We start from the raw sequence: 144,179 nt of genomic DNA, 5'->3' as shown, positions 1-144,179 counted from the left end.
CGCCTGGGTAGCTCAGTTGGTTAAGCAGCTGCCTTCGGCTCAGGTCATGATCCCAGCGTCCTGGGATCAAGTCCCACATTGGGCTCCTTGCTCAGCAGGGAGCCTGCTTCTCCCTCTGCCTCTGCCTGCCATTCTGTCTGCCTGTGCTCGCTCTCTCCGCCCCCCTCTCTCTGATAAATAAATAAAAAATTAAAAAAAAAAACCTGAGATATATTTTTAGGAAAGAATTAATGGACAAGCAGGCACCCACCATTAGCTGCTGGCAACAATAAGAGATCAAAGAGGTCAGAGAGCATGGCTTGGAATTCTTTCTACAAATAAAGAGAAATCAAATGACGTCAAGTTAAATTTTCATTAACTTTTTTTTTTTTTTTTTTTTTTTTTTGCTGAAGAGAAGCCCAAAGATTTTCTATTTTCAGACATAAAACGTCATGGAAATTCTTCTGTCCACCAGTGGAAATAAAGCATTTGTGATATGCTTCGGGAAAAGACATGTGGCAATATGCCAAAAACTATGGAAATCTTCCAAAGACACGCAACTCACCTTTCTGAGGCAGTCACTATGCTCAGCAGTCGACAACAGATTTGATATTTAAACAAACACAGATAAGCTATGGAGTCCGATGCCAAAGGTGCCCAAGTTTCTCACTGCTGGTGAGAGGTTCCTTGAACCATACCCTGAAGCCCTCTTGAGTTATGATTTCACATTTCTCTCCTCTAGGAATGAATGATTCAGGGAAAAGCCGACTTGTGGTAGACACGGCTGTGTATACCTTAACCTTCCCCCAAAACAGTAGGCCACCAACCCATCAAAGCCTGCCTGGCTATGAGTTCTCAGAACAGCCTTTTGGAAAAACAAAACAAAATCAAAAACAAAAACGAAGGATAGCCACTCAAAAGAGGCTTCAAAAATGGTCAGCCTGAGTGTGTGAAACTCAATTATTGAACTGTTCTCCATTTCAATCCATCAGATGGCAAATATGTTTTGCCAAGGCGGTTTTGAATTGTGTGAATGAATTGACTGCCTTGTTCTTTTGCATGGATGGCCCTGGCCAGGTGAGGATCATGGTCAAGGGACTGGGGACACAGGTCCTCCTTCTCTGTTGCAGATTTTGACCCTTCACAATACATTGACAGGAAAAGAATTTCGAACGAACATTAAAAACCCATGACATAAGGAAGGCAAGGTAGCAGATCGAACAAATAAATTTTCTCCTTCTCACTACTCCACGAAAATATTCTTATAACACAAACTTGCAATGAGAGCAGCCACCAAATCTTGCAATAAAAAACCAGGTGGATGAGTGACAACAGGCAGACAAACTTGAGATAGTCAAACACCGAGGCACAGGTGGGGGAAATGGAGGTCCACCCAACCACAAGTCAGTATAAAATGACTCTTTCAGAATCTTGCAGAAAAAAAAAAAAATGTTCATGGATGTACACCCCATGCACCTTTGCAATTGCAAATAAAGAGGGGCAGAGACAGAAAAGATCATGTCTAAACAACCTGGGTGGCTCAGTGGGTTGGCCTCTGCCTTCAGCTTAGGGCATGATCTCAGGGTCCTGGGATTGAGTCTCACATAGGGCTCTTTGCTCAACGGGGAGCCTGCCCTACCCCCGGCCCCTGCCCACCTCTCTGCCTACTTGTGATCTCTCCCTGTCAAATAAATAAATAAAATCTTTAAAAAAAAAAAAAAGAAAAAAGAATCAAGGAACAGACTGTCTTAAGACTTCTCAAAAGGGATTCTGAAAGAAAGAAGACAAAACCATGCAGGAAAATTATTTCCAACCTAAAAGCCATCCAAAATGAGCAGAGAACAAAGAATTTCAGGCATGTAAGATCTCAAAAATTGCAACCTCCAAGATGCTAATACGTAATATGTTCCACACCATCAGAGTAAATCAAGAAAGAGGGGCACACAGGAGGCAGGACAAAGAAGATCCCACAAGAGAAAAGCAACAAGAAGGCCCAGATGATGGTGAAGGACACACGGTCTCCCTCAGAGCTCTGTGACTCAAGAGACAGACAAGGGGAGGGTTGCGTTAGTAAACTCGCTGGGGTCACTTAGACATGCTTTGTAACCCTGGGACTAAAGACCCGGGAGAGCCTGGCTCAGGGTCTTACCTGGCTTTTACCTGTCCAAGGAGTGTTCTGCACTCTATTCCCAGCTGCCTGGAGTTACTGAACACCTGTCTTTCACCCCACAGAAGAGCCCAGAGCAGTGCATTCCCCAAAGTCCGTGTCCCCACTGGACACCCATGTGTGACAGACCCCTGCCCTGCCAGATCCCCAGACCTGGGGCTCCAGTTCCCAGGACCCTCAAGACCCTGCTTTCTGACATCCCCTATACTTGGTAAATCCAGGCTGACCCACAGACTCTTTCCCTCTCCTCTTTTACCCTTTCAGACGAGTAACACTTGTCTTGTCCTCACATACCTTGGCTTGTCCTGGCTACACAGGTGCCCAAACCCAAACAGTGGATTGTTTTCAGATAGTACCGAGGTGGCTAAAATACAAAGAAATATACAGGAATGATTAACACAAATGCTGGAGATGGGGAAGTAGAGGAATCAGTCTGGGAAAAAAGAGAAGGAGGCATCCTGGGCACCTGTAAAGTTCTTGAGCTTCATCCTCATGGCGGACTCGTGGGTGTTGACTTTATGACTATTCTTCCAGCCATCTTTATTGATTTTAATATTATTCTTTGAACCATACTACAAGTTTCTGCACTTCTCTGCATACATTTCATCATTATTTTTTAAACCTCATGGCATTATTACAAAACGTGAAATAGGATAAAAGACTCACTGAAAAACATCCTGAGAAATAGGGAAGGGTGTAGCAATGTACTTTTAAAGCATGATTTCTCAACACAGAAAATTTTTTTTAATTTTTTTTTAATTTTTATTTATTTATTTGACAGAGAGAGAGAGATCACAAGTAGGCAGAGAGGCAGGCAGAGAGAGAGAGAGAGAGAGGGAAGCAGGCTTCCTGCTGAGCAGAGAGCCCTATGCGGGGCTCGATCCCAGGACCCTGAGATCATGACCTGAGCTGAAGGCAGCGGCTTAACCCACTGAGCCACCCAGGCACCCCAACACAGAAATTTTTTTTTTAAAGATTTTATTTACTTATTTGACACAGAGAGAGAGAGATCACAAGTAGGCAGAGAGGCAAGCAGAGAGAGAGGGGGAAGCAGGCTCCCCGCTGAGCAGAGAGCCCGATTCGGGGCTCAATCCCAGGACCCTGGGATCACGACCCAAGCCGAAGGCAGAGGCTTCAACCCACTGAGCCACCCAGGTGCCTCCAGAAAAATTTTTTTTAAATGCCAAAGTATATATTGTTTGGTTTGGAACCAAATGCACACCAGCAATTAAATTTATGTCTCAGCATCAAAATGGTCTTTCTATGGGCGGGGAACCCAAGAAACAAAAAACAAAAAAACAAACCCTGCTGGGGCACCAGGCTGGCTCAGTGGGTGGAGCATGCAACTCGACCTCAGGGTTATAAGTTCAAGCCCCAAAATGGGTGTAGAGATAACTTAAAAAAAAAAAAAATCTTTAAAAAAACAAACAACAACAACAACAACAAAAACACTGCTTTTATAGCCTGGTATATAGAATTCTTTCACTGTACTTTAAAAAAAATAAACTGCTTTTTCATCACTATTTTTGAATTTTGATTTAAATGACAAAACAAGAGACACTGCTATTCTGGTTACTTTTCCAAAACCATATGGTAGTGCAGCTGGGTGGCTCAGTCAATGAAGCAGCCAACACTTGGTTTCAGCTTAGGTCATGATCTCAGGTTCATGGGATCAAGCCCCACACTGGGCTCTGTGCTCAGCAGGGAGTCTGCTGGTGGCCTTCTCCCTCTGCCTCTCCCCGCACTCACTCATATGCTCCCCGCACTCACTCATATGCTCTCTCATTCTCTCAGATAAATAAATAAATAAATCTTAAAAAAAATATGGCAAGCTCATCTAGTAAATGCTCTAAACAGCCTCAGTTTGCAGACTGGATGCTCATCCTCAGATGAATTATCCTGTTTGCGTATCAACAGGAATAATAATTACAATGAATTCAAACACTTCAAATATGTTTAAATTCATGAGTTTATAATGATACCAAGTTTAAAAAACACTCATTGTCACCTCTTGAGAATGGCAGGGAGCGAACTCATTATTTTGAAACAACCAAGTAAAGGTAAAGAATCAAACTCTTCTGCTTTCCCTGTAAAACTGTACCACAGGGTAAAGGAATGATGAATAAGGGGAAATTTCTCCCTTCAGGAATATCTTAGGTAATAAATGAGGAAGAATGACAGAGTGAAAATATCAGTAATTCACAACCAAAGCGATAAAGGATCAAAGCAGTAATTGACCCCAGGACTGCTAACAAGATAGGAAGATCTGACAGTCCCAAAGGGTTTCCTGACAGAGGCACTGCCACTACCTATGACTTCATCTTGCAAAAAATAAAAATAAATAAATAAAATAATAATACATAATAAATAAATAAATAAAATTGAATGTAATAAAATATATAATATATAAAGAATATAATATAATAATAAATAATATAATAATAAAAATAAAAATAAATAAAACCCTCATCTTATCCATTCTTTAGATCAAACTATCAGTTTATAGGAAGTAAAGCCAGAACAGCGTAGAAAGAGTACTTTGAGATGGAATCAGAAAAATCCAGACTGTGGAAAGTTCTACAGGACAAAAATGTGGTTTCTTCATTAAATAACTGCAAAGAAGTGGGGATTGAGGGTGTGGGGGGCAACGGCAATGAGGCTATAATTCAAACCTAATTCAAACAAAAACACTTTTAAAAAATTTATGAACCCATCTGGAACATCTGAACACTGACTAGATATTTAATAATATTGTTCAGCTGTAGGTGAGATCATGATGTGCTACTTATGTGTACAGGAAAGAAAGTTTACCTTTGAGAAATGTCTGCTCAAATACATTTAATTTGATTAATTAATTTATTAATTAATTTGATTGCAAATAAGTTGCTATCGAGGACATGCCTCAGAATACGTCAGGGCAGTGGAAGTGGGTGGACATGTTTATAAGATGGTGCAGGATGGTTACCAGTCTACAGGTGTGGACATTGGTGATGGGTCCCTAGGATTTGCTATGTTATTCTCTTTATTTGCTTTTTTTTGATATTTTTATAAAAGAAATTCTTAAAATTTTGACTCAAATTAAATGAGAAATTATATATGTGATATAGGATAGGCAAAGAGATTCTGACATTAATACAAAAATGGTTCTTACCTGGGGCGCCTGGATGGCTCAGTCAGTTAAGCATCTGCCTTTGCGTGAGGGTCCTTGGGACCAAGACCACCCAGTGTCAAGTTCCTTGGTCAGCCAGGAGCCTGCTTCTCCTTCTCCCTCTGCTCCCTGTCCCCAGCTCTCTCTCTCTCTCCCTCTCTCTCTCTCTCACACACACACACACACACACACACTATCTCTCTCTCAAATAAATAAATAAAATCCTTTTTAAAAAATAGCTCTTATCTAAATGAGAAAAAGGAACAACCTTAATATAAAAACACAAAGAATACGCACATGCTACACAAAATGAAAAGTACACATGGCCAATGAATATATGGGGGAAAATTTTTTGAACTTTTTAATATATAAAGAAATGCAAGGAGTGAGCATAATTCTGGGAGGAAGGTAAAGGAGAACCACCCGACTTCTCAGAGATCGGGTAGAGAAGGAAGAGCCAGCACCCAAATGAGCCTTTTGCGATGCACTTCACACTAAACTTTGTATTTTGAGATAATTGCATAAACGTGTATAAAATTTATAAACAAAGCCAAGAGGATAGCTTTAAACAAAAGTATCCATTTGTGCACATTCTTACTTCATTAACCACAGAACTGTGTGATAAAATTGGGCCAATAATTTTAACTTAAAAAAAAAAAAAAGAAAGAAATTCCTTCAAAATTATCTGAAGGCTACAGTGATATCCTGCACTTGCATGCTGCTTTCTAGTTCTGTATCAGAAGGTAAAAATATTCTCAAAAAATAGCCTTAAGGGGTGCCTGGGTGGCTCAGTTGGTTAAGTTTCTGCCTTCAGCTCAGGTCACAATCCCAGGATCCTGGGATTGAGCCCCACATCGGGCTCCCTGCTCCATGGAGAGCCTCTTTCTCCTTCTGCGTCTGCCTGCTGCTTTGCCTACTTGTGCTCTCTATCGATTTGTCAAGTAAATAAATAAATAAATCTTTAAACAACAACAACATATAGGGTGTTGGCCATTTGAAGGACAATTCTTCAACATGTGGAAGGTTACCAAACAGTCTCTAAAAGTGTTTGAAGCTCTCTCTCTCTCTGGGAGATAGACAATAAAAAAAAAAAGAAAGTGAAATAAATAAGATAACTTCAGATTGTGTTATGTGCCTCAGAAACAATGAAAGTGTCATGTCAGACAAGTGACTAGGAGAGAGGTCTTTTTAGATAAGGTATACAGGGAGACCCTTTTCTAGGAGGTGACATTTGAGCTGATGTCTGAATGACAATGAGCCAATCTTGCAAAAGTTTGAAAGGTAGAATATTCTAGATAGAGGGAACTCCAAATGCAAAGGTCCTGAGCTGGTAGCACCCAGGGTGGAGGTAAGGAACCATAGAAGATATTGCGGACCATGTGGCTATAGCACCGTACAAATGAAGAGGGTCCAGGATGAGCTCAGGAATGAGGGCAAGGATCACTTATGGGGGCCCGATGAGTAAGTCAGAGGGAGGCATTTAGATATCATGAGTTGGTGGGAGCCCTTCAAGTATTTCAAGCACAGGCTGGCACGATCTGCTTTGTGTACCACAAAGCTCCCCTGATGTCCTGCATGGAGTGGAGGCCATAGAACAGGAAGATGAGCAAGCCTGAAATAAGAAAGTCCACCTCAGAGGCAGCTGCAGAGTGCCCAGGGAGAGATGAGGCCAGCTGAGCCAGCACAGCAAGAGGAAGAGAAAGATGCCTAATCACCTGCTTCAGAGGTAGATGAGACAGAACCTTCTGGTGGACTGCTTGCAGCAAGTGAGGTAATCAGAGAAATAAAATGATGACATCTGAGTTTTTAAGTGAATAAAATGATGGATGGAGAGGGCTATTTGCTGGGCTAGAAATGGCAGAGGAGAAACAGGAGGAAGGGAGGAGAGTTCTGTGTGATAACCAAAGTATGGACATGAACTCAGTGTCTGTCAGCACATAAATGAACCAAGAAGAGAGGATGCATGCACATGGAATATTACACAGCTTTAAAAAAGGATGACAGTCTGCCATTTGCAAACGTATGGATGAACCTGGAGGGCATTATGTAAGTGAAATAAGCCAGACAGAGAAAGACAAAACTGCATGGTATCATTTGCCTGTGGAATCTAAAAAAAAAAAAAAAATGAAAACAAGAGAAGTCTAACAAAGGAACAGAATATAATATATGGCTTCTAGAACCTGGAGGTGGGAGAACAGTTTGTAAAAGGTTACAAACTTGCAGTCATAAGATGAATAAAGTCTGAGGATCTAATGTAGAACATGGTGACAATCATTGAAAACACTGCAGGAGAATTGAAATTTGCTGAGAGATTAGAAATTGAATGGTATAACCAAAAGAAAAAAGGTGGGGGGGAGCGGTGGGAGGGTAAATGTGTGAGGTGAGGAGATGTGTCCATTACCTAGATGGGAAGAATGTTTTCACAGTACACATATATACCAGATCATCACACTGTATACTCTAAATATCTTATAATTTTGATTTATCAATTATACCTCAATAAAGCCTAAAAAAAGTTCTGTCTTGGCCATTTTGTCTCAGATGACTATAACTGCAGACCCCATGGAGATGTCAAGTGGACAGCTGATTAAGAGCCCGCAGCTCCCAGGAGAAGGCAGATCTGGAGATTTAAATGTAGGAGTCACCAGCATAGAGATGATAATTAAACAATCAGAATGAATAAGATTCCATAGAGAGAAAAGGTAGATAAAAAGGGAGATAGTATTGAGAACCAAGAGGTAGGCACTCTAGTCTTTGGAGAACCAAATAAAGTAAAAAATAGACTTTAAAGTAATAGAGTGACTTTAATGTTCACTTGATTCTTTTCTCTCTGAAAAAATGATTTGTTAATAATTTTAAAATAAATGAATCTTAGCAAATATACCCCTTTAGTGCCTTCTGCCAGCCTGGAAGCCCTCAGTCTTCTCTGTGATTCCAGGACATGAGTCTCAGCTTTTCCTCCCAGCCTTGCCATGCACCTCCACCATCCCTTATGAGCCCCCACATCATTTAGTTGCGTGCTATTTTCCGCTTCCAAAATTTGAAGCCAAATGTAACACTGAACATACAAGAAACCGTTGACAGGATGATGGGGCCATTAGGAATGCTGCTCATGTGTATTATCTGTTCTAATTTAATTTCTCTGGTGTAAACAAAGACCATTTGAACAGTATGAATTGAAATCTGGGCAGAGTGTGAGTAGGCAGCTGCCAGCAGTTAATGATGTGTGCATTTCTCTAGCAATTGGGCTTCTACCGGAAGGAAGAGACGAGAGAGGGGCCATCGCTCTTCTGTGGATAACTTTAATCCAATTCAATGTTCCCTTCCCTTTCCCTTAGCTTGTCTTTCATTTCTATTTTGTCCTCTGCCAAAAGGGGAGAAAATTAGTTGGGTGCAAGGGACACTGCCAATCATAGACTGATCTGGGAATTGCCCTGTAATAGTTAATTTCATCGATCCACTTGGCTAGGCTAGGGCCTAGTCTGGACAAACACCAGTCTGGATGTTGTTGTGAAGGTTTTTGTTTTTGTTTTTGTTTTTTTGCTTGTTTGTTTGTTTGTTTGTTTGTTTTAATGTGATGAACATTAAAGTAAGTAGACTTTGAGTAAAGCAGATTACCCTTCATAATGTGGGTGGGCCTCATCCAATCAGTTGAAAGCCTTAAACAACTCTGCCTCACAACTGCCACACAGAAACCTGCCTGAGTTTCCAGCCTGCAGTCTTCAAAGTTAAGAATTTAACACCGAGTCTTCCAGATAGATGGATGGACAAATAGAGAGAGAGAGAGAGAGATGATAGTAGATAGATAGATGACTGATAGATTGATAGATTATTAATATCCTATTGATTCTGTTTCTCTGGGGAACTATGACTACGAGTAAACTTTAGAATCATGTGAACAAGTGCCATAAATCTCAAGCCTCAGGGAAGGGACAAGGATGAGCTACACCTGCCTATCACTTCTTTATTTTTTTTTTAATTTATTTTCAGCGTAACAGTATTCATTGTTTTTGCAAAACAACCAGTGCTCCATGCAATATGTGCCCTCTCCAATACCCACCACCTGATTCCCCCAACCTCCCACACCCTGCCCCTTCAAACCCCTCAGATTGTTTTTCAGAGTCCATAGTCTCCCATGGTTCACCTTCCCCCCACAATTTTCCTCAACTCCCTTCTCCTCTCCAACTCCCCCTGTCCTCCATGCTATTAGTTATGCTCCACAAATAAGTGAAACCATATGATAATTGACTCTCTCTGCTTGACTTATTTCACTCAGCATAATCTTTTCCAGTCCTGTCCATGATGCTACAAAAGTTGGGTATTCATCCTTTCTGACGGAGGCATAATACTCCATAGTGTATATGGACCACATCTTCCTTTTCCATTCCTCCATTGAAGGGCATCTTGGTTCTTTCCACAGTTTGGCGACCTTGGCCATTGCTGCTATAAACATTGGGGTACAGATGGCCCTTCTTTTCACTATATCTGTATCTTTGGGGTAAATACCCAGTAGTGCAATTGCAGGATCATAGGGAAGCTCTATTTTTAATTTATTGAGGAATCTCCACACTGTTCTCCAAAGAGGCTGCACCAACTTACATTCCCACCAACAGTGTAAGAGGGTTCCCCTTTCTCCACATCCCCTCCCACACATGTTGTTTCCTGTCTTGCTAATTTTGGCCATTCTAACTGGTGTAAGGTGGTATCTCAATGTGGTTTTAATTTGAATCTCCCTGATGGCTAGTGATGATGAACATTTTTTCATGTGTCTGATAGCCATTTGTATGTCTTCATTGGAGAAGTATGAACAGACACCTCTGCCTATCACTTCTACGCCTGATGTGGTTGTCAAATTAGCATGAGAATCCTTTTACAAGCATCCAAGAGCTTTGTCCCTAGCGTTAGCTGTAATAGTAATGTACATAGATTTTAGGAAACCTAATTTCATACTAAGGAAACATCTAAGAGGATGAGAGCATGACCCCTCAATTCTGCTACAGTATTTCCTTGCCTGAGTTTTTTCTGTCAATTTCTGATAGAAGAAACCTAATGGCTCCCAGTGCTCACAATATTCAAGTTTTTACATAAAATTAACATACCCCCCAACTCAGCTGAGGATTTAGAACTCTATCAGAATCAATAATATATTATATTTTCATGACTTATTTTGGTTAAACAAAATAGTAAATACACAGGCACAGCCATAATGAGATAGCCAATGCCATCTTAAACCTTTGGTTCAATTTTCAAGGAGAATCACATTCCATTCAAAGCACACCCTCAGGCTTCAGTGAACTTTTTACTTTTTACTCCAAATCTGGAGCTAGATGGCTGCAGTTTTAAGGGAATCTCAGGTGCCTAGGAAGGACTTTGGGGAAGTAGAAAATGTCTGATGACTTAGGTGCGAAGGCATGTGATTTCATGGAAAGTTCACTGAATTTGGAGTCAAGAACTCAAGGCTGCCTCCTCTACCCTGTAGTTATCTGGCTTCAAGAAAGGCCATTACCCCATGGAATATCTATTTACCCATCTCTAAAATGGGACAATAGTCTTTAAGGGACTCTCCTCAGTTTTGTTGTAATAATCAAGTGGGATAAGTGTATTCAAGTATTTTACACTGCACTTTCCTCCTATGATAACCCAGCACAGAATGGTTAGTGGCTTAGTTTTAGCAAAAATTCCAGAAAGGGATGCCTTACTCCTTATTTTTAAATATTCTATTTATTTGAGAGATAAGGGGCTCAAGCAGGGAGGAGGGATAGAGAAAGAGGGAGAAGCAGGCTCCCAGCCAAGCAGGGAGCCCCACCTGGGACTCGATCCCAGGAACCTGGAATCAAAGCCTGGGCCAAAGGTAGACACTTAACCAACTGAGCCATCCAGTTTCCCCTCCTTGATACTTATTAATCAGACAATGTGCAAACTTCCAGGAGAGGCAAGCTCCCTTCTGGTTGTGCCCTACTTGGTAACTGAGACTGGTTCTTTCATCTTTGTACCCAGGAGATCACAAAGAGTATTGCATAGTCCCAGTTAAACAAGGGACTGTAGTGGAAACACTGGACATTTTCCCAGATGGTCGAGGGTGGTGTGTCTAGATGGTAGTGGGGCGCAGGCCTGACACTGTCTGAGAGGTAGAAGGTTTGCTTTCAGAGCCAAGTTTTATGGTTACCTCTCTTTTCTCCCACTGGCTGATGGAAGTATATGAATTTTCTGTGGATATCTGTGCATCCCAAGTATTGCTTGAGAACCGCTGCTTCTCCTCAATCAGGCACAGATATTTTGTTAAAGTCTGCTTTAACACAATATTGTTATAGTTTCTCAACTGATAGCTCTTTCCCCAGAATCTACTTATTTTTTTTTTAATATTTATTACTGAGAAAGAGAAAGAGTTCGTGAGCAAGGGGAGGGGCAGAGGCAGAGAGCATCCAAGCAGACTCCCTCTGAGTGTGGAGCCCACTGCAGGGCTCGATCTCATGACCCATGAGATCAGGACCTGAACCAAAATCAAGAGTTGGATGCTTCCCTGACTGAGCCACCCAGGCACCCTGGAATCTACTTATTTTTATCCCAATGACATAGGCACTAACTCGCTTTCCTGGAAGGACCAGAAACCATAAAAAGGTTAAAACCATGGGCATGTGAGGAAGGTTCTCTTAAAAAAAAAAAAAAAAACCCACACACAGAAGCCACCTGTTAGAACCAGGACCAGGACTGAACCCAGGGCCTGGTACAGGGGTGTCAGTGAGCAAACGACTGGATAAGAGCGCTCAGAAAACATGGCTGAAAACCCAAGAATAAGTAACAGGTAACCACTGCCAAAGATGTCAATCTACCAGGTTCCCTGAGGAGAATTTAACATGCTTCCTTTCCTTTCATTTAATCCTCATTTCCTTCCTTCCTTTCATTTAATCCTCATTTAAATAGTGTAAGGTGGGTAGTCCTGTTGTCCCAATTTATAGATAAGGAACTGATGCTGAAGGTGGCTGTGTCTCGGCCAAGGTAGCACAAATGGCAGAAAAGGATTCCAAAGCCAGACTGCTTGAGCCCCCACAGTCTTGAACCCCCACAGTTGCCTTCCTGGGATCTTAACAACCTCCCTAGGATAAAGGCCATGTATTTTGACCACCAGAAGAGTTTCCTCAAATCACCCACTCAGTGACCCAAATGAATCACATCCAACCTAAAATTGGTGTGGGTTTTTTTTGGGGGGGGGGGGTGGGGGGGATTTATTTATTTTACTTTTTTTTTTTAAGATTTTATTTATTTATTTGACAGACAGAGATCACAAGTAGGCTGAGAGGCAGGCAGAGAGAGAGAAGAAAGCAGGCTCCCTGCTGAGCAGAGACCCCCGATGTGGGGCTCGATCCCAGGACCCTGGGATCATGACCTGAGCTGAAGGCAGAGGCTTTAACCCCCTGAGCCACCCAGGCGCCCCTATTTATTTTACTTTTAAGTAGTCTCTACACGCAGTGTGGGGCTCAAACTCACAACCCCAAGATAAGAGTCAATTTTAGCCTCCCAGGCTAAAATAGTTGATCAAGGATCAGTAAGCAGGAAGGGTGATGTATGGGAGTAGCGGGTAGAGAGAAACCAGTCACTTGTATAAAATGGCATTTATTTGTCCCAAATTTTGTTACCCAAGTCAGTCTCACTCTTCAGAGCTATAGCCAAATCCTTGTTGGGTAGCACCAGAGGACTACGTCCACCAGTCACCCCTGATGTGCAAGGTCTTCACAGGCTACTTTTTACCAATATGTACTGAGACATAGATAGAGTAGCATCCTTGCATCCAATGGAAAGAGAATGTCAAGACAATTTAAGGAAAGCATAGACTCTTCCATCAAATAGATGAGAAATAATCAAAGCTCTCATCTCACAGATAAGTATAATTGCCTCCTGGGTAGCAAATGCCTTCAAATCGGATGGCTAGACATACCACTCTCAGAAGTGAGAGTTAATGAAGTATTTCACTGAGGGTTTTCAGGTGGGCCTTGGGCTGTCTGGTCTATTACAGGAGGTATCAGGGATCCAAGGCCAATGAAAACCTAAGGATTTACCCCCACTGAAGGCATGGAGCACGCTTCCAGGTAAAACCCATACGACGGGAATGAAGGCCAAGAAGCGGAGCACTTGCCACCCCGTGTCCTCTAGTTTGGACAGTCTGTGCTGGACCCCAGGCGAAAAATGATCTCACCACCATCATCTGGCTCTGTGACATGTCTTCGCCCCGTCCTGTTCAAAAAGGCACCCGGAGTTCTCCTGCTCCTTCCACCCCTGCTTGGCTAGAGTCTCCCTACAAGCTCACGGTTGGGGGGGACGGTGGTCAGAGCCCATCAAGTTATGACAGGAGTCTGCACCAGAAGCAGGCAGCGGGGGCCCACGCACAAAGCCTCCTGAACCGCAGTGACAGGCTCATTTAGAAACAAATTAGGGGTTAAGTAAAAAGTGCATGACGAAGGCAAAACCGAGTTTCCCTTTCCCCCTTCCTGTCGGTTAGAATTAGAAAGTGCCTGTGAGCTGCGTGTGTCAAGAATATGAACGTGAGATGTCATTTCGCCTGCCTCTAATTGAAGCCAGGATAAATGGAGTGGAAAGGCAGCGTCTAATCCAATCAAAACATGAAAAAGGTATTTTGACATGTAAATTACAAACTTCCTGTGTATTTTGTCTCCCCAATTACACCCTCCCCTGTCATGTTTTTTTAAATTATATCTTAATCTCCCAGTCTCCTAATAATTATGTCATCATTCTTGGGCCCTGAACACTGTGTAATGGTATTTTATGGGATATGCCATTCATTATTAACTAAACTCACTCTCTGTCCCCAGTGATACCATATCTCATGGTGTTCAAATATGCCTGGTGTCAGCTCATGCCTTGTAAATGCCACAGCGGTTCCACTCTCCGCTTCACGATTCCGTGGAAGGGAGTTTGTGAAGCACTTTTGGACAGTTAATCCGACTCATCAGTATTTTATGTGGGGATACCCGACACCTTTTTTTTTTTTTTAAATGGAATGGGCGATGGGTTTAAAATATAAATCTCTTATCATCGGGGCTCATTAAAATAGTGCCACGCACAGAGATTTTACTGCTGCTCTTAACAAAATAGCCAATATTGAGATCACAACGAGAAGTCAGACAGCAGAGAAAAATGACAGCTGGATACGCGGAGAGCGGTTCTGCGGCTGCAGGAAAGCACTGGGAGATCCTGCTGCAGATGGTCTCTGAGCAGGAGGAAACCTGAAAGATCACCTGGCCTTGGCCCCTGAATTTACAGGTGAGACAAAGGCCAGCGACCACGTAACCCTTCTTTGTCTTTCTGTTCACTGGAGGCAGAAACAGAAAGAGAGCCTCAGCGTGCCAACTGGCCTATCCTGGGGTTCCATCGGCCCCTACCCCAGAGCCCCAGGGACGACATTTGAGAGCCAGTGCAGTGTCTTTGGGGCCACTGGGGAGACACAATGAGGCATCTCTGGGGAAGTCACCGAAGGCTTGGGCCAGGACCGCATACACCCGAGCAGTAGGTAAAACCAAAAGTCACCACTGAGCAGTCTTCACTTCCAAGGAGCCCTGATTTCCTCAAATGCTTTCTTTGAAAGGCCACCTTTTATTATTTTTTAAAGCCTTTTTATTTATCTGACACAGAGAGAGAGAGAGAGATCACAAGTAGGCAGAGAGCCAGGCAGAGAGAGAGGGAGAAGCAAGCTCCTCGCTGAGCAGGGAGCCCAAAGCGACATGGGGCTCCATCCCAGGATCCTGGGATCATGACTTGAATTGAAAGCAGAGACTTAACTGACTGAGCCACCCAGACACCCCGAAAGGCCACGTTTTATTAAAGGGCTTATTTACCCGGAGCACCCGGGTGATGTGGAGAATTAAGCAGCCGACTCTCCATTCAGCTCGGGTCGCGCTCTCGGGGTAGTGAGATCCAACCCTGAGTCAGGCTCTGCACTCAGTGTGGAGTCTGCTTGGGATGCTCTCTCTCCCCGTTCCTCTGCCCCTCCCCTGAGCTCTAGCAATCTCTTTCTCTCCCTCTCCCTCTCTCTAATAAACAATTTTGTTTAAAAAAATGGGAGGGGGGCAAGTATTTACCGTTAGAGCAAGTGGAGCAAGGAGAGGAACCGGGTTCAGACGGAGCACATTCTACTCCTGGATGTGCTGTGCTACATCTCAGCTCTTGCCTCTTCCCTGGCTCAGCCTCGGGGTGCTCACCTGCAGAGCAGAGGCAACAATACCGTCACTTCCACCGGGGCCAACGCGAGCGGACTTCATTCCTTCTGTGTGGCAAGCCCATGTGCACTGGGGCACCAGGGTGGCTCAGTCGGTTGAGCGTCCGACTCTTGGTTTCTGTTCAGGTCGCAATCTCAGGGTTGTGAGATCAAGCCCACCGGGTTCCGTGCTGGGCATGGAGCCTGCCTAAGATTCTTTCCCTCCCTCTCCCTCTGCCCCTCCACCCCCACCTGTGCACACAGGAGTTCTCTCTCTCTCTCTCTTTCTAAAAATAAGTAAGTAAATAAAAAGGTAAAAACTAAATAACCAACACAGAAGAACATACTGTCACTATGTTGTACACCAGAAATTAATGTAACATTGTGTGTCAACTATACTAATAAATAAATAAGAAAGAAAAGAAAGGGAGGGGAGGAGGGAGGGAAGCGGGGAGGGAGATTGCTAACCCCTCCCCTCAAAAAATTAAATAGCCGAAACTAGAATATTACATAGTCAAGGATAGTCAAAAACGTTGGTTGGGCTCCTGTTCTGCCATTTGTTAGCTGCCTCACCTCATTTCTCCTTTTTAAAAAATAAGTCTAGTAATTTACCTCCCAGAGTTAAAATGAGGTAACGTGGGGAATGCCTGGGAGGCTCCGTCTGTTAAGCCTCTGCCTTCGGCTCAGGTCATGATCCCAGGGTCCTGGAATCGAGCCCCACATCAGGCTCTCTGCTCAACAGGGAGTCTGCTTCCACCTCTCTCTTGCCTGCCTCTCTGCCTGCTTATGATGTCTCTGTCAAATAAATATTTTTTTGGGGGGGACTGCTTTACCAGGTGCAAGATGGTCAAAATACGTCACCCACCACTTACTCATGGGCTGGTCATTGAGACCACATCAGTTACCACACTCCATAGTTTGGCTGAACCTAACCATCAGCCTTCGACCACTGGGATGGCCAGAAAAAACAGACATGCCTGGAAATGTTCCATTTAGAGCATCCTCCGACAAATCCCTCTGAACAAGAAGGAAGTAGGTTGTCCTTTTTCATTTAAATCTGTGAGTACAGGAGGGCCTGAGGGGCAGCCTTGCCCACTCCCCTATGCAGGTGTGAGGGAAAGTTTTGGACACCAGCAGGCAGGTAGTAACTTCCCTCTTTACCCTTCTTCAGGTAACAGTGAGTCCAGGCCCTGTGGAAAGTCAGCAATCATGAAGACACTCTGTCTATCCTTAAGTCCAGAAGCAGAAATAAGCACTGTAGCAAAATTATCCCTAATTTAAAAGAGGATATGAGAAATGTTCTACAAGAGTTGCCAACAAGGTTCCAGGAAGATATTTAAGTGCAATCCTAACCTTGATTGTATTGGAAAGTTACAAAGAAGTAAATGGAAGTCTATCCTGGTAGGACAGTAACACAAAGAAAGAAAGAATAGTGGCCAAGATGAAATCTCCCACGGTTTAAGAATGGCAGATACAGAAGTTTGAACCACAAATAGTGATGTTACCAACTTGGAGGATGTTATAAAAATGGGCCATACAACCTCTTTGTATTGTCCTAAAATTGTTCTCATGCTCTTTACTTCTTTGAATCAGGCTAGAACTGTTAGCCCAAAATGTGCAGGCACCAAATTCAAGTTCTTCACATCAAACTGCTTTAAATATCATCCAAATAAATATATCTTTAGCTATTTAGAGCCTATCTATTCTGCATACCCCACAAAATTGCATCTTCTGGATACAGATAAGACCAGACCCACCACAGTGGCCTTTCAAAGCTTACTGACCTACAGACGCCTCAACTAGCTGCTAAGCAACATCACCTAGACACACAAGGCCCCTCTCGTATCCCCCTCTCCCCTGGGAGGTCCTTTTCCCTATTACCCTCTGGCTGGTAAATTCACACCAGACTCTGGAAGGTCTCTTGCTGGGAGAGATCTCCCCTCTCACACAACCCTGTCCAAGCATGACCTAATCAAGTGTGTTGTATGTCACTGCCTGTCCTGGTCCCTCTTCTCCTTGATCAGCTCTGAAATCCTCACACTTCCCACAGTCTGTTTGGACATCTCTGACAGGATATCATAGGCTGGAGGAGCCTCGGTAGCTCAGTCAGTTAGGCGTCTGACCCTTGATTTCAGTTCGGGTCATATCTCAAGGTCGTGAGATCAAGCTTGTGTTGGGCTCTGCACTCAGCGGGGCATCCACTTAAGGTTCTTCTCCCCCTCTGCCCCTCCCTCCACTCTCTCTCTGTCTCAAAATAAATATATAAATCTTAAAAAAAGAAAAAAAAAAAAAAGAATACCATAGACTGAATGGCTTTTAAATGGCAGACATCTATTTTTCACAGTTCTCGAGGCTGGAAGTCCAAGATCAAAGTGCCAGAAGATTCAGTGTCTGGCGAGGGACCACTTCCTGGTTCATCGATGGCTGTCCTCTCATGTCCTCATGTGACCAGATGGAGCTCTCCAGGGTCTCTCTTTTTTTTTTTAAGATTTTATTTGTTTATTTGACAGAGATCACAAGTAGGCAGAGAGGCAGGGAGAGAGAGAAAGAGGGAAGCAGGTCCCTGCTAAACAGAGAGCCCAATGTGGGGCTCCATCCCAGGACCCTAGGATCTTGGCCTGAGCCGAAGTCAGAGGCTTAACCCACTGAGCCACCCAGGCGCCCCTCTCTAGGGTCTCTTGTGTAAGTTCTCTAATTCCCACCAAAGGAACCACTTTCAAATACATACAGCACATTGGGAATTAGGTTTCAACATAGGAATTTTGGAAGGGTGGTAAGGGGGGACACAAATATTTAGTCTACAGCTGAGGGAAACCACCATCTAATGGAACCAAGACTGGCTTTGGAATCACAATCAGAATGTGGACCCCAGCTGCAACCAGAGCCACGCTCTGTGGTCTCGGGCCAGTTACTCATCCCTTTGGGTTTCCCACTGCCTCCTTGTGAAGTGAAGACACCCGCCTCGCAGCATCACTGTGGCCCAGACACTGTTAATGCATGAGGAGGAACCCAAAGAAGAGCTTGGCAGGGCATCAGCAAGCCATGAGGCTTCTCTCTGTGTGCACTAGCAAAATTCCAATGTTGGATCGATAAGGAAATAATGTCTATGGTAACAATAAGTGTCTAGTCCCTGAGTAAGAAGAGGCTTAGGAAAGAAGTACCTTCACAGCTTGGGAAACAAGCTGTTGGAGTCTGCCTGTTCCAGTCCCATAAAGAAGACCAGGGGCCTACATAAACCTGGGGCCCCACTGGTAACCAATTAGCTCTTCTGGTTTCTGGCACTCATCTCAAGGCCCCAGCCTGGATGAGTAGAGCAGTGACATGCTCCTATCAAGGGCAGAGCTGATCCTGACATTTGCTAGCTACTGACCATGTTGGTCAGCTCATTCCCTCCTCCGTCTTGTTCCTGGTAACTTGGGTGACCATTGCCTAGACATCCTTGTACGTCAGCATGTTCCATGGCACAGATCAAGCTCTTTTCAGGAGACAGTTTTGACCTTGTCTTTTGCTTCAAGATCTGCGATGTTCAAGAGATCTTTCTATTATAAGAAATATTCTACATCTGTGCTATCCAATATGGTAGACTTTAGCTAGCCACAGTAAGGACTTGAAATGTGACTGGTGTGACTGAGGGACTGAATTTCTAATTGTATTTGATTTTATTTTGTTTAAACAGTCCTGTATAGCTAGTGACTACCAGTGGGACAATGCAGTTACAGAGTTTGCATGTTTGGATGCTCCTACACAATTCTCTAACTACAGCTAATTTTTCTTGCTTTCTCAAACCCCAGCTAACTTCCCCATGAGTCCTAGAGCTGTCCAGACTGGGAACTTAACTAGCTTAATTTAGTTATCATTTTTTCTATTAGACATGCATCTCCAAAGTCTTTAGTGCATCACGAGCTATCAGATGGAAGCCTTGAATTGGCTTACACTGTGCATATCGAACACCCTGTGTGCAGAGCCCAGGTGGTTTAAGGAGCAGGGACCCAGCCCTGAGAAAAGTTGCCTTGGATAATAGACAGTAGGTCTTGATGATGGTGACAGTAGTAGAGGTGGGAAAGAGAAGCCAGATTCTGGATATATTTTGAAAGCAAAATCAATTGAATTATCTTGAATATGGTGAACACAAGAGATGATGATGTAGAAGAATCAAAGGGGACCCTAGGAATTTGATCCTGCAGGAGACAGCCAGCCCTACCAGAGATTGGATAGTGGACAGAAACACAGAAAATGGTGGCACCTGGGTGGCTCAGTGGGTTAAAGCCTCTGCCTTCAGCTCAGGTCATGATCCCAGGGTCCTTGGATCGAGCCCCACATCCGGCTCTCTGCTCAGAGGGGAGCCTGCTTCCTTTCCTCTCTCTCTGCCTGCCTCTCTGCCTACTTGACTTCCATTAACTGAAGGATAAGTGACATAGAACACACTCGTACCTACACTTTGACTGACTGTCAAAACGATACCCTTAATACTCTATACAAATGGAGTTTGTGGTTTAACCAAATCTACAAGTTTCTCCACAGTTTTTACCCGGGGACCTGATTGGTTGCTGAATGAACAGAGGGTATGCCCTCTGCCCTGCCAAGTCTTAGAACCGCTCCTTCTCTACTGGTATTGCTTTCACAGCTTGCTTTTGTAAGAGAAATCTTTAAATAGAACTTAGTATAAGAGGGGCAAGCTACAGCACTCTGTGGGAAGAAGTACCAGGGGCTGTAATCAACACTGTCTCTGCCTCTCCTTCCCCATTCTCCATTCTTCCACCCCTAACCCAGGCAACCCAGGAGGCTCTGGGGGGGGGACCCCTAACCTTATAAGATTTGCTCTGAAGACTCCTCCATCCGATTGGGCTACGTATGCCATGGGCTTTCTCATCCATAATCAGTGGCTTCCCAGGTGCCTCTACCTAGGCTGTCTGATGTTAGCCAATCAGAAATGAAGTTGTTGAAACTGACCTAATCTCTCTCCACCTGAAAACTCCAGACCCTACCCTACCCACTCCCGAATCGAGCTAGCTGCCAATCAAGCCTCTATGGTGTTCAGAGTATTTCAGGAGCATTCTCTCATTTGAGTATTATCTAATTATCTAATTAGTTTCTCCTAAAGGGATATGAGGGAAAGAGAGCTGGTATCCCCAATCCCATTCAGTGGGAGGAAAGACCTCTCCAGGAGAAGACACTACCTGGAGCATGTGCCCATTCCTCTGACTCTCTCATTCATAATTCAAGGCTGCCGTGGGACTCAGGAAGTGTGTCTAGATTGCCTCACCCCGTGCCTAGCTGTGTAGTAAACCTTCCCATACAACACCACTCCCAACCTTACACCCCTTCCCACTATTCAACTCTACCCAACATGGAAATCAAGCTACCAGCACCTTAACTTGGCCAATAATCTATCCTGAAATTCTTAGTCCCCTGCCCTACCTCAAATTATCTTTCCTGACTTGTGCCTAACATTGGTTTCCCCAAATCCCTCCACTTCCTACATGCCAGGGCTCACATCCTCTCCCTGCAGCTTTAAGCTCATGTTGACCTTGGTTTCTCTTAGTGGTAATGGTTTAATGATCTGTATCCACACTCAAATAATGAATGAAGTGCCGTCCAGGTAGTCTTAGTGAGCCTCCAGTGGATGTTCCTTGCCCTTAGGGCCTCACCTGGCTAGAACTTCTATACGATGTTAGCCTCCCCCAAGGGGACAGACACACCTTCCCAAAGCCCACTTTAGTCTTATGCCCTCAGTATTTATCAAGGGCATAGGAGTAAGGTTAGAAATATGTCTTTCAAACAGTTGTTGTCAACACCACTCATTAGTAACTATGTAATATACAATAAAAAGTTAGTCTCTCGGCTGATGTCTTCTTTTAACAGGTTAATAAAGCATTGCTTATTATGTGTTGATTTTTTTTTTTTACCATTACCATCTCAATGTTTTAAAAGAATTTAAGGAAGCTTCAGATGATGCATAAAATATAGCTGATAAAAATGTGAATAAAAACAATGAAGGGAAAAATAAGAAACAGTGGTCAAAAGTGAGTATCAATTTCAAAATATGGGCAATGAAATTTTATACATTTGAAATGGTTGAGTACCAAAACACCAAAGAATCAGTGTCAAGGAGGAAAAAAGAAACACCCCCCCACACCCCGTATCATATGGGAAGAACAATAGCATCTACATCAGGTCCTCTCCAAAAGACTCAACCATACATTGGGTAATGCACATAGTTCTCAACAACATCATTACAGGAAATGGACCAGTGAGGTTCAAGGCATTTCTCTGGGTGCCCTGAGAGAAGGCACAGGTGTGCTATGCCAAAATGCATTTCAGAGTCAATTCTGTCCATGGCCCAAGGAAGCAGTCCTACAACTGTTTCTTCTCCATATATTTGGCAACTCTGTTGTTAGGTACACATTTAGAAATGTTCTTTTGGGGAATCAATTGTTTTATAAGTATGAAATGACCTTTTATCTCTGATAATATATATTTTTTTCTTGGAAATCTACTTCATCTAGTATTACTATAGCCACTCCACCTTCTGTTTCACTAGTACTAGCATGATATATACCTTTTCCCATCCTTTCACTCTGCTAAGAGTATAAGAACTTTACAACAAAACAATCCCATGTCCCCATTTGTACTAGTGTTATTACACATTATACTTCCACATATGTTATAAACCCCACAATATATTTTTATTTTTCATTTAAACACTTATCTTTTAAAAACATTTCTATAATAAGAAAGAGACAATCTGTTATATTTTCCCACATAGTTACCAATTCCAAGCATCTTTGTTCCTTTGTGTAGATCCAGACTTTCTTCTCATATCACTTTCCTTCTGCCTGTAAGATGTTCTATAACATTTCTTGTTATGCTACTGATGATCACTTTAGTATTTTGTGTCTAAAAAAGTTCTAATTTCATCTTTGTTTTTGAAAGTGATTTTGCTGGCTTAACAGATTTTTTTTCTTTCACTACTTTGACACCGGCTGTTCTTCCAACTTCTGACTTGCCTTGTTCCTGATGAAAAATCCGCTGTCATCCTTAACTCTGCTGCCCTGTACAAAGTGTGTCTGTTTACTCTGACCTCTCTTTAGACTTTTTATCACTAGTTTTGAGCAATTTGATTATGATGGACTTGGTATAATTTTCTCCATGTGGCTTTTGCTTGGGGGTTTCCTGAGATTCTTGGATCTGAATGTTTAGAACTGTCATCACATTTGGGAAATTTGCAACTCTTGCTTCCTCCAGGATCTCTGTTGTTCCCTCCCCATCCATTTACATGTATACTGTTTGAATTTGTCCCCAAACAAACCGATGTTCACTTCCCCCCAGTCTTTTAGATGATTCTGTTTCATTTTGTTTTTTGGGTTTTTTTACTTTTATTTATTTATTTGAGAGAGAGAATGAGAGGGGAGAGGGTCAGAGGGAGAAGCAGGCTCCCCACTGAGGAGGGAGCTCAAATCAGGACTTGATCCTGGGACTCCAGGAGCATGACCTGAGTGGAAGGCAGCTGCTTAACTACCTGAGCCACCCAGGTGCCCCATCTGTTTCATTTTGAATGATTGCTATTGGTATGTCTTCAAGTTCATGATTTTTTTCTTCTTTAATTCTAATCTTAATGCCATCCAGTGTATTTTTCTTTATTTCATACATTAGGTCTTTTCTTTTATCTTTTATATGTTCAGACTTTCTTCTAGCTTCTTGGACACATGGAATATAATTATAACCATTAAATACCCTTGTGTAGGAAGTCTATCATCTGTGCTATTTCTGTATGAATTTTGATTGATTTTTTTTCCTTCTCATTACAGTTCAGATATTTTTGCTTCCTTGTATGCCTGGTAATTTTTGAGTGGATACAGAACAGTACAAATTTTATTATGTTTAGTGCTGGGTTTTTTTTTTTTTTTTTTTTTAGCATACTCTTGAACTCTGCTTTAGTATGCAGTTAAGTTACTTAAAAATAGCCTAATTCTTTTATCTCTTGCTTTTCAGCTTTGTTAGCTCAAAAAAGCTAACCATGGAGAAAAAAAGTTGGGGGCTATTTTTCCCATACTCTAAGACAAAATACTTCTGAATGTTATATATTATGCCAAGTGAATTATGAGGTTTTCCACCCTGGCTGGTGATAAGAGGAATGGTTCTGGGCACTTTGTGAATCCTGGGGGTTATTAGTTCTAATCTGTCTTTCCAAAGCCTCAGGTAATTTTCTCACACACATGTGCTAATCAGTCACAACTATAGAGTCAAGGGGGACTGACTACTGATATCCAGAGTATTCTCTCTCTCTCTCAGTACAGGTATCCAAAGTATATTCTCCTCCCCCACACACTTCTCTCTCTCCCTTTCTCTCTCTCTCTCTAGCCTTCTCCTGTCTGGTCCTCTACTTCTAGCTGCTCTGGCCTCTCTGAGTCCCCATCCTCATCTTCTCAACTTAGAAAGCCCTTTGAGCATTACCAGGATTTCCCCTCCCTCAGTGTATCTTGGAAACTCTCTCAGGCAGTAATCTGGGGGCAGTTACAGGATTCACCTGGTTTATTTCCCTTCTTTCAGGAACCTTGTCCTTCAAAGTCTGAATCCAATGTCTTGAAACTCATTATTTCATATGTTTTGTCTGGGTTTTTTTGAGGGTTATTTTGTTTTTTGGGTTTTTTTTTGTAGTTATTTCAGGTAAATCTGTCCATGTTTTGTTTTTTGTTTGTTTGTTTGTTTGTTTGTTTTTACTTTTTAAATTTATAATTAAATTTATTTATTCTCAGCATAACAGTATTCATTATTTTTTCACCACACCCAGTGCTCCATGCGATCCGTGCTTTCTATAATACCCACCACCTGGTACCCCAACCTCCCACCCCCCCGCCCCTTCAAACGCCTCAGATTGTTTTTCAGAGTCCATAGTCTCCCATGGTTCACCTTCCCCCCACAATTTTCCTCAACTCCCTTCTCCTCTCCAACTCCCCCTGTCCTCCATGCTATTAGTTATGCTCCACAAATAAGTGAAACCATATGATAATTGACTCTCTCTGCTTGACTTATTTCACTCAGCATAATCTCTTCCAGTTCCGTCCATGTTGCTACAAAAGTTGAGTATTCATCCTTTCTGATGGAGGCATAATACTCCATAGTGTATATGGACCACATCTTCCCTCTCCATTCCTCCGTTGAAGGGCATCTTGGTTCTTTCCACAGTTTGGCGACCTTGGCCATTGCTGCTATAAACATTGGGGTACAGATGGCCCTTCTTTTCACTACATTTGTATCTTTAGGGTAAATACCCAGGAGTGCAATTGCAGGGTCATGCGGAAGTTCTATTTTTAATTTCTTGAGGAATCTCTACACTGTTCTCCAAGGAGGCTGCACCAACCTGCACTCCCACCAACAATGTAAGAGGGTTCCCCTTTCTCCACATCCCCTCCAACACATGTTGTTTCCTGTCTTCCAGACTCTTTCTATGAAGCCAGCATTACCCTGATCCCCAAACCAGGCAAAGACCCTACCAAAAAGGAGAATTTCAGACCAATATCACCGATTAATATGTTTGTTTGTTTTTTATTTATTTATTTATTTGACAGACAGAGATCACAAGTAGGCAGAGAGGCAGGCAGAGAGAGAGAAAGGGAAACAAGATCCCCGCTGAGCAGAAAGCCCAATGTGGGGCTCGATCCCAGGACCCTGGAATCATAACCTGAGCTGAAGGCAGAGGCTTTAACCCACTTAGCCACCCAGGTGCCCCAATCTGGTCCGTGTTACTTCACCTTGGCCAGGAGTAGAAATCCTGGAGTAACATACTTGACTCATAAAGATGAAATCAAACATCTGATTTCCATTCCATCAGCCAGCAAGAAGTGCCTCACAAAGCTTTGTGCTCAACTGCAGTGGTCTTCTTATAACCTCTGGTTATTCTGGTTAACTATATCCTCCTCTCTTGCTTGGCCGGGTCTTGCCCTACTCTTCCTTCTTCCTTCTCTCCTTTCCTATATTTTTCCTTTTGTCTCTGGGTTTTTCCTTCGTTTCATCTTTTCTCTTCTCTCTCTTCTCCTTTTAGACATTCAGCAAACATTCCCTGCCACTAAGCAACAGGTTCTAAGCTAGTCTCCAGGGGTCAAGATGAGTAAGACAAGATCTGGTCTTTGATGAGCATTTAATTTTACTCCTTTAAAAAATTTTTAATTCTTTAATTTTTTAAAAAAATTTAATTTCATTCTTTAAAATTGGTTCTGATACCAATTAGAGGTTTAAAAACAATATTATTCAGCTTAGTACAATAGATAAAGTGTACAGTTTCCAGATGATGTGACACCTCATCATTATTTGACTTTAAGCAAACCCCTTGACTCTTAGTTTCCATGGTCTGAAATTTCTAATTTCTCACAAGACTGCAGTAAACACTGAATGAACTCATGTTTGGGAAGTGTTCCTCATAGTGCCTTGCAGACAGTAGGTATTCTATAATTACTTGGGTTCCACCCGCAACTTCTGTCTTTTCCTTGGTAAACCCATTTTCTTTCCATTCTATGGAAGCAATAAAAAGTCAGATAGGCCAAAATTCAAGATCGGTTCCATGACCAGGAGTCTAGGTCATATGTACATTGAGTGCTCAGCTAGAATAATGCAACTTCCACAGAGTTCAAAAGTAAAGTCAGTCATTGAAGGTGAGAAGGTAAATCCAGTTCATGTGACTCCACTGTGGCCAGAAGTGGAGTTTTCCCCTCATAGTTAACTCTTTCCCTGACCCTCACATGGTGTGACACCATCACTAGGACTCAGGACTGTGAGTTTCAGGAATGCAACCGAAAAACAGCAGCCTGAGGACATTAGTCATGGGCCTTTGACAAATTAGTACCTGCAGATCACAGAGGCATTTATTTATTTATCAGTTTCATTTAAAGCGACTATTGCAAGAGAGTACCGACATAAGAGGAAATGAGGGAGGAAAGATTCTAACCAAAGCATGAAAAATGCCTCAAGTTGAGATGCATTTTTTTTTTTTTTATTCTGGAGAAACTGACCTTACGCTAACCTGCTATAAAGAGAGAAGCCAGTCAGAAAGATTCATAGGCCAGGGAAAGTCACCAGAGCAAAAGAGCCTAGGTCGGTAAAGGTAGGGCTTCAAAACACTGTCATGGCCTCCCAAGGCAATGAGGATGCCAGCTGAAGTTAAAATCATAAACTGTCTGCCCTAGTTCCCACCCCGCCCCCACCAATCCCCTGCTTCCCATCCTTCTCCCATGGTCTGTTAGTCTCACTTTCCAAGTGGGCCACTTCCCTAGCACCTTTAAGCCTTTGCTCTCCCTATCTCCCCTGCCTGGAGCACCCCTCCCCCTGCTTCACTAGGTCAGCCCTGGTTCCTCTTTAAGATGCAAGCATAAAGCTCCTCTCCAGGAAACTTTTCCTGACTGACTCACTTTCATCCTCCAGGCTCCATTAAGCCTCCCTAGAGCCACAGCCACTATAAACTAGAAAAGGGAAGAAAGAGTAGCACAGGCCATGAAGGCAAATTTATCCAGTAGTTTTCGTTAGGCTTCTATGGAAAGAAGGAATGAAGTCGTTTGAGATGCTAATCCCTAAAAGGATTCTGAACCACAGAGAGATTTTCCCATAGGATCAGAGTCTAGCCTCTACTTAGGAGTTTCACAATGGGGGAGTGGCTGGAATGAAATCCGCGTCTGAAATGCCCGGTGTTAGGAGACACACACAGGCAAAATATTACAGTTATACATAATAAAGTGGCCCCTGCTGAGTGCAACCCATACACCAATGCACAGCAAAAACGCCTTTTACAACCCCCTTTAATGGGCACCTCCTCTTCTCTGTCCCCCGCTTTTATGACAGGTCAAATAAAACCACCGAAAACTGCACGGCAACATGACAAACATCATCATGATTAAGAAGCCATTTTTCTTTTTGTTCCGGGGGTTCAGAGATCTCACTGCAGGAAAACAGAGCCCGCGCGATTTGGTGTAAATTCGTACACGTGCATACGCTTACAGCATACAAATGCAGGAGAAAAGAGCCACGGGCACGAGCTCATTGTGCAGACAGATCATTTGCGCATCCAATTAGGTGAGAGGAGAAATCAGAACATCCAGTTACTTCACCTCGTGTAGCCTAAGGTGTCCGTCCGTTCCCTCCCAAACCCATTTTCAGGATGAAGACCGCCTCCACCGTATGCGAGCCAGTAATTCACATGGGCACTTACTGTACGGTTCCTCGTTCACGTTCACGGCGGAAGTGAGACCCTTTCTCCGGGATGCATCCTTTTGCCCATCAAGTACATTATATGTAGTACATTTAGATATTGTCCCAGAAAAAAATAATTGGCTGAGAAGGAGCTCTGTTTGCATTGTTTCAGTAATTTTCAGGTGAGATTTTAAAGCACATTTCGCCAAGTCTTTGCTTATCATTCACATTAGTTTACAAATTTGAGGTTATAAATTGTGTCAGTGTGACTGAAGTCATGGAGCAATAAACAAGCAGAGGACGGTCTTTTTGAAGTCTTAATAAATCCAGCAAACAGTCCATACTCTAGGTCGTGAAGCTGGATGGAAGCCCAACACATAGGCATAGATCCCACTTTCCATGCCGCTTGGTTTATATCTTAAACAGCCCTCCCTTCCTAAAAGGCAGTGAGAAATGGCCACTTCTATTTTATGGCTAAGACAAAAGTCAACAGAAACCCTGTTGCTTCTCTATCATCTCACTGAATGGACTTGGTGGAAATCACAGCTGGTTTAGGACCAAACCTCTCACTATTGGTAAAACGAAAACTATATCCCCAGTATCCAGGCCAGGACCTAATATAGAGTAGATCAAAATAAATATTATTTGAATAAAGGTGTAAGTGTATTTATAAATGTACTCTACAAAATAAACTAGCACAAGGTGTCAGAAAAATTTACCACTAAGGACCTCTTCCCACAGTCTTTATGTTTTACTGTTAGGAAAACAACAACCCTCCCCAAAACATAAGGATATTTCAACAGTTGAGAAATCTATCAATATAATACACCACAGGAGAAAAATCATATGATCATCTCAATAGTTGCAGAAATGTATCTTACCCCATTAGAAATGGACAAGAAGTTCCTTAAATTGATAAAAAGAATATATTAAAAACCTATGGCAAACACTATAATTAATGGGAAAACTACAGACATGTCCTTAGACTGGAAATAAGACAAGAAATCTCATTATTACTGCGATTGCTTAACATAGTACCAGAGGTCCTGGCCTATGCTTTAAGAGATGATATATACGTAAAGTGTAAAGATTAAAAAAAAACAAACGGCTATTTGCAGGCAATATGTTCCTTACCAATTAAATACAATAGAATCAACAGATAAGCTACTAGAATCACCATGACTGTTCAGAAAGCTTTCTAAAAACAAAAGCACTTTAAAAAAATTAACAGCATTTTTTTTACAATGGCGATAAACAACTAGAAAACACACTTAAAGAAAAGGTCACAATAGCTGCAAAAACTCGCAGTGTCTCTGGGAATTTACTTAAGGAATATATCAAATTTCTATGAAGAATATTTTTCAACTGTACCAAAGAACAGGAAAGAACATCTGAATAAATGGGAGACGACTTCCCTGCTTCTAGGCAACTCCAAGTCAGGGACACAGACATCAGGCCCTGTGGATAGAAACATAACATGGCTCAGCCATTCCGGGGAGCACTCAAATTAGCTAGGACGATGTCCTAGGACACAGCAATGTGGCTTTTTGGCATATATTCCAGAGACCTCACTCAAGTCCACAGGGAGACATGGGTAAGAACGTTCATCAGAGCATTGGTTGGGACCTGGAGAGTTACGGACAATCTAGGAGTCCTCTCGTGGCCTCATGGAGAAGCCATGAGATGGATAGAATCCATGGGATGCAGTAACTGTAGAAGGAGACTAAAGTACCGGCCGCAACAAGAAGAGATCTTTAATGCATAATACGGGGTGGGCAGGGAAAAAAGAAACAGAATGAGGTTAGTAGCATAATACCATCTATGTAAATTAGAAAATATCCTCACAAACAACAATACATGCTCTCCAAGAACACCTGCTAATAAAAAAATATACATGTCTACATATATATGTATATGTATGTGTGTGTGTGTGTGTGTGTGTGTGTAAACTGCCTTAGCTGAGTTGTCTGTGAGGGAAGGGGGGTGGTTGGGCACAAAAATGAGGAATGGGGATAAAGAGAGATAATAATAAATTAATTAAAAGAGAATCTTTATACTTACTGGTTTGACAATATGCCAGGAGAGGAAGGACATGATCAAGTCTTGTATTTGAATTTAGATTTTCTTATTGTTCCCATTATACGTTATTTATGCTAGAATGTTTTTAACAAACATCTCCCCAAATACTTTAAATTGTACCTGATTTCCTTCCAAAGAAAATAGATGGGTTGTACAGAAATTTTCTAACTTCCTTTTCTTAAATACCTTAAAGAGAAAGTACCATCATCAGACACTTTACAAGAACATTTATAGCTATTTTTTAAAATTTAGTTCTACTTAACCCACTCCCAAAAAGCTGCGAATGTTACAAATGGAATGGTAGCTATGTAGAAAAAAGCAAGCAAACCAGACCAGAGAAGTCAGAGAATGGAGAAAGAGAGAACATAGCATAGGCTAGTGAGAAATAGAACTGAAAATGATAATTTCATCATTTCTTAACCAAATTAAGGATGTGCAAAATGAAATGCACCGCTTGGCAGGAGATACGGTTCTCTGAATCGGCCGGGTACGCTGATGGCCTCACATGTCCTAGGGTCACACGGACTTGAAAGTCCGTCCTAACTGATTCACAGCCTCTGTGTGTCTCTTCTTTCTTCCCCTCTGGAACGCTGCCGTGTTAGGGACTTGGAGTGCAGGCTTTTCTGGCCTGGCTGCCAAGCGGTTCCATCTGTGTTGCTCTACTCCCATCTACTGATAAGATGCTGCTACTTCTCCAGGAGCGCTCCTCCGCGTCCTCTCCAGTGTGGACCGCTAGAGCAAAAGGATCTGGGGCTAGAGGAAGTCATCTTGCCTGGGAGATTTTTCCCGTCTATGTGCATGTGTGCCTGTTCTGAGAGTAATTAACAGTACTCTAGTTTACTGACTGGTGAGTGACTGTTTAATTTCACTTTGACAATCAAAGAAAAGACAAGCATCCCTTGAACCTGTTTCTTTTTCTTTTTCTTTTTCTTTTTTTTTTTTTTTTGGAAGGGAGCTGTCAGTTTCCTTAGGAAAAATAAATTATACATTTTGTGGTAGTTTTCATTGTGGCTGTACATGTGTTGATATATATCAGGGTTTTTTGTTTGGGTTTGGCTCAATTGTAAGGTTTTCTGTTTGTTTGTTTGGGTTTTTGAATCATAAAGGATCCTTTTCCCACTGGCTTAAGGAATAAGGTATGCATGACCTTAAGTGAAGTGCTTCAAAGGGGTTAGGATCCATCCTGGATGGTTTCCCTAGCTAAGAGCAGAGGGCCATGGACTTAAGGGGTTCCTGAGTGCTGGGAGGATTTTTTTGGGGCATTCCATTAGGATGAAAAAATGGAAAGAAATTGTAATTCCACCAAATCACCCCATGAGCCATGTTCAATTAAATATTAGTGATTTGTGAAAGAAATTATAGCAATTTTTTTCAGGGATACACTTCCATCATGGGCAACTCCCCCTGCCCCACAAGCCAAAAGAGTAGACGATGCACCTTTAAATTTGGTCTACGAGATTAGTCCATCTGAAAGAAATTAAACGTCAATTTTATCTTGATTCATCACAGCTCTTTAATCAAAGTCAATGCATCACCTCCCCTGATTACCCCTCCATCAAACGCTGACCTGGAAATCTCACACCAAGCTTCCCCGCACAGGCTGGCTAATTAAGAACTTGGTTGTTCCACCTACAGCCTTGGAGAGAAGCGGATGGCAGGGCTGCCCCAAAGAGGTGGCCTCTTTATGGAGAAGGGTCCTGGAAAGAGGTCAGTGGTAATTACCAAGCAGCAGAACAGTCCATGTACGCATTGGACATTATTGGTCCATAAAATGTCTGGAGATTTATAGCAGAAAACAGAAGTCGTGTGTGTTGAATGTCAAACTGAACTGAATTAGCCCAGCGTGGTGAACTGGAGAATAGTGAGCCCTGTTGGGACCAAGGGGAGGAGACCATGCAAAGGGCTTGGCCTTGGAGGAGGGGTGCATATATCCAATCTCCCACCCAACAGCTGTGTGACTTAGCCAAATTACAGTAGGGTTGTGTCCTGTGTTAGCTGAACAAGTTCAACCACAAGAATCTGCTGTGAAAGGGAAAGAGAGAAATTACAGATGGGAGCGGACTCTACTCACTGTTTCCCTCAGTGACTGTCCCAGAGGAAGAGGCAGACAGACCACAGCACTCCCCATCCCTAGTTCAGATATCAAGTTCCTCTCCAATCCAGAAGCTTCTTCACTGTTTTCATATATCCCACCCTGCTGATGGCAGGCCAACTGCTTTCACTGAGAGTTCGTTGAAGAAATAATGGTTTAATCAAGGGAAGAGGGAAATCGGTTGTGTTGGACTTATGGACGGTTGTGTGTGCTGGTCTCCAATGCAGCAATTCCTTGCAGGAACGTCAGGGTGGCTCGCCTGTATGGAGCTGACTTGGGGACCCAGCCCCATCCATATGAGCTGTTTCTCCACTGCCTTCAACCTCACTATGCCTCAGTTTTGTCTCCATAATTCAGAAATAGTAGAAGTATCTTTCTGTTGACATGGTTAATGAGACTACCCGAACAGTGCTTCTCATGAGGAATCAGGAGACCCGGATGTGGATGAGGCCTCTGTGACGTGGTCACTGACTCCTACCTTTTAGGCCATGTTTTTGTTGTTGATGCAATGACCCGGTTGCATATGACAGGCTCAAAGGTCTCTTCCAGCCCCATCCTTGCTTAACACCTATGGTTCGTCACCTATTATGTCATTTTTTTCAGATAAGGCATGTATGATTCTTCATGGAGATGTAGATATGAACAATTGTATTGGACTTCACAAAAATACTGTAGTCTTCCATCAGAGAAGAAGCTTACCATGCCGAGATTTGTTGAACTTTGTGTCAGGCATGGGGCCTTCTTTCAATGCTCATACCACCCCTTGAATGAGGTACTGGTATTATCCTTGTTTATATGTGGAATTACATACATGATCTACATGAATTATATACATGATACTTGATAATATACACGAGGAAAGAAGGACAGAGAGAGCCTTTAAGAAATGCTCAGGGAGTGTTGGACCTAGAGTTAAACCTACTCTTTGAACCAGTGCCCAATAAGAATTTTCTCCTGATCAAAATATTCAATAAACCCTTCTCCCCTTTTTCTTAGTCATAGGCCCAGGGCAGTCAAATGCTTCATTCAGTTCCAACTTCACTACTGAGAAGGGATTGAAAGGGTTACTGGTTCCAGATGGTGGACTGAGTACACGTATTACATTCACTTCCTTGAAAACTCCCACTGAAAATACGGTATTGATGTATGAGAGGAAATACATTCAGGACTATATTTTAAAAAGAAAAGTAAGCATGGAATGGTATGACCACCGGCAAAATATGAACTTTAAAAAGATTCAAGAAGTCAAAAGCTAGGTTGGTTAAAGCAGATATTAGTTAATAAAAATGACAGTGGAAGGTGTCGTCTGTCACAGGAAGCACAGAAGATGACAGGAGGAGAGGAGAGCCAGTTTTCTTGAGATGAAGAAACTCAAGGAGCAGGCGGAAAAGGAGGCATGGCAGGAAGGGCTTGGTGGATGGACGGCTTCCCGCAAACACTGGGACTTTTGCTCAATTCTGAGGCTATGGGAAGCCACGTTCATTAGCTCTAGGCTAAAACTAGGGGACTGTACTCTAATGGCCAATGAATGCATAGCCAGGAGAGAAAAAGGGCTCGTAAGGCGGGAGATCCATCTCCACTGTAAAGCCCCCATATTGTAGCATGGAGGGTGCAAGGTGGAGGGTAGTGTCAGCCCGCCTGCTCCCAGCCCACACACCCGAAGGAGAAGCTGGTCTTTGCTCACAGTGGCCTGTGTACAGAAACAGAAGTGATCAATATCCCGGGCACGGCTGGCCAGCTGACGACACTTCACGTATTTTTTCATTTACTGATATGAACAGACAACCAAGAATCAGTGGCTATTTGAAGAAAACAAGTAGCATGAGAGAGAAAATCCAAGATGAACAAATATAACGTTTAGCCGAGGGGAAAGACAATGTCAAGAAATAGAAGACAGCTGTCAGTACCCCCAAGGGGGGAAAAAAAGGTCCTAATTTGTTGATCCAGAAAACAAAATCAGAAACTTTGGGGGATTAAATGAGTTCTTGCAAATTAAAAATATCATGGGTGAATTTAACAAAACAGAACAAAAAAGGACTGGAATATAAACTCAAAGAAATCTCTATAAAATTACTCAAAAAGAGAAATATAAAAGAAAATAAGCATCACAGAAGATAAATCCATGAAACTTAATAGACACCTTTTTTTAATGGAGAAGAGAAAAATAATCAAAATAACTAAAAATTAACAACAACAACAAAACCCCCCCACAAACCTGATTGAAAAAGTCCACTGAATGCTAAGAAGGACAAATGGAAGACTAAAGAAACCTCAGAACTCCAGGACAAAGAACTCCAGGACAAAGAAATGGAAAAAATAGTTCATTTACAAAGAAATAAGAATCAGACTGGCAACAGGCTTATCATCAGAAATATTAGCTGCTAGGAAATAAGGGAAAGATACCCTAAGAGTTCTAAGGGGAAATTATTTTATTTTTTAAGGATTTATTTATTTGAGAGAGAGAGAGAGAAAAAGAGAGAGAGAGAGAGAGAGAGAGTGCAGGGTGAGGGACAGAGGGGGAAGGAGAGAGAAAACACAGGGCTCAATCCCAGGACCCTGAGACCATGACCTGAGCTAACACCAAGAGTCAGACATTCAAACAAGTGAATCACCCAGGTGCCCCAAAAGAAAATTACTTTAAACCTTAACTTTGACATCCATCCAAACTGTCAGGAATGAGTGACATGGAGGCTTTCTTGAGACATTAAAAAAATATATATACAATCATTAAAAATTACTAAAAATATGTTCCAGGAAAATGGGGGGGGGATAGAATGAAATAAAAAATAAAATCTAATAGAGGAACTCACTTAGGATAAAACAAAATGAACCCCTGGCACCCAGGCTGTGTAACGAGCTGGAAACGGATCCAAAGAGAAAGGAAGTCATATCCTGCTTGGAAAAATGTAAGAAAATCAAAGTGATTTCCCTTTCAACAATACAATTCAACAGCTGAACTTTAATTGAAATGTGATGAAGGGAAATATGTTTATCAGTAAGAAAAAAAAGAAAAGGAATTGGACTCCAGTAAACTAAAAACAACACACTGATGGTTGCCAGAGGAGAGGGGGGTGGAGGGATGGGCCAAATGGATAGAAGGGAGTGGGAGATACAGACCTCCAGTTATAGAACGAGTACATCATGGGAATAAAAGGCTCACCGTAGGGAATTCACTCAATGGTATAATCGTGTTGTATGGTGAGCGTATCGATCCAAGATATTGGATCACTATGTCGTACACCTGAAACTCCTGTAACATCGTGTGTCAACTCTACTCAAATAAACACAAGTTCTTTTAAGTTAAACCCATTTAGGTACAGTATGATAGGTGATAGATAGAACCACTGCCTAGAATAGATTCAAATGTAATTCTGTTGGCATTTGCTAACATTTGCTAGCTCTCTGCAATTGCGCCAAGGCCCAGGCACAGACAATGAACGGTACAGTATTTTGTTCCCAAATGAAAGGTGAGTGGAACTCAGAAGCATGGCAAAACTCAGGCACGTGGTGTTCAAGTTTAGCATGTGTTCCTGACACTATCAAGACTCCGCTCAATCTTATGGTTAAGGTCCCTCCAACTTTAAAATGCTATGTGCTTATGCTTACATTTTAAGCAGGCTATTTTTATGGCACTAAAATGCTCCTGTCGTATTTCCCATAAATTTTGGTAGATGGCAGCTAAGTTTCCAGTGTATTATTAAAGTTATAAAGTTATAAAGTTGCGGCAAGTCCTTTGTATTCAAATTCATTTTGTAATTATTATATTGATAAAGTGTTATTTTGAAAGGGCTTAAGGGATGCAGAAAGAGGGAACTTCTGACTCCTGGAACCAACAACCCTCAGGTTCATGGCCAATAAGGTTTTCCGCTATAATGATAAGAGATAAGGGGTATGCCTGTGTTCACCACCAGGTGAAGAGTAGGCACAAGATGGAAACATTGTCTCCAAGTCTCAACCATAGCTTTGTATGTTTCTCTTATTTGGGTAGGTTGGGATTTGGCCTCTGAGCTTCTGTTCTGTTCCTGGAGGGATTCTTGGTCTATGACCAGGTCCTTCTCTCTGCCCTGTTCCCCGGTGTTCCTGATTTGGTCTCCTTCTCCCTCAGTATCTCTTCATTTTCCTGCTTCCTCTACACCCTCATCTCTTCCCCGGAATTGTCAATAGTATATAAGCAAGAGTTATATTTATATTCCTCATTCCTTGAAGAGTTTTATATGCATAATTATAACTTCTCATTTTATTATCAAAAATAAATGAATAAGTAAGTAAAGGAAGCCTCTAAGCTGAGTTGCCTAATTTTTGTGATTTTTTAAAATTTAGAATAACGAGATTTAGAAAATTTGCTGAGTATATAGAGTCCCAAATACCATACCCAGTTTGTCAAACTGCTAATATCGTCCATTAATACAGCACGTTGGTCACAATTAATGAACTAATACTGATACATTATTAACTAAAGTCCATGCTTTATTCCAATTTCCTTAGTTTTTACTGTTCATTTTCTGTCCCAGGATCACACGGAGAATATCTCATTACATTTAGTCATCATGTCTCCTTAGGTTTCTTTCGGCTGTGACAGATTCCCAGACTTTGATGACTTTGGTGGTTTTGAGAAATACCGGCCCTGGGATGTAGAACATCCCTGAATTGTGATTTTCCTGTTTTGCTCATGATTAAACCAAAGTTATGAGTTTGGGGAAGGAAGACCACAGAGGCAAACTGCCATTCTCCTTACGCCATATCAAGGGTATATACTATATCAACAGGACCTATCACTGTTGACCTTGAGGTAGTGTTGGTCAGGTTTCTACACTGTAAAGTTATTTTTACCCCTTTCTGTACATACTTTTTAGATGGAAGCCACTATGCAGTTTGAGTTGCCTTTCGATCAGTTGATCTAATTTTTCCTATGGGTCAGGAGATATCAATACAAACTTTCCCATATAGGATTAAATAACACAGTGATAAAATTGTGCGTTATGCAAATGTGGGAAAACTGGAAGAAAAGGCTAATTCGAGGAAAAAGTAACTTAGTTACATCTAATTCTCAACCACCACTGATAACTATTGATTGACCCGTGTACTTGAGTCAAATACCCTTGTATTTATTCTAGCCTGCAACCATCTTCAGACGGCAATCCAAGTTTGAAGCGCATGGTGCCTTCCTTGAAAAGCTGTTGCTTTGGTCCCTAGAAGATTTGGTCCAAGCAGTCTCTTCTTTTTTTTTTTTTTTTTAATTTATTTAAAGATTTTCTTTTTATTTATTTGACAGACAGAGATCACAAGTAGGCAAAGAGGCAGGCAGAGAGAGAGGAGGAAGTAGGCTCCCCTCTGAGCAGAGAACATGATGCGGGGCTTGATCCCACGACCCTGAGACCAAGACCTGAGTCGAAGGCAGAGGCTTTAGCCCACTGAGCCACCCAGGCACCCCATTTTTTAAAATTTAAATTCAATTAGCTAACATGTAATACATTATTAGTTTCAGTTGTAGAGTTTAATAATTCACCAGTTGCATATTACACCCAGTCAAACAGTTTCTGTTCTGTGACAATTCCCATCCTCCTATCAGCACAGGTCAGTCCTGGGCATGAAGAGGCAGCAGAACGATCTCTGAATGAGGAATCCTAGCATCATCATTTAACACTATGCGGGAGCACCTTGGCTTACTGGATGCACTCTATCGGGGACGTGTCTACATCTCTGGATTATTGTAAGCATCAACTCAAATAACATAGTCTGCTTCGCAAACATGAATATTCAGCATAAAGATGAAGTACTAAAGCAGAACGAACCAGGAAAGAATTATAAGGCTTCTACTGTTACTAAGTCATCCGAGATACTTAGGCCTCACCAGTTCAGCACTGGGGAACTTCCTATGCGCCCAGTGACCTGAAAGCCTTGTGACTGCCCTAGGAGATGGAAAGGATGATGGTGATGAAGATGATGATGGTTCCCACTTCACAGAGGAGCACAGTGAGGCCAAAGGTCACAATGCTAAGTCTGGAATCCTGGTCTGTTTCCTGGAGACCTCTTACTGAATACTCCTAAGCATTTTGCTCATGCTGGTAGTATGGCAGTAGAGTAGAACACAAACAGCCACTGTAAGTGGGACTTCCACGGTGTTAACGATGCCTGTACTGTGGCCGTCACGTATCCAGACCTATTGGACCTAACTTGGTTTTTAGAAGCATATCTATTCAAATTTAATAAAGCTACTGCTGGCTTTCTGCATAATATCAAAAAGCTGGTGCAACCAATTTTTTTTTCCTTGTGCATTTCAAACAGCTGTTTGAATTCAGAATGTAGGCGGCTTTCATTACCAAGTGTTTAGCTGTGAATCTGGAGGTCCAGGACACCCTCTTGGCTGTGTGCAGGCAAGAGACGCAGAATTAAACACGACCGAAAGAATAACTCCATGCATCTTCCATGCTGGGAAGATCATGAACCTGGAAACACCAGCCTACCCTTCTAAAAGGATGGCCTGATGGAGACACAGAAAACTAAGCCATCAGAATCCCCAGATTGTACCCAACCGTGGCTCCTATCATTGCAGCGTCACTATTGGTCGGACCTATGAGCCTGAAAAGAAAGCAGATGAGTCAAGGACGTGCTGGAGGAGACCAGCAGGTGCATCTTCTCTCAACCCTAATGCCAGTGACCACATTAGAAGCCTGAAATCAACCACGTAGAGAGGATTCATACCACAGCAATCAGCAAATGCTACAAATCAGGGTTTTTTCCATTACCCCACCACTACCACCACCAGACAGCTTATGAAATGTTTACCGCCACACCACGGTTTGAACCCTGAGTCTTGGCAGTTTGTAATGTGGCATCGTCAAACTTGCCTTTGCTGTGCCTCGTAGGTAGACCTTGAGACAACGGTTTCCTGTACATCCTATCCAGCAAGTTAGCCACTCGGCTCACGTGTGCTGAGCCCATACTGTACGCCTTGCCACACACCAGACAGGTTTGATTGAACTGCGGCTATATTAATCAAAATGCCATAGAAAGGTCTAGAGTCCCAGGAAAGACTCAGAATGTCTCCAGAGCACACGTGCCCCAGTCTCCTTGCAGTGGAGGCTGCATGCTGAGATGTGCATGGGCTTCAGCTCATCCCACCAATTTATTTTGGGCAAATGAACAATACTACATGACTAAATGCTTTTAAGACATTTTTTTTTAAGCCACTGCTAAGGGGACACCCTGGACTGGAGGGGATTCAGGGGTAAATTGGAGACCCACCTTCAAGGGGTTCATATTCTGCAATGGGAAATGCAGCAGAAACTGGATCCCCTGTTATGCAAAAAAAAAAGTGACAGCTCCCACAGGGAACACGGATAAAATGTCCTGTGGTTTGGGGCGTAAGACATCCCCTTTGCTTGGTGGGTGAGAGAAGTCAGGAAGGCTCTCACCAGAACCAATGGCAAACTCCCCCACGAAGGGGTCCTTTCCTAGGGCTGGTACAGCAACAAAAAGAAAAAGAAAAGAAGGAAAGTAGAAAATGGACCACAGAGGGGGAAATGCCCTCTGCTGGTGAGACGATCAGCCCCGATTGTGATCATTTCCACATCAAACATAATCAATTTTTAATGGCATCGGTTTCACACAAGGGTTCTCAGCATGAATTTTTCCCTTCCCCCTGAAACCAACTGGGCCTGGAATTAAGAATATTTAGCACCTGGTGCCCTTGGTCAAAATCCCAGATCTAAGATGTTTCTAAAACCTGAATGAAACAAGGCATTCGGAGCTAACGGAGACCACAAAGGTGAGCTAAAAGGTCCAGAGGTAATCTCTCAGGAGGCTGTTGTCTCTTGTGTACCACTGTCTTTCCAGGGGAGAATTTTCGGAAGCCCCCTTCCAGAACCGACGATGGAACGGATGGAAGTTTGACCAGTGCAAAGTTAGCCGCAGTGGAAGTTACCGTTCAGTTCACTTCTACACAGGTCCCAGAGTCTTCATCCAGCTTCAGAACAAATACTAAGGGCTGAGAGAATCTGAATGGACATCTAAATCACTGTTGCTCAATTTGAATTGTTGTGACCTCTCTGGACCTCAGTCTTCTCATGTGAAAAGTAGAGGGTCGGATTAAACAATCCGTAAGGCATTGCCCAGTGCTGACCATACAGTGTATTTCTTCTGTTTCCTTCAAAGAGGCCATTTTTCAGAGCTGCTCTCCACTCTCATCATCCAATTAACTAGTAAAGTTGTAAACGTTCGCATTCAACAAAGTACCTTGGAAGGGAAGCGCTATTTAAATCGACTTATATAGTTTCTTAAAAACCAGAAAGATATTTGCCCCCTTCCTCTGTGGCATTCTCTTGACCCCATTGTAGTTTCTGCTTACCCACTGTTCTTGAATGCCTTTAGCCATTCTTCAAATAGCCATTGCTTTGCTAGATCATCATAACTCACAGGGAATAGCCAGATGTCCTCTGAGCCATTTGTCCGAAATGATGGTAATATTTTATGAAGGGCATTGACAAGCAACATGTTTCTGAATTTCATTTAGCATATTGAGCTTAAACAGTGAGAAGTGGAGGTCCACTTGACCTCCAAGATTACCCAAGGAGAAGGCAGAAGAGTGATCACATATTGGGGATTCATTAGGTGCTGGCGAGTATAACAGACGCTTCATATATGGTATCTATTCATTTATTTTAAAAATGCAAGGGTGGACACAATGATACTCCCCTGGTCCTTAAAGTTGTGGGTGATGTCCTGTGATAAATCCTAAGATCTGGGTAAATACAGGGCCACTTGGTCAGTAAACTAGCTGGAGAGAAACAGACTCGAAGAATGATTCAGAGTAAAAGATGGGAACAGAGATGCATTCCAGGTAAAGGACTGGAAGTAGAGGAAAAAATAAAAATAAAAATCCATCCATGTTTAAATAAGTAAATGTCTGATGTGATAGAACAATTTATAAATATTCATGGAGGCCACTGGCCTGCCAAGATTTTCCATAGCCACTGCTGCTCGATTACTGGTATATTTTCAAATTGGGCTTACGGTCACTTGACTTTTCCACTTTCACCATCTACAATTACAGCACATTTATATGCATGTTCACATTTGACCCCCCAGCAGAGGGGATCCACCCAGAGGAAAGGAACAAGACTTTGTCTATTGTAGACTATATGCCAACCACATAGGAATTCTATAGACCTTATTTCATTTTGTTTAATCGCTCAATTCAATTCTGAATAAAGGTAGTATTATTCCCACTTTATAGAAGGGGAAACAGAGACTCAGCAAGGTGAGCTGCATAGTTAAGGTCACAGAGGAGGAAACCAAGCTCCAGATACTGTAGCCCTAGTTGCCTTAGGAAGACGAGGGCTTCCCCAAAGGCATGATGGCCTCCTTGAGAAGAAATGAGATCCCGCTCACCAGAAATGCCTCAACAGAGGCTGCTCATGGGGAGGGCATCAATGAATTACAGAAAAGATCTCCCTTCAGAAGAAGTCCGGAGCAGATGGCCTCTCAGATCCTTTCCAGCTTTCCAATTTATTGGATGGATGACCCCACTGGTCATTAGGACTATTCACACACATTCCAGTCCTTTTCTCTTCCTGGGCATCTGGAAGGTAATGTCAAATGCCTTGTTTTGGCCAATGGAACAGACGTGTGTGTGTGTTAAAGCAAAGCTTGAGAGTGGTGCACAAAACACCTGGTTCTACCTCTCTCACTTGGACGGTTCTGAAGTCAAGTGTTGGGACAAGGTGTTTCAGCTTGGGTCTCAATAATTCCAAAGAGCAGAGTCCCCTGCTGGCCCGCAGTGGATGCGTCGTTTGGACAGAATTAAATTCTGGTGGTTTTAAGTAACTGAGACAGAGGTTCTTTATTGCCTCTGTGTAACCCACGATATCCTGGCTGATAGGGTACCGTTTTAGATCTGAACTCAAGAGTCAACCTCTAGAACTCACCTCCTGCGTTACTGAGTGGAGGGGGTGGGTCAGGGCAGCAGGGATAAGCAGCAAGTGACACAGACCAAAGGCAACCCTTTCCAAGTTGCGAGTATGAGAAGTGAGAAGAAAGAAATGTGGCGGAGGAGGGGTCTCTCCATTCAAGGAGCAGCATTATTCCTGGCAATCACTTGGGCACAAAATGCAGTAATTTACCACGGCTGCATTCTCTTGTCTCCCAGGAGGAAAGCAGAGGGTTTCCTTTCTAGAAAAACACTGACCTTTTCTATCACGCAGACAGACTAGCAGCAATTTAACAATGATTCCTCTAGTTCATCCCCCAGGACATCAGCTGTGCAAGGGAGAGTATCGATTTTTATCTTTTTAAGAAAAGAAACTTGCTAAAATAAGCACAGTGGCAATGTCTTGTGTTTTGTTGGGTTTTTTTTTCTTAACGAGAAGCAGGTTGAATTTTTTTTAAAAGAAACAATGAGTTCCAGCATCAGGATTATATGAAAGGATGGAAGTGTTTGGGCTTTCAGACAGGAAACCCACCAAGACTAACACACTGCTGCTTTACCTTTGTCACCCGGGATAACCGGTGCTTTCGATGGAGATGCACTACGGTCCCTTAATGAACTTCCCATCTGCATCTGCATCTTGGGCATTGTCAGCAAGGCAGGGCTTGACGGGGAAAACAGGTCATCTGGAGGCTCAGGTGGACCGGATCTGGAGGCTTGTGTGGATGAACTTGTCCTCCCAGTACCCTGGCTTTGCGTGGGTCCGGCCGCCGGCACAGCCAGCGAGGAGGGCAGCGGAACCATAACGTGAACCGGAATATTCCCGACTGCTGAAGCGGTTACTCAGCTCGACCATCTACTCTCCAGAAGGGGGCCGCAAGCCCTGTGCCGAGGCTCTGTGATAGGACCCCAGGCACATCCTCTACATCCGGGCTGATTTTTGAGAACACGGGTGAGGCGTGTTCGGCCACCCCTGTTTTGGGGACGATCGTCCATCACAGATAACTTCAACCTGAAGCCCCACGGGAAGCCTATGGGGTTTATTTTTAACATATCCACTGCCCTCCCCAGGCGACAAATGTTGCAAGCAAGGTACATGAAAACAGAGGCTCGCTTATGCTGGAATTTCTTAATTCTACTGCCACCTGAACACCAAAAACCGTCCCATGACAGAGATGGAAATGTTTGGGACGGAGAGAAGGGGACAGCTACCCCCAAACGGTGCCAGTGTTTTATGGCCACAAAATAGGGTTTGGTCGTTCTATAATCCTTCCTTGGGCAACTATCTTTTTTTTTTTCTTCCCATGCTGTCTTGACTCAGTTTCCAGGCCCTGGCTAGATGGCAGCTGGAGAAGTGCCCCTTGAGAAGCTGATTCAATCCACACCCCCACCACGAATGGGGCCCTCCCTGCCCAGGGCCACCATGCCCATGCCCTCTTTGCCCTAGGCCCAGGCCCCAGAGAGCCAGCAGCAGCCACTATCCCCCGGGGCCCAGAGAATTATTCAAATGAGCTCATCTACATGGAGCACATGAAACCAAGATAGCCCCACCGCACTCACGTACATAAGCAACTCCAACAGCTCCATCTTGCTACTGGCCTATCCCCTGGGTGCCCAAGCCCCTGGGAGGTCCTGCCTGGCAGGCTTCTCTCATTCTCAACTCTGTGTAGGAAAGAGTTGTCCCTTCCGTCTATGTGAGTGTCAGTGCACTTATCCTGCCATCCAAAGAACCTGTAAATCTTACAAAACATCCTGAAACACTGAGTGGATCCACTTCTCCATACAAGAAGATCAAACACACGGGCCAGGTCCAGCCTCCCAGACATTCTGACACACCTGACCAATCAGAAGCTTTGAAACTGCTCACTGGGAATGAGCCAAGACTGTGAATAAAAACTACCTCTGCCCTCCACTGTTCAAATACTTCACGTTTTCGGCCTTGACTACTACCAGTCTCCAGAAGTGTAGACATTGTGTCTATGTCTACCGCCCTTATTGGGTCCGCTTCTACTCACCTCATTAACTCGGCATATAACAGAGTTTCTATCACAAAGCTGGTACTCGATAAATGCATGTTGAAATGAATGAAAACAGGATAAAAAAGGCATAGAGAAAGCTAGCTATTCAGTCAGAAATTCCATGTGCATTTAATGGCTGCCTACTATATTCCAGTCACCTGGCTTCCATAAGTGATAACACTGTGCACTTCCCTATCTATAGGGAAACTAGCATATTGCCAGGTTTTTTTTAAACATTTTATTTATTTATGTGACAGAAAGAGATCACATGCAGGCAGAGAGGCAGGAAGAGAGAGGGGGAAAACAGGCCCCCTGCTGAGCAGAAAGCCCAATGTGGGGCTCGGTCCCAGGACCCTGAAATCATGACCTGAGCCGAAGGCAAAGGCTTTAATCCACTGAGCCACCCAGGCATCCTAGCATATTGCCAGCATTAACTGGTTTTTGCTTAGGGGGCATGCCATTGAAGACTTTAAGTCAGCACTTATTTGAGTCCAAGACTTAAGTCCTGAGTGGAACATTCCCTGACCATCCCAAGAGACTCATAACTTCCTTTCTCACGTCTCTGCATATCCATCATACTGTATTATACCCATTTGTAGACCTTGAGCTTCCTAAGAGAAAGGAGCATTTCTAATTCATCTTCTCATCCCTGATGTTTAGCAAAGTGTCACCCAGGACATGGCAGGTACCCAGCCAGTTGCAGCTGAATGCACAGGTGATAAATAAATGAACGAATGTCCTCCCCGATGTGTCGTCCCATGTAGAAGCTGGGAAAGATGATGGCAGAGGAGAGCAGCCTAGAACAGTGGTTCTTGAGTGGGTATCAGAAATCCCTGGAGGGCTTAAGACATGGGGTGCCAGCCTCCAAACTCGGTCTCTGATTCTGGAGGTCCAGGGAGAAACCAGACAAAGTACATTTCTAACAGGTGTTCAGGTGATGTCGACACTGCTGATTTAAGGACCACACTATCAGAACCCCCAGTCTGAAGGAAGAATTGGATGTGGCTCCCTAAATGTCAAGGAGCGTCTTGCAAACATATGCTCACATAGAGAAAGAACAGGGAGATTGCCGATGACAAGCTTACTTAAAGCATTCTACAAATGGTGGGGTGAGACAGTGAACAGAGGTTCTATCAAGGCTGACTTCATTAACAGCCTTCAAAGAGAGGGAAACAGATCCTATGAAAGACTGACTGATTTGTCAGAGGTGAAATCACAAGTTAGCTGGAGAGGTTTAAGAGAAATGCTTGTACATGACAGATGCAAAAATGACACATATGAAAATGTCGACTTCTTTATCCATAATGGGCCCAAACTGGACAAATGACCATTAACAGTAAAATGAACAAATAAATTGGAGTATACAGTTGTACAAAGGAATGCTACCCAACCACTTTTAAGAAGAACTACGCTATATGCAATAGCAATAAATCTTACCAATGTTGAATAAGAGAAGTCAGACACACAAAAAGAGTACATTCTGTTGAAGTCGACTTACACCGACCACAGAAAGAGGCAAATACTCGGAGGTGAGAAGAATTCCTTTTGGGAATAAAAAAGGAAAGTCATTGCAGGGGGAGACCCCAGGGCGTTTCTGGGTGCTGCTGATAGTCTACTGCTTGATCCAGATGGGGGTTATCAAGTATGCCCACTTGGATATTTTTTTCACTTTTCTGCATGGATATCGTGCTTCAAAATGCAAAGTGGCTTTTGTTGCTTGTTTTGTTTTTTAAGGGGTTGAAAGGAAGGAAGAAAATATTTACAAGGGGCGCTAAATCTGTGAGTTGAGCCCCTATCCTGGGAGTTGACACAGAATCCCCCATAAGAGAGAGGAGAAGGTGCTGGTGCGCTTTCCAAGGGGGCAGAAAGGAGCAGGGTCACTCCAGAATGCTTATTCTAGGCCGACAGAACAGGCGCAACCAGGGAAACGATCAGATAACCTCCACAGAACAATACTTACACTAACCTTTGACATGAGAATTACAGAGACGGAACATCCTGAGAGATCTTTGAAGTTCAGAAGAAGAGTTTATAGGAACGTTTTTTTTAGAGTCTTTCACATAAACCAGCCCCAGTATTTATCTCGGCTGGGAGGTTGGCGAGGTGGGTCGGGGCGGCTGTCTTTCTTGGCGAGACTTCCTCCCCTATAAAATGATTTGCTCGCTGGATCCTTTTTCTCACCATCCAGGAAGACTTGGGCCCTGCTCAGAAGATACCAGATTCTTTCTCTTCCCCCATGGTTCTGATACGTGTGGAAACTGTGAAGGGAGGTGAGCAATCCGGAAGCACTGGTACCAGATCCTTCCCTGGGAAGCGAGGCTGTGCTTGTCCCTGCAGTAAACCAAGCAGCCGGCCACTGTAAACATCTGGCCGGTTTAGAAACATGGCCTCCTAACTGATCTATTACAGTAAATGGTCTAGACAGTGGGACTAGAACTCTTCGCTTTTTTACACTTCATAAACCTGTGTCTAAGTGCAGGTGAAGGCAGTCGTAAATATAAAAACCACCAGAGCAGAATGGCCTTTGATTCTTTGTTTATCACGGGCTAATTAAAACACAAGCTGAACATAACTCAGTTCTTTAATGGAGGTCACCAGATGTGTTATTACTTGACCCTGCTCGGTATGAAGTCCGTGTATAATAACTATAATTTTTTATTTAGTACAGCAGCCCTGCTATAGTGAAGGGTGTGTCTTTCTTTTGATTACAAGGCCCACATTTTAAGGAGGGGGAAGAGGATGGTTAACTACTGAGAACATGTTCTCTGGGCATTGAAACTATGATTAATATAAGCCCTTCCCAGGAGTGAATTCTTGGGTGCCCTGCATACTATAGTTACACACCGTGCCAAAGACACATTTTCACTGGGAAGTATAATTACTGACTTCTAAAAGTCACCTTTCATCCCAGCGAACTCTGGCTCTCTCTAAAGCGTTAGAGAGCCATTACAAATTACAGTTAGAGTAATGGCTTTGGCCATTCGGCCATCACTTATGAAGCCCTTCAGCCGCCTGCAGCAGGAAAGGGCAAGCTTACAGAGCCAGCCCTCCTTAGCTGGGAAACCATGTGGATCTTTTTCCAGTGTGGTGGCTTGGGGAGTGGTCTAGGAACTCTGAGCAGCTGCGATTGGCCGCATATACCTGTACGGGGCTCCCAACAAGTGCCACGAACATCTGAGATTCACACTTCCTCCATGGTATCAGTGGGGCCAAGAGGAGAATTCTCCCAGCTGCTGGCCTTGGCACAGCCATCCCCCAACTTGGACCCCTTGACTCAGTCCCACTGGATCTCTACTTGGATGTCCCCCAGGGAACCTTAGATATAGCATTTCCAAAAGGGAATGGAATTCCATGTCCTCTGGAAAACGACCCTTCGGTCCCAAAAAATCACACCACCCGCCACTTTAGGCATTTGCCAAATCCCCAAATCTGACCTTCATCTTTCAGTTCTCCCTCCCTCTCCATAGTCAACCCGTGCCTAAGATCTGCTCGTTGTGCCTGTACAACCTTCCTTCCGACCCACATATCTGCCATTACTGTCCATCCAGTTCGGGTCATCACGTGACGTCATTCCCTAAAACAAGGTTTCTCAACAGGGGCAATGTCCCCCTTCCCCATCTCACACACACACACACACACACACACACACACACACACACACACGGACCAGGGGACATTTAATGATGTCTGAAGACATTTCTTGTTGTCCCAGCTGGAGGCTGGTTCTGCTCACAGCTAGCAGGCAGAGGCTAGGGATGCCGCCAAACATCCTGCAAGGCAAAGGCTAACCCCCACAGCAAGAAATCAAAAGTCCAGAATGTCAGTAGCACTGGCACTGAGAAACCTTGCCCTAAAATTTCTCCAAAGGCACCACAGTGAGCTCCATAAAACACACATCTTAACATGTAACTCTCCTGCTCAAAACCCTTCAAATATCATTGCTTCTGGGACAAAGTCCCCAAGGTCCTTCACTCTCTGACCCCAGCCTGCCTTCTCAGACTCCTCTGTAATCGCTCTCACCTACCTTCCCTGAAGGTTCCAGGCTTCAAATGTCTGCACCAAACCCTTAAGTTCCACAAAGTTCTGGGCCTCTGGCTGAAGGTCTCTGTCCATGTCCACCATGGAGTTCACCAGTATGAAGCGAACTCTTACTCGACCTTCTGATCTCAGTTTAACACAATCTCCTGGCCTGGGCATGGCCTGCGCCTCCCATGGCACATGCCTTTTTACCATCCTTTGCCTTGACTCTGTGCCTTGATCGCCTCCCTTGCTCATCCATTGAGCCGGATGTATGCTCCCTGCGGGCAGGACCTGTCTGTCCACTCTATCCCTGTCTCTTGCTTTAAGGCACTGACTCACTCAATACACACTCACCGAAATAATGAACATGGCATTACAGTAAAGTTGGCCCCTGAAGGTATTTATAATTGGATAACTTAAGATAACTTGTATCTTAAGCAAATTATAATTTCCTGTATTTTAACTTGTTCATTAAATCAGTGTCTCAGACACTTAAACAAGGCTTTAGAGTCATTTACTACATCTCATCCGACGCCCACATCCTCTCTACACTACTCCCCTGTGCGTGTGTGGGCACACATGTACACATACATGCGCACACATGTGGACACACCAAACACACAAACATGCAAACACATTCGCACACACGACCATACACACCAACATACATGCATGCACAAACACATGTACATATGCTAACGCAAATACGCATATAAACATACCCAGGCATACACGTACACACAGCCAAAGACAACCTGCTTTGACTCAGACCCAGCTAGTAAAGCAGTTTCACTTCCTTTGACACAGATCCACATTTGGATTTGCCCCCTCTGAGCCTTCATGTGCCCCACCTGCTTGTCAATTCCTGTTCCACTGGGTCCTACCAGACAAGCCAACTCTCTCCCTACCCTTCTGCCAGCCCTTCTACCTGAAAGACAGACTCCTCTGTCTCCTCTGGACCCCTTCCTCCTGCAGTCTCTTATCTAGAGTTTCTCTTCTGTGTCTGAACAAACTACCCTTGGTCAAGTTCTGCCTCAAGGTGTCTCCAGAAGAGTGGTTAGCATCCCACAGCTATCTCGCCTCCAAAATCATGGCCAGGTCTTTGGGCACTAATGCGGCAATACCCACCTAAGTTTAAAATTTGCATGCCCTTTGATCCAATAATGTACCTTTCCAGTAATTTATCCTCACATATGCTCAGAGGCACATGCACAAGGGACATGTCTGGAGACATTTTTGGTTGTCACAACTGGAAGCAGAGGATGGAGCCCTATGGACATGCTTTCAAGGGCAGAAGGTCCATCTTTGGAGGGCTCATAAACCATGGCCCAGCCACACAAGAGAATGCCAGGCCTCTGCTAGGAAGAACAGGCAATCCTCAGCTTGCCAAAGTAGAACAGGCTGCCAAAATCAAAGTGCTGAACCATACACATTGCTACGCTCCCTAGGGTAAGAAGAGAGAAAGAAGGGAGGAGAAAAGGGGAAGGCAGGAGAGAGTGTGCCCTAAGGAAAAGAACAGGCACAACTCTTACTGCTTTTGCTAGTTCTCCTTTTGCTCTCGGTTGTAACAAAATAACACCAAGGAAGACTAGCAACTAATTTGAGTGTTACCTTGTTACCTTGACTGTTGGAGAAGAACTGCCATATCAGAGAGAGTGGATTGGTTCACCTTTGAAAATTGCAACCCTCCAGGGCTCAGTAAGGATCATTATTCTTTTTGTTATTTAATTGTGATCTAATTAGCTGAATGCATGATAAACTCACTCCAGGAATGGAGTTGGGGCAGGTAAAATAAAGCAGATGTGGATTTATTCAAGTACTGCAGAGTGCTTCTCTAGAAAAACATGACTTCTTTGAATTATAGGGACCCCTCCATGAGTTGACTTCCCAAAGAGAACCAGCATCTCTGATAGATTAACAGCCAACCACCAATGCACAGCAAACCCAAACATACTCCGTTGATTGCTCACAAGTCTTTTTTAGGTGGTTCAAAAAAATCCACGCTGCTAATCTTCACTGGTTTCTTTTTGTATGGTTTTTAAGAATTAAGAGAATATTCTGTGTAGTATTATTTATGTCTATGTAACATTGGCTAGAGAAGTAAGTTTCCTGACTTGGCCCATTATTTGGAGAATCTGGTGAGACAAAAATTATGATGTGGTTAAAAAGACCTTGGCCAAGGTAAATGTTGAGATGGTATTCTGCTAGATGGCATTTTCTTTTGCATAATTGTTTTAGTAGGGGGGCACCGTAGTGGGGCAGTTGGTTAAGCATCCAGCTCTCGGTTTCAGGTCAGGTCTGATCTCTGGGTTATGAGATCAAGTCCCACATGGGGCTCTGTGCTCAGCAGAGTCTGCTTGAGTTTCTCTCTCCCTCTTCCCCTACCCCTGCATGCACTCTCTCTCTCTCTCTCTCTCTCTCAAATAAATAAATGAATCTTTTTTAAAGAAGAATTGTTTTAGTACAGCTCTGTTCTTTCTCATTTTGTGTATTACTACCACACACCAAAAAATTACCACCTTTTGTAGACAGGATGGTTTGATTTAGTTTCTACAATCCTTGCTCTCTCTTTCCTCTCCAGACTTCCATTTACGTGTGTACATGTAACTAAAACTCCCACTTAAGTAACTCGGGGTATAAATGAATGAATTCTTTCAATAGCCAAATTAAATAAGACCCAGACCAAACCTCACCTAGGTTGAGAGAATACAGTCTTTCTCCCCTCCCCAGAACCCTCCCTCCTGAGAAATCTCAGTAAGTGAGAAGCATTCTCTGGGTTTACAAGGTCAGCCCTAGCTACATTCCTGCCCAAGGAAGAGCTCTGACCATCAATGAGCCTCGTTCTCTTTGGCCAGTGCTGGTCTGGTCCATTCCAAAGTCTCTGTGATGGGCTTCCATGTGCTGCCAGCACACTCTGTGGATGGAAACACCTTATGGACTGGAGAGAGCGCTTGGAAGACAGCCGTCCCAACACCATCCCACACCGGCAGGAGGTGGAATCTGATGGAAGAGGCTAGCTCTCTTCCCCAGGAGTAGGCTTGGTTCTAACTTTCCCTACCCTTGCACTGTTTTGGAATTAGACAACTCTGCTGGCATGTGCATGCGTATACACACACACACACACACACACACACACACACACACACACACAGCAGTTTCCCTGTGGCATGTCCTGAGTGCCAGATGAGTGAGCCCTAAGGAGATTTTTAGTTTTAGCCCCCTTCTACCTCTATCTTTGTGTTATAGCTCTGAGCCACATCCCTCCCAGTCTAGGCCTGCATACCCCAAGATCTCAGAGGAAAACACACTCTCTTACATGTAAAACAAAGGGACTCAATATTGAACTCCCTAGGAAGCCTACAATCTTAAATTCCATGGTCCCTAATTCTATGATCTTTGTAGTATCACCCGTACATGCTAGGGCTGGTCCCATGGTGTCTTTTTTTGGAACAAGAGGAAACAAAGATCTGTATTTAACAGACAATGGTCTAAATGACAGAATTTAGTTTTTCAAAATTACTTTTAGGAAGTTAAAATGGGATCTGATTTGTCAGGCAACATGAGTTTCTGAAACCTAAACTTCAGGTAAACCTTTCTTCTTTTCTGAATGAAATCTTTCTCTTCCTTTCTGGATGAAAGTTACTCATTCCTTCAGCAAAGCTCTTAGACCTGGATGCTTCTTCAGAACCCCTCTCCCTGTGCTGGGGCTGTGGGAATGGAGAGAAAATAAGGTGTGGCTCTTGATTTTCTCAAGCTCACATTCTGACAATGAAAACAACCTCTCCCAGAAATAACACCCTTATTACAGATATGAGGGCCAACCCTCCACATGTCTTCTGACTCCATCAGGAAATCAGACCAATTTTTAAATTCCTATCTAATGACATCTTACCCCCATACCCAGAACACAGAGATGCTCACATCGATGAAAGAATGAATGATGTACAGCACAGAAGCACCAGCCAGCCTTGCCAGTTCACACTGGTCATGAAAACACCTTCATCAGTGGAATTGGCCACTTATTCACCAATGTGAATGCAATGACCACAAAATACGGACCCCAAATCTCCTATTTTCATTCCCACATTAACATGAGGGACCCAGGATTGTAAGATCACATGTTTTATCTACAGAATTTCTCCTAATGATAAAAATTAGCTTTGGTTTTAAGCTTCAGCTTCAAGTTTAGCTGGAACCCAGCCCACCCCTGGGTGCTTCAGCTGGTGTGGATTTAAAGACTGAATTTTTCTAAAATATAATTAACACTTCTTTAATATTTCTTTGGAGTCTGTTTGGGTCATCTGATGAGCCCAGCTCCTGGAAAGAAATTATTGAACCCACAGGCTTTGAAAACCAGCCAACCACATCATCTGATGCCTTCATTTGTCTCTTTGAGGAAAAAAAAAAAAAATCTTGCCAGCAGTCTGAGAGTTAAACAGTATTCCTGTCATGTTTGCCCTGAACTTGCCCAGTTAAATTGCAACAGCATGGGTCTCCATAATTATCTAATTGTTAGTGTTGTGCCTTTACGTAATTTATGATGTAGCATTAAAGGCTGACCCTGGGTTTGAAATGAAGTGCAGTGCTGCTGACATCCAAGCTCAAATTAGTAGGTAAGCACCCAATTAATGATTATGCTTCTGAGCTTTCATTTCCATCTGACCACACTGCTACGCTAATCAGTTTTCTGAGCCTTTCACCTTCCCCATAACTAACAAGCATTTCTTCTGCTTTTTATGTCTATGGGTGCCCTGCATCCTCATAAAAAGCTCTCCACGACTGCTGTCTTCAAGTCTCCTGCCAAAAATGGCTGCCCACAAGTGGGCTGACCAGCTCTGATGCCTTTTGTTAGCCAAGCCAAACACCAGCTTGGTGGGTTCCCATTTCTCTCCTCTGAAAAAAAGTGATCTCTGCAGAAGGCCTAGGTTCCTTAGATGGCTTCCATTGATGACTAGAATCTGTCAAGTAAAGGAAGGAGCCATGGGGATCATGGAGTTAGCAAATACTTCAAGCAATGGAGCCTCCCCCAAACCCCACCACCTGTCTGACTACTGTAGGAAGACAATAGTGGAAATAGGAAGAAAATCAGGCAAAGCGCCTTTTCAAATCTCATGCCTCCCTCACTCTTCTCCCTGCACCGCCTAGATCACTCTCCACATTCCCTCCATCCACGTGCACGCCCCCTACACGGAAGCACTGAGCATAAGATATTGGAATATTTTTAGAGGCTCAAGATAGCATTACTTTGACCTCAATACCTGCAGGGTTGGGGGAGCCTTAGTGAGTCTATTGTGAATGCTCAAATGAGCATCCTCATGGGGAAGTAACTTGCTAATTACTACATATGGGTACAAATGCTGTAAGAGAACCCATCTATATCTCCTCTATCTTCCCAACCATCGTTCTTTCTAGAACCTATATCACTTGGCATTTTGATTCCTAGTTAGCTGAGCTGCTCCTTGCCCCACCTCCTAAAGTCAGAGAAGAAGAGCATATTCACTTACAACTCCTGCCAAACACACAAAATCAGAACTCAGTTTGGAATCTCCATTGTTACTTTTCCTACCATATACCCTAATTCTGTACTGAGACTGGTCTTCTACTCCAGATTCATCAACTTGTGTACAATGACGTAGACATCCTCCTGTCCACCTTATGTCTGTTCTAAGCATAAAGTCATCAAGAATCTTATCCAACATCACCAGTTTCAAACGTGAAGCTTGTTCTTCTTTATTTGACTCTTCCAATCAAATGAATCAACTTATTCATTACTGCGGTATAAAAATCTTATTATGAAGAGGAGGGAAAGGGAGGAACAGGCAGCGCACAGAGGATTTGGGGGACAGTGACACTCCTCTGTAGGATAATATAATGGTGGTTTCATGTCATTATGTATTTGTTCAAAACCATAAAATGTACACCACCAAGAGTGAACCTGAATGTAAACTATGGATTTTGGGTGATTACAATGTGTCCAGGGAGGTTCATCAGTTGTAACAAATGTTACCACTCTGGTGAAGGATGCTGGCAAGGCAAGAAGCTACCTGAGGATGGGGTTCAAGGATATATGGTAAATCTTTATAACCTCCCATCAATTTCCCTGTGAACCTTAAACTATTCACAAAAAGAAAGAAGTCTTAATTTAAAAATCTCATGATGAAAAAAAGAAAAAAATAGAGCTCTTCTGATGAGAATGGGTTGAATCCCCCCCACCACCACCAACACAAGGCTGCCATCAGAGGACACATTTGAAAACCACCATCTTAAAAGAAACTGTGGAAGCACATAAAAAATCAAGGGATCCAATAAAAATAAATCTTTGATTTGACTAGCACTTCCTTTTCTTTTTTTGTCATCTAAAGTGGATTAATATTCATTGAGTACAGAGGTGGGGGTTTTTTGTTTGTTGTTTTGTTTTGTTTTTGAGAGAGAGTGCATGCAAAGGACAGAGGGAGAGGGAGAGAATCTTAAGCAGGCCTTGTGTCCAGTATGGAGCCCAAGGTCTCATGATCTTGAGACCATGACCTGACCATGACCTGAGCCAAAATTGGGAGTCAGACACATAATGACTGAGCTAGGCACCCCAAGTAGAAAGTCTATTTACTTTTTTAAATATTTCATTTATTTATTTGCCAGAGAGACAGAGGAAGAGCACAAGCAGGGGGAACAGCAGGCAGAGGGAGAGGGAGAAGCAGGCATCCCGCTGAGCAAGGAGCCCACCATGGGGCTCAATCCCAAAACTCAGGGTTCATGATCTGAGCTGAAGGCAGATGCTTAATAAACTGAGCCACCCAGGTGCCCCCATAGTTTATTTTTATTAATCTTTTGAGATAAGAAAAGAAGGAAGAAGGCATCTTTGTTCCTGTTTCATAGGTGCTCCAGGACACAGAGCTGGCTAAATTGGAAAGCTAGAATAAGGACTTGATCCCTGTCTCAGCCAGTTCTCTTTCCACTGTAGCACAGTGTCTCCCCCGAAATGTTCATATGGTGTAGACGTGTGTCATGATCACACACAGACACTCAAGACGTACTTTTGATACCCACAGTGAGGATGATGATGGTGAGGGCAAAGGAAATTGAGTTGAATGTGGACTGAAAAGAATACCCTATTAACACAACATTTGGGAAGCATATTATTGTGGGATCTGTCTTGATGTGGCAGACTTGTCATCCAATTCAACACCTCACTATATAAATTAATAAGAAGCAGGTCTCATCAAGGCTCACTAGATGAGAGCAATGACAGTAGCCTATCTTCAGCTTTGATCAGGATTGCTTACAGCATGCAGTTATTTAAAAGCATAAAGTAAAGAAATAAACCAAGTTCCTTCCAAACTTAATGCTAAGTGGATGTAGATAACACACAATGGTGGAAATACTACAGAGCAGTAGTCCCTGTCCCCAGACATTGTCCCAAAAGGATGGGAACAGCCTGTCAAGAAAACCACAACAGTGCTTATGAGAAGGATACTTCCCTGCATGGAACCTGGAGAGAACAAAGGGCTGGGGGTTTGGTGCAAGAAGCAGTGGAGGGGCAGTGTTGGGTGAATTTCCCTTTGCAGAATAAATTCTAACATCTCTCTGGTCTACTGAGCAGCGTATGTGAAACTTTGAGATGCTTTAGGGCAAAGTACTTGTCTGGTAAAGATCTGTGGAAGAAACAAGCAAAGTGAAATGTGCTGTTAGCCATTAGGATCAAATCAAGAGCTTGTGACACAGAAAGATTTAAAGTTCCGACTGCTCACAGAATCTAGCCAAGCAACTGAACCTTCCAAGATTTCCATGTTCTCACCTCTGAAGGGGGGGTTCTAATCCCCATTTCACTGTGTAATTTGGGGATTCAATGAGATACAGAAAATCCATATAAGGCACAGGGGACATAATGAACACTCCCAAGATGCTAGTACCTTTCCATTTATCCATAAGATCCTGGATACAATGATACATGGCTCTCAGTTCCACAATTCAAAATAATTTACTAAAAGATGACCTCAAGCCTTGCTCTCATTGAGTTTCTAACCTGGGAATTACAGCTAAATTTCCATAAAAGTACAAGAAGTAACCCATTTTTCTGGATTAGGTAAGTTAGTGACCCCACTAACTCTTGAAGGCAGAGCAGAAAAACAAGAGTGAATCTTCCACCTTTCAAGTGTCATGGGAGTAGAGGCATAGTGATTGCATTTACTGTGGCGGATGTATATCAAAGACAGCAATAGGAAGACACAATAGGCAGACTGTATTCTGCCACAATTTTACTTTACCAGAACATAGTAATGTAGGGTAATTTTATGAGAATCTTTCTCTGCCTTCACCTCTGTACAGAAGATAAAGATAACTCATCATAGTTTAATTTCGAGTGTCCTAGTGCCTATAGATAAAGGAAAGCTATCACTTACAAGGACAGCAATTACAATGACAAAGTAATAATACTTTGCAGTAATACCCCAGAAATCAATTTGCATATCTGCAGACCACCTGTAGAGTCAGGGTATCAGTGAGGATTTGATCCAAGAAGCAAGATGATTAGGAGGCATTTTGAATAATAGAAATGTTGCCAAATTAGACCTGGAGGGTGCAGAAGAGTCTATGCAAGCTGTTGCCTCTCCATATGGTGGTGTGCCTGGAGCCGCCATTATTGAGTCAGCTAGGCAGGTGGTCTTGTGGAAAAGTTGTATATAAAATGGGGGAACAAAGAAGGACTGGACCCCACACACATAAACTCCAACCCACAAAAATAATCTGGATGCCCCCCCCCCCAGTTTTCTCTCATCATCTCTAACCTGAAAGTCATGGTGGCATAAAGAAAGAGCTGGCATCCTCTGATGCATATGGAATGCAGGAGGGAACTTATGGAAGACAGAGGAGCTGTAAATCCAGGTACTGTCAATCCAGGTGCTGTCCCATGCCAGCAAGTTGAGATAGCACATCAGTGACAATGTATATTGGCTGCCACAGTGCTTTGGAGCCCAATCTACCTCAACTTTTGGAGCATTAAATTGGCTTCTGCTTTACTTCTAACTTCCAAATCTCACATAAATTTCTTCAGTGACCAACCCCAGCATGGAACTAGCCAGAGGAGAGAATTCTGGGAAATGTAGTTCCAGCTTAGCTAATTTCACACAGTACATCACCAGCACAGAGAGCAAACAACAATCCAATGATGAAAACACACTTCAGTGGTATGCTGGCTGTGACACCTGGCAGGGTCTTTCATTTCTCTCCATCCAAGTTCCTCATGGTTTCTAGCAGTTGCTTATCCAAAAGCCCAGCATCCCTTGCTCCTGCCTCCTGTTGATCCAAGTTTGATTAGCCTGCCAGCATATAAAATCTAAATGTGTCTTTTATTTCTATGGTCACAAACTATAGTTTCAATGAATAATCCCTCGGGATCATGGCATCTCTTTGCTTTTCTCCAGCTCACAATTTACCAAGGAAAGGATGTCTCAGTGAAGGGGGTAATTTAATCTGAACTGCTCCTTAATTCCTAGACATCTCTCAACTGCCTAGCTGTCAAAAGAAAGTACATTTTTTTCAACTGCATGGTCTTTTGGGCTCTCATTAATCTACCATGTTTTAATATCCATTAGCGAGCATTAAACTAAAAGGAAGGATTTGGGGCAGAGATCCCATTCCTTTTGTCTTTTCTAAATTTCTGTCATCAGAAGAAGTTTACTATTTTTCTCCATGAAGCTCCAAAGAGGATCAAGTAAACTCAAGAGTGTTTGTCAATCTGTTCACATTGAGAAATGACTATTTGGGCCACCCTACTTGGTTGGAAGTTTCTTCTTGGGTTCTTTTGCAAAGTGCACAGCACGAGTTCAACCTCATCTCATACTCAGACATGAATCCCATCCTTCACACTGACCACCAACATGCCTCTTGTTTGGGATACCTTCTCCTTTTCCATGTGTTCTTTCTGCTTCCTATACTTTCATTCAACCCCCAAATAGGCTGTGCAGTCCAGCTTATGGAAGCAAAGTGTCTGAATCTAAAGTCATCTTGGAGTCATCAAAAGTCGGTATAATCATTACAATTTTTTTAAAGTGATTCCAAGAGGGTGAAGACACAAAAGGGTTTCCCTGTGGGTCTAGTAATTGTTACAGCAAGATTATTTCATATTTCACCTATATCTTTCCCAGGATAGTCTGAAGCCTTGCCATCTCTGCAAAGATTGTATTCTTTTCTTTTCTTTTCTTTTTTGTTTGTTTGTTTGACAGAGAGAGAGATAGCGAGAGAGGGAACACAAGCAGGGGGGAGTAGGAGAGGAAGAAGCAGGCCTCCCACCAAGCAGGGAGCCCAACGCGGGGCTCGATCCCAGGGTCCTGGGATCATGTCCGGCGCCAAAGGCAGACACCCAACGACTAAGCCACCCACATGCCCCGAAAGATTGTATTCTTGAGCCATTCCTTTATGTTAAGGTTTACCTTCAGAACAGAAAACACATTCAGAAAATGTGGCCTCTGACAGGATTTGGATGAGGAAGTCTTCTATCCAATATGCATAAATTCACCTAGCCAAAGAAACGTAATACCATTGATTCAGGCTTGGAGACTTCATCTAAGAATTCAAGAGTTTTTCTGGTTTTTTGGGTTTTTTTACTATAACAAGAGTTTCCCGTACTCACATTCCCATCACAGAAGATTCCATTTGGTCTTAAAGAGGCACAGGCACAGAGTCTTCTGAAAGTCCCACCTAATCACTTGCCTGATGTGAATTGCAAATATATAAATTACCTCAATTCACTTTCTAGGTCACCCAGGATACACCACCAGTTGACACATTGCATGGAGAAGTTCTAGTTCCTCATTCTGAACCTCAGAAACCAGCAGGACAGTGTTGGTGACTCAATCAAAATGGGAAATCAGGGCAAACTAAATTGCACAGTCTCACAAGCCCCAGGAATGCTATCCACCTCTGGCCAATGGTACCAACTGAAATAGCAGAATTTAGAACCTAAATGTACAAGTTTTCTAATTTTTCAAGAAAAGCCAGAAATCCACAGTTTTATATAAAAATCATCCAAATCTAAAGATAAGCTTAAAATATGTTAAACCCTGTGTTAAATCGGTGCTACAGGTGGAAAACCAGTCCAGAAACTCCAGGTTTTGTAATCTCATTCCCAATGCCTTCATAGCAAGGTGATCCTCTCAAAATGACTTGTCACTGGAAATATAAGTTCCATTACTACTGGTGTTTTTAATCCACATTCATATCTATTTTTTTTAGAGAGAGAGCTTGAGTGTAAGGTGGGGGCAGAGGGAGAGGAAGAGAGAATCTCAAGCAGGACCCACACTCAGCACAGAGCCCACTGAGGGGCTTGATCCCATGACCCTGAGATCATGACTTGAGCTGAAATCAAGAGTCGTATGCTCAACTGACAGAGCCACCCAGGTGACTCTTAACCCACATTTATTTCTATCTGAAGTCACTAAAGAGAGGCAAAAGCAGATGGAAACTAGAGCCACACTGGGTAAAATGCATGTCTATACAAAATTACAACTCAAGAAATGCCAAAGGAAGTTCTTTTTTTATTTATTTTTATTTTTTATTTTTTATAAACATATATTTTTATCCCCAGGGGTACAGGTCTGTGAATCACCAGGTTTACACACTTCACAGCACTCACCAAAGCACATACCCTCCCCAATGTCCATAATCCCACCCCCGTCTCCCAAACCCCCTCCCCCCAGCAACCCTCAGTTTGTTTTGTGAGATTAAGAGTCACTTATGGTTTGTCTCCCTCCCAATCCCATCTTGCTTCATTGATTCTTCTCCTACAGGAAGTTCTTAATCTCAGATTGATTCATCCATGTAGCTCTCACCAGCTTGGTACAGAGACCTCTTCATAATAGGAACAATATAAAAATTAGCTCAATGCAAGAAATAATAAATCATTCCCTTTTTTTTTTCTTGGAGTATGAGTTACCCTTTGACAACACCTATTTACATTCAAAAAGAAGACACTGTTGCACTGATGGAAACTTAGAAATTACAGGGAAAAATGAAAAGCATTGGAATGGTGAGTGAAAGCAAAAACAAAAGACTATCTTTTTTCCTCTGAGTATCTTTAAATGGCAGGAGACTAATTTTTTTAATTATATATATGTAAATGTATACATATACATACATACATACATATATACACATTTCAGAGTATTTCAGAGTTTATAATACAGGTAATCCTTGAATAATGCCTAGAATAGGAGCGCCAACCTCCCATGCAGTCAAAAATCCAAGTACAGGGGCACTTGGGTGGCTCAGTGGGTTAAAGCCTCTGCCTTCGGCTCAGGTCATGATCCCAGGGTCCTAGGATCAAGCCCCGCATCGTGCTCTCTGCTCAGCAGGGAGCCTGCTTCCTCCCCCTCTCTCTGCCTGCCTCTCTGCCTACTTGTGATCTCTGTCTGTCAAATAAATAAATAAATAAAATCTTTTAAAAAAATCCAAGTATAATTTTGACTTCCCTAAAATTTAACTATTCATAGCCTACTGTTGATTAGAAGCCTCACTGATAGCATAAACAGTTGACACATATTTTGTTTTTTGTTATATGTATTATAGACTATATTCTTACAATAAAGTAAGCTGGAGAAAAGAAAATGTCATTAAGAAATCATAAGGAAGGGGTGGCTCAGTGGGTTAAAGCCTCTGCCTCTGGCTCAGGTCATGATCCCAGGTCCTGGGATCAAGCCCCGCATTGGGCTCTCTGCATAGCAGGGAGCCTGTTTCCTTCTCTCTCTATCTGCCTGCCTCTCTGCCTACTTGTGATCTCTGTCTGTCAAATAAATAAATAAAATATTTTTAAAAAAAGAAATCATATGGGCGCCTGGGTGGCTCAGTGGGTTAAGCCGCTGCCTTCGGCTCAGGTCATGATCTCAGGGTCCTGGGATCGAGTCCCGCATCGGGCTCTCTGCTCAGCAGGGAGCCTGCTTCCTCCTCTCCTCTCTCTGCCTGCCTCTCTGCCTACTTGTGATCTCTCTCTGTCAAATAAATAAATAAATAATCTTTAAAAAAATAATAAAATAAAAAAAGAAAAAAGGAAATCATAAGGAAGAGAAAATACATTTACTGTAATGTATTTACTGAAAAACAATCCACATATAAGTGGACCTGGGCAATTCAAAACTAAATTGTTCAAGGATCAACATATGTCTACAAACATATGATAACAATAGCCCAAAGGATGAGGGAGAAGAATAACTAAAATCATTGTCTCAAGGGTCTTACATTTTACATGAAATGGAACAGTAATAACACTAGATAGATTGTGATAAGCTAGTAACTGAGATATATATTATACTTTCTAGAGCAACAATTACAAAAAAAAATATTCCTAAGAGGTATAGGTAAGATCCAATAAAGGCACTGAAATGAAATAATAAAAACAAATTTAATAACCTAAAGAAGGCAAGAAAGGAAGAAGAGATGAACAAAAGGCAGATGTGCAAATAGAAAACAAACAGCAAAATGTCAGACTAAACCCAACTATACCAAAACATTCATTAAATGTAAATAGACAAGTAATACCTATTAAAAGGCAGAGATTGTCAGTCTGGGTTTCAAAACAAAGAAATAGGGCACCTGGGTGGCTCAGTGGGTTAAGCCTCTGCCTTCAGCTCAGGTCCTGGGATTGAGTCCCGCATCAGGCTCTTTGCTCAGCGGAGAGCCTGCACCCCCTGTCCATATGCCTACTTCTGATTTCCATCTCTCTGTGCCACATAAATAAATAAAATCTTTCAAAATAAATAAATAAATAATATAAAAATAAAAACAAAGAAACAACAACAAACAGGACCCACCTAAATGTCACCTATAAGAAAGAAACTGTAAATGTAATGTTACAGATTGGTTAATTAAAGGATGGGAAAGGACAGGCCATGCAAACTCAGCAAAACAAAGTGAATGTGGCTATATCCATACCAGATAAAATAAACTTCCTAGGGACATTCCTTCATAATAAATGAGCCCATTCACCAAGAAGATATAACAATTCTTAATAAGTATGCACCTAATAACAGAGCCTCAAAATACATGAGGCAAAATTGACAGGAAAAAGTAAAAGATAGAAATATTCCTAATTAGAGATTGTAACTGTAGGGGTGTAGATCATCTGTATTTGATGGGCACAACATCCTGCTGATTTCACAAAAGACATTCTACACATTTTAACAAATGAGCCATGGGTTCTGAGCCATCAGGATAGGTATTGAACATAGAGCTGGAGGAAGGACTTAGAATCCTCTGCCCAGCCAGGCCTTACTGCGTTAGTCACTAGATCAAAGGAGAAAGATCAGGTAGGCCAGGTGTAGGAGGCTGAGGATAGTGCGGATTCACCAACAGGCATGACAGTATCACAATATTTTAACAATCAGAATGGCTCCACAGGTAAGTAGCCGATTGGCAGACTCCTTTCATGAGAAGAATTCCACCACCAGTTCTTCGAGAAGGTATTTTACTACAGTGAAATTTCCTTAAAAACAATATCTGGGATGGATTCATCCATGTAGCTCTCACCAAGCTCAGTACAGAAACCTCTTCATAATAGAAACATCATAAAAGTTAGGTCAACGCATGAAATAATAAATCATTCCCTTCTTTTCTCTTGGAGCATGAGCTACCCTTTGGCAACACCCCCATCTACATTCAAAAAGATGACACTGTTGCACTCGAATTCTCTCATCACAATGGTTAAAGCCAGAGCTTGGCCAAACATATTGGGATGTTGGCACCTTCTGTTGAACAAGTTGTATATAAAATGCTGCTGAAAAGCAGCATATGTTTCTGATAACTGTAAAACACATTATATTTGCGAACCAGGAAGGAATGTAAATGCTGAATATTAATGCACTTGAAATCTTACTTAAATTAAAAGTTGATCTTTGATGTGACTTGATTCTTTCCAAAACACGACAATCTCTTCCGGGGACTCTTCTGTGTAGGCTGCGTGGGTGAGAAGTCGGCTTTGCTCCTACTGCCTCCATAGTCCTGTCTCAGGTCTGGATTTAAGGATTAAGATGCCACACTCTGTTTTGAAATTGAAGTGGGTTAAAAGAGAAGTGAGGCCAAGATGTAAGGCGAGGCAATGCAGTGTGTCACTGACCAACCCCTGACTCACTGAGAGCCCCAGAAACATAGCCTGCAGCCCAGCACACACATCCACCCAGCCAGTGGGACTTGTCTTCAGGGGAAGCAAGGAGGTGTCACACCTTCAAAGTAGCCCACAAAAGCAGGAAGGGGGGTGGGTCTGAATCGGCTTGGCTCCTTCCCATCCCCAAATTTCCCTGGGTCAAGGTTCATCCCCCTGTGGAACTGACACCTCTGGGCTGTATCATCTGACCTTTCTAGAGGCCTCTCTGGGATCCAGAACTCATGACCTTCATGTGGGGTTCATCCAAAACTGAGAGCAGGTGGTGGACCCATATGGGTGAGAGCCTCAGAGAGCTAAATAAGGAAGTGGTCAAGGTGATCTGGGAGCAGGCGCAGGGTTTGGCTCTGCTATACCCCCACACCAGCTAGTCCCACAGACCAGGGAGACACAGCCCCCAGCAATGACAGGGCCATGCAGCTCTGCAACCCTGCCAAAATGGTCAGCTTCTCGCTGCAGTCTGCAGGTTGGAAAGGCAAGTGTTGGGACAACCGACTGTTGGGACAGTCGGTTAAGTATCTGCCCCTTCACCTCAGGTCATGATCACAGTCTTGGGATGGAGCCCCACAATCAGGCTCCCTGCTCAGTGGGAAGCCTGCTTCTCCCTCTCCTTCTGCTGCTCCCCCTGCCTGTGCACGCTCTCTCTCTCTCTCTCTCTGCCATTCTCTTTCAAATAAATAAAGTCTTAAAAAAAAAAAAGAAAGGAAGGAAGGAAGGAAGAAAGAAAGAAAGAGAGAAAGAAGAAAGAAAGAAAGAAAGAAAGAAAGAAAGAAAAGGAAAGGAAAGGAAAGAAAAGTAAGGCAAGGGTCATCGGCCCGGACAAAGTGTGAACAGTAGTCACTTAGGAAAAATGTGTGCTGGAAAAGAGCTAAAACCTTACAAGTGAATAAACCTCAGTTCAAATCCCATTTCCACACTTACTGCTTATGCAACTTTGTGCAAGTCAGTTAACTCTCAGATCAAAGGCTTCCCAGCTTAAAAGAGGATAAAAACAATTGTCTCAAGATATGTCATAGCATATGCCCAGCACAAGGCTTTCTCCGCCCATGAGACACGAGTCCCTGCGAACACCAGGGGTCGCATATCAATATCCACCGGCCCTCACCTCGCTTAATAAGTAATATTTGTTAGCAGGTCATCGCCTGATAAGCTAAGAGCAAAAAAGCAAAGTCGCAGTGGCCCAAACAGCATAAAGCATCATCTATAAATAGCCCAGAGACATACACAGGTGCACATACAGATATTCATAAATGCTCTGGGTCCACCTTGCCGGTCCCTGTGATTTTCCCCTGCAGACCTAAAGAGCTCAGAAACTCAGCTCAGGGACAAGTTGTCTTCTTCTTCTTTTCTTTTCTTTTTTTTTTCTTTTTCAGTTTTGCAAGGACAAATCTGACAGAAATATAGAACCTGGGCAGGTATTTCCACGGCCCCTGCAGCAGGGAAAGCCTTCAGCCCCGCCATGAGGGATGGACTGGACGACCACATCCACTATACAGATGAGCCCTCAAATTAGTGCGGGAGCCACGAGTCCTGGGGCTCGGAGGAGAGAGGCGCCCAGCGCTCTGCCTATGCCGCCTGCCCCGCTGCCGGGGGCATCCATCACGGTAAGTACCCGAGCAACAACACCTCTGATACCTCTTCATTGGGCCGACGGCAAATGAGGCACTAGATTAGGCCTGACACGGGCAGAGCGCAAGCCGAGGTTTGCCGGGTGTAATTAATTGGAACCTCGCCAGCTTGACAAATTGGGATGATGAATCTATCTTGTATGAATAGGGAAAAAATGCATAATCAGTCAAAGATTTAGTTAAGACAGCTTTACTCTGACTCCCTGCCACAGCTAAATCCATTAAGGCAAGGAGACATCACTTTAAAGAAGGCAATGTCCTTCATCTGTTCAATTTATAACTTTTTGTTCTTGAATTTATGAGGGAAGGCAACTCGGATTTGCTTGACTTTAAGGGAAGACGAGGTTTCTCTTGTGAGTTTAAAAAATAATTTGTCTCCTGTGTCTTGTGGCGCGGGGGAAATACGGGTAAATAGAGTTTGGGGGGCAGATTTTGTTATCAATTCTAAAAGGCATTTTACTAGTAGTTGAACCAAATAGGCCGCTCTGCCTCTGTGCAGTTGGCTTCTGCTAAATACAAAAAGAGAAACTTTCTCATCGGGTTCCTCCCACACGCCCCTGTTTTCTGGATCCTTGTTTATAGACTGTGAGAGATTCAGCCGTTAGGTGGGTGAGGACTGCTTTCTGTTCTAATTGGCAGGAGAGGTCATTTTCTTAATTTTTCTACATTCAAGTTGGATTTCCTTGTGAAAAGTACCAATTAGGTGACTATTTGGTTAATTTGTCAAATGTTAAAAAAAATCAAACAAGATAAATCAGCCCTCCCATTAAAAAGCAAAAAAGAAAAAGAAAAAAAAAAAAACTTTAGAATTATTGACCAGATTAACTAGATGGTTATCCCCTAGGCAAGAAGACATTGCTTCCAAGAAGAAAGAGAGAGGGCAGGTTCACACATCTTCGATTCTTTGGTGCATGACTTTGCAGGTATTAATTAGTTCATGACCCTGAAATCTACAGGACTTTTAAAAATTTTATCTGTGTGTCACAACGACTGCTTACTCTTTCTACTAAATAATGAAGCAGTTCGGCCTGTTTCCTCTTATCCTTTGGAAAATGGAAACTGTCTGTGGCTTTCACAGCCAAGGTCTTGCAAGCGTTAATGACAGGGGAGAGAGAAAGACAGAGAAAGAGTCTATATTTCAATCTGGACAAGGTTCCTTTTCACCCAACATAGAGAAAAATGCTAAGATAGCAGTATGATTAAAATGCTGAGACCTCACATGCAACCCCAAGATACTTGAACCCCAACATTGCATGTGCCCATGGAGACAGACCCTCTGTGTGCCTCCTGATACCAGTCAGTGCCTCCCGATATCACTTGTCCACAGCCAGGTAGATGCTTCTGGAGGCAAGCAGCCTGCAGCCCATTTGTGCATGGAAATCAACCCATCACTGTTCGGTAAGGCATGAAGGAAAGGGATCGAAGGAAAGACCTGGCCAGGCTGCACAGTGACCACATCTGGGCTGCAAAGGGCATGTTACCAGAGAGCTGCTAACTTGCTTTTTCTGCCCCTCTGTGCCAGTGCCCATGTCCTATAAAAAAGATACGTGTGAAACTCGCTAAATACCGCTTTGGAAATGGAGTCTCCTGTAATTTGGATCACACCTTAGCTTCAAGTGGCAAAATGCCTTTCCTCGCTACCCATAAAAACTTTTAATGTTCAATGAAACTTAAGAACTAGAAAGTGAGAAAAAAGTTGAAAGGTACTCAATTTTCCTTTCGTGGGTCTTTTTTACAGTCCTTTTCAAAGGATGTAGAGACGGACGTACTGTTTTACGGGAGTAGAGAGGAGAGGAGATGCCCCTTGGGAGACCACTCAAGTTCAAATTAACAAAGGGTATGATGTTTTGCTGGAGGCACTAGAATTTACACTTAGGAAGATAATCGTCGAGCCAACTGGGGCCACTGTTGGCCAAACTTTACTTCTTCCTTTCGATTTTTTTTTTTTTTTGAAGTATAATAGTGTTCTGCAGGGTGGCATGCTCATCTTTTCCATTTTTGTCTAAGTCAGTCCCTTCTTCCCAGCCATCACAGGACAGGAGAAATTTACCCTAAAAGGGTACTTTTCATTTTTAATGAATGTGCGTCCATTCATTCTCTCAGAATCCTTCCAGTCTCCATGAAGCTAGAACTGATTTTTTTTTTTTTAATGGGGTTCAGGGACAGTAGCCATCCATAGGTGTTGCACCTGGGATCCCAAAGGAAAGTTTTCAGATTCCAAATGCCATGGCCTTCCTACTATACGATAATGTGTTGTCGACCCATGATAATAATAGTCTCACTGTCCTTAGAGTTTTTAAGTTTAGTAAAAGGGATGCCTGGGTGGCTCAGTCGGTTAAACGTCTGCCTTCGGCTCAGGTCATGATTCCAGGGTCCTGGGATCGAGTCCCACATCAGGCTCCTTGCTCGGCGGGGAGTCTGCTTATCCTTCTCCCTCTGCCTTTACCCTCTGCTCGTGCACTCTCTCTCTCTTTCTCTCTCTCTCTCATTCTGTGCATCTCAAATAAATAAATAAAATCTTTTAAAAATTTTTAAATAAATTTAGTAATAAAAATAGTTGTCTTTGTGCCAAGTTCAAATTAACAAAGGGTATGATGTTTTGCTGGAGGCACTAGAATTTACACTTAGTAAGATAATCGCCAGGCACTGTGCTTGGCATTTACTTTAGTTAATCCTCACAACATCCCCAGCAAGCATGATCACCTCCCCTGTATGGATGAAGGCATCAGTGCTGGAGAAATTGCTCTTTCTAGCTCCAGTGTCAGAGGGCCATAATTGGGTTCTAAGGACTTTGTCTATAACTTGCAATAATTTTTCTTTCTATTTGACTCTCTTTGAGCAAGCTTCTGGGGCTTGCAAACATTTTGCCCCAAATGAGCTCCTCAACAAACAATAACTGCAATGATGACTCCCACATGAGTTACAATGACCGTGGCCATACCTTCCACGATATCAGATATTCCTATATAAGATCAGCCAGGCCCCAAGTAAAGCTACTTAGAATTCACTGACCTACAAAAGAGAGCACAGCAACAATAAGATAAATGCATGTCCTACGACCTTGCTGTTCTAGACCCTTGAGCCAGCAATGTCAGTGCAACCTGGGACTTGTAAGAAGTGACGAAATGCAGGCCCCAACCCAGACTTAGTGAGTCAAAATCTGCATTTCTACAAGCTTGCCAGGCGAATTATATGTATATGATGTTAAAGAAGTACTACCCTAGTAATAATACCTTCCCAGTGGGGGGGAAAAAAAAGTGCCCACCAGTCACCTTCCTGGTCACCAGAACTGGTTCAGGTGATGGGGTTGGCAGAGCTCATCCTCCATTCCTCCCTCCTTGCTCCATGCAGACCCTCCCAAATCTGAAGGCTCACTGAAGAGGACAGTCTCCCTACCCAAAATGGACCATTATTCGGTCAAGGAGAAAGGACTCTGCCTCGCAACCATTGGTCATCTAGATCCTAGACCAGTGTGTCCACCCCCCTTGGATTACAGGATTTAACATCCACTTGTTAGATTAGAAACCTTCAAAGGATTCTGTCTAGCTCCCAACACACCAAATAAAACGGCTGTTAAATATCTGCTGCAAGTTTTTTCAGCTCCCATCATCTGAAAGGCCATTAGAGGCAACTTGCGAAGCACAAGGAAAACGACATTGAGATCACGCAGCTTTCACCTTCCAGTGACCTGATTTTCAGTAATAGGGGAATCACCACCCATCCCAGGATTTTAGTGATGCAATAAAGTGGTGAGATTATGGATTTCATAGACTCAGAATGAGAATATGTATGCTGTCTACTTATTCATGTGTTCATTCATTCATTTACTCTTTCATTTCCTCTTTCCAGTGACCCTGTTCTGGCAGAGGACAGAGAGAGACAGGAGGTTTCATTCTACAAGTCTGGATAAGAAGACAGGGATTGCCAAAGGAGCAACATATCAGATCCACGCAGACTCTCAGAACAGATCACTAAGTTTCCTGATTTGAAGGTGGATGAGAAGGTATGATGTGTGAATTAAAGCAAAGAGGGCAGATATTATAGTGAGTTTAAGTGGCTCAAATCCTGGCTGCATCTTAGTATTGGGTGAGTTTTTCTGGGCTACACATCTATCAAACCTGAATTCCACCACCTCTAAGATGGGGACAGCACCTTCCTCATGGGGAAAATGTCATTTCAAATCATTATTTCTCCACAGAAAAAGACATTTCATGGCTGTTAGTACCTACCAAGAGCCTCCTGAAGATGAACAACCTCAAGCCTGGTACCCCCCAAGGAGTGACGGTATTCAGCCCTCACAGTTGTTGTAAAGATTAAATGAGCTAAAGACTGTGATTGCCTTAGCACACTGCCTGAACACTATCTGGTGTTCAGTACTGTTATCTTTACCATGACACAGATGTGCTCACATCCCAGGGACACACTAGCTCTGGGACCATCAGCAAGTTTACTGCTGGAGAAGCTACTTTACCTCAGAAAAGATTTGATGTCTTGTCAATTTACCTCAGTCTCCTCAACCACTTCATGAAACTGTTTCAAATACTATATGAGAAGACACACAGACAAACAGTTGCTAATATTTTTCTTTTTACTCCCCCAATTCATTCTCTGCTCTGCTCTGTGCCCCTGGAGCTTGACCCTGACAAGCCACACCCCTGGCTCTTTTGGTGGCTGACTTCCTTTTGAGTCTGACCAATGCCAGAAAGGGAGGATGGTAAGAGAGTGAGGCAGGAGTATTTCTTCTTCTTCCTCTCCTGGCTTCAGTGCAGCATCTCTGGGCACTATCAACATCCTCCATGGCTGTGGCTTTGTCAAGCAGTCTGTCTTCCAGCACACCATTTTTCACCAGGCTATATAAATCTATTTCCTCCATTTTCCACTTTGGGCCTCGAGTGGCAGCAGTTTCCCACTGTTGCCAAACTCAGGGTGCGTCAATATTCCTGGTCCAGTCCCCTTAATGCTGTCCATTCCTCTGAAGGTAGTCCTTTCTTGAAAGTTTGTTCATGGAATCACCTGACTGAATTGTTTCCCTCCAGGACCTTCTATGTATCAAAATACTGGACCTCAGAATGATGTTCAATTTTAAGAGACACGGTGTTAAACTACCTATCGAGACAGCTGCCCACTCTTTGGAACTGATATTCAGCCCCTTTGGAAGAAACCAAGAGACAAACCTAATCTAAAGAGAATGAAACCATAAACTGAATAAAGCCCAATAAATATTTTCTGGAGAATCTGAGCTAAGAGAACCTGAGACTGAGTTGGTCAATGGTGGTGGAGGTCCCAGCCTGACAGAACAGAGAAAGAGAATTTGGAGGCAGGAAGAGAGTTTACAGTGTTGCTCAATATTTTAGCAGCCCAATGCTCGTGGCACTCCCTGGAATGGGGACTTCCCTCATTGGTTCCCAAGATAGAGATTTGGCTAACACAGGAGGAAGAGGGACTGGAATGGAGGCATGCCACAAGGAAGAACATTATTGTCAGTGGCATGGTAGTAAAATAAAGTACTGGTACACAGAAATCCAAAGAGCTAAATGTAGCCTTAGTGCTGGAACAATCTAGCCATTTCACTTTGGGCAAGCCATGGAATCTTTGACATCTATAAGAGAGAAGGGTTATTTTACAGATGAATCTCAAGATACTGTGTATCTCCAGAGTTAACTATTTTAGGACTTAGATTTTCCCTAGGCAGTCCTAGCCACGGTGATGTGCCAAGTGTCTTCCTTTCATTTCCTTCTTGTTTTCAGGTCTACCTGGAAAATCCTTCTTCTGAAAAGCAGCCTGGATATTGGAACTGTTGACCTAACGCTGTGGCTGGTGAAAGTACTTCCATGAAGGGATGTAACCAAATTTGCTTTTCCAACACTGATCTCTCCATGGTCACCTTTGAGCTTTTTACCTCCATCATATTTATCTATGTTGAGAATGAGTGTAATATTTTGAAACGTTGGGGTCAGGGAAAATGTTGATAGAATTCTTTTATAGAGAGACAATGGCCCACGTATAAGGAATATTTGCTTTGTCACTAGTTCAATTATTAACTCAATTTGGGAAAATGAAGCCTTTTGGGGTGTGAGGGTTTTTTTTTTTTTTGTCTTTACTGTTTGTTTTTAAATGCTCTTACATGCTCCAGTGAAAATAAACACAGAAACGCAGAATGGGTCTTTGGATTTTCATTTCCAAATATGTGATTCCTGAATAGTAGACGAGATATTGGGATGGCTGCATTTTCCCATTGCTGAAACATAAGATTTTAATTTTAATTTAAAAACATAAGATTTTAATTTTAATTTTGGAGTTTTTAAGATTGCTACTTTTTAAAATAAATATTTTGGCATCAGATATCTGCCATGTATGTTAGAGTTCCAATTTAAACTTGCAACTTCGATCACTATTTGGTTTTCATGAGAATATATATTCTTACAAAGAAACCATAAAATATGATTGTTCCTCTGGTTTGCAAAATTAACTGAAGAGGGGGGAAAAGTAGTTGGTACAGCCATAGGCTTTACTGGAAGTGAGAGGTAAAAATATATCTGGGGCTCAATTTTAAAACTGAATAGCATCATAAATAAATCCAATTTTAAAAATGGTTACTTACCCCACTCCTACTTAAATTTGAAATGAGGTAGCTTACTTATGTGTAAGATTCTTTTTGGTTCAAATTCTATTGTTTTCACTATAAACTCTAAGTGCTGTTAAAAATTATATGGCAATACAAATTACATATTAAGAAGTCTAACAAGGGACTTTGGCTCAGAAATCAGACTTCTGGGACCATAATTTAAAGAAATAACTGAAGAAATGAAATCCATGGGGATGAACACATTCATTTTCACATTATCCATTATATGGAAAATTGGAGACAATTTATAAGTTCTAACAATAAGAGGTTTAATAAGTAAAATATGGAGCATAAAACTCAATGGAATGGCCTAGAGCCATTGACATGTAACAACACAGAAAACCTTTGGTATACAAAGTTCACCAAAAAAAAAAAAAAAAAAAAAAAAAAAACTAAAAACAAACATAGAATATAAAATTTTACATTCATTATCACTGTAACCATGTAAAACTGTGATTAGATCTTTTAAGGGAACAGGTAAAAAATGAAAACCGTTGTATTAGATTGATGAGATTAGAAGTAATCCATCTGAAAAGGAAGTCCTTGCTATTGTTAGAAAATTGCCTTTTACAGCTTGAAATAGCAAATGAATCTAAAAGGAATGATTCTCTGACAGGGCTCTGTGAAGAGAAAGAAGTGAACATTTATTTCTGCATTAGGAATTACTGATTTTCAGAAACAGAACCACACTCAACCCAGCTTAAGCAAAAGAAAATGTATTGTGAAGGTACGATACAAATTCAGCAAGAAAATCATCACAGGGCTGCAGAACAAGGCTAGGGCCAGAACTAAAGGCTCAACCTCTGGCCCAACACGGGGCCTCCCACACCCCACCTTCTCATGAACAAAATGTCAAACTTTCAAATAAAGACCAGATTTGATTAGTCATTTGCATAACCCTGAGAGTGAATGTCTCACTTCCTCACCCTAATCCAGGCCCATGTGTTCTGTACCTAAAAGTCTGACGTTTTGTTCATCGTGGACTTCTTGTATTAATGTTTATTTCAAAAAAAAATACTGTAATAAAGTATTTTTTGTCTTAATCAATAGGGATTTGTGTTTGTCTGTTTATTTGTCTTACGCGCCCCCCTTCAATTTTGTGCCCACTGCCAGTGCCTCACACACCTCACCCTGATTCCTACCCTGCCCACAGTATTTGAAATTCTTCCACCCAAGCCCATCTTTCCATCAGGGCACTGTTTCCCAAGAGGCTCTGTTGAGATCGTAGCCCATTCTGTGATAATAACAGATGAACCCATTAGTAGGGATTTTCATGCCAGACTGGCTGTGTCTATCAGATAAGCTGAGAGCAAGAAACAGGGCATACAACTTTGGTTTAGGGAGAGGATGGGGACAGGAGAAACCTGCCAGGGAGGCTCTGGGCCTTGCAGGGAAAGAAATGAGCCAGAGGAAATGTACAGGATTTTTACAGCTGGGCGTAACTCAAACCCTGTTCTCTGCCCCTGTCTTCCTTTCTACCACCTCTCTGTTAGGGTGACAATGAGATGCCAGGGGACGGCATGCCCATTGTGACGGATTTCTCCTGTTAAGAAGCAGTCCAGGAGCACCTGGGTGGCTCAGTGGGTTAAAGCCTCTGCCTTGGGCTCGGGTCATGGTCCCAGGGTCCTGGGATCGAGCCCCGCACTGGGCTCTCTGCTCAGCAGGAAGCCTGCTTCCTCCTCTCTCTCTGCCTGCTTCTCTGCCCATTTGTGAGCTCTGCCTGTCAAATAAATAAATAAAATCTTAAAAAAAAAAAAAAAAAAAAAAGAAGAAGAAGAAGAAGCCAACCATGGAAACCCTTAATGATATATCACAGCTTTGGCTTTCCCCTCCCCCGACCTTAGCCACCATGCATGCCCAGCTCTGTGCTCCCAGAGCCCAGACAAGCCTCATCGCCCGGCCACAGCTCTAGCCCACAATCCTGCATGAGTCCCAGACCGCCCTCACGCACACTGATTGTTAAGGCACATCAGGAGGAAAGATGATGAATGGTGCTTGCTTGGTTTTATTCAAAGTGTGCTTCCCATTAAAGAGAAATGTCATTTGTGTCTCAAGCCATCTGAAGCCCATTTGTTTTCATATTTATGGGAGTATGTTTGCCATGCTCTCCCCTTTTCTCTCTTCACTTTCAAGTCTACTCCTCACTTAGTCTCCCTCCTGCCCCCAGTCACCTCCCACTCCTCACCCTATTCCCAATATTTCTAGCTAAAATATGGCTGAAAAGCCAAGGGAGCTGTCATCTTTGGAACACTCTAGTCACAGTGCACCCGAAGAAGAATCCCTGTAATGTGAGAAACCCGACTTTCCCCTGCACGGTGAACCTTTCCACCCTGACCCCAAGGAGAGCCATTCACCTTTGCTCCATGCACATTTCCCCTCGGGTTATCCAGTTACTCACATCTCCTTCTTCCTCCAGGAAGGAACTAAGGCCACTCCTACATTTCACTTGGCAGATGGGAATGGGAAGCCACTGATGGGTCAGACTGTCTTAGCAGGATGCCAAGAAAACAAAGTACCTAGGTTTAATTACCAAGCCCTGTGCAGAGTTCTGAGAATGTCTAGTCTCAGTGGCATCTTTGGACTGTTTCCTTTGCTTGGTGATTTGATTACCATATCCATCAAATGCATTTTTGAAACCAGTCATCACAATCCTGGATATTCTTGGCTATTGATGGAACGACAGAACTCTGTAGCCAAGACAATGGTATTTAGCTTCCAATTTTCATTCTTTGTTTCATCTGCAAATCATTTGCCTTTAAAGAAAGTAACCGAGTAGTTCAAACTTTCTGACTTATCTGTTATTAGCAGCCCCCCAACAGAATGATTTTACAAATGTTCCCTCCCCCCCCACCCCTCTCGTGTTCATGCACAAGTGCACACACCCTCGCAACCCAGCACTGCCTGTTTTGCTAGGTAAACCCAGAACCTGATAAAGGACTGGAGAAACCAAATGAAATATGTCAACTACCAGAAGGTTTCCCAGCTCAGCTTCCCTGCTTCTGAATGGGGCAAAATCTGACTCATTCAAGACTTCAAGAAAACGTGTGAAACACTGTATCTAGCAACTTTTGTGGGTTCTAGCCAACTAATTCGTACTTCTATTGACAGCAATTGTGTTTCTTTACTGATATAAACCCTGGAAATATATATATCTCTGAACAAACTCTAGAGGTTTGGCATTTTGGCTAACAGTGCATTGGGCCCATTCTGAAAGAATAACAGCAGGAGTGGAAACAAATGTTCCTCTCCTGACTCCTTTCCAGTTCGTTCCATCTGTGTTTACGCAACCTCCAAAACTGGAGACGGATATTCTCAGCACTTACTCCACCTTGAACAACACCAGGGGACACCTTCTCCCTACACAATGTGTATTTCACTCAGTGCATCAATCTGGCTTCCACCACCCGCCAAACACTCCAGATCAAACCACGAACATTTCATCTTTGTTGCTTTTATTGTGCCCTCAGATGGGACTCCACAAAACCTGAAGTTCAAAGTAGGGAACTTGATGGCGGAATCACTTGACAGTTGGATAGACCCAAGAATCACCTGAGAGTCAGATAGACCCAAGCCGGAAAGCTGGCCATGCCACTTAGTAGCCATGACTTTTGAGCAATGCACCCACACTTTCCAAGGCTGTTCTCAAGTCGCTGACCTTGACCCTGCACACCTTACTGGTCTCTAGTGAATATAAATCACAAAGCACAGCTCCAGGAACATTTCCAGGGATCCACAAATGTTAATCTGCACCATGTCATATACTTTTCCCTTCTTTTTTGGATCTCCACTCTGACTAAGGATAGCCAAGGATAAGGTCTTGCTATAGAAGAAAGTTTTAACATTACGAGGGCCAAGGGCATTAAATAGGAATGAATGCAGGTACCCTGGGGTCCCAAGAGCTAAACATGTCCTTTATATTTGGGGGGGGGGGAATTGTCTAACTCCCTTACTTTGGGAAGAAGAGGACCCCAAATCATCCTGCAGGATTGGCACAGCACAAACAACAGAGATTTCAGTGATATCCCATCCCAAGGGAAAGACCAGCCGACTTAAGGTAACCTGCCGTATATTCCCTTCTACACGATTTAGCATCTGACAGTTTGCAGTGTCTAGCCAGCCTTGGTGCTGTGTTTTATGACTGGCCATTGAAAATAATTAGTTGGTGACCCAGAAAACTGATATATAAAATCCTTTTAATCACCAATATGGCTTTCAATTATACAGCGTAAACTTATTAACCTTTTTACTGCTGAGACTTGATTTATGGAATTTATCTACATGACCATTATGAGCAGAGATAAAAAGTATATTATCGGAGGTGTTGGCATTAACAATAAAGAACTGCTTTTTCCCATCGCGGAGTCTTAAGTGGCAGTGGCAGCCACCCACTAAGTCTCTAGGGACTCATGTGGTTCCAGTGACCGTTCGGTAATGGCTGACGAAGGATCTCCTGGACGTCTCCGTGGCTTTGTAACATCACAGGGTCAAGTCCAAACACCTTAGCATGGCCCCGGCCCAAAATGGGGTGAGTTTGACCCCAGCCCAGTTTTTTTCCGGCTTCCTCTCTTAAGAATTCACCAACCTCTGATGAGCTGTGCTTTCCATTACTCTATTTCCTGGCCATGTGCATCTTTTATCTTAAATGTCTCTGTCCATGCCTGCCAACAGCCCCCCTAACTTAGCCACAGCTCCCATCCACACACTCTCTCTTCCCCACACTCTCTCATCAGCCCCCTCACACATAAATCCACCCCCCAGACACCTATACATAACCCCATACACACTCAACCCTTACACACAAACAACCACCTCACAACATCTTCCATAATACTACATACACACAACCCAGCACACAAACATATTAATTCTCCCTTGGCACCCATAATCCCCCAAAAGCAACACAATCCCTACATATACCCATAACCCCGAAGCACACACACAACCTCCTAACAAATCAGGAAAATACACACCAGCAACTACACACACACATACACAAACCTTCCCACACTCACACAACGTTCCTCACAACACACACACACACATGCACATATAAATACCCCGCCTTCCACAACACTTAGACACAAACCTCTTCTCTGCCTGAAGAGAACCTTCTCATTGGGGGTCCCATGAAATTTCTCCAGTTCCCAGGGCAGAGTGTGTCACTGTCTCCTTTCTGCTACTTCACCTAAGATCAGAGCACATGTCATCCCAACAGACCACAGACTCGTGAGTAGGACCTAATGTCTCATTAATCGTTCATGCCTGGAACCTAGCAGACTACACTGCATTGAAATGAACTAAGAGTGCAAAGGAAGTGAGCAACACCATTCTGCTCCCAAGAGTCTTTGTCTCTTTAAGATGAAAATGTATGGGGCACCTGGGTGGCTCAGTTGGTGAAGGCATCTGCCTTCAGTTCAGGTCATGATCTCAAGAGTTCTGGGATGGAGCCCCACACTGGGCTCCCTGCTCAGCAAGGAGTCTGCTTCTCCCCCTCCCTCTCCAATAAATAAATAAAATCTTCAAAATATATAAGATGATAGTGTATGCATGTGTATGCACGTGAAGCAACTTCAAAACTACAACTAGAAAACAAGTCGTGAATAACATTATCCACAAGACAGAAAGAGGGGGACCCTAAGAGTTATCAAAACACAATTTTTCAACTTCAGTGTTATGTGCGGGGATGGTGCAGGGCAGAGAAAGGGCCCAAGGAATGAGCTGGCAAGACGAGTGCTTGAGTGGGGCTCTGGGAAGTAATGAGTCCGTGGGCTCGCAGAGGGTCTACTGTGGATGGCGAGCCAGGAGGTTACAGAGTAAGCAAGCACCCTCTAGAGATGCAAAGTTGTCAGCCTTTATTCAGAGCCACCGCCACCGGCAGCTGAATTCCCACAGAGCTTAGCGCCAGGCACTCATACCCATGCTCGGTATTGAGTGCACCATGGGCCCACCCAGCAGAGGTGTAAGTCACCGGAAAACAGGGGATTCTAAAGACATTTTATTGACAACGGCATTCCAAAGTGGCATCAGAGTAGTCATCCCAGGAAAAGTCAGAATTTTGTTGGCCTTCCTTATGTATTTTACGGTTTAGTATTGATTTCCCTCAGAATTCCTAAGAGAAGGGGAAGTGAAGGTGAAATCACAATCTTTTCAGAGCTTGAGGACACTGAGGACCCAATCTTACTCTGATTAAAATATGTATTCGACAACATCCAGTTTATTTATTAATATTTTTCTCCCTAATCTGATTTTATAAATACTCCAATGATAAAAAACATTATCGCATTTTCTCCTGTATCCCTATATCTAGCCCCGGGCTAGCATAAATGAATAAATTAGTTATTTATTAGCCATAAATAAATTAGTCATAAAATGAATAAATAAATAAGCAAATAATTAGTGTTCATTATTGGTCATTCCAGTCTCCGTTTTCTCCACTGGATTTCAGCAGAACCCTAGTAAAATTAGGTCAAATTTTTGGACTCATCATGTTATATTATAATTATCGATTTATATGTATATCCTGCATAGGATTGTGTAATCCACCAAGGAAAGAAATAGTATGAAAATAGGAAACTAAAAATACTGGACATTTACCTATATACCAGTCACTGAACTACGTATGTAAGTTTTCTCATTATTTCTTTTTTTTTTTTTTTTTTTTTATTTTTTTTTTTTTGGCAGGCTCCCTGCCGAGCAGAGAGCCTGATGCGGGGCTCGATCCCAGGACCCTGGGATCATGACCTGAGCCGAAGGCAGAGGCTTTAACCTACTGAGCCACCCAGGCGCCCCTTTTTTTTTTTTTTTTTTTTTTTTTTTTTTATTTAGTTTTCTCATTATTTCTTATACAAACCCTACAAAATAGATACTATTATCAGTGCTACTTTACAGAGAAGGAAACTGAGCCATAAAATATTTCTGTGACTCATCCAAGAACACACCGAGTAACTGCTTGAGCCTGGATTTGAACCAAGTAACCTGGCTCCAGAACTTCACTTTGAATGAAAGGCTGCCTGGTTGGACGATAGTTGAATAAAAAGAATTTCAACATTCATTCCTTCTAGAACTATATGTTGCATACCCTCCCCATGTCAGGAAATGCGTTAAGTACTTAGGATGAGATGGTGAGCACTCTGGGTAGGGTCCTTGGCCTCAGAGAGCTGGCAGCCCAGAGTGAGCCCCATGCTGGAGCAAACGATCACACAAGTTCATTATCCTAAGCTGTGCTAACTGTGGTAAAGGGGGTGTACAGGTGTAATAAGGGTGACAGCAGGGATGGCTGATGTGATAATAATGGAAGCCACCAATTCTGGGCCACAGAATCAGAAAATATTTGGGGGGAGGGGTAGCTTGGGTGGTGCAGTCAGTTAAGCTTCAGACTCTTGGTTTCGGCTCCGGTCCTGATCTCAGGGTCATGAGATCAAGCCCTGCATGGGGTCCTCACTCAGTGCGCAGTCTGCTTGAGATTCTCTCCCTCCACCTCGCCCACTCATGCTCTCTCTCCCTCTTTCTCAAATAAATAAATAAATCTTTTTTTAAAAATTGGGGGGAGTGTTTTATGTGTTGATTGGCTTATTTCCTAATCCACCTTGCTTAAAAAAGAGATTAAAAGTAGTCTACAAAATTGTGTTTAATGTCCAATGACACTCAGTAGAAGTAGAGGAAAATGACAAAAGGATGGGAACATAAAAGGTGGTAAATCCAAAATGCATGCCTCGTGTCCCAGACATTTGCCCTAAGTACACCTGCAGTTCGGGGGCCACCATGGCAAAGGACAATTCACCAGTGACTCAGTTCCCAAGGCTCACAAAATTAAAGCAGACCAAGGACTCTGGGTGTGCTCCATATCCAGATGAAGCAGATCTGGAAGGGTCAGTTAGCAGGACCTTTAGGGAGCAAAGGGTCTGCAGGTTTTCCAGGCTGATCCTGAGACAGCCGATAGAGTCTCCAGGGCTCTGGGCACCAGCATGGGGAGTCCCAAGAACTTTCCAACCTAGAATAGGCAGGGGGGAGTGCTTACTTCAACCAGAGATGTTCCACTTCCATCTGTTTCCATGGTACATTTCTGCATAGTCTTGCTTTTCAAGAAAGACCTTGTAATGCCAAAATCTAAATACATTTCAAAGTCTTGAATTCAACCCAATTTTTCCCTTCATTTTGCAAATGAGAGAAGGTACGATGCTTCCCCAAGGCCACTGGCTGGTTAAGGTCAGAGCTGGGACGGCCCCTTCCTGTGGGGATGGGGTGGGGCACAGAACGCTGAGTCAGCATGAACAGTATAAGGATTCTTAACCACACAGAGCTCTCAGCCTCAGTCATAACAACCACATGTTCTAACCCTGACATGAACTAGGCACTGTTATGTGTCTGTGCAAGCTGCTTCTGTGCAAGCAAATGCAGTAGTACAATATGGCTATTCGTTTCATGGAATTCCTATGTTTCTAGTCATCGGGACATCTATTCCCCCAAAACATCAGCTCCCCACCATCCCTGAGAGTAAAGGGAGAGAAAATTTATACCTTTATCATAGAGATAGCTTTCCAGTTATCTTAGTAAGTCTAGCTGCTTATGACAAAAAAGCAGATTAATTTCTCATGGGTCCAGGAACCCCGTGGGAAGTCCATTCCACAAGCCATCTTGTATGGTGGCTAATAGCACTGGCTTTAAGGCCTGAAGCCCGCAGGTATATATCCAACCTCCACTTTGGCCCTTTTTTGCTGTATGACTTCACATGAAGTCCTTACTCTCCAATGCCCTCTTGACGAAAATAAAAATGATAATCAGACCTACAGAATAGCTGTGGGGTTCCAATGAGATATTGAATGTAAAGCGCTTACCTTTATAGGCTGTCTAGCACCTAGTAAGCACTTAATAAATTTTTGCTTTCATTGTTACTACACAAGTCACTCCCCTTATGAGGTCCCCTTCAGACATTAATAATGACACCAACAGAGATGATCTGAATGATTTTAAAAGATATTTTCCAAATGAGCAATTAAAAAAAAAATCAATGGTACCACGTAACCCCAGTTGGTGTCTTACTTCACTCACAAATCATCATTTGTTCAGCAGAGGAAATTATGAACTGTCTGGAAATAATACAGTAAAGACAGTCAATGACAATTAGAGCATAAAGAGTCTAATATAGACTCAGCAAAGAATCTGGGATTCTTCTAAAATCCATTTATTACAAAAAATTCTGGAACCACTTTGCCATAAGTGGACATCATTTAGTGCTCAATTATAATGAAATTCCAATGGAAGTATATATTAAATGCAGAGCATCTACATTAGTATCAAGAGAATCTGGTGAGATTGATGTTATTGCAATGAATACCAGATGAATAGTAAGTACCTCATTTAAACCTTCCAGGTCCTCGGGCTCAGGCACTGCTCCTTGCTCCCCTCATCTCCGTTTCCCTGGATTTTTATGGAGGCGGGAGTCAGGCACCAAGTCCATTTTTATTTACTGGTAGTCTAACTTAGAGCTAGATAGCGCTCACATGTTGATGAATCAAGACACATTGCATCATGATTTTAAAATCACAGACATTCCTCCACCACCATGAAAAGCAAGTCATTTTCCAAAGGGCTATAGATCTACCTAACGGGAAAATCTGTAAAAGGAGGTAATTTCAGGCTAAGCACTAAGAAGACATTTTAATGGTTCTAACATGGATTGAACTTAGTGGAGCAAAGAAATTTCCACTGAAGAATTAGGACATGTCCTGTTCCAACTTGGGGCTGTTAAGGACTCAGGAGCAGGCAGTGCAGGTGAAGTTTTCTGTTAATGCCTTATTTCAACACAGGTTCCCTAGACTGTGAAGCAACTTCTTCTAGGGTCATTTTTTATGCCAATCAAGAAAATAAAGTTCTTTGTATATGCACACAGGTGCAAATAGGAGGCCAAATTCCCATTAGAAAACTGGGAGTCCTAAAAAAATAGATGGTTTTCATGCCGTTTGTCAGGCTATGTTCCTGGGCCAGGAAGCAAGGGTGCCTCACCCTGAGTCCAGGGCAGGGGAGGGGTGGTCTGCCTGCCTTACTATCAAATGATCCTGATTTAGGTCCCCGCTCAATCTCTCAGTGACTGCAAACACTCTCAGACCTTCAATTTCATCTTTGGCAAAATGGCAATAACCACCTTATCCTGTTGCTGTGTGGCTCAAACGAGATGTAGCATAGTAAAGCTCCTAGGACAAGTATCCTCCTGGAAGGGGACCCAGCCAAGCTGCTGAGCCTTACTACTCTTCTGACATGGGCTACCGGTGCCTGTTCTATAGAAATCTACTGTGGCCCCAACATAAACAAAGAAATTTCTCCAGACCCAGCCACCTCCAGAATCCTTCTTTCTAATCAGAGTCAGATTCATCCCATGTCATTTGTATGTGGACGCTTCTAGTTGCCCACAAGGGTTCTGACCCAGCATGTCCCCAGCTGGCCAGCCCTCCACCTTAGGCTTTCACCATATGGAACCCAGACAGGGAATCGGGAACCCAGTCCTCCACTGGCCTAGGATGAGCAAGTGGCGAAGTTAGGAAACCCTAAAGAAAGTCTATGCATTTTGTAATGCACCTAACTATCTATATATCCTCTGCAGGGGGAAATAAAAGGTTGGTAGATTTATTGAGGCCAGAGGTTGCAAACTAACTGCCAAAAGCCAGCTGTAGCTGTCACTCGGAGGGTGGCTGTTTCATTTGCATAGTGCCTCCATTTTGAAATAGGGAAACTTCACATTTAAAGGGGCACCTGGGCAACTCTGTTGGTTAAGCATCTGTTTTCAGCTCTGGTCATGATCCCAGGGTCTTGGGATCAAGCCCAAGTTGGGCTCCCTGCTCAGCCAGGAGTCCGCATCTCTCTCTGTCGCTTTCCCTCTGACCACTTTCCTACCCTGCCTCATGTACACTCTCTCTCTCTCTCTCTCTCAAATAAATAAATAAAATATTTTTTTAAAAAAAAAGATAAGAAAAAGAAGTTCTAGTTTCCACATACCATAATGGGCTGGAGTTCAGTTGAGGCTGCCCCCTTTAAATGGGTCACACCACCCGTGACCTCCTGTGCCATCTCCAAGACGTCCCTGGGGCCTCCAAGGTTGGCCCAGTAATCCCACTATTCATCCGTCCAGTTCCTGCCATTATTAATATAAGCTTGGTTACTTGGAAAATATGAATCCCTGCAAAATCCCCGTGGCACAAAGAAGCAAAACGAAGCCACATGCATGCACAGAAATGTGACAAGGGAAAACCAACAGCGCTAAAAAATGAAATATGTGTTAAGTCCCCAAAGAAGTTCATTACCTGAAGGACACATTATCCCCTTCTCTTCCCATGAGTCAGCACAGTCAGTAGTCACTCCTAATTGGTTTAAAGCTTAGTATGAAATATTAGGATGCCACAGTATGCGATGACACAGCTGTATTCCTGAGGGGACAGCAGAGACGAATCTGTGCACAGTGGAGACAGGTGGAGACAAAGGGAGCAGGTGGAAATGGGTTGTAAATATACTATAACTTAAAAAATAATGGGGTGTGTTTTCCCTACAGGTTTCTGGTGCTTCATCACTAATTAAATATTGAAACTACAAAAGGAGAAATAAAGTTGTGTGGCTCTTTGGATTTGGGGCATAAATGTAAATATTTTGTACCATTAACTGCAATATCATTTGAAAAACACACGCCTGATCTGGGAGCATTGAGTTGTAGGCATGAGAGCTGAGAAGGGAGTAGATTTAAGGAAAATGTTAGCAGCTAATGGTGCTATCCATTTTTCTTTAGGCCAGAAGGGGGTTTGGGATTGTGCGTTCCACGGCATATTTTTCAAGTTTACGAAATTCATGAGTCTTTTAAGCAAAATAGTAGATTCCCCGTGATAAGGATTGCAGTCAAAATCACATCCCACAGGGTAGAGAGGCGGTTGCCAAATGCAGAAAATCAATAGGCAAATCACTTGGAATCCTTGGGTGATTCACACCAGAGAGCAGTAATTGAATCATTTATGGTCTCCATCCTCCAAGCCCGTAATGGTGAGGCACTTAGAACTCCGAGGCACTGATTCTAGATCTTGGCTTTAGTGTAGGATGCGCTATAATTCCACAAAGAGAAGCAAGATATTCTCGAACTACAAGAGACACAGTCCCTTAGAGCTGGTTGGCCAACTTCCCGCCATGTCAGGCCCTTCCCAGTCTCTCCATTGACCTCCTCAAGGTAGCTGCCTAGCTGGGGACAGACCCCACAGACAACCAGGAGGAGTTCATTCTTCCTGTTGGTTCACCCAGAAATCTGCCCCTCTACAACTTCCCTCATAGTTCTGCACAGCTTATAGGGTAACACAGGAAGGTGTCTTCCCCCTTTCCCTCCATGTGACACCCGGTGGCTGGACTTGGATCCCAAAGACTCAGTTTCCTGGCCCAGTCTCCCACCCCCAGCCAAGGAGCACCGACTTTCTCATCTGTAAATGGCCTTCCATGACTCCCTCCTGAGGTTTTATTCTGGGATGACACCGAAGTAGGGTAATCTGTGTATTCTATCCAACAGAAGACAGCCTGAGACACGGAGCAGACCCCATGTCTCGCAGCCAGCTCTCCTGGAAGATAAATGTAGAGCTTCAGTGTGTGATCTGGTAGAAACCACCTGTGAATTTAAAATAGGCAAACTCACACAAGCAGAGAGCAGGATGGTGGCTGCCAGCGGTTATTAAGGGAAGTATGAACAGAAAGGTGCAAAGTTTGAGGTATAAAAGATGACTACATCCCAGAGCTCCACTGAACCATGTAGAACCGATAATTAGCAATACAATATTTTGTACTTAAAGACCTGCTAGGGTAGATGTTATGTTAACCATTCTCATCACGGGAAATAATAACAATAATAATGAGAAGGTGGAAAACCTTTGGAGGGAGGGGATATGTCCATGGCACAGACTGTAGCAATAGTCGTGGGTGTATATTTACCTCCAAAGTCATTAAGTTGTATACATTAACTATGCACAGTCTTTGGTATGTCGACAACGCCTCATAAAGTGGGTTTTTAAAAATTAGGGATATAATAGTTTGCATTGAAGGGTTTTTGTTATAAATAAAGAAGGTAAAGCATAAAAATCCCTGGCATGTGCTAATGCTCGACAAGGTTGCATTGTTCCCTTTGCTGAGCAGTATTATTAGAGATGGGAGCCGAGTCCAGCTATGTGAGCTGGTCTACAAATGGGACCATGAAATTCATAACATCCTCTGGCCCCTGTGGCTGGCACTCATGCTCTGTGATCTGCATGACCCCTGCCCCAGCTCCACTCCAGCCACTGCCTTCCCTCTCCAGGCTCAACTCACAAGGAGGGGCAGATAGCAAAGGACAGCATAGGCCAGAGGCATCCAGAATGGACCTCACCCCAGCCGCCATCTCTTCAGTGAAGATAACACAGATCTGATGGTGGGAGATCTTCGTAGGAAGAGTGAAGGGGTTGCAAAGGCAACCATTTGGGTTCTTCAGTAGGAAGTAGCATTTGTGCTGCCAAGACGTAGACTATTTTCTGGGTAGAAAGGTCCTTGTCCTTGGAAGCAAGAGATGCCAGGAAAGAGGCTCAAGAAAAGGAATTTGAGTAGTTGGGACTGATGTCCCACTAATGTCTCTTAAAGGAGAAACTTAAAGAGAAACTTGGGATTTCCTTTTGTGCTTTCTAGTCTGGGGCTGGAGAAAAGGCAGGAATTATGAGTAGCAGCACCATTCCGGAAAAACATGTCTGAGTGGTGAGCCTTCATGGGGCAAGATAAATAGCCCACCCAAGTGGACAGCCCTAGAGTGGAGAGGAACGAGGATCTCTGTCATTGCACAGAATTCCTGATGTTCCTGCTCAGGACAAGCTATCATCATGACATGTCCAGGTGACAGAAACTTATCAAGAGTCATGACTGTAATTGTCAGGAAGAAAGCTCAGGCCCTTCCATTTGTGTTCCAGTGGAGTGGGAAGTAACAAGGAGTGGGCAACATTCCAGTTTATCATGAAGGATGTAGTCTATCAGATTTGGATCCCATCTCAAGGGGAGAAGGCCATATGCAATGGTTAAGTGTATAGGAAAACATCAAAAGTCAAGATTAAAAAGCAAAGATCAGGGACACCTGGAGGGCTCAGCCAGTTAAGTGTCTGACTTCAGTTCAGGTCATGACTTCAGGGTCCTGGGATCGCTCCCTGTGGGAAGCCTGCTTCTCCCTCTCCCTCCTCTTCTGCCCTTCCCCCTACATGCGCTCTCTCTGTCTCTCTCTCAAATACATAAATAAAATCTTTAAAAAAGAAAAGAAAAAAAAAAAGCAATGATCAGGATGCAGCTAAAAGAAAGTATGGTGTTATCACACTTTCCAGAGAGGTAAAGTGACTTGTCTGAGGTCACACAGCTGTAAATGAAGGAACCAGGACTTAACGCGACATGTATCTGGCTCCAGAGCCCATGTGCTTTCTTCCATCACCACTGCTTCCAGAACAGAGCTGAGTACCCAGAGACGGTGCCCCGCCCCAATCACCCACTGTCTGAGACAGATCTCTAACGGTGGGATCACAGTGTCTCCCCTTCCTCTTTAGTCACCAGCTTGGCTTTGTTTAATACTGGGAAGGGGCAACCCGACAGCATAGATGGCCCAGTACAAATACATTGATTAACATCCCATCCGCTTGCCAGACACACCACCTGCATAAAACAGATGGGACCGTCCCCAGCTCAACTACAAGGCTGGCCCCGGGCAAAAAAGTAAGCCCCTCCCCCCTTCCAACACCCACCCTTAAGTTGTTTGTTCACACTAGTCATTCACCTCGTAGTAACTCCTCTCATTCTCTTATCATATATGTTATAAACATACAGATCGTGAAGAATGGAGTCATCTTCCCTGCAGTTCCTCATTGATCCCTCCTGGGTCTGCCTGCAGAGCACATGATCCCAGCAACGACATGGGGATGTGGACCCTGGTGTCCGCCTCTACAGATGGGCCCATGAACATCAGAGAGGGTAAGGAGCTTGTCCCCGTCCCACAGCAATGTGTGGCAGAGGCAGATTTCAGCCCCAGTGGGAGCCTCGCCCAGATCCTGCTCAGTCTATCTCATCACCCTCTCACTCCTTCCCTCCCGCCACCACATTCTTTCCCCTTTCTATCCCTCTATCATTTTTCTTTGTTAGAGATCATTCTCCTCGCTTCTTGCCTAACCCTGAGGAAAATGCCAGGCTATGTAAAACTCCCGTTCTAAAATCCTAACAGGACTACAAATTCAAACTATTCCCATATGAGTCAAAAATTTACTTATGTAACTCCTTGCCTATATAGTCGAATGATTTTTTACAAGATTATCAAGGCCGTTCAATAGGGAAAAGACAGTGTTTTCAACAAATGGTGCTGGGAAAACTGCACATCCACATGCAGGAAAATGAAGTTGTACCCTTTCCTAAAACTATATGCAAAAATTAACACAAAATGGACCAAACACCTAAGCATTAGTGCTAAAACCATAAAGCTTTTGGAAAAACAAAGGGGGGAAATCTTTGTGAGTTTGGATTTGGCAATGATTTCAGCAAAATGAAAAATGTTTGTTCATTGAAAGACACTATCAGAGTGAAAAGGCAACCAACCCATGGAATGGGAGAAAATATTTACAAATTATACATCTAATAAGGGATTGATATGCAGGACATACAAAAGACTCCTGCAACTCAAACACAAAAGCAAAAATAGAACAACTTGATTTAAAAAGGGCCAGAGGACCTGGAGAGACATATCTCTAAAGAAAATATTCAAATGTTGGGGGAGGAGTCAAGATGGCGGAGAAGTAGCAGGCTGAGACTGCTTCAGCTAGCCGGAGATCAGCTAGATAGCTTATCTAAAGATTGCAAACACCTGAAAATCCATCGGCAGATCGAAGAGAAGAAGAACAGCAATTCTGGAAACAGAAAAACAACCACTTTCTGAAAGGTAGGACCGGCGGAGAAGTGAATCCAAAGCGACGGGAAGATAGACCCCGGGGGGAGGGGCCGGCTCCCGGCAAGCAGCGGAGCAACCGCGCACAAAATCAGGACTTTTAAAAGTTTGTTCCGCTGAGGGACATCGCACCAGAGACTAAACCGGGGCGAAGCCCACGCGGGGTCAGCGTGGCCTCAGGTCCCGCAGGGTCACAGAAGGATCGGGGTGTCTGAGCTTGCGGGTATTGGAACGGGAAAGCCGGCTGCAGAGACAGAGCCGACAGTAAGCTCGCAGCTCGGTGTTACCTTGAACCGATTGCAGGCTCGGTGAGCTCAGAGCGTGGCCGGAGGTCAGGCAGATGGGAGTAACTGGGCGCTGTTCTCTGAGGGTGCACTGAGGAGTGGGGCCCTGGGCTCTCGGCTCCTCCGGACCGGAGACCAGGAGGCCGCCATTTGTATTCCCGTCCTCCGGAACTCTACGGAAAGCGCTCAGGGAACAAAAGGTCCTGAAAGCAAACCCGAGCGGATTACTCACCCCGGCCCCGGGTAAGGGCGGTGTAATTCCGCCTGGGGCAAAGACACTTGAGAATCACTACAACAGGCCCCTCCCACAGAAGATCAACAAGAAATCCAGCCGAGACCAAGTTCACCTACCAAGGAGTGCGGTTTCAATACCAAGGAGAGCAGCAGAATTCCAGAGGAAGAGAAAGCCAAGCACGGAACTCATGGCTTTTTTCCTGTGATTTTTTTTAGTCTTGCAGTTAATTTAATTTTTTCTTTTTCATTTTTTTTTCTTTTTTTCTTCTCGCCTTTGGGTAAAAAAATTTTTTTTTAACTGTTACCTTTTTCTTTTTTAACGATTTTTTACTAGTTTATCTAATATATATATATTTTCTTTTTTACATTTTTCTCAGGTGTTTTCTTTTTTTAAAAAATTTTTTTTCTTTTCTTTTTTTTTCTTTTCTTTTTTCTTTTTTTTTCTTTCTTTCTTTTTGAACCTCTTTTTATCCCCTTTCTCCCCACTCACGATTTTGGATCTCTTCTAACTTGGTTAAAGCATATTTTCCTGGGGTTGTTGCCACCCTTTTAGTATTTTACTTGCCCCTTCATTTACTCTTATCTGGCCAAAATGACAAGACGTAAAAATTCAACACAAAAAAAAGAACAAGAGGCAGTACCGAAGGCTAGGGACCTAATCAATACAGACATCGGTAATATGTCAGATCTAGAGTTCAGAATGACAATTCTCAAGGTTCTAGCCGGGCTCAAAAAAGGCATGGAAGATATTAGAGAAACCCTCTCGAGAGATATAAAAGCCCTTTCTGGAGAAATAAAAGAACTAAAATCTAACCAAGTTGAAATCAAAAAAGCTATTAATGAGGTGCAATCAAAAATGGAGGCTCTAACTGCTAGGATAAATGAGGCAGAAGAAAGAATTAGTGATATAGAAGACCAAATGACAGAGAATAAAGAAGCTGAGCAAAAGAGGGACAAACAGCTACTGGACCACGAGGGGAGAATTCGAGAGATAAGTGACACCATAAGACGAGACAACATTAGAATAATTGGGATTCCAGAAGAAGAAGAAAGAGAGAGGGGAGCAGAAGGTATACTGGAGAGAATTATTGGGGAGAATTTCCCCAATATGGCAAAGGGAACGAGCATCAAAATTCAGGAGGTTCAGAGAACACCCCTCAAAATCAATAAGAATAGGCCCACACCCCGTCACCTAATAGTAAAATTTACAAGTCTCAGTGACAAAGAGAAAATCCTGAAAGCAGCCCGGGAAAAGAAGTCTGTAACATACAATGGTAAAAATATTAGATTGGCAGCTGACTTATCCACAGAAACCTGGCAGGCCAGAAAGAGCTGGCATGATATTTTTAGAGCACTAAACGAGAAAAACATGCAGCCCAGAATACTATATCCAGCTAGGCTATCATTGAAAATAGAAGGAGAGATTAAAAGCTTCCAGGACAAACAACAACTGAAAGAATTTGCAAATACCAAACCAGCTCTACAGGAAATATTGAAAGGGGTCCTCTAAGCAAAGAGAGAGCCTACAAGTGGCAGATCAGAAAGGAACAGAGACCATATACAGTAACAGTCACCTTACAGGCAATACAATGGCACTAAATTCATATCTCTCAATAGTTACCCTGAATGTGAATGGGCTAAATGCCCCTGTCAAAAGACACAGGGTATAAGAATGGATAAAAAAACAAAACCCATCTATATGTTGCCTCCAAGAAACTCATTTTAAGCCTGAAGACACCTCCAGATTTAAAGTGAGGGGGTGGAAAAGAATTTACCATGCTAATGGACATCAGAAGAAAGCAGAAGTGGCAATCCTTATATCAGATCAATTAGATTTTAAGCCAAAGACTATAATAAGAGATGAGGAAGGACACTATATCATACTCAAAGGGTCTGTCCAACAAGAAGATTTAACAATTTTAAATATCTATGCCCCCAACGTGGGAGCAGCCAACTATATAAACCAATTAATAACAAAATCAAAGAAACACATCAACAATAATACAATAATAGTAGGGGACTTTAACACTCCCCTCACTGAAATGGACAGGTCATCCAAGCAAAAGATCAGCAAGGAAATAAAGGCCTTAAACGACACACTGGACCAGATGGACATCACAGATATATTCAGAATATTTCATCCCAAAGCAACAGAATACACATTCTTCTCTAGTGCACATGGAACATTCTCCAGAATAGATCACATCCTCGGTCCTAAATCAGGACTCAACCGGTATCAAAAGATTGGGATCATTCCCTGCATATTTTCAGACCACAATGCTCTAAAGCTAGAACTCAACCACAAAAGGGAGTTTGGAAAGAACCCAAATACATGGAGACTAAACAGTATCCTTCTAAAGAATGAATGGGTCAACCGGGAAATTAAAGAAGAATTGAAAAAAATCATGGAAACAAATGATAATGAAAATACAACAGTTCAAAATCTGTGGGACACAACAAAGGCAGTCCTGAGAGGAAAATATATAGCGGTACAAGCCTTTCTCAAGAAACAAGAAAGATCTCAGGTACACAACCTAACCCTACACCTAAAGGAGCTGGAGAAAGAACAAGAAAGAAACCCTAAGCCCAGCAGGAGAAGAGAAATCATAAAGATCAGAGCAGAAATCAATGAAATAGAAACCAAAAAAACAATAGAACAAATCAACAAAACTAGGAGCTGGTTCTTTGAAAGAATTAATAAAATTGATAAACCTCTGGCCCGACTTATCAAAAAGAAAAGAGAAAGGACCCAAATAAATAAAATCATGAATGAAAGAGGAGAGATCACAACTAACACCAAAGAAATACAAACTATTATAAGAACATACTATGAGCAACTCTACGGCAATAAATTTGACAATCTGGAAGAAATGGATGCATTCCTAGAAACACATAAATTACCACAACTGAACCAGGAAGAAATAGAAAGCCTGAACAGACCCATAACCAGTAAGGAGATTGAAACAGTCATTAAAAATCTCCAAACAAACAAAAGCCCAGGGCCAGACGGCTTCCCGGGGGAATTCTACCAAACATTTAAAGAAGAACTAATTCCTATTCTCCTGAAACTGTTCCAAAAAATAGAAATGGAAGGAAAACTTCCAAACTCATTTTATGAGGCCAGCATCACCTTGATCCCAAAACCAGACAAGGATCCCACCAAAAAAGAGAGCTATAGACCAATATCCTTGATGAACACAGATGCAAAAATACTCAACAAAATACTAGCCAATAGGATTCAACAGTACATTAAAAAGATTATTCACCACGACCAAGTGGGATTTATTCCAGGGCTGCAAGGTTGGTTCAACATCTGCAAATCAGTCAATGTGATACAACACATCAATAAAAGAAAGAACAAGAACCATATGATACTCTCAATAGATGCTGAAAAAGCATTTGACAAAGTACAGCATCGCTTCCTGATCAAAACTCTTCAAAGTGTAGGGATAGAGGGCACATACCTCAATATCATCAAAGCCATCTATGAAAAACCCACCGGAAATATCATTCTCAATGGAGAAAAACTGAAAGCTTTTCCACTAAGGTCAGGAACACGGCAGGGATGTCCATTATCACCACTGCTATTCAACATAGTACTAGAGGTCCTAGCCTCAGCAATCAGACAACAAAAGGAAATTAAAGGCATCCAAATCGGCAAAGAAGAAGTCAAATTATCACTCTTCGCAGATGATATGATACTATATGTGGAAAACCCAAAAGACTCCACTCCAAAACTGCTAGAACTTACACAGGAATTCAGTAAAGTGTCAGGATATAAAATCAATGCACAGAAATCAGTTGCATTTCTCTACAACAACAGCAAGACAGAAGAAAGAGATATTAAGGAGTCAATCCTATTTACAATTGCATCCAAAACCATAAGATACCTAGGAATAAACCTAACCAAAGAGACACAGAATCTATACTCAGAAAACTATAAAGTACTCATGAAAGAAATTGAGGAAGACACAAAGAAATGGAAAAATGTCCCATGCTCCTGGATTGGAAGAATAAATATTGTGAAAATGTCTATGCTACCTAAAGCAATCTACACATTTAATGCAATTCCTATCAAAGTACCATCCATCTTTTTCAAAGAAATGGAACAAATAATGCTAAAATTTATATGGAACCAGAAAAGACCTCGAATAGCCAAAGGGATATTGAAAAAGAAAGCCAACGTTGGTGGCATCACAATTCCGGACTTCAAGCTCTATTACAAAGCTGTCATCATCAAGACAGCATGGTACTGGCACAAAAACAGACACATAGATCAATGGAACAGAATAGAGAGCCCAGAAATAGACCCTCAAATCTATGGTCAACTCATCTTCGACAAAGCAGGAAAGAATGTCCAATGGAAAAAAGACAGCCTCTTCAATAAATGGTGCTGGGAAAATTGGACAGCCACATGCAGAAAAATGAAATTGGACCATTTCCTTACACCACACACAAAAATAGACTCAAAATGGATGAAGGACCTCAATGTGCGAAAGGAATCCATCAAAATCCTTGAGGAGAACACGGGCAGCAACCTCTTCGACCTCTGCCGCAGCAACATCTTCCTAGGAACAATGCAAAAGGCAAGGGAAGCAAGGGAAAAAATGAACTATTGGGATTTCATCAAGATAAAAAGCTTTTGCACAGCAAAGGAAACAGTTAACAAAATCAAAAGACAACTGACAGAATGGGAGAAGATATTTGCAAACGACATATCAGATAAAGGACTAGTGTCCAGAATCTATAAAGAACTTAGCAAACTCAACACCCAAAGAACAAATAATCCAATCAAGAAATGGGCAGAGGACATGAACAGACATTTCTGCAAAGAAGACATCCAAATGGCCAACAGACACATGAAAAAGTGCTCCATATCCCTCGGCACCAGGGAAATACAAATCAAAACCACAATGAGATATCACCTCACACCAGTCAGAATGGCTAAAATCAACAAGTCAGGAAATGACAGATGCTGGCGAGGATGTGGAGAAAGGGGAACCCTCCTACACTGTTGGTGGGAATGCAAGCTGGTGCAGCCACTCTGGAAAACAGCATGGAGGTTCCTCAAAATGTTGAAAATAGAACTGCCCTATGACCCAGCAATTGCACTACTGGGTATTTACCCTAAAGATACAAATGTAGTGATCCAAAGGGGCACATGCACCCGAATGTTTATAGCAGCAATGTCCACAATAGCCAAACTATGGAAAGAACCTAGATGTCCATCAACAGATGAATGGATCAAGAAGATGTGGCATATATACACAATGGAATACTATGCAGCCATCAAAAGAAATGAAATCTTGCCATTTGCGACAACATGGATGGAACTAGAGCATATCATGCTTAGCGAAATAAGTCAAGCAGAGAAAGACAACTATCATATGATCTCCCTCATATGAGGAAGTGGTGATGCAACATGGAGGCTTAAGTGGGTAGGAGAAGAATCAATGAAACAAGATGGGATTGGGAGGGAGACAAACCATAAGTGACTCTTAATCTCACAAAACAAACTGAGGGTTGCTGGGGGGAGGGGGTTTGGGAGAAGGGGGTGGGATTATGGGCATTGGGGAGGGTATGTGCTTTGGTGAGTGCTGTGAAGTGTGTAAACCTGGTGATTCACAGACCTGTACCCCTGGGGATAAAAATATATGTTTATAAAAAATAAAAAATTAAAAAAAAATCATTTTAAAGAAAAAATGAAAATAAAAGAAAATATTCAAATGTTCAATAATACATGAAAAGAAGCTCAAGATTATTAATAAGGAAATGCAAATTAAAATCACAATGACATACACCACACCCACCGGAATGGCTATTGTCACAGAAAAAAAAAAAACACAAAAACAGAAAAATAACAGGTGTCAGTAAGGATGAGGGGAAATCGGAACACTAGTGCACCACCAGTGGGAATGTAAAATAGGACAGCCATGGAGGAAATCAGCATGGCCAGTCCTCAAAAAAACTTAACAGAGAACTATGCAGGGTTCAACAATTCCTCTCCTGTGTACATACTCAAAAGTAATAAATGTGAGGACTTGAACAGATATTTGCCCACCTGTGTTCCACAGAAGCACTACTCACAAGAGCCGAAAGGTGGAAGCAAGCCAGTTGTCCATAGATAGATGAATCTATTTTTTTAAATGCAGCATAAATAATAATAATAATAATAAATGTAGTGTAAAATACAATTGAGTATTATTCAACTTTATTTTTTTAAGAGAGGAGAGAGAGAGAGAAGGAACAAGGTGGGGAAGGAGCAGAGGGAGAGAGAGAATCTCAAGCAGATTCATGCTGAGTGCGGAGCCCAACAGGGGCTCAATCTCATGACCCTGAGATCATGACCTGAGCCAAAACCAATAGTCAGATGCTTAACTGACTGAGCCACCCAGGTATTCCCTATTATTCAACTGTAAGAGGGACAACGATTCTGACACCTGCTACAACATGGATGAACCATGAAGATATTGGGCTAAGTGAGGTAAGACAGTTACAAAAGGATAAATACCATATGATTCCACTTAGAGGAGATACCCAGAATAATGAAATTCATAAAGACAGAGAGTGGAATGGCAGCTTCTAGATGCTCAGGGCAGCAGGAAATAGAGAATTAAGAAGTCAGTGTTTAATAAGTACCAAATTTCAATTGGAGTAGATGAAAAAATTCTAGAGATGAATGGTAATAATGGTTGCACAACAGTGTGACTATATCTAATGCCACAGAACTGTCTAGTTAGAAATGGTGATAATGTCTAATTTGATGTTACATATACTTTACTACAATTTTAAGAAAGAACAAATTTGTAGTAAACTTAATAATAACCCCCTCCCCAAAACTTCCATGTCCTAATTCCTGGAATTTGTGAACATGCTACTTTGTCCATAGTAAATGAGACTTTACAGATGTGATTATGGTAAAATGGAGTGACTGTCCTAAGGTGTGTTGGCAGGACCTCCTGTAACCATAAGGGTCCTTATTGAAAGGAGGTAGGAGAATCAGAGTCAGTAGCAGGAGATATAACAAAGATAAGAGGTTTTATTGAGACAAAGAAGGGCCCATGAGCCAAGGAATACAAGCCTGGTGGCTTCAAGAAACCGAACAAAGCAAGGGAACAGATTCTGCCTGAAGTTTTCAAAAGGAACACAGCCCCCCCCACACACCTTGACTTTAGACTTCTGACTTCCAAAAGAACGTAAAGAGTCCCTGCCCTCAGACACTCATCCCTTGGCTTTAGTTATCTCTCATTAACAGATCCTAAACTATCAAAGCTCTGATATAACCAGGAGCCAAGCAGAACTTACAGAAAAGCTGTTGGTATTCAGTTCTGTCACCCCTCTCAATTCCCACTCCTGCATCTTGACCAGAAAGACCCAGCTTTTCTCCCCCCTTCTATCTTCCCCATTCCTTCCTGATCCAAGACACACAATTATGTGATGTGTTGAGAGGACTGGCCAGTATCACCTATAACTCTGAGTACCACATCCTGGCATATGGTCTGCACCAGATCCTTCAAACAGCCAGGCTATTGGGATAGAATATGGATTATTGACATGAGCCTGACCTTGGAACCACCTTGTGCAGTTATTACCAGCAATCCTGTTTTCCAAATGAGAGAAACTGAGGCCCAAGTTTATATAAACAGTAGTTGGCAGAGGTGGTGTTTGGATTCAGTTAAGTCAGACTTGATGTCCATGTTCCCATGTCCAGATTTATCTAAACAGAGGGATGCCAAAGAAAGCAATCTGCCCTGCCCAGCCCTTGGCCTATAATTATGTCCACTTGTCTATAACTCATATCCTGACCATCACATACATGTATACAATAGGAGTTGAATACTTTGTCCAAAGTCCCATTATGGTGCCACCTGGAATTCTCCACAGAAAACCAGAGGTGTACACAGTCACTCTTTGAGCATTGTGTGTGGAGATGAGAACAAGAAGGGACAGGGTTACTCTAAAGATTATCTTGTGGGAAAGATGTGCTTTCATCTCAGCCAACTGGGTGGACTACGACGTGGCTGAGGAAAGAAGAAAGCAACCATAGAGATGCAACAGTCTTTGGGAAGCTGGGGTGGGTGAATTGGTGGTTTTGTGTTATTTCTTTTGAACTAAATATTTATTGAGTCAGCCCACTTGTCTCCATCTCTACCCTTATTACCCTAACCTAGGCTACAGTCACCTCTTGCAGGACATTGTAAGACTTTAAAAGCCTATGAATTGTTCTTTCCATATCCTCTCTAGCCACCTCTGACCCCCAAAATCCATTCTCCTTACTGGGAACCATAGTAATCTTAGTACTTAGAAGATGTCATTCCATTGTCTTCTGCCTTCCATTGATTCTGTTGACAAGTCAGGTATCAACCTTATTATTGTTCTTTTGAAGGTAATGTGTACTTTTTTTTTCTTTTTGTCTTTGATTTTTAGCAGTCTAGTTATGACGTTTACTTATAATACAATACTGTGACATTGTATTTATACTTCTTGATATCACAGAGCTTCACAAACCCAGAGAGTAATACCATCCACCAGTTTTAGAAAATATTCAGCCATTATCTCTTTAAATGTTGTTCCTGCTCTACTCACTAGCATTTCCTTCTGGAATGCCAGTTCTATGTTAGATTCATTGACTGAGTCCCACATGTCTATATAATGCTTTTTTCTGTATTCTCTATTCTTTCCTCCTTGTGTGCTACAGCATGGAGATTTTCCATTGACCTGCCCTCCAGTTCACTAATTCCACTTACTATCAAACCCAGAATTATTGTTACTGATATCATTCATTTAGTTCTAGAATTACCCCTTTAATTTGATTTTACAAATTCATACCTCTGATATACCCTCTCTATTTTCAGTTTCTCTGTGTTCTTCAACATATTTATCCAGTTACTTAAAAGTCTTGTAAAATAACTCCTATAGCTAGAGCATCTGTGGGCCTATTTTTTTTAACTGTTTTTCTCTTGTTTTTCAGTCATGTGGTTCTGAGTTTTGGCATGTCCAGCAGCTACTGATTTAATGGCTATTGTTTCTAAAACTTTTAGAGACCTCAGGTGATATCATTTTCCTCCAGAGTCCATTTACCACCCTCCCTCCTTTAGGCAGACAGAGTACTAACTAATCACCTCAGTCTAATGAGAGACTAGCTGGTCTGTCTAACCAAGACTGCCCAACCAGCCCTTATCAAGTCTCTGTAGAACTCAAGACAAAGCTCAATCTACATCCTGTTTACCATTATTGAAGGCACAGCCCTTCAAGATTCTGACCTGAAATTCTGTGTGCTCACCGGACTCCCTCCTCACAATGAGCTTGAACTTCCATCTCTGTCTCTTGAAACTGTGAAGACTGCTGAAAATTAAAATTCTGCTATATTCTTCTCAGAGGACTTCCACTTAGGATTTGGCCTCCCACTCCATGCAGCCTCAGAATTCAACTGAGGGAAGAACAGCCACATGCTTGGGGCTTTTTAAGGCTTTCCCAGAAGCTCTGCTAGTTTCTCTTTTCCCCAATGGCATTCCACTAGGGAAAATCCTGAATTTTCAGCCTCCTGCCCATCCTTACCCTTGCCAATGAATCCAATCTAGAAGAGGCTAGATAAGACAGCTCACCCTCACACAGTCCTAGCCACTCTCATCTTCTTTTCCTCAGCAGCTCTCTGCTGCCTTCAATCCCAAGATCTGTGTATATTGTCTGTGATTTTTAGTTGTTCTCTCAGGAATACAATCTGCCTACCAGCCACTCCATACCAATAGGAAGCTGTGGTCTCTCAGTGTAACCTTTGAAACTCACAGAGCTATAAATCTGAGTATTCCTTTGCTTCAAACCTCCAAATGGTTCCTACTGCTCCCAGAGTAAAATTTAAATTACTAGCCTACTTTACACAGCATGGCTGCCTGCTACCTTCCCAGCCTAATGTTGCATCCGCTACATTCCCCATGCCCACTGCTAGATTTCCATCCCTCACTCCAGGCCTGGGCACACATACTATTCCCTCCTGTGACTATACTGCTTGAAAAGCCTTCCTATAAGGGTCTGGTTTGACAGTAGCATTCCTCAACCTTGATCCCTGGTTTGAGGGGTGGGGGTGGAGATGGGGAGCAGAACCCTATATATCCCACACTGCTCCTCAGCTAACCATTAGCCATACAATCTCAGAAAATGGATTATTCTCTATGAGCCTTAATACGGGGAATCTGTAAAACGGGGAAAATATTCAAAGATTTTTGTGAGGACTACTTAAAAATGGCATTTTCCAATACCTGCCTTTCCATAATTGTGGAAGGCAATTCCCTTTGTTCCAAAGCAAATCAACCAAGGAGTAATAGTCCATCAGGAGGGCTGGGTTTAGTTTCTATGGCAATGTTCCATTTCTCTTTTCTCAACAGCTTGGCCTCAGCCATCAGGTATGTTTTGAGACATTGTAATGACACATAAACATTCCCATCTTAACCAGAACCATGCCCCCACTTAAGGCCAAGAAGTTGCTCCTTTTACAAGCCATTATTTCTTGGGGAAACAAGAAAGAAATCCTTAGAAGCAAGGATGTCTTGTATTTTTAAAATATCCTAATCCTTGACTAACTGCAATATGCCTCTAATTGCTTTTTTCTTCTCATGTTTTATGTCCACTGTGTGGTTCTATTGTTCGAACATCACTTCAAATGAAATTGTGCCAGCAAAAAGACATAGCTTCTTTGGATCTTTTTAGTCCAGCTGTGAACTTTAGACTTAATCCTTTAGGGCACTCTTGTCTGGTAAGGTTTAATTTATATTAAATTTTCTAAAAGGGAAGGCAGAATGGTCAAAGTGAGATAGCGAGACAGACAAGAGGCTGTCTTTCATAAATTAATAAGCATCACCAACCGTCTTTCTTGACCCTTTAAACTCTGTGAAATTAATATAAGTAGACAACTAAGACCAGCTCAGCACCCCCCAGAGCCTTGCAAGTTCACTTAAGCAATCCAAGTTTCCTTAAAGTTTTATAAGCCAGCTTTTAGAGCAAGTCCTTTGTACTTATTACTGGTGACAGTGAGCATTACGGCAGCCAATGAACCTTACTGACTTACGACCCCAATATGGTCGAGCACTGTTATCAAGGGAAATATCAGAATCAATGCTTGTATATTACATTGAGGTCCTGACTTCTGAAAAAGCCCCCTATAGACCCTTCAGAATATGTCAGCGAAATAAACAGCTAATACTCCAAGACAATCTACTGACAATGGTTGGAAAGGGCTATTTATTTAACTACTTTTCAACCGTCCTAACCCTTCTAAAGGGGATATGTTTCCAAAAGAGAGAGAGAAAAAAAACAAAAACAAAAACAAAAAACAAAAACCTTCCATGCCCCCAATTCTTTCACAATGGAACCACATTTATGCCCACTTTTTCAAGCAATGTGTGGTTTTGCTAGAGGGAGCAGGGTCATCTTCCTCCTCAATTAATGGGCTTGCATTACGAAAGAGCTACTAGTGGAAGGCGCCTGGGTCCAACGCCTTTTCTTCCTTGGCACCCCTGTGTGAGCTTTCATTTATAGCCAGCACTCGCTGGAGGAAGGCTGGGCTCACAATCACCTTTTACTGACTGAAATTAATCATGTCACTGCTTCAATATTAACCTCTCCTACATATATAATCACCAACTCTGTGCACGGAATTTTTATGTAACTTTTAAAAAATTCCATTTTAGCCCTGCTTGGGTTTTTTATGACTTAGATGCTCTACCAGGCATAGAAGAATAATCTATAATTATTGTGATTATCAGAGCATAAGTTTTTAGGGCTTTTTTTCTACAATAGATGAATCTTACTGGAATACCAAAAAAGAATACACCCTTTCCTTTCCAGGTGACAAGAGGGTGACTTGAAGATGTCTGCAGTCCTTCTAACGCAGAGATCCTCTCTCCTATTTTTCATCTTTGTTTGCTTCTCCTCAAATCACGGTGCACGGAGAAATCAAATGTTCCCATCTGGCAGAGTGCCAGTTTCTGAGGTTTGGCAGTCTATGGGAGCGCCACTTGTAACCTTCAGCCCCTGGCATTGCATTCAATCTGAGCCAACCTGCCCAGAATTCAGTCCAAAAGTCAAAATTGCCACGGGGTGCTCAGGAGAAGATCAAAAAGGTCCTGTTTCTCCCCCTCTGTGTGTCCAATCATCTTAATTTTGGCAAAAGGTAATTCATATCAGTTTAACATTTTATTGAGGAACAGGCATTTAATGCTCCTCAAAGGAACCTGTTTGGACCAATTCAACAGCTGACTCGCCTTAGGCATCTTCTAAAGAGATTATGTTCTTTGGATGCCAATGATCACACCTGGGAGTGGGGTGTGGGCTAATCCCAGGGGCAGGACAGAAATCTGCCAATAGGACTGTGACAGGCATGGTGTTCTGTTCAAATCACCCAGAGTGTAACAGCAGAAGCAGCTGATTCTTTCTGGGTAGCCCCAAGGGTCAAAGCTGGGAAGGCTTCAGTGGTCAAGGCACAAAGGTCAGAATTGCAAGGCCCCTGGGTAAGAAATTGGGCAAAGTTGGTGAAGTACAGACAAAAACAAGAGCAAAACAGAGGATCCTATGTAGTCACTGAAGGCAACACTCCAAAGCCCAGAAATTATTCTCAGCCAAACCTGAGTTCAAGGGCACAGGTTAGATGAGAGTAGACAGTTGGCTCAGATGAGCCAGAAATACCCTCAGTATATAACGTATTTACTAAGAACATCCTTTTCATTGTTAAAAGTACTCCTCAGGAGTCCCAGAAGGTCCAATGTCACTAGGTAAGGGCAAGGTCATTCTAGACCACAACACCAGTGAGCCTTAGTGACTATAAGACAGTGATGGTAGACACTGACTTGTGCCTTAGGATGAGCTGAAGGCTTCTGTAAAATACTATGACAGGGGCCTCCCTGGAGACCAAGTGAAAGAGAGACTCTTGGGGTGTGGTGCAGACATTGGTACTTTTTAAATCTTCCAGGTGATTCTAATACAACCAAGGCAAATCACTGGCCTGATGGAATCCTGATTTAAAGGTCAACATCATTAGAACCCCATAAGGCACACCAACACAGGTGCCACCATGGGCCATGCCAGGCACAAGCCTGAAACCTTCCCACCCAACTGACATCCAACCTACCTGAGTTCATCAGGGGAAAAATATGCATCTGCTTATCCTTCCTTCTTAGAGTCCAAAATACTTGAGTCAAAATGCGAAGAAAGGAGACTGCCAGTGTGGACCTCACTTTTTAAGTTACTGAGCAACCTAAGGTAAGTACAGTCCTGCTTCAAGTGTTCCTTCAAGTAGGAAACAATTCACAAATCAGGAAAGTCCACTGGGAAAAGTTTGGGCAAGCTACCATTTTCAAGCATCAAGATCATCATTACTATCTGAAAGCTATCTCATTCTAGACAAAATCCTGGGTCTAAGAAACAATGGCGCCTCCGCCTCCTTCAGCAGATGCAGAATCAATTTGCATGGTGCAGGCACAGAGTGGTGGGCCCTTGGCCCTTTCCCTACAGTCCACTGGCCCCTGGCTGGCTGTTAGCCACAGGCACATTCCAAAGATGGGAAAAAAATCCATAGATCTGTCAGAAGTCATGCACACATGACCAAAAGCAGGGCCTTTGAGGTCAAGTAGATTTGAACCCCAGTTCTTCCTTTACTGGCTAAGCTTCAATTTCTGCACATGGACCTCTCCTACATGGTTCATATGAAGGGAATCCATTGGGACTGGAATATCTATTTAATTGTATGACTAAATATGTTTTAATAACATTATTGAATAAAGACCATTAAATCCAAAACTGATCCTGAAAAATGTATACCCATTGGCTTTATCCAATGCAACTTGAAAATTCTGGTAACCCACCGAACATTTCTGTTATTTGTACAAGAATACCACCACTGCTGTCTTATACTACTTCCTCATCTGAGTTTAGAACATCCTAATATCTTTAAGTCCTGTTTCTTGAAGGACTTCAAGAAAATGGGTATAAAGAAATGGGTATAAAGTCAGAGAAACCTGGAAGTCCTGTGTATTACCATAGCCTGATTATTTCTGATTATTATCCTTTTGTTTGATACCACAGGGGTTTCACAACCTAGCATAGGGCAACACATCACAGTGAAACTGGAAGGGGTAAGAGGTATGTCTTTCTACTGGAAAGTGGAGAGGGCTAACGTGAACACAGGCTCTTTCTCAACCAGAGTGATTTTGGGAATGTGCACATCAGAAAGGTGAGGATTTGGAAAGAGTTTCCCTTAAAACTGTGAACTCCCTGACCTTCTTACACTGTTGGTAGGAATGCAAGTTGGTGCAGCCACTTTGGAAAACAGTGTGGAGGTTCCTTAAGAAGTTAAAAATAAAGCTACCCTATGACCCTGCAATTGCACTACTGGGTACTCACCCCAAAGATACTGATGTAGTGAAAAGAAGGGCCATCTGCACCCCAATGTTCATAGCAGCAATGGCCACAGTCGCCAAACTCTGGAAAGAACCAAGATGCCCTTCAACAGACAAATGGATAAAGATGTGGTCTATATATACAAGGGAGTATTATGCCTCCATCAGAAAGGATGAATACCCAACTTTTGTATCAACATGGATGGGACTGGAGGAGATTATGCCGAGTAAAATAAGTCAAGCAGAGAGAGTCAATTATCATATGGTTTCACTTACTTGTGGAGCATAAGGAATAACACGGAGGACATGGGGAGATGGAGAGGAGAAGGGAGCTGGGGAAAATCGGAGGGGGAGACGAACCATGAGAGACTCTGGACTCTGAGAAACAAACTGAGGGTTTTAGAACGTGGAAGGGGTGAGCCTGGTGGTGGGTATTGTGGAGGGCACGTACTGCATGGAGCACTGGGTGTGGTGCATAAACAATGAATTCTGGAACACTGAAAAGAAATAAAATAAAATGAAAAAAATGTTTTTGATTTGCTTGAAGGAAAAAAAAAACAAAAAACAAAAAACTGTGAACTCCCTGAAAATCTTTTAGCTACATTTCACTATTTAAAGATTTGCATGTGACACCATGTGCTTTCACAGTTCTTGTACTTGCCACATTAACTCTGCCTCAAATGGATTTCCCCCCACTGCTCTCCTTACCAACTTCCTAGTCATCCGAAGGACACAGTTCAAATATTCCCAAGGGGTTGGTCCCCTTAGTTGTTCTCCTTTCACTGACTCACAAAGCAACTTTCTACCTACCTCCACTTGGCATGTACTTCATGCTTGTTTTTGTGTGTCTTCCCTGGTAGAAATAAATCCCCAAGGGTGGGTCCCCTGCTGCACAGTGTCTGGAACACAGTGGATGATCAATGTTTCATAAAAGGCCATAACCCTGATTCAGACACGACTGCAGGAGTGTTGGCTAAGGCAATGGCAGTCTGGACAAGAGTGATGGATTCAATGAGAAATAACAGCATGTGCTCCCAGGTCCTTTGGGTTGTGGAGGGAAGGGTATGAGTTAACAATGATGCCCTGACCACCAGCCTAAGAACTGAGTTGATGGTAGTACTATTTCTTGCTGCAGAGAGGACTAGAGTGGGGAGGATTTAGCAGACAAAATCAAGATTTTAAAAATACCCATGGATTCTCAGGTAATAAGTTGAGTAGGCCGTTGGCTACAGAAGGACAGAGCAATAGGTCAAGGCTGAAAATATGAATTGCAATTCATAACCGAACAGAAGGCGTTAAAAAGCCAGAGCGCTGGGTAATATCAGCAAAGAAAATGAGAAAATGTGCAGCAGAAAGATGTGAGGACCAAGGGCTGGGAAACTCTAACCTGATGAAAGAAAAGAGGGTTCAGCAAGAATGATGTGCAGATTTACATTCTTGATACGCAAAGCAGTTACTAAATAAAATATATCAAATTTCCCAAGGCTGGGGATATTGATTTTTTAAAATTTGTATTCTCTGTTTCATTCATTATTATGTTATTATTATGTTATTTATTTATTTAACATTTTCTTTTTAAATTACAAGTAACATGGTTTCCCCAATGTATTTTGCAGAGAATACTTTCTTTCCAGTAAACATCATTTTTCTCATTTATTGTCATAGTTTAGCCACTAAAACATCCTTCTTTATGCAAATGTGCCAAATACATAGACAGGAATAGGCAGTCATGTGCTTTTCAACCACCACCTGTGAATATTCATTAGCAAATCACTAATCTGCCTACAACTGCTTTCACTCCCCCATTCCCAAAAAGCAACAGAAAATAGCTTTCCGTAGAATTTTAGTTTGTTGTTATGATCCATTTGTGCACAACACTTTTAACAGAAAAACCTTGTCAAAACAACATTAATCAGTTTTTCCTTTGCCGTGGAGATTTCAAAGCTCTGTAATTAATGAATGGTATTTGCTTAGCAGCAATGTTCATTTAAGTCAGTGACAGATCCTAATTTTGCTTCCTCATATCAGAAAAACTCGTGGAATCTGGAAAAGCCTTGGGACTTAGCTGCAGAAGAGACTTCATCTTTGAGTCAGTAAAGAAAAAATTATTTTACCAATCCCCCAATGATTAATTCATATTATGAAGAAGCCATGCTTGCCCTCCCTTTTCAGATTTAGGTGTTAGAGACTGAATTAGGGTTATTGGTTTGAGTTCCTATCACATACCTCGCCTCACCCATTAAACAGATAACATTATCTAAGGACTTCTATGTTGTAATGAGCTAGTCTCTTCCTTCTACAAAATGGCTAACATTAAGTGAAAACAGACATTCAGTAGCTAAGAGTTATGTGTGAAAACATGAGGTCGATAATTGAAAAGTAGTCACTGTCTATTAGACAGAAAGTGATTTACTAAATTTGATACAAGTTTGGATATCATGCAGCCATTAAAATCATTTAGATTCTCCTAGTACCCAGATTATGGTCTCTAAATACCACTGCCAATTTAATAATAATAATAATAGTAATAGTAATAATAAAAAACAACCAGAGTTTCTTTTTTTTAAGATTTTATTTATTTATTTGACAGACAGAGGTCACAAGGAGGCAGAGAGAGTGGAGGAAGCAGGATCCCTGCTGAGCAGGAAGCCCTATGTTTGGATTGATCCCAGGACCCTGAGATCATGACCTGAGCCAAACGCAGAGGCTTTAACCCACTGAACCACCCAGGTGCCCCTCAGCCAGGGTTTCTAATTCAGAGCAGGAAATGGACAAAATAAATCTGAGCATTTTACACCAGAAAGTAAAAAAGCACTCAAACACCAATATAATCACACCCAAAAGACACAGAAGCTAGCTTAAATGACTGTCCACTGGCCAAAGAAGGGACCATGGGAGCATTAGAACAATAACTGCAATGACTAAAGCCTATCACATGTATTTCTATCAATTTATAGGAATAATTATTTTTAAAACCTCACTGATCATCTTTAGGAGATGCTGAATCATTAATTCATTGTTTTGAAAGTTGGGAAATAAAAAGGAAGAACTGAGTATTTCAGGCTTTCCATATGAACTGAACCTCTAGGTAACCCAAAGTTGATGAAGTAAGGTGTCTCTTTGCAGAGGTAGTCAAGATGTTAAAAAAATTTTAAATGATAAAATTAGAAGGGCATCATTTTTCAACCCTTAATGAACTAGTAGACCTAGGTAACAATTATCAACAGGCTGCTAAAATTACAAAAAGAGAAATACCCAGGCATTCTATATCCCCTAATGGAAATATACAGCACAAATAATAATACTTTTGAAAAAAAAAATGCATCTGAATCAGATCAAGCCTCTGGAACTGTCAGTTTACAGAAAATGTGGGCACAGTAGTTACATTAAGTGACAGTCACATTAAGTGACACAAGAATGTAATCAACAAAATCCAGACTTAAAGTTCTACAGCAACGCTACTCAAAGTGTGATCCATTGACAATGTCGTCCACAAATTGTCTATCCGTGATCTATGATAAGTACAGAAATGGGGAGTAAGCATTCAGAAATGTTTATAGCAACTTAACATTGTAACTTAATATCCAATCTCCTGCTCAGTGGACTCACCTCATTGAATAGAGTGTAGACCTATTCATGTGACCTTAACTCATATCAAATTCATGTGATGAATCACATGTGCTATGAACTATTTGTTAGTTCAGAGTAATAGGACCATTCTAGAATTAAATTCTAGTTGAAATGTAATTGGTTAACTGTGACCCAAGGGTGTAGAAAATCTGGAATCTATTGAAAGAGATAAGTAAAAAAGATAATTTAGGGTCAGAAAATAGATTGGTTGTTGCCGGGGAATGGAGATTAAGGTGAGGAGAGAGATACCTTATCGAGGGCATTAAGGAAATTTTTGGAGGAAGTTTTTGGATTAATATGGTCATTATGTTGACTATGGGAATTATTTCACAGATACATACATATTTCAAACTCATCAAACTGTATTCTTTAGCTATGTGCAGTTTATTTTATTTATTTATTTTTAAAGATTTTATTTATTTATTTGACAGAGATCACAAGTAGGCAGAGAGGCAGGCAGAGAGAAAGAGAGGGGGAAGCAGGCTCCCTGCTGAGCACAGAGCCCGATACTGCCTCAAAATCCTGTAAACATTTTTTTAAAAGAGAAAAAAAAAAGTTTAGGGATCTCTGCTTCTCCTTAGGATTTAGAAAACTCCAAAGAATATCACTCCCAATTTAACACGAAAAAAAAGTTTAATAATCTAAAAAAGCATAACTTTTCTTGAACCCATCATAAAGCTGTGGTAACCAGGCAACCAAGTGAACCATTTCCCATGAATGACTAGCCCTTCTGAAGAAGTACAAGACACATGAACGGTTCATATTTGACAGAATCTGGTTTCATATCTGAAAGGCTGGCAACATACAGGCCTAAGAGAAAAAATTGTATAGGTTTTAATGAATTCTTAAAAGTCAAGTGTGAACCAGCAGTGTTATTGTGGAGTAGCTGGGAGCTCCAGACATAAAGGAAGTTTGCAGTCTCTGATGTTGTTTTCTGTAAGTTTCATTTTTGTAATCGTGTATGTAAAGTATCATTGGATTGATGTATATCTGTTGAAGAACTCAGCTGCTGGAAACTATGCAAAATTTTGAATTGCTCTTAAAATATAGAAAACATTCTTTTTAATATTTTATTTATTTATTTGAGATAGAGTGAGAAAGAGAGAGAGAGTGCACACAAGCGGGGGGAGCAGCAGGCAGAGGGAGAAGCAGGCTCTCCACTGAGCAGGGAGCCTGATGTGGGGCTCGACCCCAGGACCCTGAGATCATGACCTGAGCTGAATGCACTGAGCCACCCAGGCACCCCTGAAGTAATTAATTCTTAAGTATTATCCAGCTATTGGCTGCGATTTATTAAAATTAAAACAACAACCCTAACAAAACCCTCATCCTTTACAGCATATACTTTGAGAAACACTGTCCTACATAACAAATGACCCAGTTTCTTCAACAAATAAGCACAAAGAAAAACAAAAATAACTAGGAGGGGAAATCTATCAATTGAGAGAGACTTAAAACACAGATCAACAAATTGCAAGCTATGGTGCCTATTTGGAACTTGACTTAAACAAACAAACAAAAATAACTAAAATTAAAATTCTGAGACAATTGAAGAAAGAAGAAAAATGACTATTTGATTATTCTTAAAATTTTCTGTTAATCCATTAAGTGTGATAATAGATTATAAGTACATTTTTTAATGAGTTCTCATATTTTAGAAATATATTCTGAAGTATTTATAAGATGAAATGACATGTCTGTGATTTGCTTCAAAATAATCACTGGGAAGGGGGGTCTTGCAAGTATAGGGGACAAAATGGGCCTCAAGTAATCATCATGGAAGCTGGATAATGGATATGTGAAATCTTATTAATTATCCTGTTCTGCCCCTTGTGTGTCTATTTCCAATTTTATTAATAAAAAGTTTAAAGAAATGAGATCTATATCAGCAGACCAGGAGGGATTCCATGTTGTATCGTAGTGTGTGATGAGAAAAGAGAGCAATGGCCTGGCCACGCACACCCACCAGGCCTTCTGGAATCACGTTTACCCGAGACACTCACGGGGTGAGAAGGAGCATCAGGGGACAGCAGGGCACTCTAGGATAGGGCCCAGGATGTATGAAGGGAACATCACATTCTGAGACAGGAGCTGTGACATGTGCAGTGGGGGGACTAGGATGAAGGCCAGCGCCTGCCCTAGCAGGATCAGAGGCTGAGTCCTTGTCACCCAAAGCGGGATGGGCCCTTGGACCACAGCCCTGACTGCCATCTCAACAGGCATTACACGCCCTGTCACAAAATTTATTATTAAGAAAAAGTTTTTTTAAAATTCACTCACTCGGGCACCTGGGTGGCTCAGTGGGTTAAAGCCTCTGCCTTCGGCTCAGGTCATGATATCAGGGTCCTGGGATCAAGCCCCGCTTCGGGCTCTCTGCTCAGCGGGGAGCCTGCTTCCCCCTCTCCCTCTCTCTCTGCCTGCCTCTCTGCCTACTTGTGATGTCTGTCTGTCTCTCTCTCTCCCCATCAAATAAATAAATAAATAATAAAATCTTTAAAAACTAACTCACTCAACTCTTTTCATGACAGAAAAGAGAAAGACACTTTGCCGTTGGTAGTGAAATCTAATGATTAAGAGTAAGGCTTTGGGGCTAGAGAGGCCTGGAACTGGGTCTGCCCAACTGTGTGACCTCTCAACCTCTGGGAACCTTTTCTCCTGATTTGTGAACTGCATAAAATTCAAAGCATCGTCGTGACAATGAAGCAACACGGCGCGTTCAGTAGCATGTACTGAATGCTCAAAAAAAAAAATGCCCAGTAAACAGCAGCTGATAATGCCGTTCTCGTTAGCAAAGACAGAAGTATGAGCTCATTAAAACCCGAGCTGGTGCCGACTGGGTAGAATGAGAGTAGTTAAAAAGAATATAAACATCACACATCCAGTTGAAAATACTGTTTTGTGTCCAGTGCATTTGGGTAAACCGACAGACTGCGGTGTTGAGAAGATGGGCTTTATGTCCACACAGACCTCAGGGGGAAGCCCAGTCATTTCACCAACCACTGGTGTGTGGCCCTGGGAATTCTGGGCAAATCTGTGGGAAGCCGGCTCAGTGACACACATAACCAATGCTAGTGTCTGCTCCCCGTGCATCTCTTTGGCTCATATCCAACTTAGCATGGATATGAGATGACCCTCACTCCACCATCCCCATTCCAGGAAAACAAGACCCTTTTGGAGGACTAAATGGGAGAAAGGAATAAGGTCATCTGGTGAGTTGAAAAAACACACAGATAAATGGCAATTCTTAATTTTCTTATGATAAGCAAAATCTTGTGTTTAGAACTCTGATGAAATGTCCGTGTGTGCCCCTTAAAATATGTGCTTACCCAAAGTTTTCCAAATCCAAGGAAAAGGTTAAAAAAAAAGGTAATCCCCTAAATGTTTTGATTTCTTTTTTCCAAAGTCTGAGTTATTTCCCAACACTTCCACTTTGAAATGAGTAACTGGGATGTGCCATCAATGGGCTGGCTAAGAAGGACAAAAAACAGTTTAATCATCTCCAAAGTCTATTTATACATGAAAAAAACTAGAGACATCATCTTGGTAATAAACCAATCTCTGCATCTTTATATGACTCATTTATAATTATTATAATGCTAGGATATTATATTTTATCAATAATAGTATTACTATAGCCAGAAATTGGAAAGAAAGGGTCAAAACATACACACACACACACACACACACACAGTCTGTAAACAGCTTTTATTGCCTGATTCCTTTGGCCCCCTCCGCAACATTTACAACTTTTTTAGACATCACACTTTTCTCAAGAAATTGTTCTTAGGCATTTGACAGATGCTAACACTTGTTTGCTAACAAGCATGAACAAGGGCAAACAATAAAATGAAAGAATAAGCAGCCAATTAATTTAACAGAAAAAAAAACAGAAATATTAATTCGTAGAATGTGTTGAGAGTTGCAGAATCTCTAGATGCACTTCTAGCTGACTTACTTTCTCCTAATGCAATCATTTCTAGTTGGCAGGAATTGCATATGTTAGTATTAAATGGCCTTCTGCCTTCATGGCCTGAGCTGGTTGGAAATCTTCAGACTGAGGAGCTCATTTGTGCAGGGAGCCCTCTACCTGCAAACTCTGGGTGGGATATTCCTCCTCCCTCCCTGTGTGGCCCCCTTGTGGCCACACGGAGAGGGAGTTTAAGAGAAGGAGAAAAGGAAAAAAGCAGAAACCTGATCCTCCCTCCCTTGGCTCTCTCCTCTCTCCCTTCCCTTCCCCCCATCCTCAAAGGGAAGTGGATAGAGAAAGACCCCAAGGTCAATGAGGGTAATGCTGGATTCACCCCTGCAGAGATACCACCCTGTGTATCAGAGATACACAGGGGACTAACTCAGGGGACACTGGAATCCCACACTGGAGGGGACACGCCCAGCCTTGCCATACATTTCACCACATCGTTGTTTTCCTTCCACTTTGATGGCCCCCAACTTTATGACAATGTCTCACAAAATTTAATTTGCAGCCTAAGCAAATGAAAATCAATCACCGAACGCGAAAGCTCACTTGACTATTCTAGTCTATTTAACGTAACAAGCAACATATTTTCATGAGAAAAACCAGACAATATATTAAAATGACCTTAGAGATTTAAAGGGCATTAAAAATATCAAGACTGCACTGAGCGTTTTTTTTTTTTTTCTTTTAACTTCCCAACTGGAATTTGTTTTTCACTGGAAAGGGAAGAAAATTTTGCTATATTTTAAAGCATGCAGGATCTCAAAATTTATGATCTACCAACAGTCTGGCCTCTATCTGGTAAGTGAACATAAACCAAGGGGAGCACATACACTGGTTCCACCATCTTCAGACTCAGGCTGGTCATGGCCCCTCTCAGGGTCCATATTTAAAAAAAAAAAAAAAAAAAAAAAAAAAAAAGCAGAGGGTCTTGGTGCCAGAGAATAGCACTCCTGCTTTAGAGTGGACACGCTGCTGTGGTGACCAGTATCCACTCCAAAAGTCACTCACTGTGCAACCCTGGACAAGACCATAACCTCTCTGAGCCATTACTTCCTCATCTATAAATGGGGGAAATAGGGGTGCCTGGGTGGCTCAGCTGGTTAGGCGACTAACTCTTGATCTTGACTCAGGTCTCCATCTCAGGGTTGTGAGTTCAAGCCCTGCGTTGGGCTCCATGCTGGGCGTAATAGTCCAAGTAGGAGTGGTCAGAGCCGACATCATCTCAATCTTTTTTTTTTTAAGATTTTATTTATTTATTTGACAGACAGAGATCACAAGGAGGCAGAGAGCAGGCAGAGAGAGAGGAGGAAGCAGGCTCCCCGCTGAGCAGAGAGCCCAATGCAGAGCTCGATCCCACGACCCTGGGATCATGACCTGAGCCGAAGGCAGAGGCTTTAACCCATTGAGCCACCCAGGCGTCCCCATCATCTCAATCTTAATTCTGATGTCCACTATAGGTCCTTCTTAGTTGGCTAGATTCCTGTTCGACAACATGGGAGGTAGCACCTCTCCAGTCTTTTAAGATTGCTGTGACAACCATTCATTAAACTTAACCATTCATTAAATCCCAGAAAGCAAAGAAACAACCCAGAGAAGAAAAGTATAGCCCAGTCCACAAAAATACAATTGCAAAAAAAAAAAAAAAAAAAGACATATCTTAAAAACACAAAGTGGGAGCAGAAGAGAGATCTTATTCTCTGATTAAAAAAGTGGACCTCTTTCCTCCACATGCAGCTCCACCATCGTTTTGGAAATGGAGAGTCCATTCAGAGCCAAATACTTTTATATAGGGCCAAATACTTTCTTTTAATTTTCAAAGAAAACTGTATTTTTTTTAAAGGTCACTTTTCATCAATTCTCCTCTAAAAAATAAATTTGGAGGCCAATTCAAACTTAACTGTTTCTGGATATCCGGCACCCCTTCCCAAGATTAGAGAGTTGATAGAGAAAGGACAGTCTGAGTGGTCTCTGGTCAGGAAGAAATGGTCACTTAGCACTGGACCTGATTTTAACACAAGGAATGTCTCCCTTTTTATCAGTCCCTTTGTTAAGGCCACATTTTACCTCATTTACAGCAACATTCAAACTTGTCTACACGACAGGAATGTGGTGGTTTCCACTCTCTTACTGCTCTGGTAAAAATTCACTTTCAAATCTATGTACTTTTTCCCCTTCTTATGTAGTTGGAAAGAAACAGCTCTTCCTCCCTTAGAAGAAGGAGGAAAAAAATCTCTTTGATGTCCCAACTTTCATTTGTGATTCAGAAACCTCCTTGGCCCCCAGAGTAATTTTAAATTCAAAGAGAAACTTGCCTGATAGGGTTTTGCCTGCTTTTGTGTGTGTGTTGGGGAGAGGGAGAAACTTTTTCTAATAATGATCAAACACAGATATAAAACACTGTAATTAGCTAATTCAATGCCGTGCCATCCAAGTGATGCTCACTTTGAATTTTCAACCTTCATAAGGCCATGTCTTCACGGTTTTATAAAATTACCCATTCTCACTCAAACATGCTGCCTTTGGTAACGATTTCTGCATGATCAGTGAAATTAGTCGTGCCATTACTATGGTTATTAACAGCAAAGTCTGCTAATTGGCATTTGCAATCCAGAAATGTGTAGCCCACTTTCAGCAGGCACAGAAAGGTGAAAGAGCCACTTCCTGAGACCACCAGTCCGAAGTGTGGGGAGGCAGGGCAGGGAGGTGACTGGAGGCAGGACTTCTTCACAGTGCATGTGCTGCTACTTCCCTTGCCCAGGGGAGCAGTATACTGGTGTATTTCCAGGGAGGGAGCCAGAGCTAGGGGCAGGCATTTGCAGAAAGCGCAGAGTGAAGGAAAAAGCAAGATGCTGGGTGTTTCAGGAGTATATCAGCACATGGGCTGTGGGGACAATTGGTGTATAACAGCAGGTAAAGAGACTACGGAGTCCCTCCTGCTCGGCTCGGAAAGTGCGAAGAAAGCAGAGCTGATTCAAACTCACAGTTGCACCAGAGATGACAACCTAAAGAGACTCCCCAGACCTATCTAACAGACTGATGAGAGCTGGAGGTCCCCAGGGGACCCAGAGCCCCATAGGGGACTTGAACTCAGGAAGGACCTGAGCTTGCTAACAGTACCAGACCACACAGCATTTGTACTTCGGGGTCCAACACTGGTAGGCTTTGCATTTGTGGAGTGGGTCTTCACCCATTTTGGAGAGCCAATAGTCAGAAAGCCCCCAAACACGGCATGTGTTGTCAGAAATCAGCATTTGGACGACTGAGTTGGTACTGTACTGTCCCCAAAGCAGAATACTTTTCAGAAGGGGCTCCAAATTAAAATCTTTGGAAGTATTTCCAAGGTTTTGCAAGCATTCCCGCTAAAAGCTTCCTTCATGGGGCACCTGGGTGGCTCAGTGGATTAAGCCTCGGCCTTAGGCTCAGGTCATGATCCCAGGGTCCTGGGATCGAGCCCCACATCGGGCTCTCTGCTCAGCAGGAAGCCTGCTTCCTCCCTCTCTCTCTGCCTGCCTCTCTACCTACTTGTGATCTCTGTCTGTCAAAAAAATAAATAAAATCTTTAAAAAAAAAAAAAAGCTTCCTTCATGCTGCCACTGTGGGGCGGGGGTGTGTGTGTGTGTGTGTGATAGTTGGGTTATTTGGGCCACCTGCATTCTAAGCTGAGAGTCAGACAGGGTTTATGGGACAGGATCTTTCTCATAAGCTCCTCCGAAGAACGTCTGTGCCGGGGACCTAAGCCCTTCCAGGGTGGAGACCCACACTGGAGGGTCTCCATGGAGGGATGGTGGGGACAACACACACCAGCACAGGGGCAGCCCTACTCCATGACGGTCCCCGCCCCAACCTGCACCCTCACAGATGCCACAAAGACAAGGACTCAGGCTGGTGACGGCACAGTCAGGAGGATCTAAAGGAGGTTTCAACGTGGACCCAACATGTGCCCATGAAGGGACCTCTGTCGGGCCAGAGGACAGTGATGTGTCACCAGGCTCGAAACCCTCATCATTCTGGAATAACCCAGAGGAGACACAAAGCCAAACAGGGCAGAGCTGGGAGGGAAGGTAAATAGAGCAGGGGACAGAATCCAAATCCCCAAATAGGTGTCCATGTAGGCTGCCAAAACTGCACACAATGAAGTCTGAGTGGTAAACATCGCTGTCTTTGCTGGAACATGAAAAGCTGGGCCACGGTCAAGGTAGTGAGGAAAGGAATGGGGTTTCCAGGAAGACATGGGAAAAAATCTCAGAGTTTCCTAATATGAGTGAAATAAAAATCTAGTCACACATCTGCTGACTACAGGGGCCACCGGTGGGCTTTAGCAGAAGGCAGAAGCCTTGTGTGGGCTTCAAGGCCCTTCTGAGACCAGGCCGGCTCCAGGGCGTGGACTCATGCCCATCTCCTCCCACCGCGCTCTCGGATCCAGTCCCATTTATCTTTTCCTTCATCGTGCCTCACTCCTCCTCACCTCTGGGCCTTTGCATGTGCTGTCCCGGCTCAGAAGGCTCACCACATCCCTCTTCCTGCTCCCACTTCACCAGGTCTCAGTTGGACCAGTTCTATCTCAGGGGGCTGCCACCTCCCACAGAACCAGATCCAAGCCCATGCCCTATAATGCCATCGCTGCCCTGATCTCTCCTTCCCTAACACCCATGACTGGGACTCCCCCTTCCACGTGGATCTTTCCCACCACACTGAGAAGTCCATGTGGGAGGATGCCATGTTTTCTTGCTCATCTTAGCACATCCCAGGACTCAAATAATAGTGAACAGAAATCGATGATGATAGTTGGTGTGATGTAGCTGCTGAAGAAACCAACCAATGTCTTGAGAGGCATGAAAAAGGTATATGTTCTATGACAGAGGAGGTGACAGATATGCCCTTTCAGTGCCAGTCCAATCACACACGAACATTCATGTTGGGTGCCAGACAAAAATGGTTAAGGTGGGGAAGGAACTCGAAATCAGACCCTCCCAAGAACATTAAAGGCCTTGAGCAGACTGAGGCTGGAAATAAGACAGGGGAATTGTAGCCACTAGATGCAAATATCTGAAGGGATCTTCAAGGACACAGAATTGTCTCCTGGCAGAGGGCAGTGCAGGTGTGTGGTGCTGGAAGGATGTCTGAGGCTCCCTGGGGCTGAAAGTGCTCAATCTGAGTCTTCCAGCCACTTGGCTAACTCCCAGTGTGAGCCGGGCTATGAGACATTTCCTCTCTCTCCCAACCTGTGGGGGGCGAGGCGTGCATGCCCATTCCACTGCTCAAGGAATTCCATTCTGGAACTCAAGACTTGATCAGCCATCTGAGAAGGTCGCAGCAAGTCCTCCCTACAATGTTCTCTGCGCTCATGCATCTGGAAGGCAGTGAAGAGGAGCTTATAATGATGAAGCTGAAATAGGAACTGATCACTCAAAATTATTCTCGCACTTAGAGGGCAACATTTCCTAAAACGGCCCGTTCATATCTGGTCTCTGGGACTTAATACTTCTGGAAGAAAATGATCCACTAAAATCAAATCCCTAGCGAAACATGTATCCACATTCGATGAGTCAGTTGCCAAGGCATGACACGGACTGAAAACTGTCTTTGCCTCCATTACTTTCGGCCCATGAAGGTTTGGATTCATGGTAACATCCTCAGAACATGCCAGAAACCCAAGAGCGCTCCATTTTCAAATCACGGGAAAGACCCTGTCGCTTCCCTCTGCACTTTGGCCCAGAGGGCCGGGAGCACTAGAAATCATATTTTAATTCTAGAACATTCCCAAAGACCCAACATTTTCTGCTCCTGCATTCCAACCCCAGAGTCGTGCTGCTCTGTTTCCCTGTTTGCTTTGTCTTAAAACCTGCGTGCCAGGCCACCCTTCCTGAAAAGCCTCTACGCCCAACCCACGTTATGTTCCTCTCTCTGAAGTGTTAAAAGGGTACACACTACTCTAAGATCCATTTCTCCCTTTTCCCGCCTCCAAATACCTTCATTCCCGTTTGCAACAGCCCCTAATGTGCACCTCCGTTTGATTTTCCTTACCCAGCGTGAAACCCTCATTCTAATTACCGTTTCAGTTTTCTTCTATTTCTCCCTTGAGATGTCTCAATTAGTGTACTTTTTCATACCGCCTGTCACCTCTGAGCTGCAAGGTGGGTCTGACTCCAACCGAAACCAGGCAGAAAATAAATGAGGAGCCGTTCTGGGCGGCCGGGCCGAAGGTGGGGTTACGTTACAAACTAGCGCACCTTTAATTGATGATAAATGGACAGGAAAGTAGCCTTATTAATATAGCAGCCCTGATTCGGCTGGCATGCGGTGTCCTTTCATTACTCAAAGGTACAGGAGAGGCAGACCACGCTCAGACCTCGGTAAAGGAGCTCCCATTCAGAGAAAGAAAGAGCGCGAGGCTAATTAGCATAGTTCTGGTCAAAGTCAGAAATTAACTCGCCTCTTTAAGACCACAGCTAAAAAGGCTATTTGTCTTCTTCTGTAATCACACTTACAGGTAATTACACCTATCCCAGCACACGGCAAGTTAAATGGAGGTAGAGCTTTCTCCCCCTATCACATAACTCTTGTTATTCCAGTCCTGTCAAAAGACTAAACAAAAATAAAGGTGCCTGCCACAGTATATTTCTTCCATTAATGAGTGCTTTGTTGTCTTAAGGCTTCTCTAGAAAGCAGCAGTTGCGCGGTGTATCCCTTCGCTCCCCCTGGGAAGACAGGGACTTACCTGAACCCTTCGGAATTTAGAAACACACCGAAGGTGGGTTGGCCTTAAAAGCATTTTCCACCCACTAATACCTGCTTTGGTCTATCAAGGCCTATGTGAAGGACAAGGACCAGACAGTTACCTGCCCCCTTTCCCTTGGCTGTGCAGTATTGAGATCTTGCTGCCACATCGTATCTAATGGAGACCAGCCTATAACCCCTTCCTGCCACCTTAACTCTCTTCTGGTACTGTTAGCTTTCTAAGGATCTTCCAGGGGCCAAAGAAATTAAGAACATGCACACAGAGGAGTGGCATCGAGTCCCGCTCTGGCTGGCGATGGGCACCCATCCCCTGGGATCTAAGACAGTGTCGTGGCTCAGCCCTCCCGGGAACCTTGGACTTGACTCTTCCCACTCCCCACATCCCAAGCAGCAGAGCATTCAAGCTCCAGGTGTCCCTACAGGACGGGGTGGAATCCTCAACTGGTCCCACAAATTAGTCTTTCAAGACTCCCTAGGGGGCACCTGAGTGGCTTAGTTGGTTAAGCCTCTGCCTTTGGCTCAGGTCATGATCTCAGGGTCCTGGGATCGAGCCCCACATTAGGCTCTCTGCTCAGCGGGGAGTCTGCTTCCCCCAACTCATGCTCTCTCTCACTATCTGTCTCTATCTCCATCTCTCCCTCTCAAATAAATAAATAAAAGCTTAAAAAAAAAAAAAAGACTCCACAGAGTACGGTTTCTGCACACAAATCCTCTGAAGACTGTAGGAGAGGCAAAGGTGACTGGGGGCTCCCGTCGGTGTATCTCTCTCTCCCTATTTTACCCTCTTCCCTCAATTGGTTTCACAGGATCAAGATGTCTTCCTCCCACTCACCTACCCAGCTCCCTTTTGGCCTCCCCCAGACCTTTGCAAATTTGGTCCACTGCTAGGGAAGTTTTCGATGAAAAGATCGATTTTGACTCCTCTAAATCCAAGCACACACCAAGGTCCCCACGTGCCATTCATGCTGCTCTAAAGCTACACCACAGCCCTGACTTCCATGTCGCTGAGCTGAGTGATTCCGAGGAAGAATCCAGAATTAAAAAGTAAACATCTCTAGCCACACATTTGCTGGGTAATTACTTGCACAGCCCTCTCATGAAGCCATTTGGCAATACGTATCGAGAGCAATAGAAATATTGACTGAAACTTTCATGAGAAAATAGTCTAAAATTCAGAAAAATGTTCCAGACAGCATAATAATATCACATAAAGCAGCAGCAACAGCAACAAAAAGAAAAAATAACCTGAGTGTTCAAAATTGGAGAATGTTCACATTAATTAAGCAGTATATCCACCTGATAGATTGTTACATGACCACTAAAAGGAATGGGAGGGAGATCATGCAAAATGTGAGCAACTGGTTGTACCATTAGGTTTAAAAATTCTAAATAGGAATCAGAAAAAAAAAAAATGACACAGAAGTCACACCAAAACACTGCAGTAAATGGGTTAAAAAGATATTTGAGTTGAGTTGATCATTTTCTTCTTCCTTCAATTTTCCAAATTTTCTACAATGCATTTATATTCCTTCTAATATAAAATATATATTCATCTGGGGCGCCTGGATGGCTCAGTGTGTTAAGCCTCTGCCTTCGGCTCAGGTCATGATCCCTGGGTCCCGGGATGGAGTCCCACATCGGGCTCTCTGCTCGGCGGGGAGCCTGCTTCTCCCTCTCCCATTACCCCTCCCCCTGCTCGTGTGCACACATCTGCACTCACTTGCTCTCTCTCTCAAAAATAAATAAATAAAATCTTTTAAAGAATAAAGAAGATATATATTAATCTGGTGAGGAAGAGAAAAAAAACCCGTAACTCTTGTAAATGTGACACTTCGGACCCTGTCAAATGAACCTGAAGCAAGTGGCTTGGTGAATGGATCCGTTCCTGAACCGGGGCTGCTGAGACCAGCCACACGCCTGCTCCCCTGCTGACAAGCTGGGTGACCTGTGGGAGTCACTCAGTCTCCCCGGGCTTCAATATCACCATGAAAAAGAACAATCTCTTCTCACAGTGGGTGGCCATGATTTTTCAGCAGGGCAGGGTCCCACTCTCTCTTTCTCTGCCTCCCAGGCTACCCCTTCCAGGCTACCTTTGTCTAACCCTCTTCTCTTGTCTTCCCACTAAACGTTGGGATCTGCCAGGATTCTGTCCTCTGCCTTCTCTCGTTCATTCTTCCCATGCCCGGGGTGTGGCCAACCTGCTGCTCACAACTCTAGATGAACCTAGTCTGTCCCGGGTTCCAGAGCATCAGACCTGAGCTTCCAGAAGTTGCCTGGCCGTCTACACTCAGCATCATCTTCAAAAGTGAACTCATGATGTTTCTCCCAGTCCAGCCTGTGTCTGACCCCACATGCTCTCTCCGATGACAGAACTACCATCCACCTTCTTGTCTTGCTTGGGAAATCTGGGATTCCACTTGGTCTTGAACGTGTGGAAAAGATTTACAAAAGAGCTTCGTAATGTTTAATCATAAACAAAGACATGGAATTTTTTAAAGCTTAAATGACTAGGTCGAACCCAGGAGAGCCATTGGAGCAGGCAGTGTGAAAATGGAAGGCACTTTTGAAAGGCTTTTGATGTGCAAGATTCCAGCATCTCCTTTTGAAACCACTGCAGTCACAAGCTCTCATGTACATCCTTCTTAATTTGCAAATTATTGACCTCAGAGTCCACTGGGAGCTTCATGGCAGGACCACAGACTGCCCAACGTACAGGCACGAGGCTGAGGACCCTCACCCGGGCACAATTCCCAGCATTGCTGCAGACTAATGGGCAAAATTCACTCTCCAAAATACAGAAGGCAGAGGAGGGAGTGAACACTGCCTCATTTCTCACTTCTCCTGCCGGCTGTTCTGTGCCAAGACCAAGCATTGTGGGTGAGGTCTGGGGCTCTTGACATCAGGCCCTCGAAGGGCCCACAGTGTATTCGGGCATCTGGGCTGGCCGGTCTGAGTCTCTACATCCTCTCCCCAGCAAGGGACTCCAAGAACAGCTTCCAGCATACAAGGCCATGCATGGCCCCCAAGCTCTCCTCCTTCACCAAACAGCCTCTGGAAACCCATTGTAGGAGCCACTGCTACTCTCCACCCAAGTGGAGCACACACAGGTCCTGTGGGGACATCAGCTCCCAGAGGCTCGGTTCTACAATTCCAGCTCTGTGTCGTTGGCACAGGTCTGTTAGGAGCATAATTATTTCAAGTGCTATCCTGATACACTTCCCAGGAAAACATCAGTGCAAATTATGTCAAGCTTTGCAAATGTTCCAGCATGAGAGAGAGAAAAATCAATTCTTTTTATTACTCTTCCCCATTTACCTTTTTCTCTGTTTCACTAATTGGCTAAAAAGAAACTAAAATGAGCCCACTTTTTCACGTTGTTCCGTGGTGATGTAAATTTCTTGCCATTCATTGCTTCCTTGATTTTTTTTTTCCCCCAGTGTAACTTGACCCTGATCATTGCCTTGACATACTCTATAGTAATACATTTCTGCCTACAACCTTCTAACATTTTTTGGTTTGGGCTCTTGATCCAAAAAGGATCCTCCTGTGAAGCTTTCTCACAATCCCTCTGGCATCTGGTAAAGAGACTTCCTCTTACAATCATTTGCCCCTTCCTCTCACGCCCAGAGCCCTTTTCTCCTGGAGACACTGTCCATTTCCGGATGGTGGAAAAGTGAGCTGTGTCCAAGTGTCTCAACTGGGAGATCCTTAGGGGAAAAGCTTTCCTGTAATTCCCTCTGGACTCTCAGTGACAGAGAAGGAGTTCTAATACATAGAAAGAGCTCAGAAGCACAGACAAATGAATGATCAAACGAAAGAGCCTTTGGATTCCTTACCTGAGACTGACAATGTGCTGGAAGCCATTTTGCTAAATATGGCCACAGCAGTGAAAGTCATTTTTGTTAATGAGAAGAAATCAGATGAGACTATGGCCACCAGGTGCATTGCAACAGGGTGAAGTGAGACCAGAAGGAATAATTCCAAACACTCCTGTCAGCCTGATCCTGCTGCAAACATAGGGCTCCCTCCTCTCCACAAGGCCTCCTGAATCCATCACCTGAACCCCAGGGCATAGCTAGCGGGCCAGTCCCTGCTCTCTGGGTGGCTTGTGGTGGGCCGCACAGACTCTGTAGGAGTCCAGGCAAGTACTGAATCCTAAACATAACCCTAACTCAGATTGCTGCATTTCACTTCTCAAGGCCACAGGGTAGAAGTGGGAAAAACAGAGCCTTGGGAATCCCACAGATACAGGTTCAAATCCCAAGTCTATCTCTTATTGGAAGTGTAGCCCAGCACAAACTACTAAACTGCCCGGTACCTTGGCTTCCCCATGTGTAAAACAGGATAATAATTCAGCATCTACCTTTCCAGACTTTTCCAAGGGCTGGCTATCCTGTCTGTCATGCTTGTCTTCATTAAGGGTCTGTTTCCACCCCAGGAGAAGGCACCCAGGTGAGTTGTAAAGGCTGAGTGTGAGGACATCAGGGGGACCGGGGGGAGCGGTCATTGCTTCAGCAGCCCTTGCTCAAGGGCTTCTAGAGAATTCCATTGAGCACGAGTGCAGGGACTCTCGTCAGGCAAGGACACCATCCTGCCTATACAGGGCCTAGTCCCTGGAGAATGTTCAGTGAACCTACAGTCAGTGCATGACCCTCCTGCTGCTCACAGTCCAGAAGCAAAGACAGACATGTGACAGGGGTACGTGGTGCCATGAAGGCGCAAAGGAGAACAATGCACCACAGTGTGTTGGGGTTCACTAGAGCCACTGGATGACTTATGTTCCAACCCATCGAATGCATTCTTGCCATACAGCTGAGGCCAGAGCTGTAATCACACCCACTCATTTCATCAGCATGATCAAAACAAATCACCAAACTAAGCCCGTCTCCATATCAAGACCATTAAAGGTATCTATAATTTTTTGCCAGTGATTTTTCTTCTGGAATTTACCTAGGGGAAATAATCAGGGATTCCCTTAGAGAAGTGTATATAAAACTGGTCTGCATTTCAGCATTACTTATAAAATCAACCAGCTCCTAGAAACAACATAAATGCCTGAAGTTAGCAGATCAATGTTTAAATATCCCTGTATCCCTCCATAGGAAAGAATAATATACAGCCATCAAAAAGTTATCCATAAGAATGGCATATAAAGTTACGTAACAGAGTGTATTGCAAACCAGCACATAGCATATTGTCCCAAATTTGCAAAATATCTAGGCATTTTCAGAGAATAAATGACAACTATGTGGTATCAGCAGTTTCCCTCAGAGACAGTGGGTCTTTGTGGCTAAAAATGCAGGTTCCAGAGCCCCACCGCTGGGGATGAATCCTCACTGAGTCAAGTCTGAGCGTGGAACACTAGAGAAACTATCTCAGCTCCCTCATTATAATGCAAATGGTTGCTAGTTGTCCCTTCTTCATAGAGAACTTGATGGACACGCCAACAGAGGAATGATCCTAAGCACAGCCCAGACCCCAGTAAGCGCCTGCACACGTTATCTAAATGTCATGAATGATTACTGGTGGTGGGATTACTGGTCATGTCAATTCCCTGATTTATTCCTCTTTATACTTTCTACACGAATCTGTAGGTCCCTCATCATCATGGAAACGAAATAATTTTTTAATCCATTTCAGTCAACGAGATGAATTCAATGAAGAGATTAGTGAGAACTACTTTGCAATAATTGACACAACATCTGCTATTTCTAGAACTAAATCAAATAAAATACAGTCAACTCTTGATTCTACACCAGGCATGTTCATTTATCTGCGGCTAATCTTGCTTTCCTGTTTTTACTGGCCTCATTAAGCATTGGATATAACATCATATGTTACAGCTCTATCTAGCGTCTGTTTACTTTCTCTCCCACAGCCAACAGCTCAGCAAGAGCCTTGTAAACCAATTCTCTTAATGATCTATCCAGTCGGGGAAGGTGCACACCAATGATACCGGGAGCGCAGGCGCGAGGCCAGAGAGCTCTGTCTCCCAGAGGGGACTCGATGGCTCCAGTGCGCATGGTCAGGACGGAAGGCTGAGCGCTGTGCTGGGTGCCTGGAGGTGAGGGGTCTTTAACTTAGTGCTGTGGGAAGAGAAAAGATTTACAGATTTCCGAGGAATGATGGACCCCGCAATCTGTAATGAAGGTCCACGCTGTTACCACACACAAATCTGTGTAACACATGTATGCAGGGTAAGTTTCTGAGATGGGCTCTCCATTCCTGTCCATGAAAAACACAGATCCCCTGCGTGTGGCACAGAGCTGGCGAGGGGAGCGGGCAGGGGGAAGGATGTTGTTTCTCATTCCAGACCTTGTTTTAACAGATTCTCAGTCTTTATATCATTCATAGTCAACATTCCCCTCAAGAAGAGTGTGCCAGGGGCGCCTGGGTGGCTCAGTGGGTTAAAGCCTCTGCCTTCAGCTCAGGTCATGATCTCAGGGTCCTGGGATTGAGCCCCGCATTGGGCTCTCTGCTCAGGAGAGAGCCTGCTTCCCCCCCTCTCTCTGCCTGCTTATGATCTCTGTCTGTCAAATAAATAAATAAAATCTTTAAAAACAAAAAGAAGAAGAGTGTTCCAGAGCCTTGTTCCTCTCCCTTCCCCGGTGTCCTCACTGCATGAAAAGAAGACTGGGACATCACGTATTTTTGTTCTTCAGTCTCTGTCCTAGAAGGGGTGAAGGGCTGGGAATTGTGGTGAAGCCAGGCGACCTTCAGGGTCTTCTCAGAGGACTGGGCATTTTTTTTAGATTAAAACCAATCGGGTAAACGTTAAGTAAAATAAAAACAAACACCTAAATAATAAGCATTTCAAAACCAAACACACAGTGTTTTACCACCGGCCACGTAGGATTCTACCCCTTCTTGGTTTAGATAAGAAGTTCCCTAGCCTGGCTGCACATTAGAACCACCTGGGGAGCTTGTAAAATGCACCAAGACCTGGGTGGGTCTTCAGACCACGGAGACTTTCTGGGGATGGGGCCCTGTAACTCCACTCATAGGGAGAGCTCTCCGGACCGAAGAGGACGAAGAGTACTTAGGTGAACCACGAGGGGGCGCAAGGAGAACGTGGCCCTGAGGAATCCTCATCTGGAGCTGCTCCATTTACCTAGGGACAGTCCCAAAGGCATAAAGGCAATGAACCTACACAAATACACCCATCTCCCAGAACCACTCACTGTCTTACTGAATCCTGGTCACGCGGAATACACTGGGTTGCTATTTCGTACCTTTGGTAAGTTGGTAAACTAAGCCCGAAAAGTCTCAGAAACTGGCCCCAAATAAGCTAGAGCTTCAGTGTGGACACCACATGGCAGGCGTCCGCTCCTTGGTGCCTTTCCCCTCTGTCACACAGAGAGCAGCCCGCCCTCTAGGCCTGGAGATGGGCCCTGAGCCCTGGGCAGCCCCCCTAGCTGTACCCCTGCTCCGTGCTGCATTCATCACCTAGGACTCCAGGTACCCCCTCCAGCTACAGCCAGCCACCAGCTCACCTGCAGGAACAGCCTTCACTTACATCATTCTCACCTCCCTTTAGAGGCAGGGAACTTGCTAATGCTGCCAGGAAGCTCCCCACCACCCAGTTTCTAGCTGTTCTTTTAACCAACAGAGAGAAACTGGTGGTAATAAGCCTTCCAGAGCGCACATTACTAATTTCAATACGCAGGCAGCTCCAAACACTTGCAGTTTATGTAAAGCCACAAAGCCAGCATGGGAAGATCTAATTATCACGTGAATTAGTAAAAGCAAAAACAAAAAACAGATGTGAGGTTTAAAGAAAGGTCTTCCAGTGCCTTGGAAATGGCCACAGTTAATAGAGATACTGCAGAGAGGTGCTGGGGACCAAGGCCGGCTCAGGCAGTCCCGACCCAAAAAGTGCTGTCGACAGAGGCTGGCACCCCACCCCCCACTCGCATGAAGGGAAAGAGCTGGCAGATCGTCCGCGGGCAGCCACCGAAGAGTCTGACTCACGTGAACTACAATTACCAACAAGAGCCTCCCCCAGACTCTGCGGGAATGTGTTCATGGTTAATCAATTCGATTGATCACTGTTTATTAAGTAAAAACCTGCTTTTTAAACAGTTCCTCCCCAAATGGTGTTTTTGCAGGCTGCGAGAAGACAGGAGACTCATTAGAGCTTTTAATTTAAATCCAAGTAGGGGGATACAAGCCGGTACATTAGTAAAAAAAAAAAAAAAAAAAAAGGGTGGGGGTGGGGCGTGTGGAGATGGTGAGTCCCCAGATCCCTTCAGAGTCACGAGGCTAAAGCTGACGTGCTCCCCCTAAAGACCTCCCTCCTTTCATCTCTCCATCTCTCCGACCAAGAAGCCATCTGACCGAGTCAGACGAGGATACCAGGAAGGTGGCCCACTGATAATATAGATCATGGGAATGTTGGAGCCACATCAATGCTGTTAAATTGATCTACTCCATCCAGCACCTTGTGAACCCAGATGGGAAATCAATGGTGAGCAGGCAGGTTAGGTGCTGAGATAAGTTGGCCGTAGAGTACTTCTGTTATCTCCTTACACAGAATAATGATCTCCACTGCCTTGAGCGCTCTAAATCTGAGCTCCCCCACCCACCCAAAAAAAACAGACCGCAGATTCAATCCAGATCTGACCGCCAGCAGGGTCAGGGTGATTATGCAATTATGGTGCAATCCAGGGGGTGGGGAGAACAGTCTGGCTTGCCTTTAGTTCAGGCCTTTTCCTAAACACGGCCACCCCAGGATGTGAGGAAGTGGACCTAGGATGGCTCATCATCTACACTGTGTGCACATCAGCTCTCCAGCTGCTGCGAGGGCTGGGGGCTTAGCAGAACAGCAGGCGACAGCCAATGTCAAGGCCTCTCTAACATTGACCTCCAGAGAAGAAAGCCTTGTGCGTCACTTGCTGCTCCTGCAAGGTCCTCATCAAACCTCAGGAAGCTTCTAGAGAGAGTGACAGGCTTCCATTATTCCTGTCATTTCCTGTTAAATTTGGTATTCGGGTCTTTGATGCCTGCCCAGATCAGAAACCCCACTGTCCCTGAATGCTGACATGGCTAAGTCCTTCCAGGGCCCACTGGCCAGAGACAAAATTCCAATGAATAGGAGCTGTTAATTTAAAAAAAAAAAAAAAAGCACATATTTGCCTCCAATTGTATATGAAATTTCTGCACATATAAGTAGCCAAAGCTACAGCTATCCAAATATGAAATAACATTACTTTGAAAAGGTACAAACCAAAGAAAATTGACGTTTTCTAGGAACACTGATATTAAGCTCTTAAATTCCAACTGATCAGCGTTTTTGAGGTGCAGCCAAACCTCTACGCCATCAGATGCACATTTCACCCACTGGATGCAAAGCTGGTCTTCTCTATCTCTGAAAACCGAAAGAGAAACTTCTGGACCATTCTGGACAATGGCTTCCACACAGTTTGTCTTCACTTCTCTATCTCAGTGTCATAAAGAAATATAAACCAGGTTACCAGCATTGAATACCAAAGTGGCAGGTATTTTTCTCCACCTGGAAAAGGAACACAGAAAACATCTAGAGGGTAAGAAGACGGTGCCTGAGAGTGACTGCTTACCCAGGAAATGGCAGCAGGTTCCTACCGGGCTCCCGTTGGAATATACACATCACAACAGCGCATTTCCACATTTCCGCAGGAAAGAGGGAAACTTTTATAGAAGCCGGGCTGCATCAAAGCAACTCGTAATTAGGTACAAATTTGACTCATGGTTCAGCAATTAAACAGATTAGCTACTCTGACCTTCCCAGCCCCAGGGTGCGAATTCCACATATGTGGTCGCAGAGTGACCTCTAGTGTTAAGAGGGAAGGAATTTATTTTAAAGACAACGTCAAAAATTCGCATCTCCTCTGTGGCCTTACTACCTACCCCTAGGAAGATTTCACAATGCAATAAGAGGTTGATGGGATCTCTTTGTTTAGTATGAAAATCGCCTTTGGTCAGAGAATATTTCAAACCTTCTGTTGTGAAAATTTCCAAAAGGTTTGCATAATTCGGAGATGTCTTTCTCTTTGCGTGTGGAGGCTGTGTGAAATTTTATGTCACAAACTGTGTGTGACTTGTATTACTCTCCAGCCTGTAGACAACATTGGATAGCAAGGAAGTAGGGTACCTCACCCCCCAATCCAGGGCCCGCATCCCATCTCCAACCTGTTCCACCTCAGTTACTAAGTCAGAGACAGGATGCTGATTTTGATGTCACCTGATAGATTTTAATGACACCGCAGTTCATTTCAAATGAAGTGTAGGGACCGAGAGCATGAAAACACTGGGTGCCTCCGGGAATACCAAGGAGTGTGACAGACAGAGAGAGAAAGAAAAATCAAAAATGTTGGGTGCATGGAAATTGCCACCTTCACTTGGGCCAGACCCTGTTCACTTTCTGTTTTTCCTGGGATTGGTTTTAACCAGGTATGATAAGGCCGACAGACACAGAAATGATGGTCAGGAAGAATCTTTTACTCACACCTCCCTAGAAGCAGGTACATGGCACACAGGGCCACACAGGGAGGCACAGAGCGAGGTCTGGTAGCAGAGAGAGCAGGAGCGAAAACATGGACAAGAGCCTCACTGTGGTTCCCACAGGAGGGAGTGGGTGAGGCAAGGTGAGCAGGTTTAGTATTAGATTGTTAAAGTCATTTCAGCAGGCTCTGGGTGTAGGGGCTGTCCCTACTCCTGTGGTCCCTGGTCCTGGAGTGATTAGGGCAGAGGGGATATTAGCCCAGGGTAGAGGGGCAGGATAGAGGAAGCAGGTGTGGAGAGCCCTGGAGTGGTTGGTGAAAGTTGATTAAGCAGCTGCCTTTGGCTCAGGTCATGATCCTGGGGTCCTGGGAGGCAGCACCCACCCCACCCCACCCTACTCCCCACCCACCCCCCGCCCCCGCTCAGCGGGGAGTCTGTCCTTCCCCTTGCTCATGCTTGCTCTCTCTTTCATAAATAAATACAATCTTAAATTTAAAAAAAAATAAATAATATATAAAATAAAAGCAGTTCCACAATAGGGATGAGGTGTCTTATTTTCCAGCCTTATTTTCCTTGAAGGCAATAGGAAGTGAGGTGGGAGACTCTTCCTCGGGGGTCTGGAAGGAAATGCAGGCTCCTAGGTGGGCTGTGTGGTCATACTCCTTTTCCCAGGCAAGTCCTGATTCCAAAGATACCGACCTCTATTCCACATAAGTGCTCTGAGACCCCAGAGGTGGTCTGCCCAACCTACCGGCTGGGATGGGGCCCGGCCATCAGTCTAGCCTTCAGTGGGTCATTGACCCCTGTTAGTCACAGGCAGTGTGAAGTTGCAAAGACAACATGAAATAACAAAATGCGGGCACCTCGAAAAAGTTAAAAATGCTTTAAGAGTGCGAGACATCGACGAGCTGCCTGCTTCTGTCAGGAAAAATGGGCAGTAACCCATCTCTATCTGGGATGTTACAAATGCTGGCTAAGGCCTCACCATTATTCTTTCTATAAATATGTCAGCAAAAGCATTACTTTGGGGTCCTGCCAATCACAATAACTAAAAACATTCCCCCTCAAAACAAAGGTACAGAAAGCAGGGACACCCTCCCAAGCGGTTCCAACTAATGCAAGCATCCGATGTTGTCCATTGATTCTATACATACAGAAGAATGGTATCAAATTATACTTGTCTTATCTCCTGCTTTTTTCCCCCCTGCTCAGCCAGATGCTTCTGTCAGGACCCAGCTGCCTGGCACGTATGGTGTCTGGTACGCCGACACCAAAGGGATCGGATCATTGCAAACGGATCGATAGACCTGCCTGGCTTTGGCAGATGCGACTTGGGAATCCAGAGTGAGGAAAGTAGGCAAGGACTCCGAACCGTCTGTTGCTTCAGGAAGAATTCTTTCTCTCTGGGCATACTCTGCTTTACAGAAACGTTTTTGTTCAAGAAAGGGCTGGTTGTACAGAAATGCAGGGCTCATTTCACTTTTATTTTCTATTTCTGGAAGTGCACAGATCTGGCCACTGCGCTGTGTTCGTTTGAACAGCAGTGTGGGACGGTCCCCCAGGGACCAGTCCTTCCTGGGAACCCACACTCTTCACTAACAGATGCTTATGGCTTTGGAAGGTGCCAAAGCCACCACTCCGGACCCCCTACTTCCCCCCTGAGAGGTGATCACCAGCCCTGTAAAGTGATTGCAGTAAAAAAAAAACAAACAGAAAAGGATGCAGTGAGACAAGGAAGGAGAGGCATCACTGCAATGAAAATGATCTTCCCAATTAGTTTATTTAAAAAAAAAAACAGGGGGGAAAGGGATTTTTTTTCCCCTTATGACTGAAACCTCCTCAGAATTCCCCAAACCACAGGGGGAAACGGATGTTGACAAAGACTCCACTCAAAGATGTTGTAATAGCCTTGACCCCTCCCGAGAGGGGAGGAGGCACTACCCTGACAGCTTTACAAGTGGAACTGGTGTTCCCAGTTCAACCAGGAGCTGGGTTGGGCTCCCTACCCCCAAACCCGTCTCCCAGCCCCTAACGCCTGGCTGCCCAGGAACCACGCAGAAAGAAACTAAGGCTCCAGAAACACCTCCAGCTTTTCCACCTTATTCAATGAACTTTTGACTGAGAACAGTATCCCATTTTATGAAGTGATTTCTTTTATGAGTTGTGAATAGGAAGCACTTGACCTGAAGCCTCAGAGAGACTCAGACTCAAATCACTTTATCATTCAGTTCCTTAGATTTTGTATGTTACAACCACCCATTAACTGATTCCGGGACCTTTAGCGGGCTACTTGACCTCATTTGCTGAGTTTCTTCATACATAATAAAATCCCTCTACATCCAATAACACAGAAGCCACGTGACCTAGACACTGGCGTTTACAAGCTCTTGGAAGGAGCCTGCCAAAAAGGCAGATTACACACACACACACCTCTAGAATGTCCGAGTCTGCATCTAGGTGAACCGAATTCTTATCCTAAGCATCCCCAGAAAGTGTGGGGGCAGGTGGTCAGAAGACCTCGTATGAAGAAACGGCAGTTTATGCCTTTTTCTCATCCGACAAACTGCAGAGCAACAAATTTATAAAGTGCGGAAAAGAGAAAGTAACAGCAAGTGGTAACAATGAATCAGCCGTGTCTGCTAAACTTGTACTTTCACAGACATGATGAAAACGTATTTTGATAGTAAGGCATGACCCTGGCAGAGAGCATGTGTTCAGTAACCTCTGGATAGATGAGACTTCCTTTTTTCTAAATACCTTTTTTTTTTTTTTACATTTCCACATTCCCCTGCTCTAAAATACTGAATTATTTATCATTGGCTGAAGCAAGCCAAAGGGAAACTCCCTGGGTCTGAGAAAACGGACTGGGTTTCACACTCACCTGCTCTCAAACAGACTTTGGACCCAACCCCAGTGACCCAAGCCAAAGCTGCAAGTTTCCAGCTCTTGGGTGTCAAAACTGACCAGAAACCTACATCCAAATCCATGGCCAACAGCAGGACCCAGGGTAAAGTCCCATGGACTTTGTATCCCATGGAAAGTCTTTTTTTTTTTTTTCCTGTCATTATCAGTAACTCTGGGGTCAGCTACCAGGGGGATGCCACAGAACAGGATTTGAAAGAACAGGAATTGGTGTGTTGCAGGGGGAGTCACTTGCATTTTGGCAGAGGAATGACAAACAAGGGAAGGCTTCTGGTATGCACTGATCAGAGGCTGTCCATGGGGAAGCTGGTAGCAGCTATCTAGAAGGGGGTATCCTATGTCATCGCTTAGGGAAACCCATTTGGCTTTCTCTGGTTGGTCCTAAATTGGAAGCAGGGACAAAATTGGGGATGCTGTCAGTTATTAATTAAGTCCTGCTTATTTGGGGGCTGTGATGTCCTAGACATCACAGTCTGACTTCCGGCAGGTCTGGCTTAGAGCAGGCTGGCTTCCTGGGCTGCTTAGTATAAAGGGCTGGTTTCCTGGGCAGGATGCTATAGGTAGTGGGTCAGAGTTGTAGTTTTATATATGGTCTTGCCATTGTCCATTTTATCTTCAGTCACTCAGCTGTACAGAATAGTCAGATCTGTACAGAAGGCAGATCTGTAGCAAAAGGCCCTGGATAATGTCCCTGGAGAGGGAACAGCCACCCCTCAATTCTGCTCTGCAAACCACACCTCTCACTCCGGGCAGCAATTGAGGCATGGGGGAGTTTACAACGGGAAGAAAACAGGGGTCTGCTCTCCACTGCCTCGTGTCAGGGGTGAAGGATCGTGGTCACTAGCTGGGGTGGCCAGGGAGGACTAGAACCCCAGTCTCCTGACTTCCAGCTCAGTGCTCCCCAGACCCTGAGGTGGAAGCCATGATCCTGATGAGAGACACCATTATTTGCAATGAGACCATGTGGGTCATCTTTGAGTTTACAAAGGCACTTCTCGTGTCCTGCAGGGTAAGCTGGTGAGTATTGCCATTATGAATAATCTACCTCTCTTAAGTCCTCATTTCCTCTTCTTCTGGAAAGTTATGGGCCTGGATGAGTACATTTCTGAAGAGCTTTCCAGGCTAACCTACTGTGACTCTAAGATCTAAATGTGTCTACTGTGACTGTTTCCGAGGACTGTTTCATGGGACTCCCCATGGGACCAAGCCATCCTACTCAGACATTCTACTCAATTCATCTAAGTATCTGCCCACTTAAAAGGGGGCTATGCAGGGTGCCTGGGTGGCTCAGTCAGCTAAGCATCTGCCTTTCGCTCAGTCATGATCCCAAGGTCCTAAGATTGAGCTTGTGTCAGGCTCCCTGTCCATCGGGGAGTCTGCTTCTCCCTCTCCCTCTCCCTCTGCCCTCTGTTCCTCCTCCTACCCATGCTCTATTTCCCTCTCTCTCAAACACATAAATAAATAATCTTAAAAAAGGAAAAAAGGAGGCTAAGGAAGGAAAAAAGGGAAAAAAAAAAAAAGACCCCCACGGACCCTTTACTCCTAAAGCAACTTCCAGAAGTTGAACAATTTAATATGTCCCTCCTAATATGCCACACCTATTGTCATGCAAAGTTGAAAGTTTTCCCAATAAGAGCAAACAGGCAACATAAGAAGAAAGGTAAAATAAAAAAAATAATAATAAAGGGTATCCGTATGTATCACATAAAACTCCAAATCTGTTTCTTCATCTATTTGCTTCTCAAAATGAGTAAATTTGACTCTATCTCCTGTTCCATAAGTTCAGAAAGTCAAGGAAAATGAAGGTATGTGTGGTTCACATTTAAGAGATTACCTGGTATTTTATCTAATTCCTTTCCAATTCAAGAGCTGTGGATTCTCCTAACATATGGTCATGGTGTACAAACTGATGGCAGCCCACAGTTACATGACCACACAGAGAAAGAAGTCACCTTACATGTAAGTTGTTCATGTGTTTATAAGTTGGAATCCGGAAGTGTTCCTTTCATATTTGAGATGGCAAGAGGGAATACATCCCATATATTGCTTTAGGCAAATGCTCTGCTGGTCTTTACTTTATGTCTTCTTGTTCTTTATGTTCTTGCTTCCTTCTCCCTTTCAGTTTTTACTATGACTCCATTTAGATCCCACTGTTAACTCTATTCTTTCATCTTTTCATTCTTTAATACTTTCCAAAAAAAAAAAAAAAAAAAAAAAAACCTTTCCCAAAAAAGATTGCTGGAATTCAGCAATCTAAATAAGTCACACACACCAAAATAAGTCACACACACCAAAATGTAACAAGTGGCCATGTGGATAAATCTAAGTAAGCATTGATTGCTGTAAGACGGTAATACTGATGAGTATGGGGGTCATGTTGCAGCTAATGCGGGGGATCTAAAACAAGGAATTAAATCTTGGAAAGTATAACATGGAAGATTGGTGAAATGTAAAAGAAACATTCTAGGGTCTTTGTACTCTTCAGGAGAAGAGAAGCAAGGATTATTACCTAAGTCAAATGGGCACAGTACAAATTCAGGAATAGGAAAAAAAAAAAATAGAAGATACAGCTTCAAAACAAGTAAGTGAGGACAATTTTTAAAAATATTCAACCTCTAACAGAAAACAAAATTTTTAAACAAAGCATCAGAAGTAGATAACAAAAAGAATGTGGTATAAATACATCTAAACATATTCACAATAAATGTAAATGGATTAAACTCTCCAATTAAAGATCAATTTTTCCAGACTGGACTTTTTAATTAAATTATAGGTGAAATTAATATATTAGATTTACATATAAAGATGTTAACACATTTCAGAAATACAGTGTTCAGTGAAAAAGGGAAATTGAAGAAAAAAGTATTATCACCCAACTATGTACAATTTTCAGTGCATTTTAAATACCACACTGATAGATTATTTATGGATATATGGAGGGCAATTTGATGGGTAGAGTTGGGATAGATGTGAATTTCACCTGTACCTATAGAGTTGTATTTCTCTTGTAAAAAATTCTGAAGTAAACCAGGCAGTAAAATATTAAGAGTTAAATCTAAATAAGGGGACTTATGGGTACCTGCCAGATTCTATATTTTAGGCTATGCTTCAAATTTTTCATGATAAAAAAGAAAAACATAACAACTGAATAAAACAACGCAATATATATATAACAATCCCATTTTGTTTTTCAAAATATCTTCATATTAAGAAGCTATTTTAGATATAATCCTAATACTTTTCTGTATTTCCTCTACTTTTTACAATGACAGTGTTTTTATATATAAAAATGTTAATTTTAGAATAATTATACATTTTCTAAAGAAAAAAAACTTTAGACATATTTTTTCAGAGGAAGACCTTTTATATACAAAAACAACCGTAAGAACCAGTTCATTTACTCTGTCTCGTAAGACCCTTTACTGATGGCACGTTAACCTAATACCTTTTTTGGCCAGCCAGCAGGTGGCAGTGACGCAATAGTCATTTTAAGTCAGGAATTTAAAATCCAGACATCATTCCTAAAGTGAAATAGTCATTCGATCACATCTGATTTTTGTACCAAAGTTCTCTCTGGCTTATATGTGTTCTCTCCACATAAGTTTATTTCTCTCTATTCACTAAGAATCTGTCCCAAAGCTTTGATGCTTTCCACTCCATTAACAGAAGCAATTCCCTGGAGAAGCAAGAAAGTTACAAAGCCAGAGGTAATGAATGTGAGAACTCAGTCCAGCTGGTTCCTTCAGTCCAACGAAATGTTTTGTTGTTATTTTGCATAAACCTGACCCAAAATAATGCTTTATCTTTCAATTCAGCATTCACCAGCTTGCTGAAAAAATATGAAACAAAATCTGAAAATTAGCCCTATGAAGAACATAACTCTTCACCATCTGAATGTCACCTCTGTATGGCCTAAAGTGCCCAGATCAAGAATCTTGTGGAGAGTTAAGTTTACCTAGTGTGTATTGGACATGGAGCTATCTCAGCCTACACATGTGTCTTGCAAACACCACTAACTCTCAGAGCTAACATCACAGAAACACCGTGTTCCCATCAAACCAAAAACCAGCAGTAGAAGCTGGTGATTCTCTGCTCTACTCTTCCTGAGAGGCTTCCTGTGAGTAACGTGCTTCCCAGGAGAATCTATCCACCCTCGTAGTGTCCGCCCAGAGAACTCTTTCCCTTCATGCCTCCCTGGACTCTTAGAGGCCACATGGAGACCTTTCAGCCCTGTCCCAGCCTCTTTGCGCACTAAAAGACCCAGAGACCCAAGGCAGAACCCACCAAGCTTCCTTGAAAGAAGGAACCTTATTTTTGTTCTTATTCCTTCCCTACCTCTTTTCTTTTCTCTTCCATTAGGCACTTCCAAGCTCCCTTGAGGCCTCTCTTTCTCACATTCCTCCAGGACTTCTCTCTATGGTAGTTTCATGGACCAAGGATGGCAGAAGTGCAACCATTCAAGCTACTTTAAAGCATGATTGCATATGGGAGAGGCCAGTTACAGAAGCAATTCATCACCAATAACCCGCAAGGCTGAGCAAGTGGGCTCTAGATTTCAGAGGTGCCATGTGATGTCAATGCACCCCACATCCCACCTCCTTGCTCTTGGATTCCATATTCTTCTTGGTAACTGCCCTATGAGGCAGGAACTAGAAGTATGCCTTACCTGACTCTCACGCAGAATATCTGTTAGAAAGCTCTGCAAAAAGCTTTACCCTAATTCCCTATTTGGCATTCCTGTATCTGAAGAGAGGATATAGGAAGTCATAGGACCAAGTCAAGTTCACTGATTTCCTTTCAACGCTGTTTTTAAATATATACGATGTGCCTTTTTGCTATCATCTTCCTACACTACAAGGTGAAAATGCCTGCTAAAAAAGTGGAAAATCCTGTAAGACCAAAAGGGCTAGAAATACATTCAACAGAAAGGTAGAAGTGGGAGAAAGGAACGCCTGAACACTTGACTTGATCACGTACAAGTTCACAATGACTCCATGGCCTTTCTAGGCACGGGAAAATAAAGAAAACTACAAAAGTGTGATCAGATGTGGAAAGCTTCATGGTGTTACTCAGAAAAGCATAATATTTGCTAAAAAATGGAAAAACACCCAGCAAGGGGGCTTGATGGGCCCCGTGGGATGCCGATGAACACCCTATGGAAATAATAGAAGGGGCTAATCCCTTTCAAAGGTCAGAAGAAGGAGACAGAAAATTCAGTGGAGAAGTTGAGTTCCAAACCAAGGCTTGGATGGTTGGTAAGATCTGAGAAAGACTGAAAGAATGGCTATTTTCTGCTGGTGGTGATGCTACAGACATTTTCCCCTGAGATCAGCAGAAAACCCTGAAGGGAGGGGATTTACTGCAAACCACATTTTTTATGTTGATGAAATTAAGTGCTTTTCTTTTTTAATGGATGCCATCTTACTATGTCTATTGCAGAAGACAACAAAATGCGTCAGGACGTAAAGCCTCTAAGGAGAGGCCAGCACTAATTTTTGGAGGAAATTATGAAGAAGGTATTAGACTAAAACTCAGATTGGGGTACTCCTCCAATGAGGCCAACACCCTTTAGAACGATGGTGAAGAGAATGAATGAATGTGTTGTCTGTTGGCTGGCATCTGAATCGTATGCCCTGAACCATGATTACGTTACAAGCTTTGGGTCACCTTCTGCTAAAGAGTATATGAGGCATGAAATTTTGCCATCAACACTCCTTTATCCATAGAGGGCACTCCTTCTAATGTTGTTGATTGCAAAGATAATATTCAAGTCACTGGTACAGCCTAGGGGCCCAAACAGTTGTATCTTCAAGACATTTCATGGACAGCAGTGACCCCAACCTCCATGTCCCCTCTCTCTCACCTCCCAATCTTACTCACCTTCAATTTGCAGGTCTTCAAACTGTTTGGACTCATTTTTAGAGTGTCTTCTTTATTTTACTTCACTATATGTTTTGGTATTTTTATGTGTTTTTGACATTTTACTTCATCTATATTAGAGTGTACGTGGGATGAAATGTACAAAGATAATAACCCTGGGAACTACTGTGCACACAAACATACCCAACAATGAGATAACTAAGGACTTAAAATGATATTTTAAAATGGTATTTTAAATGCTTCTGTGTTCAGCAGTAATCTTAACTGGGTAGTTAGGAAGCATCTGAGTTTTAGTGATTTGGGGCAGTGCAGGGGAAGAGTCAGGAGGGCTCTAGGATGAGCTAGAAATGTACTCATTTTTCCCTATTTTAAATAATAGGATATAGGTTTCTGTTCTATGAATATTCACTGTCTTACACTATTTCAGGGACAAAGATACTTGCATTTTTATCCTCCCTTTATAGTAGAAGGAACTAAAGTACAGAGCATTTCAGTCACTTGTCCAAGATCACCTAGAGTAAATGGTAGAGCCAGGAGCTGAACCATACTCAACTCTCTATATGGCCCAAGATATTATCAACTACACCATACTTGCTCGCCCATAACAGGAAACATTAGTCCAAGTAGCAAAAAAAGAAAAAAAAAAAAAAAAAAAGAATCAGAGCAAGAGCTCAATCCCTCCAGACTCACCAGGTTAGAAAGCCTAGGTACATCCAGTTTCAAGTTTTTCAGTAGTTGAAAAACCCAAGTAACAAGCACATACATGAGAAGGTATCATTTCCTTCATAACAGCCTCCTTTGCAGGGGGTAGTGGGGATTTTTTTCATTACTAGTATGTTGCAAAGAGATTTGTTGTAAATTCCTATCCTTTCAAGTTTTCCTGGTTTGTTGAAAGAGTTAAGAGCAAATTGTTGACTAGCCCCATAATTTATCAAAATCTAACTACACAGATGTAGAAATTTAGGGAAAAGGCATAGCTAGAAAAATAAATAAAAAATTCGGTCCAGAGTTACCCAAAAAGTCCAAACCTCAGGGAATGTCTTACAGCCAACATAGGTGGGCTCTACCCTTACCTTGCAAATGGAAAGTAGACAGCATTCATACCTAAGAGACCACAGAGTTCCTCGAAACATAAATAAATAAAACACACTCTGCATGCCTTATGTAGCACATCACTGGGGAAAATATCATGTTATTTTACATTTTCTACTTGACATTAAGTGTCATGGACACCTCTTCTCCAGAGTCAACAGATCCCTTAAGCCCAGCAGCCACAATCCCCACGGTCCATAATACTTCAAAGGGCCATGAAAATAGTTTAATTTCTTTTGAAGCCAGAAGGAATAAATGCAAACTTTTCAGTGGAAGAAAAAGTTTTTGCTTTTGTTTTTGTTTTTTTTTAAGATCTTATTTATTTATTTATTTGAGAGAGAGAGAGTGAGAGAGAGCATGAGCGAGGAGAAGGTCAGAGGGAGAAGCAGACTCCCCGTGGAGCTGGGAGCCCGATGAGGGACTCGATCCCAGGACTCCGGGATCATGACCTGAGCCGAAGGCAGTTGCTTAACAAACTCAGCCACCTAGGCACCCCAAAAAAGTTTTAATATATAATAGTAATAATGTCATTTCTGGTGGTAACTTGTAGTGAAATGCAGATTTTCTTTCTCTTTCTTTCTCTCTTCCTTTCTTCCTCCTTCTTTCTTCCTTTCTTCTTTCTTTCTTTGTTTCTTTCAACAGAAAAGGGGCCCATGAAAGGCAAAAGTTCCTAGAGCTCACGGAAGTCACTCTGGGTCCCTACTGTCCTCCTCACATCATCTTCTCCCTTGTCCCAAGCAGCTTCGGTCTGTCTCCGTCTTCCTGTTCCGGACAGAATGGAATGACAAAGGAAGGTAGTCACTGCTACTAAATACTGCACAAGGGCCAAGCACAGCGCCTGGTGTCTTAGAGTCAACAGCCTGTGTGTGAGGACAGGTGATTCTCCAAGCTGACCATCAGTCGATTGAAAAATCAGCCCCAGAAGCAAGATGCCTATCCACGGGAAATGGGGACATTGATGCATACCTTGATTCGGGTGTCCATCAAGGTCCACCCAAATGCCAAGTCAAGTGGTCAGGGCCTCACCCCCACCCCCCACCACCACAACTGGCCACACACAAACCCTTGTACACAAGGCCAGCAGTGTGGACAAAAGAAATCCCCAGAGCCTCACCAGAACTCTTTGAGTCATACAGCTGTCCCCTCTTTCACACCATTTTACTTTCTACTTGAAGAGAAACAATCCGGCACTGCTCCCCTCATTGTTTCTACCCCGCTCTGTGACCCACCAGGACGGGAAGCTCCGCGCCTACAATGTCACAGTCTGCCGACTAAACACCGAGACCCAGGTCCCCTCGTGCGTGTCAGCTGCACGAGAAGCATCATTCTGACATTGACCCCCACCCATCGGCCGACCCGCTGTGTGTGTCACTGGCCAAATCAATCCCGCACTGCTCCTCACGGGTAGAAACCGAGACTAATAAATCATTTGACCGCTCTCAGCCCACGGATGGTAAGTGTGGTTCAATGCAGGTAATTATATAAAAAAAATGAGTTTGGGAGCAAAAAAATCAAAACATGGGAGTAGGTGTGTAATAGAAAAAGCCTTCAAAGAGATTTGGGAGTTCTAATGACTCCGAGGAGCAGGTGGAAGGTCCCCAGCCTGACAGGAGCTGGGCAGGCTGACTGACAGAATCGATCCCTCACCCCCCGCAGCGACATGGCCAGGCCCTAGATCTGCTCGCCCCCGGGGCCCCGTGCCAGGCAGCCAGGCAGGGGCTGGAGTGGCCCCCTCCCACCTTAATGCGTTTGCACAAAAGAGCCCCCACCAGCCCATCAATTACCAAGACTGTCAGGCCGGAGCAGGTGTTGGGACAGTGACAGGGTTAGGTAAAAGCCTTAGGGGCTAAGCTGAAAGCCAACCAGACACTTAAATCACTCTCCATTTCTTCCTCCTGTCCTCCATTGCCCTCCTCTTCAAAAAATGCATTTTTCCATTCCCTTTAACTTCCCCAAGAATGTTACAGTTTGTGGACGGGGAAAAAAAAAAAGTAGTGTGGATGACGCATCGTCATAATTTCAGATGTCCCTCACATTGTGAGGGGTCCTCCCCTGAGCTCTGAGCCCCTTCTCTGTCTCCAGGCATGAACCGCATAGTGGACACTCGGGCCCTTCCACTGTTCCATAATGAGACCATCCTCTCATACGAGATTTCAAGAATTTTCCAGCTGGACATGAGAGATAACACACCATGCCCCCTCTCAGATTCCCTCAGAACAATCTGTTTACTGCAAAGGGAGATTTTTCTGGATGTCCTTCGAGTGGAAATGTTCACTTCAGTTATTAAAAAGCGTTTATCTATTTTCTGGTAGGAAGCGGAGTTATGCCCAAACAGAATTCACCCACGGTTCTTTGGGCCTATGGAATGCCTCCAACATACGTTGTTGACCACGGTGACCATCCACTTCTCAGATGCATGTAAATATCCCTGATGCCCAGAAAAGCTCTTGGGTAAATTAATGCAATCAGCCAATGAAGTGCTTACAAATAATTCAATTAACTGTTTGGCAGAATGTATCCATCACCATATTATTCAATAACTTTTCTCATTTTATAATTGTGTATATTTGAGGTGAATTGATATATATATATATATAGTAAAATTATTACTACAACCAAACCAATTAATATCTCCGTCACATTTTCAGGATGTAAAACAGTATTACTGATTATAGTCATCATGCTGTATGTTAGATCCCTACACTTATTCATCCTACCATAAAGTCAACGTTTGTACCCTTTGACCAACATCTCCCCATTTCCCTACCTCCTTGCCCCTGGTAACCACTGTTCAATTCTGCTTCTCTAGAACCCTCAGTGAGTGTCCACTTCGCGCTAGACAATGAGAGACGCCCTCGGAAAACATGGATAAAAACCTTCCGGTCCCATCTCTCTTCATGGAAATCACAACCCAAGTTTCACATCTATGTCAGCAGCTTCAACAATTATTTTCTAACCACAGGAGGAAAAATGCAATTCACGTAAACTGATGAAAGGTCTATCAGAAGAACAGAACTAGAAAAAAGTACATTCTCACCCCCAGTTAAAAGAAAAAAAAAAAGATCCTATAAATTCATGGTATACAATTTATCTTGAGCTGTGCAAATTATCAACTCCACATTCAGTGGATTTCACTGAACTACCAAACTCTGAGTCACTTTTGAGTGAACCCCATAGTTTGAAGAATGTATTGTGTTTCTAAGCTCTAAGCCAAATTCACACCGATAACAATTCCTGAAAAAGCTGAAAATGGAAAAGACACACACACACACACACACACACACACACACACACACACACGGGAGCTAATTCAGCTTCTTCCGGTCCTGGGGCCCACACACACAATAGGCCAACAGCTACAGCTTAATTAGCACCTTTTCATACCAAAGCCCATCAAGGCAAGGTGCAGAAGACACAGTCATCATTTCATCCGTCTGCACTATCAGATGAAAAGAAACAAAGGGAGAAAGACGAAGATGCTCCTCTTTTGACGCGCCAAAGGAAAACTGTGGCCTAAAACCAAAGAACCTTGAGTATATGCCAGGCTTGTTTTACATGAATAGCCTCACAGAATGAACAAACACTTGAATTAAAAGACAACAACAAAACAACATCCCATATAGGCCAACTGAAACATTCTTAGGAAACACCTGTCTGAAAAGTTTCTAATACTTCTTCTTGGCCACCATCTGAACTCACCTGGGAGAGAACCAATGGTGAGAATTCAGTTGGGATCGAGGGCAAATAATTAAGAGGCTGCATAATGTTCCCGTACTGCACATCTCACGTCTGGGGTGGGAGGTTGCCTGGTTCAAGACCCCAAGTGGAACTCAAGGTCACATCCAGGGAGGGTCATTCTGTCACCTCCCTGACCATCCAGGTGGAAATTAAAGATCCCAGGATACTCTTCAAAATAGCACAGGGGATCACCCAGCTGTCTGGCTTCAGTCTCAATAAAATCCAACTTAATGTTCCCAGCTGGGACTGAGTCCTTCTCAAATATAGAGGAGTCTGTGTTCGAGTCCACAATTATTAAGCAGTCCTTCGAGCCCTGTAATTACTTTACAACCCACAGAGGACATTAAGATACTTGGAAAGTGAGGGATGCTATGAAAGAGTCAATTCTATTGTAATTTATAATTGAATTTATCCACAGAGAAACAATCGGGCACTAAATGAAAGCGTCTTCCAGGGAACAAATTCACAGGTGTAAGCTTTACAACTACCAGAGGGCTTAGCTCCAAGAAAATTCCAATTCCAAAATAGCTTTCAACAAAAATGTAACTTTGGGGTTGAGTGTTCACACTTTTGAAAAAATATCCAAAAATAACATTTTAATGGCTTGATTCCCTATTAGTTTAACACAGACTCAATCTAGGGGAAATAAGACCTAATGTAAAATGAAGATAAACCAAAACAGAGTTTCTTCTGTTGAGGAAAAATTTATTATCCCTTAATACATAATAGCAATGGATAGATGTTATGTGCTTTGTTTAAAAATTAAGAAAATTGGGGCACATGGTGGCTCAGTTGATGAAGCATCCGAGTCTCTGATTTCGGCTCAGGTCATGATCTAGGGTTGTGAGATCAAGCCCGGAGACAGGCTCCAAGCTCAGCACAGAGTCCTCTTGTGATTCTCTCGCTCTGCCCTCCCCATGCTCACTCCCTTTCTCTCTCTCTCTCTAAAATAAATATATATTTTTTAAAAATTACAAAATTAAAAACCTATAAACTGTATAAATTTTATACTAACCTGTTATAAGCAATATAATAAGAGTGGAGCAAGTAGGATGCCTTAAAGCAGAACAAAAACACAGCATCACTTAGGTGTCAAAGCTCATATGAACAGCTGTAAAGGACATACCTAAGTTTAAATATTGCATCTATAATACATCTTTCAACCTGTGAGCTGAAAGGTATTTCTTTTTTTTTTTTTAAGATGTTATTTATTTACTTGAGAGAGAGATAGAGACTGTACGAGTTGGAGGAGAGGCAAAGGGAGAGGGAGAAGCAGACTCCCCGCATAGCAGGGAGCCCGACTCGGGGCTTGGTACCAGGACCCTGAGATCACAACCTGAGCTGTAGGCAGATGTTTAACTGACTGAGCCCCCCAGAGGCCCCCTGAAAGGTATTTCTATTACCTCAAGAGAAAAGAGCAAAGAGTAAGATAATGTGTTATTTTAGCTGTTGCTGCATAAAAAAGCAAAAGTTATCCCAAAATTTAACAGCTTTAAACAGCAAGCATTTATTCTTCATAGTTTCTGTGGGTCAGGAATCCAGGTGTGGCTGAGCAGGATGCCTCCAGGGAGGAGCTCAGGGTCTCTTACAAGGTTCAGTCAAGGGGCTGGCAGGGTGTGGATCTCATCTCAAGGCTCAGCTAGGGATGGATCCACTTTCAGGCTTGCTCATGTGTTAGCTGCGATTCAGTTTCCCACAGGCAGTGGAACTACAGGCCTCAGTTCCTTGCTGGCTCCTGACGAGAGGCCTCCCTCACTTCCTTCCACTTGGGCCTCTCCGGGGGGCAGCTCACAACATGGCCATTGGCTTCATCCATGCAAGAAACAAGACAAGATGGAAGGTGTACTCTTTCTATTACCCTAATCCTAGAAGTGATTTCCACTACCTTTTTTTAGTTCCATTTGCTAGAAATGAGTCACTATAGGTCCAGCCCACACTCAGATGGAGGCAGATGACATGAGGCGTGAATGCCAGTAAGTGGAGATGGCGGCCATCTCAGAGATGACCCGCCACAAGCACGTACTTCCGTGGTGAAGAGTAAGCTTTACCCAAAGAGAGGTCTGGCCACTGACTCCGCTCCTGGAGAGGGAAACTCTAAACCTTGGAACTGCCTGAGTAAAAACAGTATATTTGTTATTCATGCTAGACCCCTGGATCGTTGATGCCAACAAGGTGCCTCGGGATGGGGACTGGCTATGAGAAAGACCAGTCACGTGATCAGAGGGCTAGGGTCTGAGCCACCTGGTATCAGTGGCCCTTCAAGGGAAGAGAGGGTAGAGACAGAGCCATGTGGTCAAGGATGCAATCAGTCATGCCTGTGTCATGAAACACATTAGGGGAACACCAAGGGAAACGATGTTTTGCTTTTGGAACCCTCCAGTCCCAGAAACCCTATGTTATCTTCCTTTGGCTAGTTCTTATTTACATCTTTTTGCTGTAAGATAACTGTAATTGTGAGTTTAGGGCTTTCCCAAGTTCTGTGAGTCATTCTAGCATATTATCAAACCTAGGGGAGTCCATGAGGACCCCCAAGATTATAACTCAGGTGAGGGTTGCCCTGGGGACTCGCATACTTGTAACTGGTGTCAGAAGTCTTGGGCAGATTCGGTGGTCTTGGAGGACTATGCCCTTCACCTTGCTTCTGGCTAACTCCAGGCGACCCCTAAGAGATTTGCTCTTCTAGCTATCCCACAAGAAACTAGTTTATATTGTCTGTGCCTTTGTTTTATTTGTTTTTGAAGACAATTTCCTCAATAGATGTCCTAGGTAAAATGGTAGGGAAACTACTTTTCCTCTTTAAAAGACCCCAGTCCCATTAAGTGACCACTGCCAGTCTAAGGGAGCCTCCAGGACTATGGTGACACCTGTGTCAAAGCACAATGACTGGAATGTGAACACAGCGACACGAACTTTATGAATCCCGCCAAATACAATGGCAGCTAAATTACTGAAATGTTTGCCAATTTGATACCACAGTAAATATTTTGATATTTCTAGCTCAGTGTATTTTACTATTTGAAGGTCAGATTATTCCTTCGTCATAGTCCCCCATCATAGTAAATATTTACTGAGAGTCTTCTACGTGCCAAGCACTGACAGGGCTTTCCAGAATACCTCCTATGAAATCCATCCCTAACGTCACAATTACTACATTTTACATTGTATCTTACATACGGGGAAACTGAGGAACAGAGAGACAAGTTGTCAAGAAAAACAGCACCCATTCTTGGGAGGGTCATTTTTCCTTAGAATGAAAAATTAGTGGGCAAAGCAGTAGGCTTTGATTTTTCATTGCTGTGGATTGATCGCTGTAGACTTCATTGCCTTTTAAAGGCAATTGAAATTATGTGTTTAAAAAAAATCCTTTTAAAATTATCTTCTTCAAATAAAGATGGCAAACCCAAAAGGCTTGGGGACTGGGCAGATGACAGGAATGAGGGGGTAAAGCTCCTGGGTGTTGCCCCGGTGACCCCACCTACAGGCATCAAAGACCAAAGGGACCTACTGCGGTCTATGAGGACAGCATCCAAAACTTGGCATTTTCTGTGAAAACATCTGATTTTTAAATGTTGGCAACAGATTCATGTTTTAAAACTCTGTAAGCTAAGTGAAACACATCAGTGGTTCAGAATTCTGGCCTAGAAAAATGAACAAAGAAAACAACAGTTA

The sequence above is a fragment of the Mustela nivalis genome (assembly GCF_964662115.1).
Source record: "Mustela nivalis genome assembly, chromosome: 6".
NCBI classification, from domain to species: Eukaryota; Metazoa; Chordata; class Mammalia; order Carnivora; family Mustelidae; genus Mustela; species Mustela nivalis.
This window is presented reverse-complemented; position numbering follows the sequence as displayed.